At 42.6% G+C, this 143,889-nt stretch overlaps 3 protein-coding genes, 1 non-coding gene and 1 pseudogene across 8 annotated transcripts; 2 read left to right on the forward strand and 3 right to left on the reverse strand.

Annotated features, from left to right (window-relative positions):
* Positions 1-5,885: 5,885 nt before the first annotated feature.
* On the reverse strand, positions 5,886-15,323 carry TMEM230 (transmembrane protein 230). 4 transcript variants are annotated; one of them, XM_052650572.1, is made up of 5 exons: positions 15,115-15,136; positions 13,126-13,239; positions 12,702-12,780; positions 11,704-11,826; positions 5,886-8,566 (listed from the first exon to the last, which is right to left on the reverse strand). In XM_052650572.1, the coding sequence occupies exons 2-5, from the start codon at positions 13,146-13,148 to the stop codon at positions 8,426-8,428; spliced, it is 366 nt and encodes a 121-aa protein (XP_052506532.1). In that variant the 5' UTR covers positions 13,149-13,239; positions 15,115-15,136; the 3' UTR covers positions 5,886-8,425. The 4 variants fall into 4 exon arrangements, with proteins under 4 accessions (XP_052506532.1, XP_052506535.1, XP_052506533.1 ...); XM_052650575.1 differs by lacking the exon at positions 12,702-12,780 and having other exon boundaries at positions 15,071-15,323; XM_052650573.1 differs by lacking the exon at positions 12,702-12,780 and having other exon boundaries at positions 15,115-15,241.
* A 1,475-nt stretch (positions 15,324-16,798) lies between these two features.
* On the reverse strand, positions 16,799-21,580 carry PCNA (proliferating cell nuclear antigen). Its single transcript, XM_052651003.1, has 6 exons — positions 21,180-21,580; positions 19,999-20,096; positions 19,793-19,860; positions 18,871-19,065; positions 17,180-17,303; positions 16,799-17,089 (listed from the first exon to the last, which is right to left on the reverse strand). The coding sequence occupies exons 1-6, from the start codon at positions 21,398-21,400 to the stop codon at positions 17,010-17,012; spliced, it is 786 nt and encodes a 261-aa protein (XP_052506963.1). The 5' UTR covers positions 21,401-21,580; the 3' UTR covers positions 16,799-17,009.
* A 5,857-nt stretch (positions 21,581-27,437) lies between these two features.
* On the forward strand, positions 27,438-72,507 carry CDS2 (CDP-diacylglycerol synthase 2). 2 transcript variants are annotated; one of them, XM_052651094.1, is made up of 13 exons: positions 27,438-27,648; positions 55,854-55,990; positions 57,271-57,367; positions 58,121-58,218; positions 60,249-60,388; positions 62,190-62,248; positions 62,887-62,969; positions 65,980-66,067; positions 66,562-66,630; positions 67,424-67,576; positions 69,080-69,199; positions 69,634-69,737; positions 69,981-72,507. In XM_052651094.1, exons 1-13 carry the CDS (start codon positions 27,592-27,594, stop codon positions 70,111-70,113), a joined length of 1,338 nt encoding a protein of 445 aa, XP_052507054.1. In that variant the 5' UTR covers positions 27,438-27,591; the 3' UTR covers positions 70,114-72,507. The 2 variants fall into 2 exon arrangements, with proteins under 2 accessions (XP_052507054.1, XP_052507055.1); XM_052651095.1 differs by having other exon boundaries at positions 55,857-55,990.
* Positions 61,770-61,874, forward strand: LOC128058922 (small nucleolar RNA U6-53/MBII-28). Its single transcript, XR_008200524.1, has one exon. It is a non-coding gene; the product is annotated as a small nucleolar RNA U6-53/MBII-28 (small nucleolar RNA).
* A 31,694-nt stretch (positions 72,508-104,201) lies between the features above and the next one.
* On the reverse strand, positions 104,202-104,949 carry LOC128058052 (homeobox protein OTX2-like; annotated as a pseudogene).
* Positions 104,950-143,889: the final 38,940 nt, after the last annotated feature.

The following is a 143,889-nucleotide window of genomic DNA, read 5'->3' on the forward strand; positions in this document are numbered from 1 at the left end:
GGCATAGTCAAGAAAGCAGAAATCGATGTTTTTCTGGAACTCTCTTGCTTTTTCCATGATCCAGCAGATGTTGGCAATTTGATCTCTGGTTCCTCTGCCTTTTCTAAAACCAGCTTGAACATCAGGGAGTTCACGGTTCATGTATTGCTGAAGCCTGGCTTTGAGAATTTTGAGCATTACTTTACTAGGACGTGAGATGAGTGCAATTGTGTGGTAGTTTGAGCATTCTTTTGCATTGCCTTTTCTTTGGAATTGGAAAGAAAATGACCTTTTCCTGTCCTGTGGCCACTGCTGAGTCTTCCAAATTTGCTGGCATATTGAGTGCAGCACTTTCACAGCATCATCTTTCAGGATTTGAAACAGCTCAACTGGAATGCCATCACCTCCACTAGCTTTGTTCGTAGTGATGCTTTCTAAGGCCCACTGACTTCACATTCCAAGATGTCTGGCTCTAGATTAGTGATCACATCATCCTGATTATCTGGGTCGTGAAGATCTTTTTTGTCCAGTTCTTCCGTGTATTCTTGCCACCTCTTCTCAATATCTTCTGCTTCTGTTACTTCCAGACCATTTCTGTCCTTTATCGAGCCCATCTTTGCATGAAATGTTCCCTTGGTATCTCTAATTTTCTTAAAGAGATATCTAGTCTTTCCCATTCTGTTGTTTTCCTCTATTTCTTTGCATTGATCGCTGAAGAAGGCTTTCTTATCTCTTCTTGCTATTCTTTGGAACTCTGCATTCAGATGCTCATATCTTTCCTTTTCTCCTTTGCTTTTTGCCTCTCTTCTTTTCACAGCTATTTGTAAGGCCTCCCCAGACACATTTTTCTTTTTTGCATTTCTTTTCCATGGGGATGGTCTTGATCCCTGTCTCCTGTACAATGTCACGAACCTCAGTCCATAGTTCATCAGGCACTCTATCTATCAGATCTAGGCCCTTCAATCTATTTCTCACTTCCACTGTATAATCATAAGGGATTTTATTTAGGTCATACCTGAATGGTCTAGCGGTTTTCCCTATTTCCTTCAATTTGAGTCTGAATTTGGTAATAAGGAGTTCATGATCTGAGCCACAGTCAGCTCCTGGTCTTATTTTTGTTGACTCTATAGAGCTTCTCCATCTTTGGCTGCAAAGAATATAATCAATCTGATTTCGGTGTTGACCATCTGGTGATATCCATGTGTAGAGTCTTCTCTTGTGTTGTTGGAAGAGGGTGTTTGCTATGACCAGTGCATTTTCTTTTTTTTTTTTTTTCTTTTTTTTGACCAGTGCATTTTCTTGGCAAAACTCTTATTAGTCTTTGCGCTGCTTCATTCCGCATTCCAAGGCCAAATTTGCCTGTTACTCCAGATGTTTCTTGACTTCCTACTTTTGCATTCCAGTCCCCTATAATGAAAAGGACATCTTTTTTGGCTGTTAGTTCTAAAAGGTCTTGTAGGTCTTCATAAAACCGTTCAACTTCAGCTTCTTCAGCATTACTGGTTGGGGCATAGACTTGGATAACTGTGATATTGAATGATTTGCCTTGGAGACGAACAGAGATCATTCTGTCGTTTTTGAGATTGCATCCAAGTACTGCATTTCGGACTCTTTTGTTGACCATGATGGCTACTCCATTTCTTCTGAGGGATTCTTGCCTGCAGTAGTAGATATAATGGTCATCTGAGTTAAATTCACCCATTCCAGTCCATTTTAGTTCACTGATTCCTAGAATGTCAACGTTCACTCTTGCCATCTCTTGTTTGACCACTTCCAATTTGCCTTGATTCATGGACCTGACATTCCAGGTTCCTGTGCAATATTGCTCTTTACAGCATCGGATCTTGCTTCTATCACCAGTCACATCCACGACTGGGTATTGTTTTTGCTTTGGCTCCATCCCTTCATTCTGTCTGGAGTTATTTCTCCACTGATCTCTAGTAGCATATTGGGCACCTAATGACCTGGGGAGTTCCTCTTTTGGTATCCTATCATTTTGCCTTTTCATACTGTTCATGGGGTTCTCAAGGCAAGAATACTGAAGTGGCTTGCCATTCCCTTCTCCAGTGGACCACATTCTGTCAGATCTCTCCACCATGACCCACCCGTCTTGAGTTGCCCCGCAGGTATGGCTTGGTTTCATTGAGTTAGACAAGGCTGTGTTCCTAGTGTGATTAGATTGACTAGTTTTCTGTGAGTATGGTTTCAGTGTGTCTGTCATCTGATGCCCTCTTGCAACACCTACCATCTTACTTGGGTAAGACCAATAAGACTCATGGAAGACCTAATTGTATCAAGATGGACTTGGGTATTCCCTGTAGGTCCAGTGGTTAAGACTCAGTGCTTTCACTTCCATGGCCCAGGTTCAGTCTCTGGTTGGGAAACTAAGATCCTGTAAGTTGCATGGTACAGCCAAGAAAAAAAAAAGGATAGATTTGTTTTCAAAGCTTGTGGTCTACTTTTCTGGCTAATGTTCAAGTTGTTTTAGTAATGACACATTTTGCCTCCAAAGTACTCTTAGTTTTCAAGTTTTGGTGACCTGAGCCTTACTTAGTAAATGTGGTTTCACTCTGCCAACATTGTATGTGACTTTCATAGACCTTGTGCCTGCCTTGTTTTTCTAGATTGCAAAATCTGTATCTCTGTATTTTGAGGAGTTAACTTCCTTATTACCAATTAATGAGATGAGACTGGAGGAGAGAGGAGACTCCCTGGCTCCTTGTTGGAGGCAGGATGCAAACACCTGGGAGAGCAACACAATGGAATACCACTTTGAGTCAGTATTCAGAATGAGCTTGACCTAGGGCCAGCATCATTCCACGGCTCTTTTGGTCTCACTGTGGTTTCACTCTCCATTAGGTAGGGAAAATACTTGTCATTTTCTGACATCCCTAACAAGCAGAAACTTAGAGCTCTCAGCTAAAATGTTCAGATCATGGTCCAGGGGCAGGAGCAGGGAACTATGTCCAGAGAGATCTAACTAACCACCAGTTCCACAAGGTCATCCCTCCCAGCCAGGATGAGTTATTGTCTCAACTCGGCCAGGCCATAAACCCTCCTAGGCTGATGGTGAGTTTGCTGCTGCCATCTTTTCAGTTGTTTGGGGATAGTGGTCCTGGGTGGTGATCTTAGAGCAAACTCAGTGGACATCAATCTGAGAGACAACCCTTCTGAAGGATTAGCATCTTGGCCAAGAACTTTTATCTCCCAGACTGGAGCATTTTCTAGTTGGCTCTTTCCATGTTAGTGAGAGCAATGAAAGACTGGAGGCATCAGAGACCCATTGAGACAGGGAGGAAAGTCAGCAACTCAGTGCTCAGAGAAAATTTCTTAACCACCAGCTTGGCTTCCCCCAGAGATCAACACAAAACATCCTGTCTCTAATTAGATCATAAAGTATATGTTGTCCCTTCTCCTGGCCTTCAGAGCACCAAAGTGTGCTTCCACTCCTGCCATGGACCCTCCCCATCTGTGGGAATTTTCCCGTTTTGGTTTCTCACTGCTCACAAAAACGAATCTTCACAAAGCTTTCCTGCACTGTTTCTGTGCCACTTGTGTGAAGCTTTCCCAAGACCCAGGGGGTTACTATTTAGCTAGAGAATAACGGTGGATGGAGGAGGGGCTACCCTTTGGGTACCCTCTATCCCTAACTATTGGCACTACCAGAGGAGGTCCAGTCCTAAAGGCAGGGGATGGACTGAGGCATGGGACACCCCAGATCAGTGCTCTTCAGGCACTGACAAGGCAATGACTCCCAGGAGGTCTTGTTGGAATGCAGGTTCTGATTTAGAAGTCTGAGGCAGGCCCAAGATTCTTCATACCCAACAAGCTCTAGGACACTGCTGATGCTGGTGGTCCACAGAGCACACTTTGAATAACAAGGGGGCAAGACTGAGAAGTGAAAGTGCAGGAAGAAAAGAGGTCCAACAGGGACCATGGGAGGAAGAGGTCACAGGCTCTAGGGAGAGGTGGTTCAATGGTGCTCTCCAGCTGCATCACCTCATCTGCACAGCCTTCCTTGCAGGGTCTCTGGCGGTCCGTGTGTTGGTTACAGTGGGATGCCTTTCCTTCCCCTTGTGTTCAACCAGAGCAGGACCAGAGCAACTATATGCTGGAGAAGAGTGGGGGCTGGAGGCCTCCTCACCCCCTCCCACAGGCAGCTGTCAGGGAAGGGGGCAGGACTGCCACGCTGGCTCTGCACCCTGGCTCTGGGTTCAGTCCACCATGAAACAGTTTTCCCAGGTTCGCCTCAGGGATAAGATAGGCTCTCTCCTCTCCGTTTCATTCCCAGCACTACTCCCTGTAGCCAAAGGAGTGAACGTCTTCACTCTCAAACAGCAGCTTCCACTTACTGGGTGCCAGGCTCTATGTGAAACACCCTCCCACATTGTTTTCTTTAATCCTCACAATTACCCTGGGCTTCTCTGGTGGTTCAGTGACAAAGAATGCACGTGCCAATGCAGGAGACACGGGTTTAATCCCTGGGTTGGGAAGATCCCATGGAGTAGGAAATGGAAACCCACTCCAGTATTGTCTGGGAAATCCCATGGACAGAAGAGCCTGGCAGGCTACTGTACACGGGGTCACAAAAGAGGTGGCCAGGACTGAGCAACTCAACAGCAACACAATTCCCCTATGGGGTAGGAACCCTATAGAGCTGGTTTATCCCCACGTTATAAGGAACTGGTTTATCCCTATGTTATAAGGAAACTGAGGGTCCAGAAGAAATTTGGGCAATACCTTGTGGCAAATGAGACACAGTCTATACCCATCCCATGCTGGCATTAAACCATAATTGAACTACACACTGTGAGGCTAGGAGCCTGTGGGACTGAATCCAGGAAAGAAGCCTTAGGATAGAATTTAGACAACAGAGCAAAGCAAATAAGGTGAACTGACTTGGTTAATGGCCCTGTGAAGGTCAGCAGAGTCAAAGCTATTCTTGTCCCTTTAACTGCCTCCCTCACTGTACACAGTAATGGAGGCTCCTCTGGGCACAACCTGGAAGAGGGGACTTGGAGGTGGTTGTGAACTGGGCTCACTGGCCTGAGCAGAGGTTGCCAAGCAGACTTGACTCACCAGGTAGTATCAAATCTGTCTACAGAATAGCCGGCCTCCCTGGCAGCTGGAGAGTCATTTAGCAAACTGAATGAAACAATACCAGCCCATCTGTTTTACCTCAAAACACTGCATCCTGGCGCAGAAATGTGCTGGTTCGTCATTCAATAAACCTAAATGCCCACAAGCACTGTATTAGACTTTGTCGAACTGTAGGATACACTCTTTGCCCTTAATGAAGAAAACTAACAGGTTTGATACAAAAGAAACCAAGCAATGGTGGGGACTGCAGTGAATTGGACAATTCTGCTCAAAGCTGCTTCACTTACTATTTTGCTCCCATTGGTTGCCTCTGGGCAAGAAAAATCTGTTGACTTTTTTTCCCCAAGAAAAGCCCCAAATCAAGTTCAGCTGAACTTTTCCATTTTTAAAACAATTCTGGCCAACCTCTGCTCCTCACTGACCAAGCCTTATCTTTTCCTGTAATACTCAGCACCTACAAATTCCTGGCAGAAAGAAGAACCAACATGCTTCTGGCACACTGACCGGGTAAAGCTTATCCAGAGAGAACGGGCCCAAAACTGCCATCATATGTATTAACAGAACAGCTGATACAACTGGGGAGGATTTTTAGCCTTGGAAATGACTAATGAGAGGCATAACTGCTGTTGCAAATAAGAAAATCTTTATAAATCTAGGGCACACTTTGCTTAAATGTGAGTCCCAAATATCAACTTTTTATCTAAGAATCTTTCTCAATTCAGGGTTTTCCTAAATATTGAAGTAAAGCAGAAACATGTAATGAAATTGCCTGGCACAACATTTGGCAAAGCGGTCAAGAAATGCTGACCATTATTATGGAGGTTTATACATTTTCTATAAAGCACAAGAATATACCATTACTGTCATTGCATAGTTACATAAAGTCTGAGTTTGGTTTAATAAAAAGTACTTCTGTAACAATTCCAATTACAGCATGAGATTATGAACCTGAATGTTCACATACAATAGCAAAGACCACTCCTCAGGGCATTGAAGATATGACTACCACTCCGGGAATCTGACTTTTATGGTCTCTGTTCTTAGCACCCTACGACTACATGCACAACTTGGAAAACTATACATATGATGTGCATTAGAAAGAAATGTGGCTCATCTCTGGGATATAGAAAGAACACAAAACTGAGTATGTAGGGAAAAAATTTATAGAACTATAGAATGGGAGTCAGTTTTTTTTGAAAAACAGATACAGATAGTGCTTAGAACATTTCTAGAAAGGCATACAAGAAACTTACCTAGACAACCTTGGGAACTGGCTGTTTACTCCCCCCTTCATTCCATTTTAATTTTTTCCCCCTTATTAGCACTATCATTACCCTTAAAAAATGGCCAAATAATTTAGTTTGGCCAAAACCTTCTGGTTCTTAGCTTTGCAAACATTACCAAGGATACTAAGCTTTATATATCTCCTCATATTTTCACTGTCACAGCCCCAGAATTTTAGACTACTGTGCTCCCCAGCCTACTCTCCCATTACCAAATGCACCTAACCTTGGTGGCTGCTTCAGGTCACCCTCTCACTGTCCCTCATTTCCTGAGTCTTAAACTAGATTTCTTCCCCCCATTTGTGCCCACTGTGAGGGTGTAACAGCTCTTAGATACCACCCGAACACTGACTCCCAAATTTTAACTATAGTTTTGACTCCCTTCCCAAACTCCAAACTGCATATTACAATTACCTACTCAGTATTTCCACCTGGATGTCAAGTAGACATCTAAATTTAATACATCTGAAGCTGAACTCATCTTCCCCAATAACACTTTACCTACAGCCCTTCAAATCTCAGCCAATGGCACTTCTAGCCTTATAATCATCCAAATCCATTCATTCAGTTTAGTCGTGTCCAACTCTCTGCGACCCCATGGACTGTAGCTTGCCAGGCCACCTTGTTCATCACCAACTCCTGGCGCCTACTCAAACTCCATTGCATCAGTTATGCCATCCAACCAACTCATCCTCTGTCATCCCCTTCTCCTCCCACCTTCAATCTTTCCCAGCATCAGGGTCTTTTCCAATGAGTTGGTTCTTTGCATCAGGTGGCCAAAGTATTGGAGTTTCAGCTTCAGCATCAGTCCCTCCAATGAATATTCAGGACTGATTTCCTTTAAGATTGACTGGTTGGATCTCCTTGCAGTCCAAGGGATTCTCAAGAGTCTTCTTCAACACCACAGCTCAAAAGCATCAATTCTTTGGCACTCAGCTTTCTTCATAGTTCAACTCTCATATGCATACATGACTACTGGAAAAACTACAGCTCTGACTTCAGAATAAAACAATGACTAGAAAGCAGTCTAAGCACAATGCTAGTTAACTAAAACTGAAGGTTGTCCTGGGGATTGAGATCAAAGCCATATAATCATTAAACTGTTTTCTAAAATAGGTTAAAATTAATTTTTAAGTCTAGGATTTAGATTTTGACATTTTAATTTCTTTTGAATACAAGTTACTTTTTGCAGGCTAGGAGGCAGATCAAGCCAATCCAGTCCTCTAGAGATCCAGGCCAGTTCTTAAAATCTTCAGCAGAATGACATTAATACAGGGTGCTAACAACAGGATTATAAACTCTAAATAATAACCATTAGTCTACATTTTTTCCTTAGGAAGCAGCCAAAAGTCTAGTCCATAAAGGTATAGTGTAAGAACATTTTGATCTACACAGGACAGAATGATCCAAATTATATGCTGGCCAACCTATCAGTGAGCCAGATCAGAGCTGGCCAAGGATTGGTGTACAGAGAAAAGTGTTTACATTTTGAAAATTTGCTAATTCCTAGTTGTTAGTAAGAAAGCAAGTAAAAAATATTATAGATGCACCACACTGATATTTGATTGTGCCAAGGTCTTCCCCTGGAACACAGAGTTAAAGAGTATGGGGAGAAGACACTTATTTTCAAAATAAATTACTTAGTAATAAGAAATCTGACATATCGCATTCTTCCATTTTCCATAAGAACATTCTGACCATGAGGACTAGTTAAAAGAATGCTCAGCTCTAAAAAGGGTGTGGCAGAACACTTTCCACTATAGAATAACCTCCCACTTTCCCATACAATTAATTGCTATTCTCCCATGATGCATATTCATTCGGAACTTTGTCAGGAGCTTTTTGCCAGGGCCAGAAAATGAAAAATAAGAGAATGCCCGAATGACAGTTACTTGTGAGCTTAGTTAACATCTTTCAGGATGGACCTATAAAATCTGGCCACTGTTTTGTTAAACATCTGCAAACTGCAGAACTCCTTAGCCCTTAGTCATAGTTTCTGCTCAATGTCTTAAAGCTGGGCTCAGTTCCATCTGTGACTCTTTTCTTCAGGGCTGGGGTGGGTGCTAGTCATCAAAGTCTGGAATGTCATCATAGGAGTATCCCCGGTAGCCTTTGGATGCATAGTAGGCGATGCGCAGGTGGTAAAATCCTGGCAGGAACACCAGGATGCCAATGATCAGGACAGGAACAGCCCGGTCTGCCCCCTGGTGGCAGAAGGAAGCAAACATTACTACCACGCAAGTTATTAAATAGTAAAATAAAGTCACGGGTCCAATTCATAAATCAGTTATCATATACTTTTCAGAGCTTTGGGAAGTACACTACCAAGAGAAAAGGTTTACATCTCTTTGTCTCTTTAACAATTGCAGAAAAACTGCAAAGTACTAAAATTATAAAGAAATTATTCATGTTCATCCACAGATATTTTGGCTTTTACTCCTTTAAAATTTTTAGTTGTGAATATACCAAACTCTGAGCCTTGTTTTTCGTCCCTTATTATAACACAATCTGGATTTTCCTCGTAGCACAGTTGATAAAGAATCTGCCTGCAATGCAGGAGACCTGGGTTTGATTCCTGGGTTGGGAAGATCCCCTGGAGAAGGAAATGGCAACCCACTCCAGTATTCTTGCCTGGAGAATCCCATGGATTCTGGCAGGCTACTGCCATGGGGTCACAATAGTTGGACACGACTGAGTGACTAAACCACCACAACACAATCTGTAAAGATCTGCTTTTAACAGATACTGACAGGCTGTTTCATTCAAAACTGAAATAGGATTATTTACCTCATATAGTTATGGTGGAAATTAAATGAGGGGATTGATACATGTGAAGGAAGTAGCCCCAGCTGGCACACAATGACGATAAATGCAAGCTTAAAATCAAAGGGAGAGAACTTCTGAAGGGGATTATTTGAACATTAAAATTGATGGTCTACAACTTTCACAATTGACATAGTTGGTGCTATTTCTATTATCTTATTTTACATTTTCTACTTTTCTGTTTATTTTTTTCAGGATTTCGACTGTACATCCCTAAGGAGATATATCCTAAGGATTAAAAGAGTTGCTAAGAAAACTTACAGTGCGTTCAGCCTTCTTTTACTTAGCATTAATACTACTGTTACTTTTAAACTGTTGCTGCTGCTGCTGCTAAGTCGCATCAGTCGTGTCCGACTCTGTGCGACCCCATAGACGGCAGCCCACCAGGCTCCTCTGTCCCTGGGATTCTCCAGGCAAGAATACTGGAGTGGGTTGCCATTTCCTTCTCCAATTACTTTTAGAAATTAAGTTCAAACTGTAATCTTAAACTTGCCTGGGAAATATCTAATACTACAGCTATTATGACGTATTAGATTGGCCAAAAAGTTCATTTAGGTTTTTTGGTAAGATGTTTTGGAAAAACCCAGAAGAACTTTTTGGTCAGATCAATGTCTATACAATATTTCCCTGTTTTCTAAAGGATACTTATTTCCTAATTCTGTCTCTGAGAAAGCCTAGAAAAAATGAAAACCAACAGTAATGGCATCATTAATGCCCAGTTTGTGAGCTCTAAATCTACTTCCCATAAAGAAACCAGAGCTCCTTAGTGAAATGGCTGTTTAAAAGTTGGGGGACAGGGAATATACAGATGGGCCTGGGATAACATGCTGAGCCAGAAAGCAAGAAAAACTATTAAAGGCTTTGAGAACCCACGTGTAATAGCAAACACACAGCATCCCTATGAAATATTCTTTTTAAAAGAAAACTAAAGGTGATCTAAATCTAAGCAAGTTCCTAAATCTATCAGTACACAAGAAAAAGAGGAATAGAAAAACAAGGTAAATTGTACTAAGACAATACTCCTAGATCTATGTAAAAACTGTTAGAGAGGCATACTGAAGATGCACACTTAATAATAATTTACCAGCAACTGTAAATCTGGTATTTGCTTTAGTATATATAGGAAAAAAAAGTTGGGGGTATAGATGAAACAAAAGGTCACTAACTGTTGATGTTCAGCTGTGGATATATACTGGGGGTTCATTATGTTATTTCATCTACTTCTGTTTTGTTTGAAATGTCTGCAATAAGAAGTGAAAAAACCCCAAACCAAACCAAAAACCAAAACAATCTAATAAGTGATTTTCTTAGTTAACACCTTTATCCTTACTTATAAAATAGTCTTTTATAAATTACACAAGGTGAAGTGTTATTTGTGATCTCACCTCCACTCTCAATTTTTACATCATTAATAAAGTTAACTGAGGGCACAGTCCTGAGGTTCAATGTTCAGATTTAGACAGCACTAAGCCAGCCTCTGGTAGCCACATGATACTTTTAAAATAGCTAAAGACAAATTGCTACACAGCTAAAGCAAATTTATATATATCTCAAAAGCCATGTGCAGCCATTTTATTGGGACAGTCTACTACTCCTAATTCCCAAGGATAATGCCCAGTTTTAGCTCTTTGCTGTGTTCCCTATACAAAGCAATGTGACCATCAGCCCCTGGTCTGGTGTGTGCTGAAGATCAGATGTGAACTATGGTTAATATTAGCTTAGATGCTGTGTATAAGCATCTGTATTGGGCTTCCCTGGTGGTTCAGATGGTAGAGAATCTGCCTACAATGAAGGAGACCCCAGTTCAATCTCTGGGTTGGGAAAATCACCTGGAGAAGAATATCCTCCAGTATTCTTGCCTGGAGAAATCCACAGACAGAACAGCCTGGTGGGCTACGGTCCATGGGTTCACAAAGAGTTGGACATGACTGAGAGGCTAACAGAGAGACTGAGAGACTAACTGCCACTACTTTACAATCCAAGAGAAAGAACCACCAAAAACCACTTTCGGTTTCTAAGGTATACTGAAGCTCAATAGGAACTTCAACCAAATCCAATTGAAGAACCAAATCTGGTCCATGAGCCAGAAGTCTTGGCTTGGTCAGTGGTCCCAGACCTATACAAGCCTCACTGCTTTTGCCCAAACACTAACTACAGTTGTATGTCTGTGGCATTGCAAAGTTACAATAATAGCATCCCACTCCAGTTATAAACTTTATCACTCAGGAACCTCAGTGCTAGACTCAGCTGTGCTGTTCCAAACTATGATGGTAGAAAAATTGCCCACATCTCAGAGGGAAAATTTGCCCACCTGCCATACCCACCTCATAGGAACTGTGAGAGAAGTTTGTTGAGGCTCAAAGGAAGAAACATCTTGTTGTCTGAGAACAAAATCTTTAAAAAAACCCAAAAACCACCTTTTCTTCTTTCTTCTGAAATATGCTGTACTAGATATAAGACAACAGAGTGGCTGACATTTTAAACATCTTCTGGAAATCCCACAAGCCCCTCAGCTTACCCCTTTGCTGATATAGCCTGCCAGCAGGAGGGAGCCTATGATAATGAGAAAGGCGCCAATCAAAAACAGCACTGTAGCAAGCGCAATGGCCTTATATGGGATCTTAGGAGGGCTTTTCTTAAACTGGAAGAGAAACAAACAAAAAAAGACAAAGAAGAGCATTATGAATATACAGGACTCAGATACTTTAAAGCAGGGAGGATAAGAAAAATCAATCTCAGTGTGTCTTGAAGTAAGTCCTACCACCCACTGCATCTCTGGGAGAGAAAGGGAAAGGACTGCAGGAGAGGAAGCTCCAGTTATTGCTCTAACAATAACTCGAGTAAGGAAATCTCAGCAGAATGTTATTTTTTCTAGTTCTAGTCTCATTTCACAGACCACTCATTATACTGTTAAAAAAATCATTTTCTTACAAAAACAAGACACTTCATGTTACACGTTTTTAATAAACATGCCTTTGCACATGGAAGAATGTACTAATCTATAGGGATTAAGAATGAACATCAAGCTCTGGAAAAGTAAGAAAGAGAAAAATGATTTCTGGCATTCAAAGTTAAGTTGGCATCTGGTCAAGGGTTTTAAAAACAACTTTTTCTGAAGCATTAGTTGCCTGATCCACCGAGCAAGTAACCTGCCTTATTAACAAGTTCAATTCAAGGTTAAAACACTCAAAGACAAACTTCTAACGTTTGGCTCATGTTTGTGTGTGACCAAACTGACCGGAAGCTTTTCCAACCTGCTTTAAAAAAAAAACTCTCTCCTTCAAGTGTGGGTCCCAAAAGTACAAAGAATAATTGATTTCTTTATACTGATACTTATTTAAAAGGATGGGGTTCCTGCTACTTCTTTGATCCTAGTTCCACCTAAAATAGTCTAGTCTAAAGGGAAATGGGCAAAAGGAGATGCTACACCCTTAAGCACTTTATAAACAATGATCAGGAAGGACAAACATTTAAAAAATATTCTCTGTTTTACTTACTGTTTGCCACAAAGAATACCTTTAATAAATTGGATCTCATGACATCAGGAAAGAAGGAAGATTCCCACAATCTGCTGGCTTTAGCAGTGAGTTTCTCCCTTAAAAAATGAACTGGTTTTGACTGAAGTGTAAACAAACTGGTAACACAGTCTTTAAAAAATTCTGCTTAACAAGATAATCTGATTATTTCCAGATAAACTAAATAAAATTTGCAACTATTAGACTCTGGCATCACAACTAAAATTTCACAGAAATGGACAATATTTATATTGGTTTGAAACTGCCAAGGTCCCTCTTTCTGCAGGCTATGGCTGAAAGAGACTCAGCAGTTTCTTTTCTGCTCCCTCTAATCCCTAGGAACAATCAGCAAAACCTGGAAGGTCTCCCTGCTAACTCAGCATCAACAGAGCCAGCTAATCTCATCAGGTCCTTTCTGCATTTACCTGAAGGTCAATGTAGCCATCATCTGTACTAGAGAGTCTTGAGTATTTCACTTTGCTACTGGGAATTCCAGTAGCCAGGTTGGTACGAGACGGCATCATAACACGCTGACACAGCTACAGTATGAAAACAAAGAAAAGTATTATTGTCTGCAGGCTACTACAATGTGTTTGTTATACATACTGGAGTTCTGGGCTGCCGTGTTATACTAGCATTTGGCGATTTAAGCTCCATTGCTCTTAGAGCCTGATATTCCTTTGACATGAAAACATTCTCATTATGCCTCTACTCTAGTTTCTCCTAGTAGAGTAAGAATCAAGACATTTGCCAAGAACCAGACTTCATATTTATTTTGCCATTAATGTTTCTCTGCCTCCTCATTTTTTCAAAGTCACAAGAGAGTAGGTGAAACAGTGGTCACTTAAATCCATCTGACATTTCAACCATTCTGCTACAGTACTGCTTGTCCCCCATCCCTGCTTTCAGAAAAAGGGGAGCATATACACAAGTGATTCTCTAATTTGACTAGGACAGAGGAGAGAGGGTGAGAAATGAAATACATTCACATCAGCATTTTGCCTATTTCCCTCTGATGGATATCATCCGTTTAACGCAAAAGATCTGTAAAAGTTTTTGTAAATTTGGATAAGCTATTGGCTACCAGTATTATACCAGTGTCCTCTGATTTGCCTGTCTCTCTGCTCCACCCCAGAGGGCTTCCTCCTTGGCTCAGGGGTAGAGTCCAAAGGAGGAGACCCAAGCTCAGTCCCCTGGTTGGTAAGGTTCCCCTGGAAGAGGGCATGGCAACCCACTCCAGTATTCTTGCCTAGAGAATCTCAAGGACAGAGGAGCCTGGCGGGCTACAGTCCCTGGGGTCGCAGAGAGTCCAACACAACTGGAGTGACTGAGCATGCACGCACTGCTTCAGCCCAAGCACTGAAAGCAGCAATTTCACTTTCCAGGTCCTTCTTCAGCTACATAAAAAACAAAACAAAAAAACTCTGAATTAATGCTTGGTTTTTGTTCAAGCTAGTCAAAGTTGACTCCTATAATGAAATCGTGGCTATTATGTCACCAGCTTAAAAGACAGTAGATAAAACTGAAAAACATTTGTAATTCGTGTACTTTTCCTCCATAAAATCACAAAGTTATGTGAATGAAACAAGTAAACCTATTTTGATCAAGTTACTTGATTTCTAAAAGTGAAACATATCTATGCGCTTTGCTGCTGCTAAGTCGCTTCAGTCGTGTCCGACTCTGTGCGACCCCATAGACGGCAGCCAACCAGGCTCCCCCGTCCCTGGGATTCTCCAGGCAAGAACACTGGAGTGGGTTGTATATACTTAATTCTGAATATTAATGAGCTGTTTTAAGTGGCCTGCAGACAACCTAATTAGCATTATAAAGGAACTGGTGCTAACCGCTCCTGTTCCTTTTTAGTAATTTTGTAATGATACAGAAATCAAGTACTGAAAAAATAAAAGTTTGCTTTCTTATATGCTTTTCAAAAATGGTTAGATCAAATTATGTCAAAAATTGTTTTTAAGTGTTGTGATCCTGATTACACGATAATCTAAATTTAATTCTATAAAACTTTAAGTTCAAACTACCAATAAATGGGGGGTTTTGAGAGCATTTAATCACCTGTGATTCGTATCAGTCTTTAAAAGTTTACATACTATTAACTATTCATACACTGCATCAAAACATAAAAATAGGCATGGCGTGAGGAACACCAGACGACTGCTTATTGGTAGCAGAGTAACAATTCTAAAAGAGGGAAAAGGAAAAATGTAAAGCAATGTTTACTGAGTACCTGCCCAACAGGCTTTTTTACCAGCCTCACCGGAATCCCCAAATTTCTTCAGCACTTGAATGCTGCAAGAATTTTTTAAGCATAGCACTTAGCACACAGCTTCGCACTACGCGCCTCTCCACAATACTTCCCTGTCCGCTTCCAGACCCAGCCAGCAAGAGAAATAAGAACTGACGTGAATTTAGATGGAAAAATCTGCTTTCAGGAAAGCGGCCAGCCGTCCCCCGGGAAGGTGAATGCTCCACACCGAGGACTCCAGCCTTCACCGGCGGAGAACGCAGTCTGGGCCGCGCCGAAAGCCTGAGGCGAGCGCTTCCGCTTCCGCTCCCGCCCAGGGAGCACACACGCCTTATCCGGGGCCCGAGCACGGACAGCTTGCTCACGGTTGGCAGCTGGAGCGCCCGAGGCCTCCCCCAACTGCCACCCCGCCTCGGACCGGCTACACGCCGGAAATGGCGTGTGTTTTGGAGGCTGCGGGCCGGAAGTGGCGTCAACGGGGGCGACGCCTTCTCATTCTAGTTTCTTCGGTTTCAAGCCCGCTTTCTTTCCAGCGGCCCGCACAAGTCGTCAGGTCTTACTGCTGCGCAAGCGGAGCGGCCCCGTGGGGTTTTCTAAGGCTCTGCAGTCCGGGCTGGCTGTCCACCATTTCCGCCGGGACCTGTGGGTTCCTAGGCAGCGGCGCCGCCTGGATCACAGTCAGGCCCAGGCCTACCCGGCCACGTGTTTCTTTCCGGTCCCCCGGGCAGTGTAGGGAGCTCAGTGGCGCTGCGAAACGCACAAGCTGAGCTGACAAAGCTCCAGAAAGCTGGAGGTCTCCGTGTGACCAAGGAATGCTGCCTTTCCTGGGGTCTGCGCAGCGGTCTCTGCCACCGTCTACCTCACTCACTACTCTGGAGTAGCACCCTACATTCCCGTGCTTCAGTTTCCTGCACATCTTCAGGCCAGGCCCTATTAAGAGGGCTGCACACAAGGTACATTTTGCAATACATAAAGCTCTTTAAAATGTCAAGCTTTATTAAAGTATAATTTACATATACTGAAGTACAATTGGGTTAGTTTTTTTGACAAATGCAGTGGAGACATCACCACAGTGTAGATAAAACATTTTTTTCACTCCAAAATCTTCCAGCAGGCCCCTCTGCTGTCAAGTCTCCTTCCCCAACACACCCGGAAGGTAATTTACCTACTGGATACAGTGAGTTCTACCATCGGATAACTAGAATTTAATATGTGACTTTGCAGCACAATTATTGCTGGGCCTTTTTCACTTTCTTGGTTGACTCCTGACACCCATGGAAACCATTTTCATCCTTTAAGGGAATAAGTCCCCCCTGCCCCTCCCAAAAGTACTTACACTAGAAAAACTATTTTTGCACATACTTCTTGGGACCTATCACAGACCTACTATCATTTTCAAGACTCCTGTACAAGGCTCCCTAGGCTAAAAAAAACACTGCCCTACAACAATCCTGTAAGTGACCTTATAAAGGCCATTGAACTTTGCAAACATTAAGCTTCTGTAAAGTGTTAGTTTCTGCTAATACAAAATATTATATGTGTTCTACTCTCTTTTCATTTCTTGAGCTCAAGTCAGAATACCAAAGTTTGGCAAATGAATCACCCCAAAATACTCACTGTATTTGGAATACTTTAGACTGAAAAAATAGAGCAGTTACATGAAAGAGCTGGTTGAATTATAACTTGTTTAGGATACTTGCAATCATTGTAGTCCAAATGAAGGCACTGTCCTATGATGCTTAAATTCAAATGACTTTTATTTAAATTGAAAACGATACTTAAAACACATTTAGAGTCAAAACTCTTTTGTTTATAAAAACTATAAGGATTATTCCTAGGTAAGGCAGAAGTATTACTCAGTTAACAAGACCAGATTTGAATTTGCACTTTTCTTTAAACAAGTTGTAAAGAATGGAGAAAAAATAGTTATTTACAGAAAACAGTATCTACATATGTACTCAGAGGTACAAAGACAAAGACTTAAGTGTGTGCTGGCATCTCAGAAGCAGTTCTCAAAGAGCTTAGTTTTATTTCTTTGAATTTTAAGAATGTCTAAGATCCTTCTTCATCCTCGATCTTGGGAGCCAAATAGTACTTTAAATGTCCCATATCGGCAATTTTATACTCTACAACTGAAAGAAAACAGGAGAACATAGTTAATTATTGAGAAGTACCACATACACTACCTACAAAACCAACATTCAACAAGTTTATTATCTTACCAAGGGGTACATCTGCAGACATACTGAGTGTTACTGTAGGAGACAGTGGAGTGGCTTTTGTAAAGAAGTTCAGGTACCTCAGTGCAAAAGTTAGCTGAACTGGTTCATTCATCTCTATGGTAACCTTAGGGAGAAAACAAGAGTCATTATACTGAACAACATTAAGAAAACTGCAATCCATTCATTGATAGTATACATTAAAAAAGTCAGCTACTAAATAAAGGAATAAAATATATTAATATATTATAATTCTGCAAACCCTAAGGACTTAATGATTATAGACAAACTTTATTATGGCTTATAAAAATCACAAAGATACCCAAATACCTCATGTCTCCTACAGAGGGACACACCATTATCTATAAAATATTCTCCTCCCATCTCCAAACAAAACACCTTGAAAATCATCATGCCCCTAGAGCTGTATCTATCAGAAAATGGATTTGAAGAACATATTAACTGACATAAGGAACTCAGTGGGCAAAATCCAGACTTTGGGAAATTTGATAACAAATGACTTAGTTTCTTCAACCAATGAAATTGTAATGGAGAGAAGGAAACTGAAACCGGAGAAACAATGGACTAAAAGAAACCTAAGAAGCACATCCCAATGAACTGTAATATATGGACCTTATTAAAAATCTTGATTCAAATAAACTGAAATAACAAGGGAAGCAGAACACTGAAAAATTCCTTAACATAAATTTTCTTAGATGTCATAAAATGTTTACGCTATAATAACAGTAAGATATTCATGTGTGAACTTTTAAAACTTCTGGCTGTGCCTCACAGCTTCCAAGATCTTAGTTCCCAGACCAGGGATTGAACACACCCTCATCAGTGAAAGCATGGAGTCCTAACTACTGAACTACTGAGAGAAAAACAAAACTCAAGATTGACAAGGAAATGAGACGTAATTTAGAATAAAAGAAATTAGCTCCTGGAGTTTTGTTACTAATATATATTTATTACATATATATATTTAGACTCTTTATTTAAAAGTTAATATATAAGGATTACATAAGAGCTAGATTTCCCCCCCAACCAGATCCTTTTATTGAGTTGCTTAATTATTCGGTAAAAACATAGTAAATACCTCCAGAAAGCCAAGGGTAGCCTCCCAATCATATTCTTAAAAGAGTATGTGTGGGACTGATACACAAACTCATTGTTCTGTAGTTCTATAAAGGTTGCACTGAATTTGTGTTCCCTTCTCACAAATTTAAGTTATATGGCATTTATAAATCAGTTGCAGATTTCAAAAGTGTCTTTCAATTCTCACAAATCAGTTACTTGAAAATACAAATTGCTTTTCTTTACAGCTTTCTTTAATCTTAGTAATTACCTTGCTATGGACTGAATGTGTCCACCCCCCCCCCGCCCCCCGCCTTCAAATTCACATTAAAACCAAATTTCCAAAAAGATGGTATTGGAGGGGACTTTGGGAGGTGCTTACGTTAGGAAGGCAGACTCCTCATGAATGGGATTAGTGCCTTTTAGAGACCCCAGAGAACTCTCCTACCCCTTTCACCAGGTTAAAGAGGCTGCTGTCTTCCTACATGAAGAAGCAGGCCCTCGTCAGATACCAAATCTGACCCAGTCTATGGTACTTTGAAACAGTAGCCTTACCCAACTAGGACATAACATAGTGTAATTCTTCAAAGTATTTTGTTTACTTGAAAACTACTTACAGCTTCCTCCTCTTTATCAACATTACTCGTCTGTGACAATTTAATATTTCCATTTCCAAGTTCTCCACTTGCAGAAAATTTCACTCCATCTTTAGCACAGGAAATTACAACAGCATCTCCAATATGACTGAGATCTCGGCATATACGTGCAAATTCACCAGAAGGCATCTTTACTACACAGCTATACTCTTGTTCCTATAAAACAAAGAAATGTAAAGGTCATGGAAATGAAAGATTTGGCACCCTCACTTCCTGAAGATTCAACATCTAAACAAGAACTCACAATTCAAGATTTTCTGATTACTCTGAAATATCACTCATTGTGCAATTTCTTAACATTCTACTAAAAAAAAATGCAGATATAAAAAAGAATAATCATCATCATACTAAGAAACCAACTAGAACTTAAACTTTTAAAAGTAAATGCACTATCCAGGGAACAAGAGCCTCCAGCTAATCACTCTATAGGAGGTCTAAATCAAGAAGACATTAGTATATGGCATACAAATGGTAACAGCACAAATAGGTTTGCTTTCCAAAACAAGAGCGTGTTCGGCATTGTAAACATCTGAACACATCTTCTTTTGATGTTGATAAAACCTAACCATAATGAATTTCTGCTAAAATAGCTTTAAAATCTCAATAAAAATCAAGCACTCTAGGAATAATTTTTTTAAAAGATGCAGAGGTTAATGCAAATATGTCCTTGGCAGCAATGAATTCAAACCAATGAGCCACTGTAGAACACCATAATTTAATAAAATGACAAATATGTCAGTCTAAATACCCTACTCTGGAATATACATGAGCAGATATAGAGAAAAGTTCTACTAGGAAGTAGGCTTTAAATTATTATATAAATATATGTTATGTAACTATCATGACCGTGTACAGCATGCTCAATCAGAAACTTGATACTCACTGGAATTCCAAGCTGTTCAACATCTAAATCCATTAACTTCATTTCATAGTCTGAAACCTTTTCCTGATCTACCAAAAGAAAGCAAATTTGAAGAAAAACATGTAAGTTTACAACTAAGAGGTATATTTTACAGTCATCAGACTTGGGAAATACTGACACTGCATTTTAGTTTCCTCTGCCATAACTCAGTAGAAGGGTGGACTTACTTGGAGCTTCAAATACTAGTGCCAAGGTGTCCGCATTATCTTCAGCCCTTAAGGTAATGATGTCTTCATTGCCAGCACATTTTAATATTTTGGACATGCTAGAACAGATAAGACAAAGGGTTTTAAAACACCATCTTCTCAAGATCGTTAGTTTTCTAATGGAATTAAAATCAGGAGTTACCACTTTTAACCATTAGCTGCAGTTGTTTAGAGCCTAAGTGGTGTCTCCTGGACTGCAGCCTATCAGGGTCCTCTGTCCATGAGATTTTCCAGGCAAGAATACTGGAGTGGGTTGCCATTTCTTTCTCCAGGGGATCTTTTCCACCCAGGGATCGAACCCTCATCTCCTGCATTGGCAAAGTGATGCTTTACCAGTGAGCCACCAGGGAAACCCTTAACCAGTTCGCCATCTGTCAGATTGGTGAGTTAGGAAAACGTACTGCACGGGGGATATGCAAGCCGGTCCAGACACTCTGGAATGCAATCTGGCAGTATAAACCCAAAAGGCCCGCAACATACCAAAAGCAATTTCACTTCTGGATATAAATAAAAGAACAACATTTTATGAATTTCGAGTGGGTGAAGTAAATTATCGGGCCAACTATCTTTAAAAATGATCTAATAAACCTATTAAAGTACACGGCATGTACTATGGGTATTTATCATAAGCTTTAAGATTTAAACATGTGTAGTTCAAAAGTTGAACGCCATTGCCCTGGAGAAAATTTTCAAGTCCAGGATCTTAGGGTGCTCACCGCAACTTTGAAGTAATAAAAGAAATACTCTGGTCCCTAGATAGTGTGACAGAACTAGGATACACTATAAGGCACTTTAAGTCAACCAGGACCAAGGTTTCTCATCCAAGTTGCTTGCACTTAACGACCAAAGCGTTCTGCAACAGTCTTTTCCTGAAACCGCAAAGTCCATCATTTTCCCGCCACCACACGCTTTGTGACTTTGGCGCGGAAAACAGCCGGTTCGCTGTTGGCGCTGCAGCCAGCGCGGGCTTTGCAAACCGCGCGCTCTGCTGGGTCCCGCCACCCGCCCAACTCCGCAGCAGGCCAATGAGAAGACGCAGATGGCCCACGCCAGCCAATGAGGGCCCGGCTCGTAGGAGCTCGCGCCAAGAGCCAGAGGTAGGAGCGGACCATGGCCCGGATGTCCGAGGCTTTGGAGCTCACCTGGTGAGGTTCACGCCCATGGCCAAGTTACGGTCGCAGCGGTAAGTGTCGAAGCCCTCGGAGCGAAGGGTTAGCTGCACCAAGGAGACATGAGACGAGTCCATGCTCTGTAGGTTCACGCCACTTGAGCTGATGTCCCAGCAGGCCTCATTGATGAGATCCTTAAGTGCCTCCAGCACTTTCTTCAAGATGGAGCCCTGGACCAGGCGCGCCTCGAACATGGTGGCGGAGTCGCAATGACACGGCTACAGGTAGGAGTGAGGAATGTGTAACCGGCTTAGGCTTCAGAGGATGAGAGCGAGAGGCGAAACACGATTACGAACGCCTGAGACGAAAGAAGCCTCTAACAGCTAGCCGCGCCTGCAGCCGTTTAATACTGCCGCGTCTGCTAGCGCGCTACGTCTCCGTGCCCCTTGTTGATACGTCATCACGCTGCCCTCCCGCTGCCTGGGCCGAGAGACTGTAAAGCCAATCCTGTCCCTGCACTGCACGAAAGCCGCCCCACCCCGAGCATCCATTGGAGGATGCAGGTATGGGGGCGGGGTAGGAGCGTAGCGCTTCAGGGGCCCAGCAGATAGGCGTGCGCTGGAGTCTTGGCCGTTTTGTCCTGTTCCGGCACCCGTAAGAGGAGTCCTTGTGAGTGTGAAAATCAGTCCTAGGCTGGGCGGGAATGGTCGATGAGCTGCGACGCTGTGCTGCCTCATCAGCCTCCCGCTTGAGGGGTAGAAAATTTACAGCCCTGAGTGAAACGTAAATCCAGGCTCTGTGCTCAGTCGCATCGGTTTGTCTGACTCTTTAGGAAGAAAAGCCACCTTTTCTTTAGCTGTTTGAAGGGAGGTACAGTTATGATTTAAAAAAACAAGAAAAGTTATCTCCCTACTACCAGCTCTTAAAGCTCCTCCGCCACCTACACACAAATTGATATCATTTATTCTACGTAACTTTCTAAGTTTTTTTTCCTCTACAAGTATGTATCTTTTAAAAAACAAAAATGAGTTCATGCCATAAAGAATTCAGCAAAGTGCTTACTAAAGTATGCTTAATTTTATGCCAGGTTCATGTTTTGTTTATTAGCACCTCTTAAAAAGATGGCATCATATCCTACAAATGTAACCTAACCTAATTGCCAATCTCTTGTAATTCGGGCAACTCCTTGAAGTAGTATTGTTGGATAGAGGAGCATACGCATTAAATTTTTGATAAATGTTAACTAAGTTGACTTCTAAAAGATTGTAATTTACATTCCAGCCAAGACTATGAGCATGCCCCTTGCCTCTAATTTTTCTAACTGTTACTGGCAATCTAATTTTTAAATCTGTGCTCGTTTGTGTGGAAATTTCAATTTGCATATTAAAAGACTGGTGCAAATTGGGTATCTTTCATACAGTTCTTGACCATTGCATGTTTGTATTTTTTCTATTAAACTTTTTTCTGATTGATTAAAAGCATTTCATATATTAACCATCTCCCTATTATGAATATTCTCCCTTTGTTTCTTTTTTCCTTTGTTTACAGCATTTCTTTTTAGTTACTTCTAATGTTTTACCTTGGTCTGTAGAATTCTTTAGTCTTTCTATCATGTATAGTGTGGATGTGGTTTTATTTATACTGTTCATGGAATTTTTGTATTCCTCGGCCGAAAGATTGATGCATTTCATCAAATCTAGAATATTGTCAACCATTATGGTTTCAAAAATTCCCTTTCCCTACTCAATGCTCTCCCTCTAGTATTTCTATTAGATGTGTCTTTAATTTACTTTAAAATACCTTCAATTGTAAGATACTCCATTATTTTATTAGCACAAGAAAATAAAATATGCACCTATCCTGTAATAAATATGTAAAAGCACACACATATATAAAAGCACTCGTAATATGTCTTAACATTCAGTTTCTCAGTCAGTTGCTGATAACTGCTGTTTTTTCCATATATCACCGTTGTCAAGGCTGTGAATGGTGCAGCATTCTTAAGAGTGATACTGGGCTTCCCTGGTGGCTCAGTGATGCAGAGTCACCTACTGGTGTAGGACCTCGGGGTTCGATCCTAATCCTGGAAGATCCCACATGCCTTGGAACAGGGTCTATGCACTACAACTATTGAGCCTGTGCTCTAGAGCCAGGGAACCGCAACTACTGAAGCCTGACTGCCCTATAGCCCATGGCCCAAAACAAGAGAAGCTATCACAATGAGAAGCCAGTGCACTTAAATTGAAACCAAGAGTAGCCCCTACTAGCTGCACCTAGATAAAGTTTGCACAAAGTAACAAAGGTCTGGCACAGCCAAAAATAAATAAAATTATTTTAAAAAGAGTGCTACTCTGTTGTTTCTGGAATTTATTCCAAGACTCAGCCATGCATTTGTAAATTTTGATGCTAGCACTAACTTCAATTATGTATGATCAACTACCCTTTTGCATGTATTTTTATATCAAAACACAACAGTTTCATCTTTTGTGGGTATTTTCCTTCTAGGTTATTTTGGTGTCTGAGTTCCTTTGCAAAATGTGGAATGCATTTATTCTTCCAGTGAGAAATATTTGCTCCACTAATAACATGTATACTCTGTTACTCTGTTTCTGTGCTTTCTGCTTACATAATAGCATTTTGGCATTTTAATGCCAAATCAAAGTGTTATTAATTTGAAGGTATTTTAAATGGCAATTAAACTCCACTCATGATTTAAGAATGGCTATGAACTGTGGTCAGATATGGCCTTTCTGAGTAGTTAGCATTTTACCAGAGAAACTAGCTGTTTGGAGAGTGGGAGAAAGAGTATTCTTGGCTGAAAAAATAACATTTAAAAGGACAGCATGCTTAGAAGGTGTTCAGATAGTAGTTTGTTTTAAAATTCAAAGCTTTTTGGACTTCCCTAGTGGCACAGTGGATAAGAATTCGCCTGCCAATGCAGGGGACTAGGGTTTGATCTGTGGTTCAGGAAGGAAGATCATGTGCCATGAGCAACTAAGCCCATATGCCACAACTACTGGGCCCACACTCTAGAGGCCCATGAGCTGCAACCACTGCGCCTAGAGCCTGTGCTGGGCAATAAGGGAAGCCACCGCATTGAGAAGCCTGTACATTGCAAGAGAAGCCACCACAATGCAAGCCTATGCCCTGCAATGGACAGTGGCCCCTGCTCGCTGCAACTAGAGAAAGCCCAAGAAAAGCAACGAAGACCCAGTGCAGCCAAAAATAAGTAAATCTGAAAAATTCAAAGCTTTTTAATAAATATTTTCCTCCAGTTTTATTGAGATGTAATTGACATATAGGCTTCCCTAGTGGCTCAGTGGTAAAGAATCAGCCTGCCAGTGCAGGAGATAGGAGTTTGATCCCTGGTCTGGGAAGATCCCCTGGAGAAGGAAATGGCACCCACTCCAGTATTCTCACCAGGAAAAATCTCATAGAAAAATATCTGTGTAAAAGCCCACAGAGGATCCTGCTGGACTGTGGTTCATGGGGTCGCAAAGGTTTGGACACAATTTAGGGACTGAACAACAACAATTGACATAATAGAACTCAAAGATTGATATGTCTGGAACACACTGAACAAAGGGGAGAGAAGTTGCAAAGAGAGGCAGGGCTGAGATCTTACAGCACTTTGGAAGCCTTCTATAAGTGAAAAAGAAAGTTATCAAAGGAAGCTTTGACATGAGACTTCTATTTTAAGAGGATTACTTAAACATCTAGTAAAGGTGCTATTCCAAACAGAAAAATGAATTAAATTATGATAAAAAATTCATTAAACTTCTAGGATGCTGGGAGGGATTGGGGGCTTGAGAAGGGGACGACAGAGGATGAGATGGCTGGATGGCATCACTGACTTGATGGACATGAGTTTGAGTGGACTCTGGGAGTTGGTGATGGACAGGGAGGCCTAGTGTGCTGCGATTCATGGGGTTGCAAAGGGCCAGACACAACTGAGCGACTGAACTGAACTGAGGGAAGAATAAAGCTATAGACTCTTCCTAATTGTTTACTGAAATAAATTCGGCAGATTAATTAAAATTCAAATACGTGTAAACTCAAGAGATGGAAAAATATATTGGTAAATATTTAAGAGATCTTGCTGTGGACTTCTAAACATAAAAGGAAAAAACACCCCATAAAACATAAGGAATGACTATGTAAGTTTTAAAACTTCCATATGCCTAAAAACTTGTGTCTGTTAATATATTCGAAGTTTCCACAATAGAGAAATCCAATTCAGTGTATCTAAACAAAAACCAAAGGTCTCTGGCTTTCAGTGTCTAAGGTCCAGTCTTAGTAAATGTATGAAAAAATGGTTTGCATTCTGAAGCTGTGTGCATTGGTTCTCCAGTTAGGCTGGGTTTCAAAGCAAACAGCCGAGCTTCCAGGAGGACTGATGTAATGCTTACTTGAATGTGACCTTTCACATGTTCCCCAAAGGTGAGAATCTAGTTACTAACACTTCCACTTGTCTTAAGGATGAACTTGTGGCTCTCTCTGTTGACATCCTTTTACATCCTATAGCTAATAAACCTTGTATAATTTATCCAAGAAGTGTCTTAGTCTTCAGTTCAAGAGGTGATCACTAACAGCCAAAATAGTGGTCACACAGTCCCCAACAGATTAAAAGGGTTTAAAAATTACAATCAGCATGTTATTTACTTTTATAAATAAGATTAAGACAAAACACAAAAGCAAGGCTTTCTCTAAATAAATAATGGCCTGAATGGAGTGGTCTGTTTCTCTCAAAAAACAAAATCAAGTGTTTGTGCAATGTTGTTAATAGAGAACAAAGTATACCCTGAAATCATTGATCCTCCACACCGATTTTGGGCTTTCCTGGTGGCTCATCGGTAAAGAATCTGCCTGCAATGCAGGAGGGAGACATGGGTTCTATCCCTGGGTCAGGAAGATCCCCTGGTGGAGGGCATGGCAACCCACTCCAGTGTTCTTGTTTGAAGAATCCCGTGGACAGAGGAGCCTGGTGGGCTACAGTCCATTGGGTCACAAAGAGTTGCATACGACTAAAGCGACTTAACACGGATCTCACGTTTACTTTACTGTAGACTGTAAGCAGTGTTACAGGCATTTTGGGATCTAGTTTCACAGAAATCAAGAAAATAAAACATCCGGTTCAGAATTCTATTTTCCCCAAACCTCACAGTTCAGGTCAAAATTGCTAACACAAAATTGCATCTCCTATGCGTGCAAATTTCTCTCCTTGTTAAATTACAAGATGCTAAGGGAAGGGGCCCCACTTTATACTTGTTTTACATCACTTACAAGGCAGTGAACAGGAACTGCTGAAAGCAATGCTGAGTAACACAGATATTAATAAATTTAAGAAGGCCGGGAGTACGTTAGAGCGGGCGTTGGTGGCAAACAGATTTATGTTCTAATTCTTAGTGGGCACTTTTTAGCCGTGAGACCTTGGCTAAATAATTTTCTTTTAGGAGAAACCTCATTCATTAGGGACTTGGGATGTGTCAGGTACAGAAGGGATCCGGCTGTGAACAAAGTAGGCAACATTCCTCCCCACCTAAAAGGTCTTTCAGTAGTTCAGAAGGCAGAAAAGAAATCTGAATAACCGTGGAAAACCCTAACTGTAAAATGAAAATCATATCCACTTCCAAGTGTTGTGCAGTTTAAATGAGATAGATTACATAGTTCAGTGCCCAGCACATAAAGCAGACGATACAGACTGAAGTTTGAATTTCACTTCCTTATCAGTAATCTTTTACACAGGTGGGCTCCCCAGGCCTTTCTGCTCAGGGCCTAATAAGCGGATACCTATCTGTGTGAGGGAAAGTACTGACTAGGCAGGCTGGAGACTGGGGAAAGTGAAAGAAAGTGAAGTCGTTCAGTCGTGTCCGACTCTTAGCGACCCCATGGACTGTAGCCTACCAGGCTCCTAAGTCCATGGGATTTTGCAGGCAAGAATACTGGAGTGGGTTGCCATTATCCCCAGCAAGTTGTTAACCTCTAAGACCCTGGGCGCCAGGGCTCGAGTTCCCATTGGCTAGTCTCCTTCTGAAACACGCCTTTTCCCGCCCCCTCATGCTACTATCTAATAACGCACGCCTCTCCACTACGTTTCACTTGCCCCGCCTTCGCCCCGCCTCCCTAACGGGTTCGCGCCATTGGTGGATCTCCCGGGCCGTGATGGCGGTGGTGCGCCTGCGCCCTCCCTCCGGGCCTTTACCAGAAAAGGAGCAAGCAGGCAGAGGTTGGAGAAGGCTGGTCAAGCTCCGCCCGGGTGAAAGGGCGGCGGCTGAGCCGGGAGGGGCCGAGTTCCAGGGCTGGCGGCTGGGCTGCGGTGGGGCTAGCGAGGCGCTGCGTAGCTGCGCGCTGCTTTGGCGACTCGGGGCTGGCCGAGCAGAGTCCGCGCGCCGGCCCCGGCGTCTGCGCTACGCGGCAGCGGCGACTAAGCGCTGGTGTTTCCAGCATGACGGAGCTGAGGCAGAGGGTGGCCCGCGAGCCGGAAGCTCCGCCCGAGGACAAGGTAGCGGCGGCACCGGGTGGGCGCGGCTGCGGAAGCGGCGTCCCCCATAAGTCCGTGGGGGGCGCGCAGAGAGGGGTCGTCTCGCCTTTTGACTCTGGCTCGGCCGCCGGAAGCATCGGGCCTCAGTAGGGCGGAGGGTCCTTGGGTGCGGGGTCCCGCGGAGCTCGCGGCAGGGTTCAGCAGGTCGAGGTCCCGAGGACACAGCTCTGGGGTCCGGTTGGGGTTGGTATCTCCGCGGCGCAGGAAGGAAAGCGCGGGAGGTTGCGCACGTCTGCCTGTCTCGCGGGGCTGATTGGGGCCGGGGGGAGGGGGGGACGGGTTCCATTCTAGTCCACTCCCCAGGCGTTCCCTGGTGTGAAGACGTCGAGACCCCGCAAAGATTCCTCAGAGCGTGATTTAGCCTCTCCGATCTCCCGTTATTTGTTGAGGGGTGAAGGTGTATCAAGACAAGGCCATGAGATTTGCCTGTTAGGAGATTTAAACCCCTTCTCGAAAGTTAAATCTGTTGGCTTTAAGCAGAGAAGTCATGCAGTCATTAGGTGTTGAAAGGTATATTCCCCAAAGATGGGCTTGTTTCCTGCTTCAGATGTGGGCTTTGTTGGGGTAGAGGAGGGTAGAACAGAGGCCATCTTGCGGGGGTGAGGGATGAGGTGAGAAGACTTCTTGGGTTGAAGTGAAAGGTCTATGTAGGGAAGGTGAGGAGTGGCCTTGTTACTGTGGACGCTAAATGACAGCACAAACTTGGTGGTAATATTTCAAGCCTGGAGTTTGTCGTGGTCAGGAGCAGTGTTATTTGGTGGATTGATGACAGTGATGTGTAAACTGGACTGAGGGAGCCTGGACCAGAATGAAAGAGTGTCTGACTCGCGGGTTGCCAGCTGGTGACCTGCAGTTGCTTTCTTTGGTCCCTGTGTTGCTTTAAAAAACCAGAATATTTCTCCCAGCCACTTGAATTTATTGCCTATTTTGGATCATTGGAAGATCTGCCATCATATTCCCAGCTGATTAATGTTTGGCTGGAACTGAGGAACAGCTGCTCCCACCAATCCCTATTCCCTCTACAGCAGGCCCTCAATACCCACTTATGTAGCTTTCCATTTTAGAAAACCGGAGGAAAGGAACCTTAGGGAGATATCAGGAAGGAAGAAAGCCAAGATTTGGTGTCAAGGTGTCAACAGCAGTTATACTAGAAGGGTGAAAGATAATGGAATTTGATTTCTAGAATATGTTTTGGAGAAAAATTTGGTTGCAAGTTGAGGAGTCGCTTACAGAGACAAGGTACTTTGAAGTTTCTAATCTTCCCATTAAATACCTTAGTTTGGCCTGGAAGAGCTCTGTTGCCACCATGCATTTGCCTGTTGGGAAGTTACCAGATGTTTTGAGGCTGTATAGCCCTGTATAGGATGAGAGATCAGTCTTGATGTTAATGGGACTTTGTGGTTTTAGGTGTGAAAAGAGCAGTCAAAAAAGAAAGCGTGATACCTAGTGGGCTGTATGTTAAAAAGCTACATGTAAGAATTAGAGTTAATGGTAAAAACAGGCAAACCCACATACCCCCAAAACCATGAGGTTATGAGGTAAAATAAAATTTCTCCCCTCCCCATCCAACTACTTGGATCCATTTGAGGTTCACTGAATGCTTGTTGCTCCACAAACACTTAGTCCATTAGCTCAGAACAAGGCAGTTGCACCATTGCCAATATTTCTGGATTACCATGCATGGGATTTTTAATAATAAAGATTCCTTTTAAAAACTGTGAAATACTTTATTTGTCTTTGATGAATGTATGCTGTGCTTAGTCACTCAGTCGTGTCTGACTTGGCAACCCCATGGACTGTAGCCTGCCGGACTCTACTATCCATGGGGATTCTGCAGGCAAGAATACTGGAGTGGGTTGCCATGCCCTCCTCCGGGGGATCTTCAAACCCAGGGATCAAACCGGGGTCTCCTGCCTTGCAGGTGGATTCACCGCCATCTGAGCCATCACATGAATGTATATAAAGTATTAAAATTAGGTTTATTTTATTTCATAGTTCGTAAAACTTACTTCCATGTTTCTGACTTTGCTGATATTCTTGGGTTAAAATTTAAGAAAATAAAAAATAGTAAAACAAGGGCATCTTTTAAGGGAAACAAATGGCAAAATTCCAGCTTTCTTATTTCATTGTAGAATTCAGAAAACAGTGTCAGGTCAATTCATTAAAAGAACTGAAACAAATTTGAAAGATTTAGGAAAAAATGCTACAGTTGCCTAACTGGTATGACAAAATTTAAATAAACAGTCATTTCAAAATAATCTGGGGAATGTGTTTATTATTATAAAAGTCAGAATGTATTATATTTAGCATCCTAGAATCGAATTGTCAAGCCAGTTGCTAATAAAGGAAATTTTTCCTCTGGGAACCGTGCTTATAATTTTAAAGTCCCAAAGCACAGTATTGTTGCCAAACCAAGAAACTTGGAGTTTAAGGTTTGGAAATGATCTTCCTCCCATCATTCCATGTTTTTCCATTGGAGCTTAGGAAAGGAGAGAATGGAACTTGGGCCAAAACATTGGCATCTTAAAATTTATGATTGGGTTGGCATTTCAGGAGACTTTGTTTTGGAGGTTAGAAGGAAGGATGTGGAGTCCTTGTCTATCGTCCTTAAGTGCTAGAGTGCTGTTTAAAGTAGAGCTTTACTCACTCAAGGCTTTCTTTCTAGATCAATGAAACCAGTATAAAGATCAAATAAAGGCATCATTTAGAAAGGGGAGTTTAGATTTTGACTGAAGATGGTGGTTTTAAGAGCAGGGGCATAACAGCTAGAGCTATCATTAGCCTGGACAGTGCCGCTTACCAGCTGTGTGTATGTGTGTGTGTGTGTGTGTGTGATGTCAGTCAGTCCATGTCGCTTGGACGTGTCCAACTCTTTGCCACCCCGTGGACTGTAGCCTGTGAGGCTCCTCTGTCCATGGAATTTTCCAGGCAAGAATACTGAAGTGGGTTGCCATTTTCCTACTCCATACATGCTGTGTAACTTTGAGGAAATCACTTAACTTGCATAAAAACCTCAGCTTGTCCATCGAGGGGTGATAAAAAAGTAGCATGTGCTTCAGAGGATAGTCATATGGATTAAGTGAGTATGTATGTTACGTATGTAGAGCAGAAATTGTCACATTGTACTGTGTTAAGCTGCTGTTTCTGGTTGAAATATAGTTTTACAGGAAAAAGCTAATATTCACCTTCTACTCTTGGAAGATGATTAAATCTTCAAGTTATAAGTGTTCAGAGTAGTCTTTTCCTATTTATCACCTTTTAAAGAAAATTTTATAGACAGAGCTTGGCCTTCTATGACCCACCTTTTCAGTTCATTTTCTTACTGAATTTTTCAGCGCTCAGAATCACAGTCAAACTTCAGCTGTAGAAGGAATATTGCTACATGCAATTGTCTTTCCCTAATAGCTTTTTCAGACCTCCCTCATGGCTCAGCTGGTAAAGAATCTGCCTGCAATTTGGGAGACCTGGGTTCGATCCCTGGGTTGGGAATATCTCTTGGAGAAGGGAAAGGCTACCCATTCCAGTATTCTGGCCTGGAGAATTTCATGGACTGTATAGTCCATGGGGTTGCAAAGAGTCAGACATGACTGAAAGCATATTTTCATAGCATATTTTAGAATAGTGGTAAATAATTAAACATAGTTTTCTGTTAGACTTTAAAAGTGCTACTGAAATAATAAAATCTTATTTTCAGAGCTCTGACTACTTCAGATGCAGGAGAAATGCTTTATTCTTTCAATCTTTTTTTTTTTACATTGAGAAGTAATTCAGGTTTTGAATAATCAGTAAACCTTAACTATGGCTCCCAGACTTAAATAGAAAGAGAAGATGAAAGATTAGTTTGTCATATGACCCAGTATTTTTAGTTGCTGATCAAACAGTATAATTTTATTTTAAAAACTCAGTTATTTTCCAACTTATGGCTACTTAAAATTAGTTTTTTTCAAAAAAACATTTTGTTTAAACTGTTTTGTGTAAATTTATGTGATATTTCATTAGCCTTTAACATTTTAAAAAATACTAAATTGCTCTTATCAGATGTTAGAACTAGAAGGGATTTTAGGGCTAGTTATTTTATAGCAGAGTAGCCCAGAGAGCTTGTTACTTGCTCAATGTCACACAGCTGGTTAGATGCAGAGTTGTTAATAGTATGAAGGTTTTCTGATTCCTTTTTACTCATTATGTTGCGTAATGTTGCCTTTTAGGATACAGACTTAATTTACAGACTTTAAAAGTTTCTGAGTTGGTTGACTTTGATTTAAAAAAAGCCCCAATATCTCCTATTTTTTCACAAAAGTAGCAAAATCTATATACATACATATATATGTATATAAACGTGTGTGTGTGTTCCTGAGTGAACATTGCAACTCTGAGAAAACTTTTTTTTTTTTTTGTAGAAAAAGTTGATTAGGTCCTATTTTCCTGGTTATTGGAAAAGTGGTGATTTATATATTTTAAGTTCACCCCTAGGAGCAGCCACTCGGGTATCCTTGAAGAGAACTCCTAGCAAGTTGTCAGCTCCTCACTCTGAGCTTCATGGGAAGCTACTCAGATTAAATGCTTTCTGGTTGATGGCTCTTAGTATTAGAACTATTTGTCCTGAAACAATGTCATTCAGTATTTATACATTTTCTTTTAGAATGTTCACTGAACCCAAGGTCTGCCGTATACAGTCTCACTAGCTCTGAGAGAGGGCTGGTGTCTGTGCTCATGGGGAAAACGTCCAGGATTTTATATCACTTTTGGCTCCAGATAATCCATTCTTTCTCTACTGATTTCAAGAAATCATAATTTTGAATGTATCTGGGAAGCTTTTGAAATGACTCTCCTAATTTCACAGTGCTCATAATCACCCTTTAAACTGTTTGAAAAAAGTAGTGCATCATTATTTGTGATTTGTGCACTCTGCTATCTTTTCTAAGATCCACATAGATGGAGTGTATTGAACTTGTTAGTGTTGCAGAGGGCTTGCCAAGTAACTCTCCTGCACACCAAGTTTTTTAACGTGCTCCCTGTGCAGTGCCAGTCTCCCCAGCCTTCCTGCCTGGTGCTGGAGGCTGGGGGGTTAATAAAACACAGCTTTTCACTCAGCAGACTGTGTCTGGTTTGGAAAAGAGACTCTTGACTGTTAATTTTGCCAGGCTCTCCTTTGAGGAATACTGATTTGTTCCTGGGGTTGGGTTGAGTTCCTGCCTTCCAAGCCGTGCTGTGCAGTAGCTGCCTGGTTGGGGTGGTGGTGCGGCGCCAGCCAGGGCAGACATGGCCCGCATTAGGCAGTTCACCCTGCCACTGCCTGATCTTTGTTCTTCTGCTCAAGTTTGCTTCAGCAGTGGGGATGGCATAGGGCCCACTCAGTTGAGTGACCTTTTATTATTTATTTAGAGTGACCATTTAAGGAAGGTTAAACTTTATGTTATTTTGACTAGACAGTGTGTGCATGTATCAGAACTGAAAGGTGATGGTGTAGCACTGTGAACATCTCCCTCCTGCCTCCCTGATTCTCCTCCCCGGCAGCAGCCTACGCCTGCCAGGAAGTAGTGCTCATGAGCACTTGCTGCTGGCATGGAAAGACCTGAACTGTCCTTTGAATTTTTTGCTCTTTGGCAGCAGCTCTTTTGTATTACAGTCACCCCAGGACCAGCCTGGGACTTCTCTGTGAAGACTTGGCTGCATTTTGGAAAGAGCCCTTGTGATTTGAGATTTACTGGCTGCATTTTCTGCTCGTGGGTCTCTGACATTGAGAGGATGTGTGTCGCTGACCTGAATCCCTCAGTGGGCGGCTCTCAAAGCCTTTACCCACAGTCTCTGTCCTGCCAGTCCTGTGAGTTTAGTGACCTGCAGGAAATCCCTAGGTATATGTATACCTCAGGCAGCACAAACTTGCTTTGTCTGAAATCTAATTTTCTCCTTTTAGACCTTCCTGCTCCTGTCTGCTCTGCTTCAGTTGGGAATCCATTAGTCCCTGTGTCTCTGCTCCCTCATCTAGTCCAGGCCAGATGTTCACATCAGATGACACCTGGATTCCTTATCTATTGCTTTTGCATATTTAAGATAGTTCAGGATGCCTGAACTAGTTGTAAATCCTTCTAATTGAGTTACCTTCCTTCAGGATTTACTCTCAGCCTCTTCTAGTCCTCCTGACCTTTGAACAGCTCGGAAACTACTCTGTGAGTTACAGAAGGGAAGAAAAAAATTCTGACCCTCTTTTCAGATCTCTTAAATTTGGTCCTTTATGACCCTGTCTCTTAACCAACCCCCTTCCTGCTTGGGGCCTCTGTGACATGCATCTTGCCTCTTGATATTTCCAACCATAGGAAATATGCTTGTTTTCTGTCACCCCTCTTTCCATCTCTGCCTATTGAAGTCCTGTTTTCTCAAAACCCATTTAAGATCTTCCCTTATCTCGATATGCTCCTTGCTAGTCTCTGGAACTGCATTCATAACAGTTTGTCTTTCCTTTTCTCCTTTGCCTTTCACTTTTGTTTCTCAAACTAGGCTTCAACAGTATGTGAACCAAGAACTTCTGGATGTACTAGCTGGATTTAGAAGATGCAGAGGAAACAGATTAAATTGCCAGCATGGGTTGAATCATAGCAAAAGCTAGAGAATTCCAGAAAAACCTCTACTTCTGCTTCATTGACTATGCTAAAGCCTTTGACTATGTAGATCACAACAAACTGAAGAATTCTTAAAGAGATGGGAATACCAGACCACCTTACCTGCGTCCTGTGAAACCTGTATGCAGGTCAAGAAGCAACAGTTAGAACTGAACATGGAACAACTGACTGGTTCAAAATTGGGAAAGGAGTACGTCAAGGCTCTATATTATCACCCTGCTTATTTAACTTCTATGCAGAGTACATCATACGAAATGTCAGGCTGGATGAACCACAGGTTGGAATCAAGATGGCTGGGAGAAATATCAGTAACCGCATATGTATAGATGACACCACCCTTATGGCAGAAAGCGAAGAGAAATTAAAGAGCCTCTTGGAGGGGGTTTGAAAAAAAAAAAAGAGCCTCTTGATGAAAGTGAAAGAGGAGAGTAAGAAAGCTGGCTTAAAACTCAACTTCCAAAAAACTAAGATCATGGCATCTGGTCCCATCACTTCATGACCAGTAGATGGGGAAACAGTGGAAACAGTGACAGACTTTATTTCCTTGGGCTCCAAAATCACTATGGATGGTGACTGCAGCCATGAAATTAAAAGACGTTCCGTGGAAGAAAATCAGTGACAAAGCTAGACAGCATATTAAAAAGCAGGGACATTACTTTGCTGACATGGAGAAGGAAATACCAACCCACTCCACTATTCTTTCCTGGAGAATCCCGTGGACAGAGGAGCCTGGAGGGCTACAGTCCATGGGGTTGCAAAGAGTTAGACACGACTGAAGCGACTTAGCATGCATGCATGCATACTTTGCCCACAAACGTTCGAATAGTCAAAGCTATGATTTTTCCAGTAATGTATGGATGTGAGAGCTGGACAGTAAAAAAGGCTGAGTGCTGAAGAATTGATGCTGTCAAACTGTGATGTTGGAGAAGACTCTTGAGAGTCCCTTGGACAGCAAACCAAACCAGTCAGTCCTAAAGGATATCAAACGAGTCAGTCCTAAAGGAAATCAACATTGAATGTTTATTGGAAGGACTGATGCTGAAGGTGAAGCTCTAACACTTTGGCCACCTGTTGCAAAGTGCTAACTCATTGGAAAAGACTCTGCTGCTGGGAAAGATCGAAAGCAGGAGGCGAAGGGGATGACAGAGAATGAGATGGTTGGATGGCATCACTGACTCAATGGGCATGAGTTTGAGCAAACTCCAGGAGATGGTGAAGGACAGGGAAGCCAGGCATGCTGCAGTCCATGGGGTCACAAAGAGTTGAACATGACTAAGTGACTGAACAACAACATCTCAATACTTCATCAGGCATGTACGTATTATAGAAATCACAGGAATGTATGCAAATGAGGATGAAATCCACCTATAATCTCGTTGTTCAGGAAAGCAACCATTGTTCAAATGCCTTTTCCTCCTGTGCATATTGCTACACGTGGCTGTAATGCTACCACGCATGGTCTGGTAGCTTGCCTTTTTATTTTTTAATTCAAATGTAGTTGAGTTGGGAAGATCCCCTGAAGGAGGGTGTGGCAACCTACTCCAGTGTTCTTGCCTGGAGAATTCTATGGACAGGAACTTGGCAGTCTCTTGCAGTCCATAGGGTCGCACAGAGTCAGACACAACTGAAGCGACTTATCATGCACGTAGTTCATTTATAATGTTGTGTCCATTTTAGGTGTACAGGAGTGATTCAGTTTTTTATATATATATATATGTATATAATTTACTTTATATATAATCTACTTTTACTCTTTTCCATTATAGGTTATTACAAGATATGTCATATAGTGCCTGTGCTGAATCAGTCCAGTTTAGTCGCTCAGTTATGTCTGACTCTTTGCGACCCTGTGAACCGCAGCATGCCAGGCCTCCCTGTCCAACACCAACTCCCGGAGCCTACCCAAACTCATGTCCGTTGAGTCAGTAATGCCATCCGACCATCTCATCCTCTGTCATCCCCTTCTCTTCCTGCTCTCAATCTTTCCCAGCATCAGGGTCTTTTCCAATGAGTCATTTCTTCACATCAGGTGGCCAAAGTATTGGAGTTTCAGCTTCAGCATCAGTCCTTCCAATGAATATTCAGGACTGATTTCCTTTAGGATGGACTGGTTGGATCTCCTTGCAGTCCAAGGGACTCTCAAGAGTCTTCTCCAACACCACAGTTCAAAAGCATCAATTCTTCAGTGCTCAGCTTTCTTTATAGTCCAACTCTCACATCCATACATGACTACTGGAAAAACCATAGCCTTGACTAGATGGACCTTTGTTGGCAAAGTAATGTCTCTGCTTTTTAATATGATTTCTAGGGTGGTCAAAACTTTTCTTCCAAGGAGTAAGCATCTTTTAATTTCATGGCTGCAGGCACCATCTGCAGTGATTTTGGAGTCCCCAAAATAAAGTCTGACACTATTTCCATTGTTTCCCCATTTATTTGCCATGAAGTGATGGGACCAGATGCTGTGATCCTAGTTTTCTGAGTGTTGAGCTTTAAGCCAACATTTTCACTCTCCTCTTTCACTTTCATCAAGAGGCTCTTTAGTTCTTCGCTTTCTGCCATAAGGGTGGTGTCATCTACATATCTGAGGTTATTGATATTTCTCCCAGCAATCTTGATTCCAGCTTGTGCTTCATCCAGCCTAGCGTTTCTCATGATGTACTCTGAGTATAAGTTAAATAAACAGGGTGACAATATACAGCCTTGATGTACTCCTTTTCCTATTTGGAACCAGTCTGTTGTTCCATATCAAGTTCTAACTGTTGCTTCCTGACCTTCATACAGATTTCTCAAGAGGCAGGTCAGATGGTCTGGTATTCCTATCTCTAAGAATTTTCCACAGTTTGTGGTGATCCACACAGTTAAAGGCTTTGGCATAGTCAAGAAAGCAGAAATAGATGTTTTTCTGGAACTCTCCTGCTTTTTCTATGATCCAGCGGATGTTGGCAATTTGATCTCTGGTTCCCCTGCCTTTTCTAAAAGCAGCTTGAACATCTGGAAGTTCATGGTTCACGAACTGTTGAAGACTGGCTTGGAGAATTTTGAGCATTAATTTGCTAGTGTGTGAGATGAGTGCAATTATGTTGTAGTTTGAGCATTCTTTGGCATTGCCTTTTGGGATTGGAATGAAAACTGACCTTTTCCAGTCCTGAGGAAGGCTTTCTTATCACTTCTTGCTATTCTTTGGAACTCTGCATTCAAATGGGTATATCTTTCCTTTTCTCCTTTGCTTTTTGCTTCTCTTCTTTTCTCAGCTATTTGTAAGGCCTCCTCAGACAGCCATTTTGCTTTTTTGCATTTCTTTTTCTTGGGGATGGCCTTAATCCCTGTCTCCTCTACAGTGTCACGAACGTCTGTCCGTAGTTCATCAGGCAGTCTGTCTATCAGATCGAGTCCCTTGAATCTATTTCTTACTTCCACTGTATAATCGTAAGGGATTTGATTTAGGTCATAGCTGAGTGGTCTAGTGGTTTTGCCTGTTTTCTTCAATTTGAGTCTGAATTTGGTAGTAAGGAGTTCATGATCTGAGCCACGGTCCGCTCCTGGTCTTGTTTTTGCTGACTGTATAGAGCTTCTCCATCTTTGGTTGCAAAGGATATAATCAATCTGATTTCAGTGTTGACCATCTGGTGATGTCCATGTGTAGAGTCTTCTCTTGTGTTGTTGGAAGAGGGTGTTTGCTATGACCAGTGCGTTCTCTTTTGCCTTTGCCCTCCTTCATTCCGTATTCCAAGGCCAAATTTGCCTGTTACTCCAGATGTTTCTTGACTTCCTACTTGTGCATTCCAGTCCCGTATAATGAAAGGATATCATTTTTGGATGTTAGTTCTAAACGATCTTGTAGGTCTTCATAGAACTGTTCATCTTCAGCTTTTCCAGTGTTACTGATCAGGGCATAGACTTGGGTTACTGTGATATTGAATGGTTTGCCTTGAAGACTGTGTCGTTTTTGAGATTGCATCCAAATATTGCATCCTTGCTACTCCGTTTCTTCTAAGGGATTCTTGCCCACAGTAGTAGATATGATGGTCATCTGAGTTAAATTCACCCATTCCAATCCATTATAGTTTGCTGTTTCCTAAAATGTCGACATTCACTCTTGCCATCTCCTGTTTGACCACTTTCAATTTGCCTCAATTCATGGACCTGACATTCCAGGTTCCTATGCAATATTGCTCCTTACAGCATTGGACTTTACTTCTATCACCAGTCACATCCACAACTGGGTATTGTTTTTGCTTTGGCTCCCTCTTTCATTCTATCTGGAGTTATTTCTTCACTGTTCTCCAGTAGCATATTGGGCACCTACCGACCTGGGGAGTTCATCTTTCAGTGTCCTATATTTTTGCCTGTTCATGCTGTTCATGGGGTTCTCAGGGCAAGAATACTGAAGTGGTTTGCCATTTCCTTCTCCAGTGGACCACATTAACCTGAGCATAAAAGCACAGGGTCTGTATTTTGGGGAAGATAGCCTCTCTTCATTCATTAGCTCCTGAGATCTGCACAGGTGGAAGAGCAGTGGAGATTCAAGGTGTTAAAAACAAGACAACAGATCCCAAATGGAGTCACTTATTCTAAGCTCCACATCACCAAACCAAGACTTACTCTTCCATTCCAGAAACTGAATCTTAGAGCACTCACTCAGGAGTTACTTAATCAGCACTATTTAGGGTAATCTGCCTGATTGACTCCTGCCATTCCCTGAAGGAAAGTAATATTTCAATAACCAATCTACTTTTTTTTTTTTTTTGGCGTGTAGCATGCAGGGTCTTAGTTCTGGAACAGGGATTGAACCTGTGCCTCCTACAGTAGAAGTGTGGAGTCCTAACTGCTGGACTGCCAGGGCAATCTCCCAGTCTACTCTTTTGCTAGTATAATTTCCTTGTTCCCACTCCTTTCTGCGTATCAAAGTCTTCCATTTTGTGCAACTCCTGGAAACTCTATTTCTGCTAGGTTAGATGTTGCCTGATCAAGATTGAAACCCCAAAAGATCTTTGAAGTATAATTTAGTTTTTTTTTTTTTTAATAAGGGAAATGTAGAATAATTATCAGGTTAAGCATCTGTGTTGTGAGGTGCGTAATCATTTGTGGGTAGATTTGCTTTTAAATGGCTTTAAAAGAAAGCTATTTTTTTAAATTGATGAAACGGGTATATTTTGTTATCTAGAAATTTCACTGTGGACTAGCAGATTTTTCCTTAATACCAGGTAACAGAAATGTTAGTTTATTCTGTTCATCAACCTCAATCCTCAGCTGAGATGGAGTTGGGTAGAGGTGACAGCCAGACTGTTAAGTGTGAAGACTGAGTGGCCCACACTATTGCCTGTGTTGTTAAGGTGGTGAGTAATTTCTTTTTTGGTTGATGCACCTGTCTGTCTGTGCTTAGAGCAGAAACTAGCTTGGAGAGTTCAACTTCTGGAAGTCTAAGCTGCAGGAGGCAGGTTATTTCTTTTTGCCAGAATACATGGAGGGAAAAGCAGTAAGCAGCTGCTTAAAATTGTCTTCTCGGTTCTACTACAGACCTCCGTTCTCTTGTTTGATAGCTCATCCTTATGTCAGTCTCAAGAATTTCACATTCCTTCCACATAGAGTCTGCAAGTCTATGTAAAACGATGAGATGGGGATATTTCGTGCAAAGTGGTGGGCTATTGCAGTGTGATATTTATGCCTGTTGTTTTAACCTATAGAAGTGGATAATTTCTTAGTCATTCCTTAAACTTTTTTCTTCCCTTCGTACCTTTGAACAGACACATTTATAGAGGACCTTCTACCAGGCAGTATTGTAGACCAAGGGGATGTAGCAGTAAATAAACAAAAGTCCCTTCCACATGGAGTTCATGTTTTAGTGGAAGAGACAGACAAATGTGTAATAATTTCAGGTGGTAGTGATTTTACAAAGAAGAATAAAACAGGTGTTTCTTAATATAAAGTAGCATTTCAGAGTTTGAGCATTCAAAGTGACCTTCCTGTATGCAGTCTGGTTGGCTTAAAGGATAGATGTGTTCTGATTCTGCCTGGAATATTTCCTGTTATTCAAGGGAAATGAGTGGAAATGTACACAGACTTATACATTCTTTGGGGCAGCATTGAACCATTTTGAGTTTAAAAGGTTTCACTTTGCCAACTTATTCTTTATTCCTTGGCAACACATTAGTTGCTGTCCAGAATACGGCTCATTATCACTTGAGGTTTATCGGTGTCCCTCACCAAATAATTTTAATCTTTGGGAAGGGCTGAAAATGTAGTCCTTTTTTGTCATTAGTTACAATTGTGTAACTATAGTTCTAGAGTTATGTTTCCTACCCCAATGATGGTAGCCATTATTCTCGGTTTTGTAGATAAAGGTTGATGAATTTGATTAAAATTGAGTGATTTTAAAAACACTTACTGAGCTTTTACCAGATTCTAGGCAAGGAGCACTCAAGGTAAAGATGAATAGGGCAGTCCTTACTTTTGATGAGCTTGAAATCTAAATTAGATTATGGAAAGTGCCTCTTAACATAACTACAAAGTGCAGTGAAGAGTAGGAGGAGGGATGCATAATGTGCTGTGGGAACTTTATTGGAAGAGAAAACCGGTGAGAAGTGTGGGGTGTTAGTTTCCTGGAACTCTTCTAAAAAATTGCCATAAACCCAGAGGCTTAAAACGATAGGAAGTTATTCTCGCACAGTTTTTGGAGACTGGAAGGCTGAAATCAAGGTATTGGCAGGACCATACCATTCAGAGGACCATTCCTTTCAGAGGCTCCAGGGGAGAATCCATTCTAGGCCCCTTCCCAGTGTCCAGGGGACTCCTGGCACCCCTTGGCCTGTGGCCACATTTCTCCAGGGGGGGTCCATTCTAGGCCCCTTCCCAGCGTCTGGGGGACTCCTGGCACCTCTTGGCCTGTGGCCACATTTCTCCAGGGGGGGTCCATTCTAGGCCCCTTCCCAGCGTCTGGGGGACTCCTGGCACCTCTTGGGCCTGTGGCCACATTTCTCCAGGGGAGGATCCATTCTAGGCCCCTTCCCAGCGGCCGGGGGACTCCTGGCACCTCTTGGCCTGTGGCCACATTTCTCCTGGGGAGAATCCATTCTAGGCCCCTTCCCAGCATCCGGGGGACTCCTGGCACCTCTTAGCCTGTGGCCACATTTCTCCAGGGGAGAATCCATTCTAGGCCCCTTCCCAGCGGCCGGGGGACTCCTGGCACCTCTTGGCCTGTGGCCACATTTCTCCTGGGGAGAATCCATTCTAGGCCCCTTCCCAGCTTGTGGCCACATTTCTCTCTCTAGCCTGTCTTTACGTTGTCTTCTCTTTGTTTCTGCATCATATCTCCCTCTATTTCTCTCTTATTTAAAAAAAAAATGTTTATTTTATTTGTTTGGCTGTGCTGGGTCTTATTTGCGGCATGTGGAATCTAAGGAGCTGAACCCAGGCCCCCTGCATTGGGAACTTGAGTCTTAGCCACTGGACCACCGGGGAAGTCCCTGCCTTTCTCCTATAGGTACGTGTGATTCCACTTAGGGCCTAACTGGATAATCAGGATAAACACCTCCTTTCAAGATCCTTAACACATCTTTTGCCATATAAGGTAATATTTACTCTTTTGCCATGTAATATTCACAGATTTCTAGGAAGTCAGTTTATTTTGAGGAGGCGTGGTTTTTTTTTTTTTTCCTGTTTACTGTAGATGGAAATCAGAGACGACATTCCTTAAGGAGTCTTAGTGCTCCTAAGTTGGGACTTGATGAATGAGCAGGAAGGAAAAATGGCTGGGAGCAAAGTAGGAGAAGAGAGCAAGGGGTGAGGTCATCAGGGTCAGTGAGTAGCTATGCTTGGTTGGAGCATGAGGTTTGTGCAGGGTGTAGAGGACAAATGTTGGAGGATGTGAAGTGGGAGGCTATTTGTCATTAATAGACTAGGTGAAAATGAGTGAAAGAGGGGTATAATCAGAGCTGTGCTTTATGAAGATTAATCTTTCCCAGAAGATTAATCTGGGGAATGTGTTTGAAAAGGGAGAAATTAGTAGAGAAATCAATTTGGAGGCCAGTATAGTAGAGAAGTGTTGACATGCAGACATTAGCAAGTATACCAGGGGTGAGAATGGAATAAGGAGAGACCCTGGAATGTTAGTATCGTACAGTTTGAGTACTGATGAGGGGTTTTGGAGATGGTAATGACATCAGTGTTCCCTATGGAGCACATCTCTGGTAGATTAGGATCTTGTTGGAAAACAGAAGAGCTGGTGTGGGTGGTAAAGGAGTTGATTCATTTTGGACATACTGAATTTTGAAATGCTGGTTGGACATGGAGGTATCTTGTTGGCAGGTTGAAATGTAGAGCTGTAGCTAGGGGGAGAGGGTATAACTAGTGTTATGGAAGGTAGGTCCACAGAAGAGAGACTAGTGGTTAAACTCTTGTGTTAACTGCTAATTTTGCATTTGTATCTTTAGCTCATCTTTCTAGCACGTTGACTTTTTAATTTTTAATAGTTAATTTACTTTTGTTTGCACTGAGTCTTCACTGCAGTCCCCGGGCACTTCGGTGCCATGTGCAGTTTTCTGTAGTTGCGGCAGGCAGGAGCTACTCTCTGGTTGTGGTGCCGGGGCTTCTCGTTGCAGCAGTGTCTCTTGTTGCGAAGCACGGGCTCTAGAGCACTCGGGCTCAGGAGTTGTGGGGCGTGGGCTTTAGTTGCCTCATGGCACATGGGATCTTTCCGGACCAGGGATCAGTTGATACTTGCGTCCCTTGCATTGGCAAGTGGATTCTTAACCACTGGACTACCAGGGAAGTCCCACATTGATATTTTTAAGTGTTTATCTGTCTTTCTGAGCTTTGTGTCACTTGCCTGTTTTATCAGTCTACCATCAGTGGTTTTACTTAAGTCATTAATGACAGAGGTGACTAGGAAGCAAAACAAATTGGGTGTTCAGTGTGATTACAGCTATTATCCCCCCATAATACATGTATTTATAGAAAAAGACTAGTGTGAAATATATCACAGCATTTTGATAATCTGGGCATTCTAAAGATGTGTATCCCAGTTATCTTTAAGGAATATATATTACTTCAGGAAAAATGTTTTATTAAGGGTTGAAGTGGTATATATCCCTAGTGCCTGCAAAGTTGATGTTGATAATAAATTTCAGGCGTTAGTAAGTGCTATAAAGAAAAGAAAGCGTTCTGGGTCTTCTTGGCAGTCCAGTGGTTAAAACTCTGTGCTTCCACTGCAGGGGCTACAGGTTTGATCCCTGGTCCAGAAACTAGGATCCTGCATGCCATGTGACCAGAATAAAAATAAAAAAATATATATTTTTTACAAGAAAGCATCCTAAGGAGATAGAGAATGATGGAGATGGAGGTGGGCCATTTTTTAAGTAGGGTGGTCAGGGAAGCCCTCTTTGGGGAGATTAAATGAAGATTGAGTAAGGTGGGCTGATTGAGCAATGAGAACATTCCAGAGTTAATGTGAAGCCTCTGAGTCAGGAATTAGTTCAGTGTATGGAGGGACAGCAGAAAGGCTGTGAGTTTGTCCTCCCTGGAAATCACTGGTATAGGAAAGAGATATGAGAGGTAGGCTGGGAAGTTAAACTAAGGTAGTGAGAGGTCATTAAAGGGTTTTAATGGGGAGTTGAATGCACTGATACATATTAGGAATACCACTGGTTATTTGTGAGGAGAATGGATGGTGAAAGGAGCAATTAGGAGACCACTGCAGGTGAGAGATGACGGGGGCTGGGACGCACCTGCAAGCGTGCATGCGTGTGTGCTCAGCTGTGTCCAGCTCTTTGCAGCCCTATGGACTGTAGCTCGCCAGGCTCCTCTGTCCGTGGGACTTCCCAGGCAAGAATATTGGAGCTGGTTACCGTTTCATCCTCCAGGGGATCCTCCCAAGCCCAGAATCGAACCCACATCTCCTGCTTTGGCAGGCAGCTTCTTTACCACTGCGCCATCTGGGAAGCCGCTATGAGCCTAGTGACTGTGAGGATAAAAGGATAGATTTAAGATATATTTTTGGGCATAGAACCGACAAAACTTGAGTTGTTTTTTGACTATGAATCATTTGCAGTTTGATTTACTGCAAATCAAAGTAAATTTACTGCAAATTCATTTTGTATGGATGAATGAATCCATGCAGTTCATTGGCTTTAAAACCATATTCTGTCCTCACACTGCTGCGCCTTTCAGGTGTTGGCATCATCTGAAGACTCCCATGAAGATGGAGGCCAGTGCCTTAGCATCTGGGGCTCTCTGCCTCTCTACCTATTCCCTTTCTCCTCAGGCTTGTGGGGGGAAATAGAGCTCAAGTGTCTTGTCCCACAGTCATATAATTTGATTCGAGAATTTCTAGTTTGATTGTACCATCTTAGGCCAAGTGCTTACTCCAGAACAGTTATGCCCTGCCCTCGCCACACACACACATTGAGTTATACTGGGGTTAAAATGCCTGCTCATGAACTTGTTATTGTGGCAAAGGGTATGGGATTAAAATAATTACTTTGCACAGGCTACTACACAACATGCAAGGGGAGGGGAGTGGATTTTAGAAGGGAGTCAGCTGCATGTCCAGTAACTGGGGAAAGATGAGAGAGGCCTTAAGCAAATTAAGCGTGACTCCTGGGTTTCCTGGGTGGTGCTAGTGGTAAAGAACCTGCCTGCCAATGCAGGAGATAGAAGAGATGCAAGTTCGATGCCTGGGTCAGGAAGATCCCCTGGAGGAGGGATGACAACCCACTCCAGTATTCTTGCTTGGCAAATCTCCTGGGCAGAGGAGCCTGGTAGGCTATGGTCCATAGGGTTGCAGAGAGCTGGACATGACTGAAGCGCCTGAGCACACAAAGCACCCAGGTTTCTGGCTTATGCTGGATACAGACTGTGGTGCCATCAACTGGCTGGCTCGGCACTTGAGGATCGAGAGTTTTGTGGGCAGTGTCAGTAGTTCTGTTTAGATATGTTTGAGATGTCTGCAAGAACTTTCTGGTGGAATGTCAGTAAGTAGTTCGAAATATAGCAGTTGGGTCTGGAGCTGGAGGAGAGGTTGGGGTTGGTGATATAATCATCAGAGTCATTGGCATGGAATTGGTAATTAAAGCCAAGGTGCTGGATGGTAATACTTAAGGGAGTGAGTGTCGTGGGTCCAGCATTGAGCCTAAAGCCAATCCAACATTTAGAGGACAGGTAGAGGGAAGATAACACAGGAACTAAGAGCAGTCAATCAGGTAGAATGAGAACCTGGAAAGTATATATTAGGCAAGCCAAGAGAAGAGTGTTTCAGGAAGGATGTGTTCAACTAGACCTAATATTGCCAAGAGGTACCATAAGATGAAGACTGGAATGTTCATTTGGTTTTGTGTCTTCGAGGCTGTTTTGTTTACTTCATGTTAAGAAATTTTAAATTCATTTTTGTGCTCAGAGCCTGGGGCATCACACTGAGGCCACAATGGTTTTTCTCTGCTGGGGTTTGGGGTATCTGAAAGTCACTTGCAGTTCAGCTGACCAGGCACTCTTTTTTTTTTTTTTTTAAACCTTTGTATTAACGGAACTCTTCCAACACAAAAAAGAATAGTTTAGTCAGTTTCTTTGTACCCATTGTACAGAAAGTGAAAGTCGCTCAGTTGTGTTCGACTCTTTGCGACCCCATGGACAATAGAGTCCATGGAATTCTCCAGGCCAGAATACTGGAGTGGATAGCCTTTCCCTTCTCCAGGGGATCGTCCCAACCCAGGGATTGAACCCAGGTCTCCCACATTATAGGCACATTCTTTACTAGCTGAGCCACAAGGGGTATGAAAAACACACTTTTCCTTTTTAAAAAAAAATATTTATCTGTTTGTCTGTTGGGTCTTAATTGTGTCATGTAGAATCTTTCATTGTGGTGCACAGACTCCCTGGTTGTGGCGCACGGGCTTAGTTGCCCCAAGACATGTGGGAACTTAGTTCCCTGACCAGGGATGGAATCCGTGATCCCTGCATTACAAAAGCAGATTCTTAACCACTTACTTTGTCTAGTAATCTTTGTAGTAGGAACTGCTGGAGATGTGTGACACTGAGGCAAGTACTATGATTTATGATTTAGTGGTTCATCAGATGAGGAATCCAGTAGCTCATCCTGGTTCCATTTTCTTCCTAAGGTCTGACTCTTTGTGACCCCGTGGACTATAGAGTCCATGGAATTCTCCAGGCCAGAATACTGGAGTGGGTGGCCTTTCCCTTCTCCAGGGGATCTTCCCAACCCAGGGATTGAACCCTGCATTGTGGGCGGATTTTTTACCAGCAAGCCACAAGGGAAGCCCTCCTAAGGTCTAGGGAGTACATTTGAGCCCAGTTTTGAGATTGCAAATATATTTCTCCTCTTTTTAACTCTTTTTATTTCTTACTTAACTCTTATTATTTTTTATTAACTTACTTCCCATCTTATTAACTCTTGGTAATATTTGATAAACTTTCTTCTTTGCATGAGTCTTGTTCTAATAATGAAGAAACTTAAAATTACTTTCTCCCCCAGTAAGGATGGACTCTTTTTTTTTTTTTTTAAATACTAATAGAGATGCTTGACTAGGTAACTGATGATAAGAGGACCTGTTGGATTCCAGCAGGGCTTCTGATTTTTGGTGTCTGACTCTGGAGGACTGGGGAAAACAAGTAGTATCATTAGAACAGAACTGTGGGCAGAGCCTCCCAAGAAACAGGTGATTTTTCGAGCTCTGGGAGTCTCTGTCCTGAGTTAAATAATGTCTTCTGATGATGGCTGGCACTAGATTAGAGTTGTATGCTTGTTCTTTGAGTAGACAGATGTGTTTACTCCAGAGGGAGGCTTTAATGGGGAAGATGAAGAAAGGATAATACCTGTTTGTTCTGTGGCGTCCAAACTCTTGGTTGAATGTATGGGAAAAACAGTTTTGAGGAGGTTGGGACCTAAACCAACAGTGTCCATCTGGATTAGAAAGCCTTGTATTCAGGCAGGCTGCTTCTTACTTTTCTGACCTCTTTCTCAGACATACCTGTGTTTTTTTGGTAAACAGTAGTTAACCAAGATAGAATTGCCCTTACTTCTCATGTAATAAGCAGTCCAGGATCTGTACAACTTTGTTCTTGCTACATAGTTGTTCTCTGTAGGTAGTTTTTCCTGATGGTCTCCACCTTTTATCTTGTTGCTTAGACATTGGTAATAGATGGTTTTCACCTCATAGGCCAAGATGGTTGCTGGAGCTCCAACTAGCCTTTGCACAATTGAATCGGCATGGAGGAAAAAAGGTATAATTGCTCACAACACTTCTGCTAATATCTCATTGACCAGAACTGGAAAATGTACTCTGGGTTCTAAGCCCAGATAAAAATCAGGGCTTCTGTTCTAAGAAAGAAAAGGAGCTCAACAGGGGACCATGGACTGTAACCCTATAATGCCTCATATGGTGCTTTTAAGAGTGTGAAAGAGGTTGAATTGCTACCTGTTGCCCAGCTCTGCAAATCCAGTAAACCCAGGATCCTCTCTGAATGATTGACTGTGGCTACTTAGGAACATGTGATGAGACTTAGTGTCTTCTCTGTACCCACCATGCCTAAGGTAAGAAAGTACAGCCTGTTCTAGGAACGGACTGTAGGTCAGAAAGGCTGAGAGACAGTAGGCTGGAAGGGTAGACGAGACTCTGATCCCAAAGGGGCTTGTAGATCATTTAAAATGTTGAGATCTATCCTTTAGATGGCAAGAGGAAGAAGAATCACCTCTGTTTAGCCTAGGGAGCTCCAGGAGGAGTACTGGACAAGGAGTGATGCGATCAGGTTTTCTTTCCAGAAAGACCTTTCTGGTGCAATGTGAAGTCTAGAGTGGAGGTAGGAATAGACTCAGGGCTGGAGATAAGGTGGCCAGTTGGGCTGTTGCAGTTACCTGGAGGGGACAGTGTTGGCCTAGGAGTTCCAGAGGCAGTGGAAACGGCTTCGGTTCAGTTCAGTTGTTCAGTCGTGTCTGACTCTTTGCAACCCCATGGACTGCAGCACGCCAGGCCTCCCTGTCCATTACCAACTCCCAGAGGTTACTCAAATTCATGTCCATTGAGTCAGTGATGCCCTCCAACCATCTCATCCTCTGTCGTCCCCTTCTCCTCCTGCCTTCAATCTTGCCCAGCATTAAGGTATTTTCAAGTGAATCAGTTCTTTGCATCACGTGGCCAGAGTATTGGAGCTTTAGCTTCAGCATCAGTCCTTCCAGTGAATCTTCAGGACTGATTTCCTTTAGGATGGACTGGTTGGATCTTCTTGCAGTCCAAGGGACTCTTAAGAGTCTGTTTCAGAGGTAGTGGTCACAGACTTGGTGATAGGAGCTGAGGGAGTGTAAGGCTCGGAGAACCGCACTCTGAAAAGGACACTCAGGGACAGCCTCTAGTGGACTGACAAAGTTTATCATCCAATTGTGTAGTTGTATAATTTTCAGGGAATAGAGCATAAGGCTGACTTGCATTTAGCCATTCCAGATAAACATTAAAGCATTCAAGCATAAAATACAGCTCCCGCCACCCAAGCCATAACAGAGCTTTGGCGAAACTCTAAAGGGAGTCTTATCATGAAACAACAGTCCTTGCTCTCAGAAACAGGTGGTCAGAAGGAAGCCTTCGAACGCCTCAAGGCCGGGCGTATAACCCTTCATTATCCATTCCCAGCCTTGGGCACTCGGTGAATGCTCATAACCCTTTGTTATGCTCGTCCCAGCTTCCAACCTGCATCATGAGTGGAGCAAATACATTCTCAGTATTTGCTCAAAGCCTTCCAGCTCCTCCACAGGGAGGAAGCACGAAGAGTGACTGGCCACCTTTTCACTATTCAGGGGAAAGGGAATGAATTTGGTTTTGAGCGCCTAGAGGATTTTTGGTATCTGTGGGACATCCAAGGGGGGACATCAAGTATGATTGGATATGTGGGTCTGAAGCTCAAGAAGAGGCTGTTAGAGGCATCAGAGTGAATGGGAGACTGAGTGAATGAGACTCAGGGAGAGTGCGTAGTAGAACAGAAGGAGCCCCCCGCACGGAACCTCTCGGAGCCCCTCAATTAAAGGGCAAGCTGCAGAAGAGGAAGCTGCTGAGGAGAAACTGGCTAAAGAAGGCCTGGCTAGATAGGCAGGTGGGAAACCAGGAGGATGTGCTACTTGGAAGCCAAGGGAAGACTATTTCTTGATAATAACATCAAAGGTTGCACATCAAAAATTGCTGCAAGGCTGTGCTGGCAGCAGAGGACTGGGAATGCCCAGGAATGAAGGTGGCTTGGTGGGGCTTGAGGTCAGTCAAGGGAAAGGGATGGAGCGTTCAAAACTCTTCCCAAAGGTTCACCTGTGAAGTGGAGAAAAAAGTGCTTTCTTTGGATGAGCCTGCTTAAGCAGTGTAATACGAGGGCCTGGGGTGAGGGGAGGCTGGAGGACAGGGGAGGGAGGGGAGATCAATGGAGCAAGGTGCTGAGGAGGGGCAGGATGAGGGACAGCAGCATGTGGGCTGCTCCCGGTGTGGCTCTCCTGGGAACAGTTGTCTTCCCACGGGAACCCTCTCTGGGCCCAAGACTGGCAGTGGTAGGTTCTCTACAAAGAGCCCTGTGGCTCCTTGGAAATAGTATTGTCTGGAGGTAAAATGGCTCAGAGGCAGAGTTAGGTTTTAAAAGCCGCACCTTCTGCACGTGCATCTTTCCACGTCCTCTCTCTGGAGCTCTTTGGTGTGGATAACAGCTACCCATGAAGGTACTTTAAGGGGGCAGTCCATCTGGAGTAATTGAATGCATTTTCTGTGGATCACATTATTGATATGAGGCTTTTGAAGGCAGGGTGTGGACATTTTGGGGATGATTCTAAACTTTCAGAGCCAGGCTCCTCCCCTTTGTTCCTTTGTTCAGACAACTGAATTTGTCAGATGAGGTGAGCATTAGAAAAAGCTAGAAATATTTTCTTTGCTGTTCCAAACACCATGCACACACACACACACACACACACACACACACACACACACACACACATTTTTTCCCCCTGCAATAGGAACTCAGATGAAAGCTTACTTGGCTTTTTTCAGTGACAAGGACACAGAGGTCTCCTACACTCATTAGGGATAAACCTGTCTCTGGAAATTTCTTTCCTGGAGGTGTGTGTGTAAGTGGGGGAGTTGATTGCCCTGATATCTGGCCACACGGCTTGGTTAGGAAGATGGCAGGTGGGACGTCCCTGGAGGTCCAGTAGTTCAGTGCAACGGATGCAGGTTCAGCCGCTGGCTGGGGAGCTGAGATCCCACAGGCTGTGGAGCAACTCAGCTGGTGTGCTGCAACCTGAGAAGCCCCTGTGCACTACAGTGGAGACCCAGCATATCCAAAAAAACAAAAAAGATGGCTGGCATGATACTTAATAGAAAGATTAGGCTCAGCCTGATGATTTTCCTCCAACACAAGATTTATTATTTCCATCTAAAGCAGTGGGAAAAATAGTTTATGTAAGGTGTGAAGACACTCAGTAAATGAAACTTACAAATTTTAATACAGCTTAGTATGCTCTAAACTGCTAGGGTTCTCTCTTGGGTTTCCTATCTAGATTATAGCAGTGAAAATGAGTCCTACAGATGCTATACTGGGCCAAGCCAGGTCCCTTCTCAGGCCAGGAAGCTTGACCTTGGGCACAGGGACCTCCCTCCTCCCCTTATTACTGCTCCCTGGCCCTCCCTCATGCCATCTCCTGCTTCTTTTGAAGAAAGACTTCTGTTCTATCTGAGCCCTGGTTCATTGGTGTCTGGGCAGTTGTGGGAGGTAGAGGGGACCTGGAAGGCTGGTAGGGGAAGCTTTTTATTCATGAGTTCCTCTAAAAATGTTGACAGGTCTTATCTGAACCCTTGGTACCCAAGGCTCTCCATGTGTCTATCATATCACCTAAGTGTTTCTATCTTAGAGTCTAAGTGAACCAGAAGGAAGGAGGCCTCAGAGGTAACTTTTTTCTCTTCTCCTTTTAAAGCAATGCTCTTGTTTCCTGTTTACACCAGTGCCACAGCCCACTTGGGAAATGGCTGCAGGACTGGGAGGATGGGCGGTGATTGAGATAGAAGCTGAGAGTTAGGGTCTGCTCTATTCAACCTCTGATCTGGGTCCTTGGTTGGAAAGAAAGGGAGGAGGAGGGGATGCCTGGGAGCTGAGCTGATCTTGCAGCAGCAAGGCAGCCTTTCCCCCTACTGTGTGCTGGGTCCCAGAGCTCCTGAGCTGGATCCTTAGACCCTCAGCTAGCAGAGAGAGGGGATGAGAGTGGGCATTAGTCTGGCTCTGTTACAAGGGTTGCTGCTGAGGCAGGTGCCTGTCAGACCTGGCACACGAGCTGGAAATCTGAGCTGATTTTGTCATATGCTCAATGCAGTCCAGACACCGTGGTCCATGGTAGGTCAAGAAGAATTAATTAGCTTATTAGTCCAATAAATCTTTGGGTTCGTACTGTGTTCCAGGCAGTGCTTAGTGTGGTGGGAATCAAGAATCCCAGGGTCACTGACCCAGCACTGTGTCTGACATGTATGTGATGTTTTTACCATGTTCCCCAGCTGGCACAGCCTCAGTTATATTCATGTTTTGATAGGTTCATCATAAAGCAGGCACAGGAAAGAAAAGATGAACGAGGTAAATAGAAGTAAGTTCTAATGTTTCCTTCCACACCTCAGTGAACTGTGCTGTATACATCCCATGTCAGGAAGTGTTGGTAGGTACTGCTGCCTGTGTTTCAGACTTCACCTTTATGGGAGCTTTGAGAAGTGGATCATTTTTGAGTTGGGGCCACCTGTTGGAATGGAAGACAGGAAAGAGGAAGCAAGGCAGGCAGATGCTGAGTTCACAGAACTGATTAGCACACGGGCCCAGCAAGACCTGATAAGCACTGTTCTTTCTCCACTCCACCCTCCCTGGGAAGGATGCCCAGGTTGCCTGGGATGGGTGTTTAAGGTTCTTGGGCCCCTGTCCTGTGTGCCATGGTTAGCCTACTGGAGAATGGGGGTAGGATGAAATTCAGCAGGTCCCGATTGCTCTTCAGTCCCTTTATAGTTTTAATAGACTTTCACTGGTGTTTTAATAGACTTTCACTGGTGTTGCATTTGTTCAATGTAGGGGGCGCTTTCCCCAGGGGGAAGACCAGGGACGGGAGGCCTGTGTTGAGGGTAATGAATACCAGAGCTGGGAATTAACTGGCTGCCTCTGCCTCCTGTAGAACGTCTTTCCATCCCCTGGAGGAGCAAACCAGTGAAACGCTTGACATCTCCGATTCTTGGTCCTCACGTGTGCCACTTTCTCTTGGGCAAAAGCTTGGGCTCCAGGTTTTTGACTCCTCCTGGGTCCACGACAGAAGCTGCTGCCAGCATTCACCTCCTCACTGAGGCCTAAGAAGCCCAAGTGGAAGGCCCTGCCCCACATAGGGAGTAGCCAGAACAGCGCAGGGTTTCCAGGTTCTCCAAGGTTTCTCTTCCTTTGTCTGCTCTCTTGGCAGCCACACCTGGAGCCCCGAGAGTTGGCTGACTTACCTCACCCTGATCCATATCTTCCCAGGTTGTGCCCTTTCCTCTGGCACAGGAATTTGCCCTTCTGCCTTTTTTGACTCTGTTTCAGCTTATGGGAGAGGGTATCTGTGTAGGTGTTTGTCTCCTTCTCCAAGGACACCTCCAGTTAAGGGCTCTGAGGATGCTTATTCAGTGGCCTGGGCTGAGGCCCAGGACCCTGGCATTACTTACTAGCTTTTAAAAATGAAGTCGCTCAGTCGTGTCCGACTCTTTGCGACCCCATGGACTGTAGCCTACCAGACTCCTCTGTCCATGGGATTTTCCAGGCAAGGGTACTGGAGTGGGTTGCCATTTCCTTCTCCAGGGGATCTTCCCAACTCAGGGATTGAACCTGGGTCTCCTGCATTGTAGATAGACACTTTACCATCTGAGCCACCAGGGAAGCCCTTACTTGTTTAAAGGCAGGTGACAACTGGAAAGTTAATCTCCTTCAGGCTTATTTCTTTAGTTTACTTCATTTCTTAGTTGTTCATCCCAGGCCTCCTGATGTCTTGACAATAACAACAGTCACTGTGTCTTTGTGACACTTCTCTATGTCCTTTTACTGCTTTCTGCTTCAGGATACCTCTCTTCACTGTGACTCTTCCTAGTAAGGAAGGAGAGGAGTCAGATACAGAGTTATTTGGGCTGACGTTTCTAAAAGGGTCTGCAAGGTCCAGAGACTTTGTTCCAAGCCAGAGCTCCTTGCCCCTCCCCCGCAGGGGCTCTGCCCGGGTTTCTTCCTGCCCTTCCTAGCTTGGGGAACGAGCAGCCTTTGTGAGTTTCCTTGACAACAAGATGGACAAGTTAAAAATAGCTGGTGCTAGAGCTTCTGTGTGTGTGTGCGTGCGCACACACTCATGGGCATGTGCTCGCAGGCATATGCGCCTACATACATACCCTCCCGCCTGCTGTTGTCATCTCAGTCCCTGTGGCTTCTGCATACTCCTGGAGAACATCTGTGGGAGGCCTTGGTGGGGCTCTGGTACTTGCATTTTGCAATCCCTTGGTTTAGGGGTCACATCTAGATAATCCCACAGCATCGTTACCTCATATCCGTGATGGTTGCTGATGGGAAAAGGATGATAATGTTAGCCTACAAAATGGAAATCTGTTCTGAATGCCTCCGTCTTCACTAAGTGTGACTGGAGAGAGAGAATCCCAGTTACACTTAACGGGCATTGCTGCATTTCAGGACCTTGTGGGGCAGTGGAATAGGACACAGCTCTTGGTGTGTGTCTGGTTATGTCTTTCTGGAGAACCCTTATACAGATAAGGAGGGTCCTTTCTGCTGTCCTTTTGTTAGGTGAGGAAGTGGAGCACAGCACTTGGGTGACTTGTCCACTGGCTCAGCCTGGTGGAGGAAGGAGCATTGACCGCATCAGCGGCAGCTGTGGCTCTTTCCCTCAGGAGCTACTGATGAGGACACCTCCATGAGGTTGTTTTTTTGTTTTGTTTTGTTTTTAATTGAAGTATAGTTGATTTACAGTGTTACGTTAATTTCTGCTGTACAGCAGAGTGACTCCCTAAGTTCTTTACTAATTTCTGAATCAGCAATCCTGTAGCAGTTAAGCCTTCTGTTTTGTGGTGTTATCTCAGTTGTAAGTTAGTTTAGAGAGAGTGGGGCTGCTTTACCATAGCTGGAAAAAATTCCTCTCTCCACCATCTTCCGTGTATTTGTCAGCATCTGTGTGTCAGGCATGAGACTGTCTTGTCTTTAGGGGCCTTATGGTCAGTTGGGGCAGCAGACAATTACAAAATCTCCCACCAACTCCCCATTGTGGCCAGTGCTGGGCGAGAGGGAAAAGGTCTGATTGTAGGTGAGAGAATGTAGGTGAGAGAAGGACTGAGGTGGGTTGTTAGGGTTTAGAGGAGACTGGGGGAACATGTTAGTGATACAAAGTACTTAAATTTGGAACATATTAAAATAACTCCTACACATAAAAAAAGCAAGGAAGCCCAGTAGAAAACTGACCAGTGACTTGACAAGGCACTTCACAAAAGAAGACATCAAAATGGCCAAGAAATGTGTGAAATGGTGCTCAGTTTCATACATTTATTAGTCATTGCTGCTGCTACTAAGTCGCTAAGGAAATTCAAATTGTTCAATTTGAAAAAGAGATACAGCTTTTTGTCTGTTTGTGTATGTAATGAAATCTTTGATTTGGTGAAACATCCTATTGCCATTACCAGCTTACTTTGTTCTGAATCACTTAACTGAAGAATTAAATGGATTCTGAGATGCTTAAATAAAAGGAAATGTAGTGGAATGAACACATTAAAGTCAGAGACCTGTTATAGGAGATTTGGGGCCAACTATTGAATTTTTCAGAGCCCCTGTTTCTTCATTTATAAATAGTGATCTTCCTGTTTGCCTTTCTTTCCTTCCATGACTGCTCAAATGTTCACAGGTATGGGAAATACTCTCAAAATTCTGAAGGGCTACTCAAATGCAGTGTAGTATCATGATTTTGATTCCAAGTGATTTGGTTTCTCCTACACCTCTTCTCACAGGATCTATTCTAAATTCCTCTAAGAAATAAAAGCTTGGTACTTTGGATGGAGGACCTGTTGCTGGCATGCTCTGGTCCCTTCATGCAGGCTGGGGAGCAGGCTGAGTTCCTGCAGGCATTTCCTTACGTGACTGTGACCTGGTGGCAACTCAGGGAGAGGGCAGTGGCACACACCAGTCCTGGTGAAGTGTTGACTAGAGTTAGTGGTCCCTTAGGGCTTCTGCACCTGACTGGGGCTGGCCTCCTCACATGGTGGTCTTGTGAAGCCTGGAAGTAACACCATGGGTTTTCAGGAGCTCTGTTGCAAGGGGCAGTAGCCTGCACACCCAGCTTCCCCTGAGAGCCTGTCCAGAGCCACTAGTTGTCCGTGGCTCCAAGAGTCCACAGCTTATTGTGGTATTGTGGCAGAGCAGGGGCTATTCCCTGTGTGACTTAGTGTTGGTGGAGAGGTCTTTTCAAAGGTAGATGGGTCCTTTTGGATGTCGACACCCAGTATCCTACTCAGTGCTTTTGATCTTTCCCTCTTCTGTTTTTCTTCTGTGCAGGAGTCAGAGTCAGAAGCAAAGGCAGATGGAGAGACTGCATCAGACAGTGAAAGCCGGGTGGAAGCTGCCACCCTACCACCCTCTGCAGATGATACCCCAGAGGTTCTCAACAGGGCCCTTTCCAACTTGTCTTCAAGGTAGCTTGGCTTAATCATGCAAGTGCTTGCTGAGGGCTCTGGGTCTCCAAGTGTCATGGAAGACCTGAAGCCCTTAGAGGGCCCACAGTCTTGTAGGAGGAGCCCACATCTGTTAAAGTGTGAGGCCCAGACCTGCCCACTTTCATTGGTTATAGTCTCCCCTGCCTCTGCTTAAGGCTCCATTGAGTGTCACTGAGTGCTTACCAGTGACTGCAAGCACAGCCTGAGTGGATCTGGCCCTTGAAGGGTACCCTAGGCTGGCTGGGAGGTACTGTCCAAAGAGCAGGAGTACCTGGACATAGGAGTGGTCACTGATAGCACATGGAGATAAATGGTCCTTGGGGTTTGTGACTAATGGGCAGGCTGCTTTCCACTGAGGAGCCTAAATTTCTAGTTCAGAGTTCAGTTTTCCTTCTCCCCACACATCTGTTTTGGACAGTCCTTCAATTCTCCTGTAGGAATTAAGAAACATCTCAACTTTGGTGAATTCAGGGTTAAAATTTTGGTCCCTTGAGATTCTGGGCCTTCTGATACTAGCTGTGTGGGCAGACAAACTATAAGACCCCAAAATATTATATAAAAGTGTGCCTGGGCATGCCTCCCACACATTTGTCCTTTTGAAAGGCTGTTTTGTGCAGTGATTAAGATCACGGGTTCTGGAGCCACATTGGTTCCCAGGATTCAGTTCCCAGCTTAAGCACGTCACAGGGTATCATCTGTACATCCACTTCCTCATCTGTAAAAGCTAGTAGTGTGGAGGGTTGAAACAGTTAATACACATGAGTCCTTGTAGAAGTGCCAGGTGCATATGTGCCAGGTGTGATAGCTGTTATTACCACTGTGTTTGACACTGTTACTACCGTAGTGATGCAGGAGCAGAGAAATGTAGGATTCTCCTGCAGGAAAGATGTTAATAGTTTTTTCTCAGAGACGCCCATAGAAGCCTTCTAAATAGATCCATAAGGGAGGGAGGCGGGCGGACATTACCTTTCCCTTGGGATTTTTGCCTGATTCCTTCATTAAAAAACAAGTTGGGTGTATTTTTATGCAAGCCTTGAGCACTTGCTGAGTTTAGTGTAGATGAGGTGATGGCTCTGATGAGATGAGGTGAGCTGCTTCTTCCAGCATATAGCTACTGCCTCTGTCAAGGTGAAAGACATACTCCTGGAAAGCACTGACCTCAGAGCGCTCTTATCCCAGAAAGAACCATCCCCCTTGAGTTTGTGCTTTGTTCTTTTGGGCTCCTAACATGTTTTCTCCTTCCCTTCCTCTCTAACTAGATGGAAGAACTGGTGGGTGAGAGGCATCCTGACTTTGGCGATGATTGCATTTTTCTTCATTATCATTTACTTGGGACCAATGGTTTTGATGATGATTGTAAGTGCCATTTGCTTGCTATTTTAGTTTTACCTTCAGTTTTCCCTGCATGGCTAGTCATTTTAAGCGCCAGGTGTTGGGTTGGTTTTGGGAATCACTTGAGGTCCTGGCTGCTCAGACCACATCCGCCTTAGAATAACTATGATTTCTCACCTTCCAGCAGCCAACTGGAGGGCCATTGGCACGGGCCAGTTGTAGGTGATTAAAGATCACTTTAAAATTTGATTTTAGTACTTCAGCTCTTTGGTCAAACTGGGAACCTGGCTATGATTCTGTATGACTCCTGATTTTGTTTCTTGTTTTCCTGGGGCCTCCCTCATAACCTCAGGACTTTTGATATAAAATTCCAGTCCACAGTACTTTGCTCTGAGTCTTCCCATTGTCATAGACAGCATCAAATGACTATACAACTGACGACTGAGCAGAGCAGTTTGGGACTTTTCAAGTATGTATTTTTATTCAGAGTCAAAAGTGGAAGAGATTGAGGCGGGGGATTCTACAATAAAAAGTTAATAAGAGTTTCAGAAGCATATATTTATCGTGAGAAGTTGGATCTGCTCTGTGTGACATAAAGGGCCTCCCAACCCTGGTGAGTGATGTGAGAGAAAGGAGGGGAGCAGAATCACTGGAGGGCTGACATTGTTCTTAAATATAGTGGTTTTTCTTGAAGATCTATGACCTGCTGGTTTCTATTCCCACAGATCGTAAGAACTGAGGAGACAGCAAGTGTTTTAATCCTTTTGTGTCCTGCAGGTGATGTGTGTTCAGATCAAGTGTTTCCATGAGATTATTACTATTGGCTACAACGTGTACCACTCCTATGACCTGCCGTGGTTCAGAACCCTCAGCTGGTAAGCTCTCTAGCCCCACAGAGACCTTTAACAGGTTTGGACAAACGTTTTGTGGTAGGTAGTTACAGTCGTGGTTGGAGGGAGGGGTTGATGGCCATGGACCTTCACAGCACCTTTGAGACCAAAGTATTGCCTAGGTCAGACTGAATGGCTGGCTTGGAAGGAGTGGTTCTTTCTTAGAAGAATCCAGACCAGCTGCATCTGTGACCATATTTGCATCAATATTTGGATTCCTTAGACTGCACAATGGCCCCCATTTTCTAGATCAGTACATTTTTCATGCTCTGGTATCCCAGCATCCAACAACAGTCATCTGGGAGTTGTCCACGCTGGTGTTATATTGTTTCTGGAACTTGGCTTCCTCATCCTTAAAATAGATAGTAGAGACCTAGTCAGTGCTTTTCAACCTGCGGTTTTGGAGTCCTCATTCCTTTGAGGTTCCTTGGGTGCCAGTGGACAGGAGTGAGACTGAATGCAGGGGATCTGGGCTCCTCCGAGGACCTCTGCTTTCTCCTCCTAAGAAACGGCTTGGATGTCCTTAGGTTTTTTTTTTTTTTTTTTGGCTTTGTTATGTGGCATGTAGGATCTTAGTTCCCTGCCTAGGAATTGAACCTGGGCCTGGCCAGTGAGAGCAAGTCCTAACCATTGGACTGCCAAAGAATTCTGGGCTTGTCTGTCTTGAAGCCAGAACAAAACCTGTAGGGCAGATGATGTCCAAGACACCTTCCTGATCTGAAACCCTTTTGCTGTATTGACCACACTCTTCCGAGGTGGTGCTGTGTGAACAGAGCATTGTGTAGTACTAAGAAGACTTAGGGCAGATACAGACTCCTCTCACTATGCTGTGCTGGGTCTTGGGCATTGATTTCATAACTTACCAGGCCAGAGAGTAGTGTTTTGGGCCCCAGCAACTTGGTTATGGCCAAGGGAGCTGACATGCTCATATTTGGGCTGGACACATCCTTCTCAGAGATGCTTCCTTGTCACCCAGCAGCATAAGCTGCCTTGCAGTCGCCACAGGGCCAGTGCCTGCCCCCGGCCTGCCCCCTAGGTTTCTCTTGTGGGTCTCCTATAGCTGGCAAGCAATGTTATGAATTTTATTAACATATTCAGGATGTTTGACCCCTGACTGTGGTCACTGTTCAAAGGAAGTGTTTTTCAAGTAACAGAAAACAAAGCTTGTTTGGGAGTTCTTGAACTTCCACAGTTTTTTTTTAAAAAATGGAAGAGATAAGAGAAGCTCTCCCCTTTCTTTGATGTCTGGACATTTATTGAGTGTTTAGAGTTGGGCTGCTCATTCTCATACTCGGAAACACTAGTGAAGCCGCACAAGTATATGGACCATGGCTTCTCCCTCCTTGTTGAGGATAGAGGTTATAAACAAATGAAGAATTAATGCTAGTAAAAGATTTGTGTGTCAGAGCCGGGCATCAGAGAGGAAGACAGTCTGAGATGAAGCATAATTAATTGCTTAGTGAAAACAACAAGTATTTCACACTATAGAAATAAAGGCAGGGGAGGCAGATACCACATTCGATCATGCAGGGTTTTATGAAGACAATGGTATTTGAGCAATGAGTGATAAAGTGGGTAAGTGAGGAGGATGTTCCAGGCAGGGAGAAGAGAGGAACCAAACAGACAGACAGAAAGCCAGAGAAATTTCGTTTTAATAGGCATGCAGAGTTCCTATCAGGAAGAGTGGAAGTAAGGCCAAGGAGGCAGGATGAGGTACCTTTCTGGGGGTTGTCTTACAGATTGAGTGTTGTTAGACCTGGCAATGCTATAGAAGGGGCAGAAACTGGGTCCCAAGTTTGTGATAAATGGAGAGGGAATGAAAGCCACAAATTTCTAGATAAATATCTCACCTACAGGGTCACCAGAGGACAGGGATCTGTGGTCTGCTCGTCCTGCTGTGAGCTGCCTGGGGGGTTCTTAGGGGTTGAGTGGACTGCTGCTCTGTTCCTAACATCCTTGCTGTAAGGGAGCGGCCATATGTGCTCCCTTTGGCAGTGATCTATCTTCTTTAACAGGTACTTTCTGCTGTGTGTAAATTATTTCTTCTATGGCGAAACAGTGACGGATTATTTCTTCACTCTGGTCCAGAGAGAGGAGCCTCTGCGGATTCTCAGTAAATACCACCGATTCATTTCCTTTACTCTCTATCTAACAGGTATGTGTTAAGCGGCTTGCCAGTTGTTGCATATGTCTTGTTTTTGCATATCTGCTGAGTTGGAGTTGGGGCATTTCTTGGTTCATGTAAAGTTCTGATGACTTAACTTTGACCACACAGGGAAGCAGAACTAAAGATTCTGCCTTACATGAGCTGTAGTAGCTCTTTACTAAGAGAAATGAGGCTGAGGGGCTTGTGTGGTTGTGGGGGCTGTGGTTTGTGCCACCTGTCTGTGTGTTTCAGCCTCTGTTGAAGGACCCCATAGTATTGTTGTGTCCTGACTCTCTTATTGGCAGAGATTCTGCAGTGTGACAGAACAAAATCATCCAGAAACTTGTATTTAAAAGAGGACTTTTCATTGACATATACACACTATTGTATATAAAATAGATAACTAATAAGGACTTACTGTATAGCACAGGGAACTCTGTAATGACCTATATGGGAAAAGGATCTAAAAGGTGGACATATGTATATATATATATAACTGATTCACTTTGCTGGACACCTGAAACTAACACAATGTTGTAAATCAACTATATTCCAATAAAAATTAATTTTAGAAAAGGGACACTATAGTGCATTAGAAATCTTATTGATTTGGGTTTTAAAAGACCTGTGACTTCAGAAGAGCCAGGAGCTTACTCTTTGAGCTCTCCTGTAACCTAGAGTTAAAATGGCAGAGTTACTATGAGGATTTGATAAGCTATATAGAAATTTGACAAACGGTATATTGCTCCATCAATCTAAACTCAGTTGAGACGATACATGCGTTCAGATAATGCTAATGTTCTTCATGGTTACCCTGAAAACCAGTTTGAGGCATATGGGAAATTTGTTCTAACTCTGACCTAAATTTCAATCTGACCTATTTTTTCATCAACTTGATAGTGATACTTGGCTCTCTGAATGACACCTGGCTACTGAATATGAAGTCTACTGCTGAGAGGTCTAATGTGTTGAAGATAGTCAGAAAGCATGCCTCAGAGCCTGGAAGCAGCCCCACAAAGGGAGGCCAGAGGTCTAGAACAGTGATAGGCTCTCTTCTGGGCAGGGCTGCTTTTGAGGGATCCAGCACACTTGTGGGTAAAATCCATTTTCTTCCTAGAGGTTTTAGTCATGTGGGTCAGTAGGAGAGAGATGCAAGGATGACCTTGGCCTTATACCATGTGGATCCTCATTCTGCCAGACCTATTCTTTAGGACAGAGACTGGTTTCTTAAGGTCCAGATAATAATATTACAGGTTTTGGGGGCTGTGGAGTCTCTACTGCAGCTGCTTAGTTCTGCTATTGTAGCACAAAAAGAAACCCTGGATAACATGTAAACAAATAGCTATGGCTGTGTTCTCATAAAAGTTTGTTTATAAAAACAGGCAGCTAACCTCTATGATGAGTTGCCATGCTACTAACTGAGCTACCAGCTAGGGCAGTGTTGCCCTGCTTTGGTGCCAGGGAGTTTAACAACAACAACAAAATACTGGCAGCCGGCCTGACCATTATCAGCCCCTGTTCTAGAATCAAAACATTTCTATCTGGTGAACAGTATCCTAAGTTGAGTGTAATCTGTAAAATTTTAAAATATTGTCTTCCTTTGATTGTCTTGAAGTAGTCATTTTTCCCTTCTGACTGCTCATCTGAATAACTGATTTTATTCCCTTGGGCAGTGGATTTGTGCCCTGCTTAGCTGTTGCCAGGAAATTAGCAAAGGACCATATGACACAGCTAAAGGAAATGACTAGGACAAAGATAAATGCAGAATGTGATTCATTTTGCCGTTTCTCTTCCTTCCTTCTCAAACTAGGATTCTGCATGTTTGTGCTGAGTCTGGTCAAGAAGCATTATCGATTGCAGTTCTACATGGTAAGGGTAGTGTCAGAATGGGTCAGTGTCAAAACTCTTGCTATAAGTGAAATTCTGCAGAAACTCCACAGGCCTCTCATCCTTTCTGTGATAACTCAGAACTTTGGAATGTAGTCTCTTCTTGTGCATCTGAAACCTGGAGGGTGAAAGAGGCATCCTTTGTGAAGTTTGGTGGCTTCTTATCCACCTAGACCTAATCACTGTTATATACCCTAAGCAGTCTCTCCCGTCTGGATCTGAGTATGGCCTCTAGGTAAGGCTCTAGGTAAAGCTTTAGACATTGACCATAGATATCCTACCTGCTATATTGCTCCCTCAACTTAAAAACACCCCCTCTCTGAGTGTCCTAATCTCTCAGTAAATACTTACTAAGAAAACAAGAGGTACCCAGGCTTTTGGAGCATGAAAGGACTAACTGGTGGGCCACATGCACCCTCCTTTTGTTGGGAACTGTAGCTGGGAAACATAGTTCTTCTCAAGGCCTGTTCTGTAGCTTTTCATTTCCAATAAGACAGATACAGAAGCAGATATCTTTCCTACCTGTTTCTCAACAATTTTCTGTTTGGTATTAGCTATTATTTGAAGTTCCTTTCAAGGTACACTGACAGGTAAAGTTTATCCTTTATCTTCTTTTGCAGTTTGGCTGGACCCATGTAACATTACTGATTGTTGTAACACAGTCACATCTTGTTATCCACAACCTATTTGAAGGAATGATCTGGTGAGTGATGTTAGTGAGGGGCATTTTTCCTATTATTTTGTGGGTGTTCTTATGTATAGGAGGACTGAGAAACCCCAATTGCTAAGTTGGCAGTTCTCACCTGAGCATATCAGCAGCCCCTGCAGGCCTAGTTACAACACAGATTGCTGGGCCCTACTTTTGATTTTCTGCCTCAGTAGCCATGGGGTGAAGCCTGAGAACTCCATTTCTAGTACATTCCCAGGTGATGCTGATGCTGCTGGTCAGGACCTACACTTTGAGAACCACTGTTCTAAACCAACAGGTATAGGGATATTTAAAGAGTCCAAGGACAGTGCAACTGTACGGCAACAAATATGAAAATCTAGAAGAAAAAAATCATTTCCTGGCAAGAGGACACCGAGTAAAAGTCACAAAGAAGAAAACTTGAACAGATCAATGATTATAAAAGAGCTTTGAAAATTCCATAAGAATCCACACCTGGAAAAAGTGACCAGTGATAGCAGCTGAGTATTTATTTATTTACTTAATGACTGCACACAGGCTTTCTCTAGTTTTGGCGAGTCTTATCTAACCCTTAGTATTAAAGCTGATAAAAACACAGGGAGAAATAAGAATGATAAACTGATTTTTTTTCATGATTATAGCTATACCATTCTAAATAAACTATAGCAAATAGAATCTGGCAATGTGTCAAAAGAATAATATACTTAGTAGATTTTATTCTGCAAATGCAATGATTTCAGCCAGAAATCTATCACCATTGATAGAAATCCATAGGTCGACTGAAGAAACTATGCTTTTAGTGAAAATGTGAAGACATATCCTAGTGTGTAGAGACTCTTGATGAGGGTAAAAGAGGATGGTGAAAAAGCTGGCTTAAAACTCAGTATTCAAAAAACTAAGATCATGGCATCCAGTCTCATCACTTCATGGCAAATAGATGGAGAAAAAAAATGGAAACAATGACAGACTTTATTATTGGGGCTCCAAAATCACTGTGGACTGTGACTGCAGCCATGAAATTAAAAGACACTTGTTTCTTGGAAGAAAAGCTATGACAAACCTAGACAGCATATTAAAAAGGAGAGATATCACTTTGCCAACAAAGGTCTGTCTAGTCAAAGCTATAGTTTTTCCAGTAGTCATGTATGGATGTGAGAGTTGGACCACATTCAGTAACTTTTGAACTGTGGTTCTAGAGAAGACTCTTGAGAGTCCCTTGGACAGCAAGGAGATCAAACCAGATTTCTTAAAGGAAATTAACTCTGAGTGTTCATTGGAAGGATGATGCTGAAGCTGAAGCTTGATGCTGAAGCCACTTGATGCAAAGAGCCAACTCATTAGAAAAGACCCTGATGCTGGGATAGATTGAGGACAGGAGGAGAAGGGGGTGACAGAGAATGAAATGGTTGGATGGCATCACCGACTCAATGGACATGAGTTTGAGCAAACTCCAGGAGATAGTAAAGGACAGGGAAGCTTAGCATGTTGCAGTCGCAAAGAGTTGGTCATGACTTAGCCACTGAACAACAGCAACAGAGATACTAAAGTACTGTGGTTAAGATTCCAGACCATGCCTTTGTTTCCCGTTCTCAGAATGAAGATGCTGTAATACCTACTGCCTGAGGAATAAATTAGTAAAAATATATAAAGAGCTTAGAACATGTAAAGACTAGCTCATCTAAATGTTAGTATTGAGTTTTAAGCTGGTTTTTCACTCTCCTCCTTCACCCTCATCAAGAGGTTCTTTAGAGCCTTAGGGCATTATCGTGCTTAAAACAATGATAATGGCATACTGTGAGGGCATTATTACGTTTTAAACAATGGGAAGGCATACTCTTCCTCTCTTTCAGAGTGCTGTTAAGTAATTCCAAAGAGAGGCTCATGCTAAGTTCTCATCTTTAGGGCTAGACATACCACTTTGTTCTAGAGTGAATCATATTAAAATCTCTAATTATTGGTTTTTAGATGGAACCTTCAAGACTTGATTACAGTTGTAGAGCAGAGAATATGTGCTGGAAGCCTCAACAAAGTAAATAATATGGGTGGTTGGGTGGATATAGGTGCTTTAAATCTCTCCCTTAACAAACAGTGAGTCAGAAAAATAAAGCCTGTAGTTGAGGGGCTGCTGCTAAGTCACTTCAGTTGTGTCCGACTCTGTGCGACCCCATAGATGACAGCCCACCAGGCTCCCCTGTCCCTGGGATTCTCCAGGCAAGAACACTGGAGTGAGTTGCCATTTCCTTCTCCAATGCGTGAAAGTCAAGTCGCTCAGTCATGTCTGACCCTCACTGACCCAATGGACTGCAGCCTTCCAGGCTCCTCGGTCCATGGGATTTTCCAGGCAAGAGTACTGGAGTGGGGTCCCATTGCCTTCTCCGAGATGAGGGGCTAGGATTTATGTATATTACGTTCAACTATAGAGGAAATTAAAAAAATTCTTTAAAGTGACTGTCAGAGAATAGAGAGTGAGAAGAGAGAGACGGTACAAGTGTGGAAACTGTCCCCCCCTTTTTTTGTGGCAGGGATGATCAGACCACTAGCAGAAGGAGGCAGAGGATAAATCTGGCTAAATCTTGGTCTTGCTATCTGTGTAGTCCTGGGGGAAAGTTTGGCTTATTAGAGCTAGTAATAAACAGTAAAAAAAAAAAAAAAGAAAAGTCAATTATGAAATAGATAATAAATGTAACAGAATAATGGAAGTAACTACTAGAAGAAGAAGAGTCAGAAATGATTAAAAGTAGTTATTTTGGAGAATGGAGATAGGAATAGGAGAAAGAAGGATAACTTTTAATTTTTTCTTTTCTGTATACTTAATTTTATATTACTTTGTAATGAAACAAGAACATGACATTTTATATAGATACTTGGTGGCGTTTTTTTTTTTTTTTCTTTTAAACTTATTCCTTAATGGGTAATAAGTACTATGTGGTTATTTTGGTACTGAAATTTACGAGTAGCATTGTTTTGTGGACTTTGGAGGTATCATCTTGGTAGAGTTGATTCTTACTTTGGTTTAATTTCCCAGGTTCATTGTCCCCATTTCTTGTGTGATCTGTAATGACATCATGGCCTATATGTTTGGCTTCTTCTTTGGTCGGACCCCACTCATCAAGGTAAACGGATCACCCTAACATGGACCATTACCGTGAGGTGAGGGTAGTGCTTTCAAGTAGATCAGCTTGGGAGACAGAAGAGATCTGCATGGCGTGTACATCTTCATGTCATCCTGGAGAAAGGCTAGTAATAAATTAGATTCAAGAGAAAAGCCAAAGGAAGACTTAACAATAACTTTTGTGGAAAAAAATAAAGAGCTGATAGAGAAAATATTTTAGACTGTGTAGGTACACTTTTGGGGCTTTGATCTGAATTAGAATGTTGTCATTTAATTAGTTTACTGTTTCATAATTAAATTATTTGACCAATTGAAACAGAAAGGACACTGAGGGCTCTCAGGCTATATAAGGAAACCAAGTATGGGGTACTTTAGAAAGTGAAGTGGTTAATTGAATGAGGTTTTTTAATTGTATAAAGACTTTTAAACAGTCATTGTTCCCAAAGCCAGGGTTATCGAAATGCATTTTGTTAAGAACTTGCTCTCTGTCCACAGCTGTCCCCGAAGAAGACCTGGGAAGGCTTCATTGGGGGCTTCTTTGCTACTGTGGTCTTTGGCCTTCTGGTAGGTAGTGGCTCCCAGCTGGGTGAGGGTTGGGTAGAGGCCTCCCGCTCACCTTCAGAGCCCATCTCCCAAGGCCAAGGACTCTGTCCTGCTGAATGGCAGCCTTGCCCTGTAGCAGGGCGTGAACATGGCAGGGCAGCAGCATCTGCCCTTTGTCTGCCAGGCTTCAGGCAGCGTCTTGGCAGTAGAGGAGCGGAGGCCATGCACAGCTTGTACTCCTCTCACGCTGGCGAGGCCTGGTGACACTCAGGAGATGGTGTTCACGGTCAGGCTTTTGTCACTTTCCCTGAGAGTAAGAGGTGAGGTGGGACATGCCATTCTAACCCAGATTTTCTCCGGCGTGTGCCTTGCCTGGAGGGGAGTGACTTACCACCCCTTTCTAGAGGGTGTCTACTTCTTTCCTCCTGGTTGTCGCCCTCTCACTATACTGCTCCCCTTACCACTTGTCATTTCGAATTAAGAGATCCTGAGAAAAATGAACCATAGGTTCTTCAAATAGGACAAAACTTCTTATAGTTCTTGCCCAGATTCCTTTAGGTCTTTCCTGGATTTATTCAGGACCTGGTTGTTTGAGCAAGTACATGTGAGGCCTCAGTAGGCTGTAAGTCTCTTCTTCATTTTTTTCCAGAATTCAGGTAAAATAACACCAGTGGTGAAACATGAACCTCTGATTTAGTGCATAGCTTGCAATTAGGGTGCTAGGTACTGTGAGGAGCATGGCCTAACCAGGTGGCTACTGCCCAGGCAAGATGGCTGGAACTTGTCTCCTTTGTCTGTCTGTTCTCATCCTCAGCTGTCCTATGTGATGTCTGGGTACAGATGTTTTGTCTGCCCTGTGGAGTACAACAATGATACCAACAGCTTCACTGTGGACTGTGAGCCCTCGGGCCTGTTTCGGCTGCAGGAGTACAACATTCCTGGGGTGATCCAATCGATCATTGGCTGGGTATGTGCCACTCACATGGGACGAATGATCCTTGGCTGGTTAGTGACTACAAAGAGAGAGCCCCCTCTCCACCACTGCCTTCCCTCAAAAAACCTAGCTTCTTCCCTCTCCAAAGCTGTAAACCCCAGGATGGAAGAGAATTGCTTAAGTCAATTCAGGGAGAGGACAGGAGATGTTTCCTCCTACCTCAAACTATTAAGACCAGAGTTCTGAAAGTGTGCTTTTGGGTCCTGGGGCACCCTGAGATGCTTTGAGGGTATCTGTGAGATCACAGTTGTTTTCTTCATAACATAATGACATCATTTGCTTTTTCGTTTTGTCATCATTTGCCATGGTGGTGCAAAAGCAGTGGTGGGTAAGCCTGCTGACACCTTAGCATGAGTGGAGGCAGTGGCACCAAACTGGACTGTCATCAGATTCATTGTGCCACACACTCACAAGAAGACCTATCCAGCTTATCTTAACAGTGTCTTTGATGAAATAGTAAAATTATTAATTTTATTAAATCTTGATCCTTGACTATACATCTCCTAATACTCTGGTGCCAAAATGGAAAGTATACATAAAATGCTTCTGCTGACTGCTGCAGGACAGTGCTTACCTAAAGGAAGAGTTTGTGTGCCCCTGTTTGAATTCTGAGCTGTACTGGCGGCTTTTTTATGGGGACATAAATTTTAATTGAAAAGAAATGAGAAACTATAGGTTTTCATATAGGTTTTTGGCAGGCATTTTTCTTAAAAAAGAAATGAAGTGAGATTTGTCACTTCCAGAAAACAACTGACAATAATTGTTACCAATGATAAAATTTGGTTTTCAAGTAAAAATTAGAATTTTGGAAAGTATATACCTGCCATGGAAGTTTGATAACTTCTTAAATACTTAAAGACTTTTCTAATGGGATCTGTGGTGATTTTAACATGACCTTATGACATTTTGACATTGTACGGCAAAATGTGTTTACATGTGGCAGATTTATGTAACTCATTAAACCAGTATTTTTGAAATGGCCAGTGCATGGTGTTACAGTCATACATGGATAAAATGATCTATTCAAAGTGCAGTATAGACCAGTGGATTTTAATGTGAGAGTACAAAAAAATTATTGATAGGATTTCAGATTCCACATTGCACCAACTTTTTAGAAACCTATCACTTGTCAAGTTTTGGTGTAGTATCAGAAAAGAATCCCTGTAATTATCTGAAAAGACAGTGCTAAAATAATCTTCTTTTTTCAATGATGTATCCTTGTAGGACTGGATTTTCTTCATATACTTCAAACAAAACATATTGCTGTAGACTGAACGCATAATATGTTAATGTCCTCTGTTAAGCAGTATATTAGAGATTTAGCAGAAACAGAACTCCTAAACCAGTCTTTTTTCTAATTTTGGGGGGAGATATAGTTTCATAAAGATGTGGTTTTTGTCTTTTTTTTTTTTTATGGTAACAAGTAATAAGCCTGGGCTTGCAGGCATCTGAACTGATTTCATTTGTTCTTTTTAGAAAACAGTGCGGATGTACCCCTTCCAGATTCACAGCATTGCCCTCTCTACTTTTGCCTCGCTCATCGGCCCCTTCGGAGGGTTCTTCGCTAGTGGATTCAAACGAGCCTTTAAGATCAAAGTAGGAAAACCCTTTTTGTTCCTCTCATTGTCTCCCAGCCAGGCCCCTTTTCACTGTCTCTGCCTTCCTCCTTCTGTCTCACCTCATCAACTACCACCCCCTTCAGAATACCAGACTGTGAACCCTGACTGTTAATACATACTCTTCACCCATGCATGGAATTTAAGTAGGATAAAGGAAGATACCTTGTTTCTAAGAAAATTCTGTGGTTGGATTTCAGTTTTATGATAATTTTTTATGTTAATCTTTCTTCCAAAGAGATGTTTTATAATTTAATAAGATTGTATACTATAGCTTCAGCACCTGAATCAATACTTTTCACTTTCTGTTGCCCTCAGCTATAGAGTATAGTAGGTGGACACTGAGGTGTGACCATAGACAAGGCTTTGACTTGGATGAAGCCAGGCTCACCAATCCTTTCCTTCCTCTAACAGGACTTCGCCAATACCATTCCTGGCCATGGAGGCATCATGGATCGCTTTGACTGCCAGTATCTGATGGCCACCTTTGTCAATGTGTATATTGCTAGTTTTATCAGGTATAGTACCTTTCTATCTGAACCAAGTTGGCGGATTTTAGAATTTCATCTACTTCTCAGTTTGAGTGAAAAAATCCCAAATATGAATGAAGTTTTCAGTTGCTATTAGTTATGGATTCTCTGAGGTCCCCTCCTACCCTCCATTAGTAGAGAATCCAGGAAGGGAGCAGCCACTAAAATAATCAGGCCCTTGAAGTGCTTGGCTCCTGCTTTGCTCAGTGTTGTTTGTTCATCCTCTTGCAGGGGCCCAAACCCAAGTAAGCTGGTTCAGCAGTTCCTGACCTTGAGGCCAGATCAGCAACTCCATATCTTCAACACGCTCAAGTCTCACCTGACCGACAAGGGGATGCTGACAGCTGCCACAGAGGACAAGTAGGGGCCACCCAGGGCCAGGAGAGCCGAAACAGGGCTGAGTGAGGGGCAGGGCTCCCAGGCAAGCCTAGCTGGACAAAGACAAGCTTCAACTCACTTTTTTTTTTTTTTAAACCAGTGTTTCTATTTGTGGATTGAAAACAAAAATCTGTGCATACAGTCCATATGCTTATGATTTGGGTTGTGAGTAACCTATAGCTTTGAGTTGGAAAGAAGTCAATTTTTGTTTTTAAAACCAAAGCTTTTAACATCCTGGAAGACAGTGTTGCCCAGCTCTGGAGTGCCTGCTTGGTGCTTCTAGCTCCTAAGCTGGAGCTTCCATTTCTGGGCCTGATCAGAGTGGACACTCATTCATCTGTGTTTGTCTAGTTTAGGCCCCCCTCCTCCCCCCCACCCCCGACTGTCTTTGTAGCTGACCCCCAGCAGGGAAGAGTTACACAGCTTGGATGTCTTTACTACTGGAGTGCTTTTCCTGGGCTTCTCAATAATCCCTGCCTTGGAGCTACAGGAGAATTGCCTTCTGAGGGAAGAAGGATGAAGGCTTATTAATCAGATAAGCATTCTGTTCACGAAATCCTGTGGACTGTGAGCTTTGCTTTTTGATATGGATTCACCTCACTTCATCACAGACTGAAGAAGGTTTCAGTTTTAATTTTTTTCAAAAGGCATGAAAAATTATAATAGTCTGGAAAAAAGCCACACTGTTCTATTTCAAGTGTATGCAGTAGGATGCTGTAACTAGGTCTTTTCCCACAGGGTTTAGGCTCAAGTGGCTCCTATAGGGCAGTTGGCTAACTCGGTCTTTTCAGGGATGATGCTGTTCACATTTGTGCTATAGACTTGTTGCTGCTGAATCCTTTCTGGGGGCTTCCTCATTAGGCAGGGAGCAGAGGGCTTCTTGTTCACATACCCATGCCCTTGACCTGGCTGACCACCCATGTAGCTGCTGTGTTGTATATATTAATATATATATATATATATATATATATATAACTCTTAAGGCAAGTGTATATCTGTGTGTGTGCTTTAAAAATCACATTTCTTACAGTGATTTCAATTACCATGACTTCTTCACTGAAACCACAAAGTCCTGCTTACAACTCTGCATAACCCAACCCAGAGGTTTGAAGCTTCTGAAGATTCAATGCGCACTTGTATAATGTGACCAGTTTAAATGTAGTTTGTATTTTACAGCGGGACCCTTTTCTTTTTAAATTGTGATTTATTTATTTTTTTCTTTTAATTAGAAGAGTGAGGTTGACTTTTGGAATATACATTCTTTGTCGGGATAAGAAGCAAGGGGGTAGAGGGGAGAGAGATTGGTGCCCAAATGTGTTTCATTATTCTGTGCCATGGTGGTTCTCATTGCCAAACGGGGGTGTAACAGCTTGTTTCAGCACCTTGGGCTGGTGCTGCTTTTCTTTCTTTGTGTTTATCTCAACCTTACTGTATCTGTGGACGCTCGCAGCCAGCCCAAATCACTGAGGTGTCCAGCACAGGCCAGACCCCTCTTGATGTCTGTGTTCACAGTCACTGTGTGACCTACGTGCAGCAGCTTCTTTCTTCTGAACTTTTATTTCTGTTTCAGTAAATGGCTTTTCTAAGTCTAAGGCCCCCTTAAAAACAGAATGTGTGTTCAGTGCTGGCCATGTGGCACTGGGCAGGACACATCACTGTGGGTTCTCATTTTCTGAGCTGTCTTCTAGTTCCCATATTCCATGATTCTGGCTGAGCAAGTATACGTACTTGCAGAGGCTGCTTGCAGGTGTTGAGTCATGTCCTGGGCACGCAAAAATTAAGTGCTTACAGGTCTTTTCTAAATACTTTTCCTTAAAATGCTTGTCCTCAGCAATAAATCTTAGAGTGGAGCAATGAATCTAGTTTTCTGAATGAAGAATGAACTTGGTTCCCCAAACCAAAGATAGAATGGCGCTTCATTTGTCTCATGGTGTCCCACTGTGGGCAGATAGGTGGGTCCTTGGGGACAGGAAATCTTAGCTGGGACCTGGCAGCAGAGAGCCACCTCTGGGATCAGGGAGCCTGGCACATACCTGTGGACATGGCTGCTGATGAGGGTTCCAGGAAATGGCAGCTGGAAGCTCAACAGAGCTGCCATCCAGAGAGCCTGAGGGTCAGCTAGGGTTTGGTTTCCTTCTGGTTTCCCACATGCTTTCTGGTGAAATGGGGGAATTTCGTAGGAAGTAGCCAGGAGACAGACACCACCTTGTGTCTATATAGCACACTGATTTTCTTTCTCCCGTTTATTGAAAATCCTTCACTGAACAGACAAGCTTCCAGAGACTGTTGTAACACACAGCTGTGCACATCTTAATGAGTGGCATAACTTGCTCTAGATCCATTTTTTTTTGTGTGTGAGAAATAAAATGTGACAAATTGTATGCCCTCTCTTGTCATGAATTCAGTTTTTTCCCTGTATGGTTTTATGTTTCCCACTTGATTTTGTGCAGCCCTTATTTAGAGATTTTTGTTTTGTTTTCCAATTTGAATTCAATGCATTCTCACAATAGCTTTCTGTGTTATCTCAGGTGAAAGGCATGAGACCTTTGCCGATGAGGAAGCTGAAGGCTTGGGGGGAACTTGAAATCAGTAGGTTTGAAATCTAATGTCTTTTTCAGAAGGGGCAAAATGTAATTTTTAACCTTACACAGGTAGACGTTGAAACAATTTATGGTCTTTTATTTTTCCCCCACTGGGCTTTTTATCCTGTAACTTATATTGTATCAGGAGATTCTAGAAATACACTTGAATAGAGACTGAACAGACCCTTTGATTTGAGTGAACTAGTTGCTGAGTTAGCTGGAGACCGATTCGAATAGATCCGTAAGTTCAGATCGTCAGACTGTCAGAGAGACCCTACCAGGCTCAGGAGCATCCCTGACATTGCCGGGGGTCAGGGCTGTGTGACTGTCTCAGGGCAAAGAACGTCATTGTTAGAAAACTGGAAAGCAGTGGCCTTGCTGCCTAAGAAGCCTGCCCAAGGTTGGTTTCCAAGGAAGTCGATTTGCATCATTCTAATAGATGTGGCACAGCTGAAACTTCTTCTTGGGTCACTGATGCCTTAGGCACCATTGCCTTTTGTTTTGGGAGTTACTCAAGTTGTGCCCACCTTTCTTGTGCATTGTGATTGTGTGCTGAGGAAAGGGGAGAGTGCGGAGGGGATAGTTTCCTTTAGGCCCAGGGTTCCTATTCTTCCACAGTCAAGGTGGGAAGAAAAGGCTACGAGGAGGATGTCTAGGTGACTTGTACACACATCACAAGACAACAAACCATGGGCCAACCTACTCTGCTTCTCTGCAGCGGGGCCTCTGAAAGAGTGTCTGGAAAAAACCATCAGCTCTGAAGCGAGAGTTTGACTCTTGGACACTATTCTGCCCTTGTCTTTGTCAAAACAAACTTCCTTTTCCCTTGATCACTCTCCATGCAGTTACCCAGCTTTTGCTTATTAAAGAGATTACCCACTCCCACCTCCTGACTTGTTTCCCCTTGTTGGATGGGGACCTTGTGGCACAGCCTACACAGGGTGCTGAACTTGGACCAAGTGGGGATAATGAGCCTAATTTAAGGGCTCATCCAGGCCTACCTCCTCTGGACCCTGCTTACCCACATTCCCTGCAGAAGATGGGCCCATTCTCAGCAAGGAGTATAGTCCCAGCTGCTTTCTGCCTATTTCTATCTGAAGGTGGTTCCATCCTTCTGTTCCTCCCAGCACTGTCCCTTAACCGTTTCAGGCTGACCAGCAGTGGCCTTACTCACCTGGCCGCTCAGCTGGGCTACAGGCTGCTCTTCTTGCCCGTGACTGCCTCTGGGCAGAGTGAGGCTTTCACCTGTCCACATGTGTCAGCACATTTTCAAGGTAAAGAGATGTTGGCTGGGAGGGCGGCTTGGAAGGTCTACTTTGGGTGCTGAAGTGTTGGTGTTTTAGGACATATAGATAATTTATGAGAATAGAATGCCAGAATAGGTGGAGTCTAGAATTCCATGGCCAGTGGCTTTCACATCCATTGGCTCTTGAAAACCCTGCCTCTGCTTCCCCTCTTACCAAATGCCTATCTGTTGAAGCTCCTTTTTACTTGAGTCATTAAGTTACTGGCAGTGTGTTTATTAATTGCAGTAATAGTGCTTAAAAGTCCCAGGCACAGTGCTAATGATACATTCTCTTTTAATCCAGAAAACACCTTTGATCAGGTATTATCTCCATTTTATACAAGAGGAAAATGAGGCATCATGACAGGCTAAGTGCAGTGGTTATAAAGATAGACTTTGGGCTCAAATAGCCCTGGGTTTGGGCAGGTTACTAGGTAGAATTCCAACTCACTTGGCTCTGATCATAGCACCTCCCTTTCGGGATTGATGTGAGGATTTTGAGATAATGCATGTAAGCGTTTAGCACAGTACCTGGCACATAGGTTTTATTGAATCCTGCTGGTAACTTGAACCCAGAGTTGTGTAACTCTGGAGACTGGTTCTCAGGCATTTCACTACCCCTACCCTGTACATAGCCTGACTGTTCAAAGTCTAGACAGTGACCACATTCTCCTTCAGAGAGAAGCAGTCCAACCTTAACACCTGCCTGCAGCAGCTGAGTGCTTCCTACTTCATTTAGAAAGCCAGCCTGATGAAACGAGGATGTAGACATGTTCCTGAATTCTCCCTTCCTAGTAGGAATGGTTTGCCTGGGCTCTTGCTCACCTCCTGCTGCCCCTGGTCTGATTTCTGTGGGGAAGGAGGCCCTTTCCTCTTGGCCAGTGGTGCCGCCCTCCCTGTGACTTGACTCAGTGTTCCCCTTGGCTCTGCACACAGCTCAGGAACCTGCAGCACTCCTCTGGGCAAGTGGACGTGCTTGGGGCCAAGAAGAGTGGGAGAGAGACCTCTGTAGCAGGTGACAGTACAGAGGGAAGGCCTAAAAGTTTTCACTTAAGTCCTTACATGTAACAAGTCAGGGGCTTTGTGTTTCTTGTTTTCTTTAGAGTGATAACAGTAGATGGCAGGTGGCCACTTGGGGATAAATGATGGAGATTGTTTCTCTTGGATTCTAGGTTAGCAAAGGATCACAGGGGTGATTCATGAATGGAGACTGCACTATATTGAACGAAAACTATTTCTTTTTAGTTTTCTGCACGCAGACAGGAGTGGGGGAGGATATGTGTGAAGTAGGCCTGGCGTGCTGCGATTCATGGGGTCGCAAAGAGTTGGACACGACTGAGCAACTGAACTGAACTGAAGACCATTCTTCATTGAAGAAATGGCATTGACAGGAGGGATCCATGAAGTTCTTGAGCCGATAGAATAATAATGACCTAGACCCACTGGCTTGACTGGACTGTTTCCTGAGTGTTAGTGTGGAATGAAGACCAGTCCCAAGGGTCCATTGTGTTTAAGTGATAGTCTCTCCCTTTCAGTTAATTGATGAAGTAATGATTATGACAGGAAGCAGGAACATGGTTGTGGAGGGATGGTAAGCAGCTGCTGTGATGGACTTATTCTGGGCCTGCCCTCCCACTCTTCTGGATGCGTGCTTGCAAGACCTGGCACTGGCACTTCCTCACTCATTGTTAAACCTAATAGACCCAGGCAGCTTTTTATCTGTAGAGAAAAAAATGGCTCCAAACTGGGGACAGGGACCCTCTGAGCCTTGGGCTAAAGTTGCTTCTGCTGTGGTCTCCCAGGTATCAGGCAGGGCCGAGCTCTTTGAAACTTTCTGAGCACTTCCCTTATGTAGTGCTCAGAGGCTGTAGTTGGTTTAGCAGTTGGTGAAATTCTTTGCTGACATCACCCATAGTGCAATCCCTGTCCTCAGCTGCTGGAGTACCCATTTCTCACCTCCATTAAGTTCATGTGCTGGTTTTGCTGGCTTTGTGCCAGGGAATGCCAGAATAGGAAGGGGGTTGAGAGTGTACATACATCTTATAAGGATGTCCTTTGTGTGCTATTAAATTTAAATCCACAGACACAGTTCTGTGTGGCTGCCTTATGTCACAATGGCTGGGTATCTGGGAGCTGATTACAAAGGGAAAGAGCTGAGCAGGCATCAGGGCCAGTATAATCAAAGGACTTGGAGCCAAGAGAAAAAAAGGCAGGGGCAGGGTACAGTGGTTTGTAGTCCAGCCAGAGCACTGTTGAGAAGCCCCAGGGGTGGTAGCAAGAAAAGCGTGGGTAGCAGAGAGGCCAGCCCTATGTGTCTTGGGGGTGTGGGGACCAGCAACTGAGCTCAGAAGGCCATCCATGGAGACTCAGTGCTCATGGATTGTGGATTCTCTTCTGGAGTTGATGATGATACCAAGTTTTAATTTTTATTGATGTTTAATACTTTCTAAAAACAGGAGGGGAAGACAAAAGTGTTAGAGAGAAGAGGCCCCTCTATTGAAGATTGTTGGGAAGCCTAGTGGTGTTGGGTGAGTCAGGCACTTTCTCAGTTCTGTTCACCCTGAAGGTCTGTTTAATGAGGTTTCCCCAAACATAGAAATGATCTCCCTGGCCCCACTGGGAAGTGCCTTGTAGTCAAATGAAGCCCACTGCAGTGTCTCAGACAGTAAAGAGTCCACCTGCAGTCTATGAGACCTGGGTTCAATCCCCGGGTCAAGAAGATCCCCTGGAGAAGGGAATAGTTACCCACTCCAGTATTCTTGCCTGGAGAATTCCATGGACAGAGGAACCTGTGGGCTACAGTCCATGGGGTCGCGTAGAGTTGGATCTGACTGAGTGACGAACACTTTCACTTTTTTTTGTCCTGGCCCTGCCTCTGGCATTTCACTAAATCTGTGTTTTTTTGTCACAGCTGACCTTTCTCTGTGCACTGTCTGATCAGTATTGAACTGATTCTCTTTCAGTGCAGTGTCAGATCATGATAAACTGTACCTTGGAAAGTATTTGTATTTATACATCTGGATCTTCCTATTACACAAATAAACACCTGTTAAATTCTAGATCATTTGTGGTATCTGATGGGGGGAGTGCTGACTTGCTGTGAGATATGGGGGTTTGTATGGAACCAGTGTCACTTTCTAGAATGCTGCCAACCAATCCCTGCTTCTAGAGACATCCTCTGCCCTTGACCTTCACCACTTGCACTCCAGCTTTCCGCCTTTCCTCCTCCTGCCTTGGCTGCTCCTCCTCAGTTGCTTTTCTGGGCATCTCTCCTCCCACCAGTCCTGCCCTGAGATGGTAGATTCTGCCAGAGACTCTCTCCCCGCCCCCACTGAATGCTCTCCTGAGTGTTCTTGCCCACTCTCAGGGCTCTAGTCATCACAGTCCTGTGGTTCCCAAGTCTACACCGCTAACCTCATGGGCCTGTGAGGTCTCTTCATGTGGAGTTTGCATGCCCAAACCTAGGACCTGCCCCAGTCCAGTATTGCTTGACCACCATCAGTTCTGTTCTGGGAGTGATCTTGTCAGTGACCAAGGCCTGCCCATTCTGCCTTCTAAGTATTCTTCAGATTCATCCTGACTGCCAGCTGGCTCCCTACTGCCTAGTCGCCTTTGCTCCTTTAAACCTTGAGTGTTGGGAAGAAATTCATTGCAGAAATCCCACCATTTAGGGACCCTATAGGTGAGAAAGACATTGCTCCATCCTTACACAACAGTGGGGTGATTTATCTGTTTGGTGCCTTCCTGTGACCTTAGCGGAGGCTTGCTGCTGAGTCCGCCCCCACCCCATCTGAACCCATGCTCAGGTCTCACCTCTCACAGCCATGCTCCTGCTGTCCCCTCTTTGTCCCAGTTGCTCTGTCTCCTAGCCTTTGCGCACGATGATTCCCCTGCCTGATTCCTCGTCTCCCCCTCCCTGGCTCCTCTTGGCTGCCTGACTCCTGCTCATCTTACTGTCCCGTCAGCAGCAGCACCTGACCTGGGAGGTCTATGTGCTCCCCACCCCAGGACAGCTTTCCTGGTGACGCTGGCCCTGGTGGGAGGGTAAGGGCTGCCCTGGGTCTTTAGTCCTGGGACTAATGCCTTGGGCCAGTAGGACAGGGTTGCTTGCCTTTTGGACAGGGACCTCTGTCTTTCTCACCTATAGGGACCCTAAATGGTGGGATTTCTTCAATGAATTGCTTCCCATCACTCAAGGTTTAAAAGATACTGCGTTTACTTTCCTAAATCCAACTAAAGCTGACTCCAAGCCGCCAGTTTCCGTGATGAGATCCCCGGCGTTAGCAGTCTTCCTTTACTACCTTGCTCTCATGGGCTCCTGTGGTGCTGGAGCCAAGGAGGTCCCTGGTCTTCAGTCCATTGACTGAAGGTTCGGCTCGCCCAGGCCTGTGAGGTCCGCCTACTCAGTCCTGAGTCAGTGCTGTCAGCCTCCACCTCCCAGGGCACCTTTGTAACTGCATCTGGTACCCTGCCTCCCGAGGGCCCCCACAGCCAGATCTTGATGCCCTCCACGCAAACATTTGTGGGGTGCCTTCCCTGTGCTAGACCCTGGCTGGATCTTGGGGAAGCAGCAAAAAATAAAGCTGACACATCACTGTTCTCATGGGGCTCATTTTGGAGAAGGTGGCAAGCATGTGAAAAAGGCGTGTAGATGGAGAAACTAGCTGGGAGAGAGGACCAGGAAATGCTGCTGAGAAGAGGCTGCAGTTGTAAACAGGGCCCTCAGGAAGGGCCTTGCTGTACCATGGTGATGTTTGGGCAAATGGACACATGCCTGGCGGGGGGTGGGTGGAGGGGAGGGTGTCTCAGGCAGGTGCAGAACAAATGCAGACACGTTTGTCCTCAGGAGCAGCAGTGGTGGATGAAACAGGGTGAGTGGGGAGAGAGTGGTGGCAAGGAATGAGTGTGCGTAATTACGCGGGGCCAAGGCCACTGGCTTGTACTCTGAGCAACATGAAAAGCTGTTGGAGAGTTAGAGCCAAGGAAGGACTTGATCTGATGTTTGTTTTCGAAGGGTCACTTGGCTACTGTGCTCAGACTGGATTTCAGAGGGGCAAGGGCGGGAGGAGGGAGCAGCAGCAGTCCGGGCAAGAGAGGATGGTGCCGAGCTCTGGTGATGCTGTGCGAAATTGTCAGATCCTCACAATGTGCTGAAGGATTCTGCGTGGCTGGGGAGAGTAGAGGGGGAGTCAAGGATGGCTGTGACATTGTTGACCTTGGCAACTTATGGAATAGAATTACTGTTTTTCTGAGCTGAAGAAGGGTGTGGTGGGAAGACAGAATTGGGGTGTGAGGTGGACCAGAGGGAAGATCAGTATTTTGGTTTTGGATGCAGTAGTGAAATACCCACTTGAGGATGTCCAGGCCAGGGGCGTGGTCACTGTGGATATTATTCTGTAAGAGCCGGGATACTGGATGAAATCATTGAAGAGTTGAGGTCCACAGCTGAGCCCCCAACCCCCTGCCACCTTTTCTTAACTTGAGGATCCAATTCTTTGCAGCTAGGGCCACTCCCTCCATCTCTTTACAGAGATTTTCTTTCCTCAGAAACTCCAATCCAGCTCTCAGGCCAGGATATGGACCTGGGTGGAGCTTGTCTTCAGGTGGCTCCAATCCCATCTGACAGCAGACCTGCAGCCTCCTGGGGAAGGAGGCTGAGGTTGTAGAGGAGGAAGTATATCATTATCTTTTTGATTTCTTGCAGGGGAGGTTGAGGGTGGGAAAGCAAGAGTGACTTCTGTATTTGGTTATTCAGGGGATAGGCAGCTGGGTGGAAAGCCCCAGAGAATGATTGTGGGCTGATGTGTGGGCTTCTGTCTCTAGTTTCCCCTACCTACCAAGGTCATGATTGTCATCCTGCAGAGGAACCAGGGAGGGAGCCCTGTGGATAATAAATTTGCAATCTCCTGTGGACTATAGGGTTTCCCTTGTGGCGCAGCTGGTAAAGAATCCACCTGCAGTGCGGGAGACCTAGGTTCGATCCCTGGGTTGGGAAGATCCCCTGGAGAAGGGAAAGGCTACCCACTCCAGTATTCTGGCCTGGAGAATTTCATGGACTGTATAGTCCATGGGATCACAAGACACGACTGAGCGACCTTCACTTTCATGGACTATATCAGTTATAAGAGAAAGTTCTAGGAACCTAGGGCGCTATGGTGGGTGGCTTCCTGAAGGTACAATTATTTCTTTTTATTTGAAGTAATTTCATACACAGAAATGTTATAAGACAGTATAAAGAAATCCATATATATTTCCCCCAAATTTGCCAAATATTAACATTTTACTATGTCTGCTTAATTAGTCTCTTTTCTCTCTCCATGCACACACATGCAGGCACTTTTAAAAATCAAAAGTTGCAGACATCATGTGCCTTTACTATTATGTAACCTTATAGCAATCCACTCCAGTACTGTTGCCTGGAAAATCCCATGGACAGTGGAGCCTGGTAGGCTACAGTCCATGGGGTCGCAAAGAGTCAGACACGACTGAGCGACTTCACTTCACTTCAACCTTATTCAAGGGCTTTCTGGTGGCTCAAACAGTAAAAAAATTCTCCTGCAATGCAGGAGACTGGGTTTGATTCCTGGGTGGGGAAGATCCCTCGGAGAAGGGAATGGCTACTCATTTCAGTATTCTTGCCTAGAGAATCCCATGAACAAAAGAGTCTGGCAGATTACAGTCCATGGGGTCACAAAGAGTCAGACATGACTGAATGAATAAGAACACATACCTTATTCAAATTTTACCGGTTATCCTAATAGTGTTCTTCATATCAAAATACTACATACAGTTTTGGCTGATGCAATTTGAGGGGCTCTGTAGTGGCTGCTTCCCACCTCCCCACCGCCAATGTGCCCTTCATTAGATGGAACCTGCTCAGCATGCTGTGTGCTGTAGTTAAAACTTGGTACCCAGCCCAGCAGGGCAGTGCTGTCCCAGGCCAAGCAGAGGGCAGCAGTGGGTCACAAGAGGCACAAGGCTTTGGAGTAAGACACATTTGGGTGGAATCCTGGCTCAGGTGTCACTGACTGTGACCTTGAACAAAGCACTCAACCACTCAGCCTGCTCCTCTCTATCAGTTCAGTTCAGTCGCTCAGTCATGTCTGACTCTTTGCAACCTCATGGACTGTAGCATGCCAGACTTTCCTGTCCATCACCAACTGCCGGAGCTTGCTCAAACTCATGTCCATTGAGTTGGTGATGCCATCCAACAATCTCATTCTCTGTCATCCTCTTCACCTCCTGCCTTCGATCTTTCACCTCCTGCCTTTGATCTTTCCCGTCTTCCAATGAGCCAGTTCTTTGCATCAGGTGGCCAGAGTATTGGAGTTTCAGCTTCAGCATCAGTCCTTCCAATGAGTATTCAGGACTGATTTCCTTTAGGATTCACTGGTTTGACCTTCTTGCAGTACAACAGGAGAGACTCTCCAACATCACAGTTCAAAAGGATCAATTCTTTGGTGCTCAGCTTTCTTTATGGTCCAACTCTCACATCCATACATGACCACTGGAAAAACCATAGCCTTGACTAGATGGACCTTTGTTGGCAAAGTAATGTCTCTGCTTTTCTTTTTTTTTTTTTTAATTTTTACTTTATTTTACTTTACAATACTATATCCAGAGGGATGATGTGGGGTGGGAGGTGGGAGAGGGGTTCATGTTTGGGAGCTCATGTATACCCGTGGCAGATTCATGTCTCTGCTTTTTAATATGCTATCTAGGTTGGTCATAACTTTTCTTCCAAGGAGTAAGCATCTTTTAATTTCATGGCTGCAATCACCATCTGCAGTGATTTTGGACCCCCCCAAAATAAAGTCTGACACTGTTTCCACTGTTTCCCCATCTATTTGCCATGAAGTGATGGGACCAGATGCCATGATCTTCGTTTTCTGAATGTTGAGCTTTATGCCAACTTTTTCACTTTCCTCTTTCACTTGCATCAAGAGGCTTTTTAGTTCCTCTTCACTTTCTGCCATAAGGGTGGTGTCATCTGCATATCTGGGGTTATTGATATTTCTCCTGGCAGTCTTGATTCCAGCTTGTGCTTCTTCTAGTCCAGGGTTTCTCATGATGTACTCTGCATAGAAGTTAAATAAGCAGGGTGACAATAGACAGCCTTGATGTACCCCTTTTCCTATTTGGAACCAGTCTGTTGTTCCATGTCCACTTCTAACTGTTGCTTCCTGACCTGCATATAGGAATACATAAGAACTATACAAAGAAGATCTTCATGACCTAGATAACCACGATGGTGTGATCACTCACCTAGAGCCACACATCCTGGGGTGTGAAGTCAAGTGGGCCTTAGGAAGCATCACTATGAACAAAGTTAGTGGAGGTGATGGAATTCCAGTTGAGCTATTTCAAATCCTAAAAGATGATGCTGTAAAAGTGCTGCACTCAATATGCCAGCAAATTTGGAAAACAGCAGTGGCCACAGGACTGGAAGAGGTCAGTGTTCATTCTAGTCCCAAAGAAAGGCAATGCCAAAGAATGTTCAAGCTACTGGACAACTGCACTTATCTTACACGCTAGCAAAGTAGTGCTGCAAATTCTCCAAGCTAGGCTTCAACAGTATATGAACCGAGAACTTCCAGATGTTCAAGCTGTATTTAGAAAAGGCAGAGGAACCAGGGATCAAATTGCGGACATCCATTGGATCATAGAAAAAGCAAGAGAATTCCAGAAAAACATCTGCTTTATTGACTATGATAAAGCCTTTGACTATGTGGATCACCACAAATTGTGGAAAGTTCTGAGAGAGATGGAAATACCAGACCACCTTACCTGCCTCCTGAGAAATCTGTATACAGGTCTAGAAGCAACAGTTAGAACTGGACATGGAACAATAGACTGGTTCCAAATTGTGAAAGGAGTAGTACATCAAGGCTGTATATTGTCACCTTGCTCATTTCTGTGCAGAGTACATCATGAGAAATGCCAGGTTGGATGAAGCACAAGCTGGAATCAAGATTGCAGGGAGAAATATCTATAACCTCAAATATGCAGATAACACCACCCTAATGGCAGAAAGTGAAGAGGAACTAATGAGCCTATTGATAAAAGTGAAAAAGAAGCATGAAAAAGCTGGCTTAAAACTCAGCATTCAAAGAGAAGATCATGGCCTTTGTCCCATCATTTCATGGCAAATAGATGGGAAAACAGTGGAAACAGTGAGAGACTTCATTTTCTTGGGCTCTAAAATCACTACTGATGGTAACTGCAGCCATGAAATGACAAGTTGCTTGCTCCTTCGAAGAAAATCTATGAGAAACCTAGATAGCATGTTAAAAAGCAGAGACATTTCTTTGCCAACAAAGGTCCATATAGTCAAAGTTATGGTTTTTCCAATGGTCAAGTATGGATGTGAGGGTTGGACCATAAAGAAAGCTGAATGCCAAAGAATTGATGCTTTTGAACTGTGATGTTGGAGAAGATTCTTGAGAGTTCCTTGGACACCAAGGAGATCCAACCAGTCCACCCTAAAGGAAATCAGTCCTGAATATTCACTGGAAGGACTGATGTTGAAACTGAAGCTTCAATACTTTGGCCACTTTATGTGAAGAACTGACTCATTGGAAAAGACCCTGATACTGGGAAAGATTGAAAGCGGGAGGAGAAGGGGATGACAGAGGATGAGATGGCTGGATGGCATCCACTGACTCGATGGACATGAGTTTGAGCAAGCCTAGAGAGTTGGTGATGGACAGGGAAGCCTGGCATGCTGCAGTCCATGGGGTCTCAGAGTGAGATACGACTGAGTGACTGAACTGACTGACTGACCAAGTCCAAGCCCACTCTCCTCATGCATGACAGGCCAGTGAATCCAAGAGATGAGATGTTGAAGCAAGGGATACAACTTTATTTGGAAAGCTGGCTACCCAAAAGATGGCAGACTAGTGTTTCAGACTAACCATCTTGTCAGGATCTGGATGCCAGGTTCTTTGTGTAGTCAGAGAAAAAGAAGCAATGAGAAACTAAAGTCAAAAGGCAGAACAGAGTGGTAGAGGCAATGGGGAAGTAAAGTGAAAGTGTCTTCAGTCTCGCAAAACATCTCCAAGGGAATGGCCAGCCTTTGGAAGGGATGTGTTAATCTCATCTATTAAAGGTAGGCAGGGTCAGATCGTCTTTCTATGAGCCGAACAAAGTCACTTTAGTTTACAGTCAGGCAGAGGGGCAGGGTCCTTTGAGGCAAGCCGTTATGTATGATGCTCATGAGACCCACAAGGTCCTGCTCAGTTTTGCAACTTCAATATAGTGGAAATTTAGGAAGTTCACAAATATGTGGAAGTTAAACAACCACTCCTAAATAACCAATGCATTAGAAAAGCAGTTTCTAATATGGAGTCAGAATTGACTTCTTCCCTGCAGCAGGGTAAGAACTGGCTTCTCTGCAACAGATAAAACTAGACAGAAGATCAAGAAAGAAATTGGAGACTTGAGCAACACTGTAAACCAACTAGACTGAACAGACATCTGTCATCCACCCAGCAATAGCAGAATACACACTCCTTTCAAGCACATATGGAACATGCTCCAGGACAGACTATATACTGGGGATAAAACAAGCCTCAATAGATGTGAGCCAACTGAAATCATACAAAGTGTGTTATCCAACTGTAGTTGAAATTCATCCTCTTACACACCAGTGCTGAACTGATTCTTAGAGACAGTGTGGGTGAAGTGGAAAAGAAAAGATGTATTGCTTTGCCAGGCAAAGGGGGCCACAATAAATTAATTCCCTCAAACTGTCTGTCCCAACCTGAAGAGGGTAGTGAGAAGTTTTATCAAAGAGGAGGGCATGATCAACTTGTGGACATTCTTCTGACTGGTTGGTGATAATTGGGAGACAGCACCATCAATGGAGAAGGAAATGGCAACCCACTCCAGTATTCTTGCCTGGAGAATCCCAGGGACAGAGGAGCCTGGTGGGCTGCCGTCTGTGGGGTCGCACAGAGTCGGACACGACTGAAGCGACTTGGCAGCAGCAGCAGCAGCAGCAGCACCATCAACCTTCTGGTTCCAACCAGTCTGGGGTCCATGTGCTTGTGGGCATCATAGAGTTAAACTTCTTCCTCCTAGTAGGGATTTTAGTATCTGGAAAACAGCTCAAAGATATTGTTATGTATATCCCTTGAGCAGGACCCAGGACCCTACCCCAAGGCTGCACTGCTGTTTTTTGACTGCTCCTTTCTTCACATCCTCTCATTTCCCTAATTAGGAAATGTTTGAATCAGCCTTTTGAAACTCAGGGAAGGTCATGGAGGCTGATGCCTATTTCCTGCAAACAATAAATGGAGGACACAGAAAGGCTTTTGTGCTCATGAGACCCACAAGGTCCTGCTCAGTTTCACTACTACAATATAGTGGAAATTTCGGAAGTTCACAAATATGTGGAAATTAAACAACCACTCCTAAATAACCAGTGCATTATTTAGAAATGAAATCACAAAGGAAACTAAGAAATAGTTTGAGATGAATGAAAATGAAAACATAGCATATCAAAATGTACTGAGGGAAGCTAGGCAATGGCACCCCACTCCAGTACTCTTGCCTGGAAAATCCCATGGACAGAGGAGCCTGGTATGCTGCAGTCCATGGGTTCGCTAAGAGTTGGACACGACTGAGCGACTTCACTTTCACTCTTCACTTTCATGCATTGGAGAAGGAAATGGCAACCCACTTCCAGTGTTCTTGCCTGGAGAATCCCAGGGACGAGGGACCCTGGTGGGCTGCCGTCTATGGGGTCGCACAGAGTAGGACACGACTGAAGCGACTTAGCAGCAGCAGCAGCAAAGCAGTACTTAGAGCTAAAGAGCCTCTAGATGAGGATGAAAGAGGAGAGAGAAGAAGCCAGCTTAAAACTCAATATTAAAAAAACTTAAGACCATGGTATCTGGTCCCATCACTTCTTGGCAAATAGAAGGGAAAAAGGTAGAAGCAGTGTGACAGATTTCCTCTTCTTGGGCTCTAAAATCACTGTGGATGGTGACGGTAGCCATGAAATTAGAAGACACTTGCTCCTTGGAAGAAAAGCTATGACAAGCCTAGACAGTGTGTTAAAAAGCAAAGGCATCACTTTGCCAACAAAGGTCCATATAATCAGGCTATGGTCTTTTCGGCAGTCACATATGGTTGTGAGAGCTGGACCATGAAGAAGGCAGAGTGCCAGAGCTGATGCTTTTGAACTGTGGTGCTGGAAAAGACTTGAGAGTCCCCTGGACAGCAAGGAGATCAAACCAGTCAATCCTAAAGGAAATCAACTCTGAATTCTCATGGAAGGACTGATGCTGAAGCTCCAATACTTTGGCCACCTGATGCAAACAATTGACTCTTTGGAAATGACCCTGATGCTGGGAAAGATTGAAGGCAGAAGAAGAAGGGGATGACAGAGGATGAGATGGTTGGATTGTAACTGGAAAGGGTTAAATTTAAATTTACACTGGGTCTGCTTCTGTGACCTTAACACTTTTTGTTGTTATAGACACACACATTGGCCTGCTTCAGGGAGGTAACTTAACCCTGACCACCTGTGAAGGATTGTAATTCTTTGTGTGGCAAATGCCACAGCGCCCAGCACCGTAGTTCTTCTACCAGGTGGCCCAGAAATTCACATTTGGGGAGGCTGGAATCACAGATAGATGTGACATCTTTGTTTGTTGATATGACAGGAGAGATTGCATTTCATGGGCTTCCCTGGTGGCCCAGTGGTAGAGAAGCCACCTGCAATGCAGGAGACCCAGGTTCAATCCCTGAGTCAGGAATACCCCTTGGAGGAGGGCATGGCAACCCACTCCAGTACTCTTGCCTGGAGAAACCCATGAACAGAGGAGCCTGGCACGCTACAGTCCATATGGTTGAACATGACTGAAGCAACTAAGCAGCAGCAGCATTCCATTTCTCACCACCCATGAAATGACTGTAAAGCTGTGAAACTAACACTTTCCCCTACCTGAGACTTGCCATTCTAGGAGATATTTGCAGGAATTAAATGGTCTTTTTTACTTTGTTTCCTCACCTCCCCCCATCTCTGATCTGTGAAAGAATCTGACATCCAGGCCCCAAAAAGATGGTTATTTTGAGGCACTAGCCTGCCATCTTCTTGGTCAGCTGGCTCCCGAATAAAGTCCCTTCCTGATCCCAATGCCTCATCTTGAATTCATTGACTTATCTTGTGGTAAGCAGAGTGAGCTAGGACAGGATGGCATCACCAATTCAATGGACATGAACTTAGGCAGACTTCGGGAAATGGTGAGGGACAGGGAAACCTGGCATGCTGCAGTCCATGGGGTTGCAAAGAATTGGATATGACTTGCCAACTAGAACAACAACAACAAAGAGGAAAATTTATAATTGTAAATGCCTACATTTAAAAAGGATTCCACCTTAAGATACTAGAAAAAGAAGAGCAAACTAAAGCTAAAATGGATAAAAGGAAGGAAATAATAAAGATTAGAGAGGAAATGAGTGAAACAGAGAATAAAAGAACAATGGAGAAAATAAACTCAAATTAACAAAATTGACAAATTTTTATCTTGGCTGACCAAGAAAAAGAAAACCCAGATTACTAAAATCAGGAATGAAGAGCAAATATAACTATCAATAGAAATAAAAAGGACTATAAGAGGAAATTATAAATAACTTTATGCTAGCAAATTAATAAAATGGAAAAATTCCTAGAAAGACAAAAAATACCAAAACTGACTCCTGAGGCAGACATGGCCAGGTAAGAGGCTAATGCAGTAATCCAAGTGGGAGTGCAGATGGCAACCTGGACTTGGGTGGTAGGGCTGGATAGTGAGAGGCATGGGACCCTTGCTATAGATTTTCGAGGTAGGACTAGTGGGGTTTGCTGACAAGTTGGTTGCAAGATGGTGAGGGAAAGAGGAATAAGGAATGAGTGTTAGCTGTGAGACCCAATAATAGGTGGTCAGGGTGTCATCATTTCTCTGTAAGAATCTCACTATTTAGTTTAGGACAGAGGTTGTTATGGAGATGGAGAGAAATTTGAGGGAGTGAGACCATAACTGGGTGAAGGTGGTGGAGGATGTTTCAGAGTGCAGACATCTGAAACGGCTCTCGCTTTCCCTCTCCCCACTTTTGGAAATCAGAACTCCTCTTCCTCTTCTGGAAGTTGCTTACACTAGCCAGGACTGATTGCTTTGCAGCATTTGTTTCTGTTACCTTTGTTTTGACGGCATCTCTTTTTCTGGCATTAAGGTGGGTGTCAACATAATTAGTTTTGCCGAAATAACTACTACTTATTCCGCCCGCTGAGTGGGATTGATATGAATGTCATTTGTGGATGTTAAGTTCTTCTGTGAAAATTACTTCCTGTCTGCCTTGGAGTCTGAAGAACTAGACTTGAAGACTTAAAGGAAGAATCAATTAAACCAATCCATTAAGCTGCTGCTTTAGGTTGGGTTTTCTCCAGAAGCAGACCCTGAGATGAGTTTTTTGGAAGTGAGCTCAGGACAAACCTCTAGTGGCATAGTGAAGTGAGACAGAAAAGTGTGTATTAATGAGCAGATTGCTGCTGGGGGCTACTAGTGTTTAATCCCACTGCAGAAATTTAGGAGATTATGGAAAGCATATTCATCAGAGTTGTTACTACTAAGAGGTGAGGGAGTTCCTCCAGCCTGCTTTGTCACTGGCTGAGGAGAGCTTCTGAGAGCACAAATCTTCCATCACATCCTACCAGCTGTGCTAGTGGGCTGTGAACATTCCTGAAGCCAGAGGTAGCTCTCAGGCAAGGAGTCACAATTGCTTACTCGGGAAAGCCATTGTATGCATAGGAATGGTGAGGGCCAGGGAGAGATGGGTGGTGAAAAGACATCACCTGCTACAATAGCTTTTAGGAAAGATAATGGGTTGCTGGACCCAAGGCATGGGAGGGCATGCAGGTGAGATTTCCGAGCATGACATGAAGGATGTCACTGTCACCTGTGGTGGTTTCATGGTTTGAGATCCTCACAACAACTTATAAACAGTAGCAAAATAATTTCCATGATAATTCCATCTCCAAAATATTCCATTAATTCCTGATATTTCATCCAACTCTTCTGTCCTTTTAAATGGTCAGTTTGTACCTAGCCCATGCAAGATCTGCAGAAGATATGGGCTGGGGGTGGCAGGTCTTTTCCAGGAGTTCATCGTATAAGTTATCAGGATAATTGACTGGCTTTAATTTATTGTTACTGTTGCTGAACCAGGTTGTTTTTCATGATGCGCAGCAAGGCAAACACTTAGATCCTGAGATCTGCAGCAGAGTAAGGCAGCCAAGCCTGGAGAAGTCTCAGCTTCACCTCTTTGATAGTGAGAGAGTTGGAGCATTCATGGGATAAGCAGGGTGGTCTTAGGGTGGGAAAAGGTGGTTGAAGGTAGAGAAGAGGTGAGATAATCTGTGCTCTACACAGGCTTATCTGGACTACATGCTTCTTCATGGGATGCATATTCAATAATTGAGGCACTTAACATGATCTAAGGTTGGGGTTTTTGGCCCTCTGATATCGAAAGGTCATTCATTGGATACCTGGGCAGGCCCAGTTTTAGGGTCAATGGGCCCAACCAGTCTTAGCTGGCTTGAGCTGATTAGGAACTGATTCTAAGTTCTGGGAAACAACTTACGCCCTTTGTTACTAAAGTAACCCATACATCAAAGGTATTATCTTTATGGGTGGTTGAGGAGTTTTGTGATATATCACCTAAACTATGTGAAGCTTGGAGTGTATGCAGTTATTTAGTTAAAGGGAAAAAAAACAAAAACAAAACACCCCCAAACCCATATCCCCCTAGAAAACCTAAAGTGAGCTTAATCAGTAAAGACAGGTTACAAGCAGAGGCTTTTGTTTTTTTTTTTTGTTTGTTTTAAAACAAGCTGTTCCCTTATCTGCTTTTCTGTGAGATAAACTCAAAGGTTTCTGTTAGTCACCAGCTTCTGTTAATCCTGTGGGACACAGTTCCAATACCTGCTCATTTGGGCTCGGTTTGCTGGGTATGGAGCAGATTGCAAACTACTGTGAAATGAAAAATGTTGCCTGCCCTATCAGCGAACAAAGGATATTGTAACTCTCAAGTCACTACAGCCATCCCAGACAGTGAGCTCTGGAGGAAACTCAGGATGGAGACAGGGTCTGCCCACTGCCAAGCTCTCAGCCACTGCAGTCACCCCCAACTGTGCACCCCAAGGGAATTCAGGATGGAGAGAAGTAGTATCCTGGCCCCATATAGTCAAGATGCATATCAAAGGGATGATTTCAATGAGCCCAGACTTGCATATTCCCATGCATAGAAAAGTGCTAAGTTCCTTAACTTGAGATATCTGATTTTCTTTAACAGTAATCTTTTCAAATTCCGACTGCCTGGCTTTTGTTGCAAAAACTCCTGTATATCTATTATAGGATATATAAAGGCTCCTCCTTTACCTCTTTGAAGCAGTCTTTCAGAGCTAAGAGGCTGTGACCCAGGCTTAAATCCTCAGTTTTGTCTGCCAAATAAAACATAATTCTCAACTTTTAGGTTGTGTGTGTTTCTTTCTCCAGTCAACATCACAGGGACTGCAGGGTGATGGGGCCCAACACGCAGAACAGCTTGAAGCACCTTGTCCTACATTCAGCAAGGAGATGTAGCCATCTGGGTACATCTGGTTGCAAGGGGTCTATAGCCAGTCTGAAGGATGTATCTTTTCCTAATTTGCATCAAGTTGCCATATCAGTTAATGGAAGTGTTATAGCCACGTGTTCAAAAGTGTTATAGCCACGCGTCCCAGGAAACAAACTCACTCAGAAGGACAATGCAGATAGTGGAGTGCAGTTTATTACACTGGCGGGCCCAAGGCAAGAGTCTCCTGGCGGGCCCAAGGCAGAGTCTCCTCTTAGCCAAGGACCCTGACCAGTATTTGTGAAAATCTTTTATACCCCATGTGTACGTGTCCAAACCCGCCACCCCAATTTCCTTGAGACTTACATTAAACAAAGGAAGGGTAAATACAATCACAATAACCCCATCATTCATGTGTTATGTGTTCAAGCAGTTAATAATCAATAAGCCTGTGGTTACATGCCGATAGATACAGAAAGAATTTATGACCTGTCTGGAGGCAGGGGTGATTAGAGTATGTTTTCTCTTAGGCGATGAAGAACCTGGATGTGATCTTCAAGATTCCCAGGGGAGTGATCTTCAAGATTCCCAGGGGAGGAATCTTATCCTTCTATTGTAATTTCCGTAGGCACTAAGCACAGAGTTCAGAGTCCATTGGAGAGGTGGCCGAGCATGATCAGCATGAACAGGCCTAAGATGGAGTCCAGCTCAGTCTGTTTCCTCCTTCAGAAGCACCAAATAGGAAAAGTGAGTTTAGAAAGCAATCACTTATAACCATGGTATGTCTTTAGGGCAACTGTTGCGTATATTGAATAATAAAGACATAGCATTAGTGTTCAGTGTGGACATGAAGCTGAGTCATAATTAGTTCTAGGAGCTGCCATATTTCTTCCCGTATCAGTCCAAATACATCCTGACCTTTTTGAGAATATTTAGCTGTTAACTTGGGAGGGAGTAAGTGGAAAGTCATGTCAGTTGCCTTAAAGAATACCTTCTACTTCAACACATAATATCAGGTACTAAATAACCAGTCACCCCATTCTACAAATAAAAGCAGAAGGAAACACAGGAGCCTTCTAGAAAATCTGTCCAGCTTCAGAAGGTGTGTGAAAGCATTAAGATCATGCTAACACCAAGCCCCTTGCAATTCAATATCGTGTGACATGAATGAATTGGTCGCCTGAAATAGTGCAATAGGAAAGTTGCAATCTGAACTCCAAATTTGGGCACCTTAAGGAATGGACCCTTCATGGAGAAAATAGTGAAAATCCATTAGGGTCTTTACAGTGAGAAAAGGAACTAGTAGGAAAGAACTGACACTACTCCTCGTCTCCAAGCCCACACTTCACATGTTGTAGCCACGCGTTCCGGGAAACAAACTCACTCAGAAGGACAATGCAGATAGTGGAGTGCAGTTTATTATACCAGCGAGCCCAAGGCAGAGTTTCCTCTCAGCCAAGGACCCCAACCGACTTTTGTGGAAACCTTAGAAAACATCACTACGAACAAAGCTAGTGGAGGTGATGGAATACCAGTTGAGCTGTTTCAAATCCTGAAAGATGATGCTGTCAAAGTGCTGCACTCAATATGCCAGCAAATTTGGAAAACTCAGCAGTGGCCACAGGATTGGAAAAAGTCAGTTTTCATTTCAAACCCAAAGAAAGGCAATGCCAAAGAATGCTCAAACTACTGCACAATTGCACTCATCTCACACACTAGTAGAGTAATGCTCAAAATTCTCCAAGCCAGGCTTCAGCAATACCTGAACCGTGAACTTCCAGATGTTCAAGCTGGTTTTAGAAAAGGCAGAGGAACCAGAGATCAAATTGCCAACATCTGCTGGATCATGGAAAAAGCAAGAGAGTTCCAGAAAAACATCTACTTCTGCTTTATTGACTATGCCAAAGCCTTTGGGTGGATCACAATCAACTGTGGAAAATTCTGAAAGAGATGGGAATACCAGACCACCTGACCTGCCTCTTGAGAAACCTATATGCAGGTCAGGAAGCAACGGTTAGAACTGGACATGGAACAACAGACTGGTTCCAAATAGGAAAAGGAGTACGTCAAGGCTGTCTATTGTCACCCTGCTTATTTAACTTCTATGCAGAATACATCATGAGAAATGCTGGACTGGAAGAAGCACAAGCTGGAATCAAGGTTGCCGGGAGAAATATCAATAACCTCAGATATGCAGATGACATCACCCTTATGGCAGAAAGTGAAGAGGAACTAAAAAGCCTCTTGATGCAAGTGAAAGAGGAGAGTGAAAATGTTGGCTTAAAGCTCAACATTCAGAAAACGAAGATCATGGCATCTGGTCTCATCACTTCATGGGAAATAGATGGGGAAACAGTGGAAATAGTGTCAGACTATTGGTGCGGGGGGCTCCAAAATCACTGCCATGAAACTAAAAGACACTTACTCCTTGGAAGAAAAGTTATGACCAAACCTAGACAGCATATTGAAAAGCAGAGACATTACTTTGCCAACAAAAGTCCATCTAGTCAAGGCTATGGTTTTTCCTGTGGTCAGGTATGGATGTGAGAGTTGGACTGTGAAGAAAGCTGAGTGTCGAAGAACTGATGCTTTTGAACTGTGGTGTTGGAGAAGACTCTTGAGAGTCCTTTTGACTGCAAGCAGATCCAACCAGTCCATTCTAAAGGAGATTGGTCCTGGGTGTTCTTTGGAAGGACTGATGCTAAAGCTGAAACTCCAGTACTTTGGCCACCTCATGTGAAGAGTTGACTCATTGGAAAAGACTCTGATGCTGGGAGGGATTGGGGGCAGGAGGAGAAGGGGACGACAGAGGATGAGATGGCTGGATGGCATCACCGACTCGATGGACGTGAGTTTGAGTGAACTCCGGGAGTTGGTGATGGACAGAGAGGCCTGGTGTGCTGCAGTTCATGGGGTCGAAAAGAGTCGGACACGACTGAGCGACTGAACTGAACTAACTGTATACCTTAAGTGTATTGCTCAAGCCCACATCCCCAAATTCCTTAAACCTAGCCTGGAGACTGTTAAAGGGAGATACAATCAGTTTACAGCCATGAATCATAATCAGAAGGGTCAGCTGGTTATACATTTTAGCCTACACCAGTGGGTGCCATAAAGATTACAAAGGTGACTGACTACATAGGGGATTATTACATTCTTTTTGGCGATGGGAAATCTTGGTATGGAATCTGGTATTTATCAGTCCAGCAGGCCAATTTGGCTGTAGGTATGTTATGCCCGTTGCTACCAGGCACATAGTCAAAGGTCACTGAAAGTGCAAGATCGAGTTTCCTTTTTCAAGATGGAGTCAGCTCAGCCTGTTCCTTTCCTCCCTCACACACAGGCAGTGTCCATGGCTGGCTCTCTTTTTGCCAATTACGTTATTATGGTATGAATATCTAGAATACCCAGCTTCCCTGGTGGCTCAGACAGTAAAGAATCCGCCTGCAATGTGAGAGACATGGGTTCCATCCCTGGGTTGGGAAGATCCCCTGGAGAAGGGAACGGCTACCCACTCCAGTATTCTGTCCTGGAGAATTCTGTGGACAGAGGACCCTGGCGGGCTACAGTCCATGGGGTCGCAAAGAGTCAGGCATGACTGAGAGACTTTCACACGTCTAAAATATCACTTCTGGCACAAATGCACACTTTACTTACACTTTCTCTTAAAAATGATGCATTTTTCATCTGATGTCTTCTTGTCTCTTGGTATTACTTTGGAACATGCTCCTCTTGTCTCATATCCAGATTAGCCACTCTCCTAACTGGTGTCCCTTCTCTGTCCCTGTCTTCACTCTCTTATTGACATAGCTGCCAGTGACCCAGTTCCTTCAGATCCTGTCTCTCTTCTTCTCAGAGCTCTACAGGGACTCTCTTTTCACTCAGTAAGTGCCAGAGTCCTTATAACGCTTGTGTGACCTGGCTGCATTTCCTTTTCACATTCCCTTCATTCACCATGTGCCCCCTACGCTGGCCCCTGGAATAGCATGCTACGCTGGGCACATCCCACCTCAAGGCCTGCGTTTGCTGTTCCCTCTGCTTGGATTGCCCTTACCCCTGTATCCACATGACTCACTGTCACCTCCTTTCGGTCTTTATTCAGATGTCTGCTTACAGTGTTTCATCAGGCTGCCCATCCAACAGTATGCGCACCTGATTAAATTCTTCCTTAGTTCTTGTCACTATCTAACACACTACAAATTTTACTTAAGTCTTTGTTTATTGTCCATCTCTCCCTGTGGAAGCTAAGATTACTGAGAGCAAGGGTTTTGCCTGCTTTGCTCACTGTTGTGTCCTCATCACCTAGAGCAGTGCCTGGGCCATAAAAAGAGCCCTGAAACTACAGATTAAATATGAAGAATGGGAACCCAGTGGGGCTCATTCTATGAATTTATCAGCAATCATCCCAAATGGTCACTGAAATTACTTCCCTTATGGATTTCCTGGTGCATGGAAGGTTAACTATTTTGATTTTCCCTTCCAGTCTCTTATTGTACACATAATAATCTGGCTATATGGACAAAAGATGTCATGAAAGCCTCTGGGTTGTGGTTTCCTATAAAATAGTGGTTTTTGAACTGGATGATCTGGGGCTTTTAAATCCTAATCTCCTAAATCTTAATGTTTTTTTCTTCTCTTTCCATTTTTGTTTTCATGTGACCAGTCTTCAGCGAGACTATATTATCAGGGTAATTATTAACTGAATTCCTTTGGTGAGTCCCAGGCTCAGCTGCTTGTAGCAGACACCATCAGTGACCAGCCCTACTTGGCACTCACCATCCCAAGACATGCTGACTGCATTCTACTGCAAGTTCTTGTGCCTTTATGCCCAAAGATTTTCTTTTATAAAAAAAATTGAATTGTAATTGGCATATTAGTTTTAGGAGTACAACATAGAATAACTATTTGTATATATTACAGAATTATCACAGTGGTAAATCTAGTTTATTTGCTTGCACTCAGATTCTTGTTTCAGTATCAGATTCTGAAGGACCCACCTAAGATGCTGCTCCCTGTCTTCTGGTCAGTCACTCATTATGCCTGTGACCTCCGGGGAACTGAGTACCTTATGAATTTCCTCCACAGGTCCCTCTTTCTCTGGGATTGGTTGCAGTACTGACCCCACCCTCTCACAATCTCCATTCATTTTTTCCCTCAGACCCCAGTAGGCAACTCTTAAAATTATTATGTAGAGTGATTTAGCTGTTCTTTATCCTCACCTCTCTCACTTAAGTTGTGCCCTCAGGGATCTTTACCCTCTCTACCAACTTCACCTATCAAGACACCTAGTTAAACAAAATAGATCTCACCCGGCACAGTTTGCTTAGTTTTCTGAATTTGAGTTGTTGCCCAAACTGCAAGCAGTTTAAAAATGTATTTTCCTCTGACACAATGAGCAAAAGTGAGCTCCAGGTGTACTAAGAAGTCTTAAAGTCATAGCTAGAAAATGCTATTCATTCTTCAGAGCATCTGGGGTAAGACACACAAAATATTGGCCATATGAATGATGCCAAGCAGAGATACAGGCAAATTGTACAAAAAACCTGATGTTCCTTCTTCCTGGAATTTTTCTAAAAGAGAAAGAATGAGGACTCTCACTCTTATTGTTTAAAAAATTGTCATATAGCCTCTAATTGCCAAGCAGCCTCGAGCATAAACTTGCATTTATAATTTTCCTTGAATAGCATACAAATATTAGTCTCCATGTTCTAATTAATCCCACAGCACAGACAGACTGTGGAAATGCTGAATTGTGTGCCTAGAGACAAGGTACAATCCCATGCAACCTCATGTTCCATGGAGCCTTGAGAGATATAATCTTCCACAATCACAAGAGCATGGGCCCCTGTGAGTGCTCGAGGGAGAAGAAGGTTTGAGGAGGAAGGCACAAGCCACAGAGATTTTTGCCTTCCTCTGGGTTCTCATCTTCATTCAGCCACCCCAGACCAACTCTTTGCCTCAAAGATAAGGGAGGGAAATCCCCAAACTCAACTAACTGCCAGTATATGCACCTAAACATCCAGCCCTGGGATCAAGCTACATGATCAAGGTGTGACAATATGATTGATTAAGAGTATTGACTTACAGGGGAAATATTCACAATAGATTGCAGACTGCAAAGCAGAATGTTCAGGTGTCCTGATTTTGTTCGATTTTATAGGCAGATATAAATTATAAATGTACTTATAAATTACTCCACACACATGACACATGCTTGCAATATACAATTTATACTGTGTAATGTATTTATAAATCATACATTTGTTTATTTAAATATATACATATATATATTTAAAACTCTATTTATTTTATTTTTTTGCCATACCATGTGGGATGTAGAATCTTAGTTCCCTCACCACAGATGGAACCCATGCCCTGTGCAGTGGAAGAGGGGAGTCTTGACCACTGAATGACCGAAAAAAAAAAAATCCCTATTTTGGGGGAAATATGCTATTTGTGTGTTCTTACAGTATTTTACATATACTTTTTGTAAGTAGAAAAATATATCAAGAAAAATAATATTGTCTTTCCTCCTATTCCCATGAATATTGACACTAATGTTGTTCAGTTGCCAATTGTGTTTGACTCTTCGGGACTCCATAAACTGCAGCATGCTAGGCCTCCCTGTTCCTCACCGTCTCCTGGAGTTTGCCCAAGTTCATGTCCATTGCATCAGTGATGCCATCCAACCATCTTCATTCTCTGTCACCCTCTTCTCCTTTTGCCTTCAATCTTTCCCAGCATCAGGGTCTTTTCAAATGAGTCAGCTGTTCACATCAGGTGGCCAAAGTATTGGAGTTTCAGCTTCAGCATCAGTCCTTCTAATGAGTATTCAAGGTTGATTTCCTTTAACATTGACTGGTTTGGTCTTGCTGTCCAAGGGACTCTCAAGAGTCTTCTCTAACACCACAGTTTGAAAGCATCAATTCTAGAGTGCTCTGCCTTCTTTACAGTCCAGCTCTCACAATCATATGTGACTACTGAAAAGACCACAGCCAGTGATTTTGGACCCCAAGAAAATAAAGTCTCTCACTGTTTCCATTGTTTCCCCATCTATTATTTGCCATAAAGTGGTGGGACTCTGACTAAGATGCCATGATCATAACTATGACTAAGTTATGACTAACTATGACATCATGACTATGATCCAAGATCCAAGACAATGACTAAGATGCCATGATCTTAGTGTTCTGAATGTTGAGTTTTTAGCCAGCTTTTTCACTCTCCTCTTTCATCAAGAGGCTCTTTAGTTTCTCTTCACCTTCTGCCATTAGGGTGATGTCATGTGCATACTTGAGGTTACTGATATTTCTCCCAGCAATCTTGATTCCATCTTGTGTTTCATCGAGCCCAGCATTTTGCATGATGTACTCTGCATAGAAATTAAATAAGCAGGGTGACAATATACAGCCTTAACGTACTCTTTTCCTGGTTCTTTTGGAACCAGTTTATTGTTCCATGTCTACTTTGTTAGACCTGCATACAGGTTTCTCAGGATGGAGTTAAGGTGGTCTGGCATTCCCATCTCTTTAAGAATTTTCCACAGTTTGTTGTGATCCCCACAATCAAAGGCTTTAGCATAGTCAATGAAACAGAAGTAGTTTTTTTTTTTTTCTGGAATGCTCTTGCTTTTTCTATGATCCAATGGATGTTGGAGTTTGATCTCTGTTTCCTCTGCCTTTTCTAAATCCAGCTTATACATCTGGAACTCTCAGTTCACATACTGTTGAAGCCTATCTTGGTGCATTGAGCATTACCTTGTTAAGCTAATAGACAGCCTAATACCCTGAAATTTAGATTGGAGTCTAATTTGAATTAAATTAGACTAAAATGGAGTCTAATTGAATATTGCCCAGCAAGATGGCAGAATAAAAGAATGTGACCTTACCCCTTCTTACAAAAATGTCAAAATGACAACTAACTGTTGAACAACCATTGGCAAAAAAAATGCTGGACCTACCAAAAAAGTACCCTACATCCAAAGACAAAGAAGCCACAATGTAGGAGGGGTGCAATCATAATAAAATCCATACCTACTAGGTAGGTGACCCACAAACTGGAAAATAATTATACCACAGAAGTTGTCCCACAGGAGTCAAAGTCCTGAGCCCAACATCAGGTTCCCAGCTTGGGGGTCTGGCAATGGGAGAAGCCCCCAGAGAATCTGGCTTTGAAGCCCAGCAGGGTTTGATAGCAGGAATTCCACAGGCTAGGGGAAGTAGGAGGCACACAAGAGTGGGAGGCACACACAAGGTCCTGTGCATACCAGGACCTGGTGAAAAAAGTAGTGACCTTATAAGAGACTGAGCCAGATCTACATGCCCGTATTGGAAGGTCTCCTGTGGAGGCAGGGGTGACGGTCGCATGGTGGTGACAGATTCACTAGCAGTGAAAGCTCTCGTGAGTACTCTTTCTTGTGGGCTCCACCCTGAGAGGCTGCCATTCCTCCCCAAGACCTAGCCCCGCTCAACAGCCTGTAGACTTCAATGCTGTCTGTGATGCCTCAGGTCAAACAACACCAACAGAGTGGGAGAACAGGCCCACCCATCAGCAGACAGGGTGCCTGAATTCTTCCTGAGCAAGGCCGTGTTCACCAAAGGGCCAAAGCCCAGCTCCACCCACAAGGAAACAGAATTCAGACTTTCCCACCAGGAAGCCTGCAAATCTCTTAGATAGCCTCACCCACCAGAGGGCAGACAGAAGAAGCAAGAAAAGCTACAATGCTGTAGCCTGTGAAATGGAAACCGCAATTGCAAAAAGTCAGACAGAATGAGGTGGCAGATGAAGGAACAAGATAAAACCCCAGAACAAGTAAATATGGTAGAAATAGGCAATCTACCAGAAAAAGAATTCAGAGAAATGATAGTGAAGATGATCCAATATCTCAGAAAAAGAAAAGAATGGAGGCAGAGATTGAGAACATGCAAGAAATGTTTAACAAAGATCTAGAAGAACCAAAAAAAGAAGAGATTAATTTACGCAATAATTGAAATGAAAAATACACTAGAAGAAATCAATAGCAGAGTGACTGAGAGAGAGGAATCCATAAGTGAGCTGGAAGACAAAATGATGTAAATCGTTGCCATGGAAAAGAATAAAGGAAAAAACATGAAAAGAAGACAGTCTAAGAGACCTCTGGGACAACATTAAATACATGAAACTTTTGCATTATAGGGGTCCCAGAAACAGAAGAGAAAGAGAATGGACCTGAGAAAATATTTGAAGACATAATAAATGAAAACTTTTCTAACATGGGAAAGGAAACAGTCACCCAAACCCAGGTAGTGCAAAGTGCCAGGCAGGATAAACCCAAGGAAGAACATTCTGAGATCCACAGTAAACAAAACGATAAAAATTAAAGGCAAAGAAAAAATATTAAAGGCAACAAGGGAAAAGGCAACAAATAACATACAAAGAAACTCCCCTAAGATTATCACCTGATTTTTCAGCAAAAACTCTGCAGGCCAGAAGGGAATGGCATAATGTATCTACAGTGATGGAAGCAAAGAACCTACAGCCAAGAATCTTCTACCCAGAAAAGCTCTCATTCAGATTCAACAGAGAAATCAACAGCTTTGCAAACAAGCAAGTTAAGAAAACTCAGTGACACAAGACCTGCCTTGCAACAAATGCTAACGGCTTCTTTAAGTGGAAAAGAAATGACCACTACTATAAACAAGAAAACTGCAAATGGAAAAGCTCACTGGTAAAGGCAAGCACAGCTTTCTCCAGTGGCACAGAGGTAAAGAATCCACCAGCCAATTCAGAAGACACAGAAAACATAGTTTGATCCCTGGTTGGGAAGATCTTTTGGAAGAGGAAATGGCGACCCACTCAGTATTTTTGCCCGGGAAATTCCATGGACAGAAGAGTCTGGTGGGCTATAGCCCATGGAGTTGCAAAGAGTCGAACACAACTGAGCCCACAGCAAGCACAAAAAGCAAACACAAAAGGTAGGAAATTACTGGCACACAAATAAGATATCAAAGTCAATAAGTGTGAGAAGAGGAGAGCACAAATGCATATTATAAATGGATTTGAAATGAAAAGACCAGCAACTTAAAACAATTTTTTTTTGCTATATCAAAACTTCATGGTAATCACAAACTGAAAATCTACAATGGATACACACAAGAAAGGAAAAAAGAATCCAAACACAACACTAAATTTCGTCATCAAATCACAAAAGAACAGAAACAAATAGGAAGGGAAGAAAAAAGACTTACAAAAACAAATCTAAAACAAATAAGAAAATGGCAACAGGAACATGCATATTGATAATTACCATAAATGTTAATCGATTAAATGCTCCAGTCAAAAGACACAGACTGGTTGAATGGATACAAAAACAAAAAACATATATATGCTGTCTACAAGAGACCCATTTCAGATTAGGGACACATACAGACTGAAAGTGAGGGGATGGGAAAAGGTGTTCCATGAAAATAGAAATCAAAAGAAAGCTGGAGTAGCAAAACTCATATTAGACAAAATCAGTTCAATTGCTCAGTCATGTCCAACTCTTTGTGACCCCATAGACTGCAGCACGCCAGGCTTCCCTGTCTGTTGCCAACTCCTGGAGCTTGCTCAGACTCATGTCCATTGAGTCAGTGATGCCATCCAACCATCTCATCCTGTCATCCCCTTCTCCTCCTGCCCTCAGTCTTTCCCAGCATCGCGGTCTTTTCCAGTGAGTCAGTTCTTCACATCAGGTAGCCAAAGTATTGAAGCTTCAGCTTCAGCATCAGTCCTTCCAATGAATATTCAGGACTGATTTCCTTTAGGATGGACTGGTTGGATCTCCTTGCAGTCCCAGGGACTCTCAAGAGTCTTTTCCAACACCACCAGTTCAAAAGCATCAATTCTTTGGCACTCAGCTTTCTTTATGGTCCAACTCTCACATCCATACATGACTACTGGAAAAACTGTAGCTTTGATTAGATGGACCTTTGTCAGCAAATAATGCTTTTTAATATGCTGTCTAGGTTGGTCATAGCTTTTCTTCCAAGGAGCAAGCGTCTTTTAATTTCATGGCTACAGGCACCATCTACAGTGATTTGGGAGCCCAAGAAAATAAAGTCTGTCGCTATTTGCATTGTTTCCCCATCTATTTGCCATGAAGTGACGGGACCGGATGCCATGATCTTAATTTTTGAATGTTGAGCTCTAAGCAAGATTCTTCACTCTCCTCTTTCACTTTCTTCAAGAGGCTTTTTAGTTCCTCTTCACTTTCTGCCATAAGGGTGGTGTCATCTGTATACCCAAGGTTATTGATATTTCTCTTGGAAATCTTGATTCCAGCTTGTGCTTCATCCAGCCCAGCATTTCACATGATGTACTCTGCAATTAAGTTAAATAAGCAGTTAAATAAATTAGATAAAATACACTTTAAAATAAAGACTGCTATAAGAGACAAATAATGGACACTGCATAATGATCAAGTCATCATTCTAAGAAGATATAACAATTGTAAGTATACATGCATCCAATATAAGTGTACCCCAATATAAAAGGGAAACACTAACAACCACAAAAGGAGAAATCTACAGGAACCCAACAATACGGGGGTTCTTTAACACCCTACTTTCTTTTTGTGTGTGTGCTAGATCCATTTTAATATAATTATACATATCTGCCAAATCAGAAAGAATGGTTTATGCATATATAACTTTTCCAGTTAACATCTGCAAGCATCAATAACAATCATCTCAGCTTATAAATTCATCAGGGTCAGAGCAATCGACAAATGTCTCTTTACTGATAGGCTTACCAACAGTAAATTACAGATGAAATAGGGTCCTTTTGTTTCTCTTCTCTCACTTTCCTTGTCCAGAGAAATTTTATTGTAAAGTTTCAGTGCAACTCACCTCCAACTGAAGGTAATCTTTTTAGATAAGTACTCAGTTCCTCTGACTCTACTTATAACCTATTTAATCACAGAAAAACCTCTGCAGAGGTGGAGTTCAAGGTTGCATACAATAACAGAAGATCACAGTTTTGAAGTCTGCTGCTGCTGCTGCTGCTAAGTCACTTTAGTCGTGTCCGACTCTGTGTGACCCCATAGATGGCAGCCCACCAGGCTCTCCCTTCCCTGGGATTCTCCAGGAAAGAACACTGGAGTGGGTTGCCATTTCCTTCTCCAATGCATGAAAGTGAAAAGTGAAAGTGAAGTTGCTCAGTTGTGTCCTACTCTTAGCGACCCCATGGACTGCAGCCTACCAGGCTCTTCCATATTAAAAACCATAGTTCAGTTCAGTTCAGTTGCTCAGTCATGTCCAACTCTTTGCGACCCCATGAATTGCAGCATGCCAGGCCTCCCTGTCCATCACCAACTCCCAGAGTTCACTCAGATTCACGTCCATCGAGTCGGTGATGCCATCCAGCCATCTCATCCTCGGTTGTCCTCTTCTCCTCCTGCCCCTAATCCCTCCCAGCATCAAAGTCTTTTACAATGAGTCAATTCTTCGCATGAGGTGGCCAAATTATTGGAGTTTCAGCTTTAGCATCATTCCTTCCAAAGAAATCCCAGGGCTGATCTCCTTCAGAATGGACTGGTTGTATCTCCTTGCAGTCCAAGGGACTCTCAAGAGTCTTCTTCAACACCACAGTTTAAAAGCATCAATTCTTTGGCACTCAGCTTTCTTCACAGTCCAACTCTCACATCCATACATGACCACAGGAAAAACCATAGCCTTGACTAGACGGACCTTAGTTGGCAAAGTAATGTCTCTGCTTTTGAATATGCTATCTAGGTTGGTCAAAACTTTTCTTCCAAGGAGTAAGCGTCTTTTAATTTCATGGCTGCAGTCACCATCTGCAGAGATTTTGGAGCCCCCCCAAAATAAATTCTGACACTGTTTCCACTGTTTCCCCATCTATTTCCCATGAAGTGATGGGACCAGATGCCATGATCTTTGTTTTCTGAATATTGAGCTTTAAGCCAACTTTTTCACTCTCCACTTTCACTTTCATCAAGAGGCTTTTGAGTTCCTCTTCACTTTCTGCCATAAGGGTGGTGTCATCTGCATATCTGAGGTTATTGATATTTCTCCCGGCAATCTTGATTCCAGCTTGTGTTTCTTCCAGTCCAGCATTTCTCATGATGTACTCTGCATATAAGTTAAATAAGACACAATTCACATAGCCCTCAGAAGTTTTTCAGTACCAACTATGAATCGGTCATGAAATGTGAATGAGTGTGAGACACTCTCCATTCATAAGATTCAACGAAGGATTGGCTGAAACACTGGAATACCTCTGCTTAAGAAGGCTATATCCTTCTCCTCACAATTTATTTTTGTTTATTTTTGGTGGTATTTGTTTGCACATGGCTAGATTGCTTTCGATCACTTTGTGAATCAGGAAAACTGATGATCTAAAATTGTGACATGATCTTAAGTATTAAGTAGGTTGGTTTGTCCATTTCAGGTAACTGGTTGGTAGGCCACTTTAAGGCCTTTCATTTTCCTTCTATGCCTCCCAAGACATTAATCAGAAGATGAGTCTGGGTATCATAGCATATAACTCTTTTAACCAATGCCTGGCTAAGACTAGAATGTCCAGCCCAGTATATTTAAAATTCATCCATAGAGGAGGTTCTATAGGTCTTCACAAAACCTGGAATTTCCATGAAGATGTCTGATCTTTATAATCTAAGCAGTCAGCACTGAAGTTAAGCTTCTAGGAGGCAGTACTTACAATCCAAGCAATCAGTGGTTGAGTTAAAACCCAAGCTTGAAGTACCATATCCTTGGGTGGAAAGAGAAGCTGGGAACCGATTGAGATGCCTGTGGCTGCATTGTTATCCATGGGACTGAGTGTGGTTGCTGGTCCAGAAAGCTGGTGATGCATGAGAGTCAATCCACAGTCCTTGCTCTCAGAGTAGGAAGCTGAGCCAGCGTATCCTTGACTATACAACCTGAAGCCTGAGTATAGGTCATGGGATAGGACCTCTGCATGCAAGAAGAGGAGGTAGACAAGGGATCTGACAGTGGGGATATGCAGATGGACACAGGAGCACTGATGCTGGGAATGGCTGAGACCAAGGTGCCAGAGGTGGGGAGTGAATAGGCCACTTGTTACACTGTCTGAACTCACTTCCAGGGCAGATGTCTATGTCAGGTGTTACTTTGTTTAGACCTCCATTCTGTCATTGCTGCTGCTGTTGTTGGCACATAGTTCTTCAGGTCTTAATCCATATCTGTACCCTGGACTTAGGCAAGTTGGTTTTCAGCACAAACTCCTCCTGCATGAAGATATGTGGGTATTGAGTCTTAGCAAACAGTGCTTCCAGTGAATCTAGCTGCGCCTGACTGACCGTTTTCCTCTCCCACTGCTGTTTCTGAGGAGTGGCCAGTCAGACTCAGTGCAACGACTGCATAAGGTAGTTGCTTAAGTAAGATAAGACATCTTGCTAAGGTTATCTGGAGGTGCAAAGTTGGCCAAAATCCAGGGGACCTAGCTGGAAGGTCTTGTTTCGCCTGGGGTGGACAGATTCAGAATCCTTGATGGGTGTGTTTGGAGTGGTGGAACTAAGGCAAAACAAACAAACAAACAGAGGTGTTGGCTTACCACTTTGGAGGATGCAGCTCTTCCCTGTTCCACCACTAACATAAAAAGACACCCCACTTTCATCAATGTCTGATCATCCAGACAGAAGATCGATAAGGAAACACAGGCCTTAAATGAAACATTAGACCAGATGGACTTAGTTGATATTTATAGAATATTCCATCCAAAAGCAGCAGAATACACATTCTTCTCAAGTCACATCTAACATTCACTAGAATTGATCACATACTGGCCTATAAAGCAAGCTGGAGTAAATTTAAGAAAACTGAAATTATTTCAAACAACCTTCCTGACCACAAAGCTATGAATTAGAAGTCAACTAAAAGAAAAAAAAAAAAACCTGTAAAAAACACAAACACATAGAGGCTAAACAATATGCTACTAAGAAACCAATAGATTACTGAAGAAATCAAAGAGGAAATCCAAAAGTACCCAGACAAATGAAAACAAAAACACTACAATACAAAACCTATGGGATACAGCAAAAACAGTTCTAAGAGGAAGATATATAGTAATACAATCTTATCTCAGGAAAGAAGAAAAATCACAAATAAACAACCTAAGCTTACACATAAAGTAACTAGAGAAGAAGAGCAAATAAAACCCAAAGTTAGTAGAAGAAAAGAAATCATAAAGATCATAGCAGAAATAAATGAAATAAAAAAGAAAAAATAGAAAAGATCAATGAAAGGAAAAACTGCTTCTTTGAAAAGATAAACCTTCAACCAGACTCATCAAGAAATAACGGAGAGAACTCAAAATCAATAGAATTAGAAACGAAAAAGTTACAGTGGCTCCACAGATACAAAGGATCATAAGACTATAATCAACTATATGCCAATAAAATGGACAACCTGAAAGAAATGCACAAATTCTTAGAGGCAAAATTTCCCAGGAAGGAACCAAGAAGAAATAGAAAATATGAACAGACAATCACAAGTTCTGAAATCGAAACTGTGATTAAAATACATGTTGTTCAGTTGCCTAGTTGTATTCAACTCTTCGCAACCCCATGGTCACAGCTCTCGGTCCCTCACCATCTCCTGGAGTTTGCCCAAGTTCATGTCCATTGCATTGGTGATGCCATCCAGCTCTCCCATCCTCTGTACACTAAAAAACATATAACAAACAAAAGTACAGGACAAGATGGCTTCACAGGAGAATTCCATCAAAAATTTAGAGAAGAGTTAACACCTATCCTGAAACTATTCCAATAAATCACAGTGGAAGGAATACTCCTAAACTCATTCTATGATGCTACCTTCACACTGATACCAAAACCAGACAAAGATACCACAAAAAAGAAAATTACTGGCCAATATCTCTGATGAACATAGATGCAAAAATCCTCAACAAAATACTAGCAAACTGAACCCAACAATACATTAAAAGGGTCATACACCACGATCAAGTGGGATTTATCCCAGGGGTGGAAAAGGTTTTTTAGTATCCCCAGATCAATCACTGTGATACACTACACCAACAAATAAGAGAATAAAAATCATATGATCATCTCAATAGATGTAGAAAGAGCTTTTGACAAAATCAGCATCCACTTCTGATTAAAAACTCACTAGAAAGTAGGCATGGAGGGAACATATCTCAACATAATAAAGGCCATATATGACAAACTTACAGCTAACAGAGTACCCAATGGTGAAAAACTGAAAGCATTTCCTCTGAGATCAGGAACAGGACAGTGAAGTCTACACTCATCACTTTTGTTTAACATGGTTTTAGAAGTCCTACTCATGGCAATCAAGGAAGAAAAAGAAATAAAAGAAACCCAAATTTAAAAAGAAGTAAAACTGCCACTATTTGCCGATTACAGTGATATAGTTAACTTCAGGCAGGTTGATAAGGCGCCCTTAGGGAGGAGGTATACGTTCTTTGCCTTAGTCTCATAGGCTCCATGATAATTACTAAATAACAAAAATACATCTATTACTAAATGACAATAATACATCTTTCTCGCAGACATGTTTTTCCTTAGGCCTTATGTCATGTAGGAGAAGGCAATGGTACCCCACTCCAGTACTCTTGCCTGGAAAATCCCATGGGTGGAGGAGCCTGGTGGGCTGCAGTCCATGGGATCGCGAAGAGTCGGACATGACTGAGCGACTTCACTTTCACTTTTCACTTTCATGCATTGGAGAAGGAAATGGCAATCTACTCCAGTGTTCTTGCCTGGAGAATCCCAGGGACGGGGGAGCCTGGTGGGCTGCCATCTATGGGGTTGCACAGTCAGACACGACTAAAGTGACTTAGCAGTAGCAGTATGTCATGTAAGCATTGTGATCAAATAGCAACAGTATATTTTGCTCAAAAGCATGTTTTGCTGCTCTTGACTGATGATTAAATGGCAACAATATATCTTGCCCAAAGGCATGTTTTTTCCTCCCTCACAGGAACTTGTACCTTTTGGTCAATCTTGTGCTGATGTTATCTCAAGATGTATACGCTGGGAAAGAGCTTTGGAAAAACTTTTACAGCCTTGAAATGTTTCTTTAACCTATTGTTAGTAGCCCACTAGAAGTATATAAAGCTCTGCTCAAGTTAAGGAAGGGGGTATTCTCCTTTACCCTCTTCTGATGTCTATGTCAGAAGCCTTTTCTGTTTCCATTCAATAAACTCTATTTCCTCGCTGCAAGACTCAGTCGTCTCTTTTATCTACCTGGCTTGGTGAATTTTTCTCCTCACAAGACCTGTGAGCTTGGGTACAGCCTACACTGCATGGCTACACCACATCGGAACCCGTTTCATATTAATATGACACAAAGAAAATCTCAAAGATGCTACCAAAACACTATTAGACTTCATCAATGAATTTGGTAAATTTGTAGGATACAAAATTAATATTAGATTTCTATACATTAACAATAAAAGATCAGAAAGAAAAACAATCTCATTTACCATCATATCAAAAAGAACAAAATACCTGGGAAAAAGCCTACCTAAGGAGGCAAAAGACTTGTACTGCAAAAACTATAAGACGCTGCTGAGCAAAATCAATGATGACACCAACAGATGAAAAGATATACCATGTTCTTGGATTGGAAGATCAACATTGTCAAAGTACTACATTGCACAAGGCAATCTATAGATTCAATGCAATCCCTATCAAATTATCAATGGCATTTTTCACAGAAATAGAAAAAAATCTTACAATTTATATGAGAAACAAAAAGACCCTTAATAGTCAAAGCAATATTGAGGAAGAAAAATGGAGCTGAAGGAATTAGGCTTCCTGATTTCACACTATACTACAAAGCTACAGTTATCAAAACAGTATGGTACTGACACTAAAACAGATATATAGATCAAAGGAACAGGAAAAAATTTATTTCCAGAAAACTAGAAATAAGTCTATGCACCAATGGCCAATTAATCTGTAACAACAAAGTGATCTGACATCACTTTTCCAACAAAGGTCCATATAGTCAACGCTATGATTTGTCCAGTAGACATGTACGGATGTGAGAGTTGGACCATAAAGAAGGCTGAGCACAGAAAAACTGATGCTTTTGAACTGTGGTGCTAGAGAATACTCTTGAGAGTCCCTTGGACTGCAAGGCATCCTAAAGAGTTGGACATAACTTAGTGACTGAATAACAACAATCTGTAACAAAGAAGGCAAGACCATCTCTTCAATAAATAATAGTGAGAAAACTGGACAGCTACATGTAAAAAGGGCTTCTCAGGTGGTGCTAGTGGTCTCTCACCTAGAGCCAGACATGCTGGAATGTGAAGTGGGCTTTAAGGAGTATTATTATAAACAAAGCTAGTGGAAGTGATGGAATTCTACATGAGCTATTTCAAATCCTAAAAGATGATGCTCTTAAAGTGCTGCACTCAATATACCAGCAAATTTGGAAAATTCAGCAATGGCCACATGACTGGAAGAGGTCAATTTTCATTCCAATCCCAGAGAAGTGAAAGTGAAAGTCACTCAGTCGTGTCCAACTCTTTGCAACCCCATGGGCTATACAGTCCATGGAATTCTCCAGGCCAGAATACTGGAGTGGGTAGCCTTTCCCTTCTCTAGGGGATCTTCCCAACCCAGGGATTGAACTCAGGTATTCCTCATTGCAGGTGGATTCTTTGCCAGCTGAGCCATAAGGGAAGCCCAAGAATACTGGAGTGGGTATCCTATCCCTTCTCCAGGGGATCTCCCTGACCCAGGAATCGAACTGGGGTCTCCTGCATTGCAGGTGGATTCTTTGCCAACTGAGCTATCAGGGAAGCCTGATCCTAGTGAAGGGCAATGCCAAAAAAAGGTCATCAAAATTGAACTCATTTCACACTTTAGCAAGGTAATGCTCAAAATCCTTCAAGCTAGACTTCAACAGTATGTGAACCGAGAAATTCCAGATGTACAAAATGGACTTCAAAAAGGCAGAGGAACCAGAGATCAAATTGCCAACATTCACTGGATCATAGAAAAAGCAAGGGAATCCAGAAAAACATCTACTTCTGCTTCATTGACTACACTAAAGCCTTTGACTGTGTAGATCACAACAAACTGAAAAATTCTTGAAGAGATGGGTGTAACAGACTATCTTACCTCCCTTCTAGGAAACAGGTCAAGAAGTAACAGAACTGTACATGGAACAAGGGCTTGGTTCAATATTGTCACCCTGCTTATTTAACTTCTATGCAGAGTACACCATGCAAAATGCCAGACTGGATGAATCACAAGTTGGAATCAAGATTGCTGGGAAAAATATTAGTAACCTCAGATATGCAGATGACACCACCCTTACAGCAGAAAGCAAAGATCTTCTTGATGAAGGTGAAAGAGGAGAGTGAAAAAGTTGGCTTAAAATTTAGCATTCAAAAAACTAAGATCTTGGCATCTGGTCTCATCACTTCATGGCAAATAAATGGGGAAACAATGAAAATAGTGGCAGATTTTATTTTCTTGGGCTCCAAAATCACTGTGGACTGTGACTGCAGCCATGAAATTAAAAGACTCTTGCTCCTTGGAAGAAAAGCTATGGCAAACCTGCTGCTGCTGCTGCTGCTAAGTCGCTTCAGTCGTGTCCGACTCTGTGTGACCCCAGAGATGGCAGCCCACCAGGCTCCCCTGTCCCTGGTATTCTCCAGGCAAGAACATGGAGTGGGTTGCATTTGCTCTCCAATGCATGAAAGTGAAAAGTGAAAGTGAAGTCGCTCAGTCATGTCCAACTCATAGCGACCCTATGGACTGCCACCTACCAGGCTCCCCTGTCCATGGGATTTTCCAGGCAAGAGTACTGAGTGGGGTGCCATGCCTTCTCTTCTGAGTATATATATTCAAAAGAATTGAGATCAGAATCTCAAAGAGATATTTGCACACTCTTGTTCACAGCAGCACTATTCACAGTAACTTAAAGAAAGAGACAACCCAAATGTCCATCAATAGTTGAAAGGGTAAACAAAATGTGGTGTGTATAGACAACAGAATATCATTCAGCTTTAGAAAGGAAGAAAATTTCATCACATGTTACAACATGGATAAACCTTGAGGATCTTACATGCGGTATCTAAAGTAGTTAAAATCATAGAAATAGAAAATAGAACGGTGATTATGAGGGGCAAGATAGAGGGGGAAAGAGGAGTTGTTTAATGGATATAGAGTTTCAATGTATAAGACGAAAAGTTCTGAATATACACTCACAACAATGTGAATATACATAACAGTAGTGAACTGTATGTACATTTTAAAATGGTTAAGATGATAAGTTTTATTTGTGTTTTTTTTAACCACAATAAAAATGGGGTGGGGAAACGGGAACAGAACCATTGAGTCATTTAAAAGCTTCAAAGTGAAGTGTTTTGGTAGGTTGTGTACTGAATTGCTTTGCTAAATACAAAAGAATACAGCACCCTCTGGCTAGTCTGCAAGCGCATCAGGGAATATGGTGATTTAATTGCCAAGTGTCAACAAGAATTTTTACTTAATTAGTGGAAACTACACTAATGGAAAAATGAGTATCACAATTTGGGAGAGCCCATCCAATGATGTTATTACTACATTTACTATTCATGAGAAGGTTTTTCAGCTATGACAATAATCAAAAGCAAGTGTTGAAAGAAATAGACCTGTATTATCACAAAATGTTAAATCAACATTTAAAAAAGTAGATTGAATTAGTTTTAATTCAAAATACTAACAATAGGCATATTTAATTTAATTAATTTATTTTTTTAATTTTAATTTTTACTTTATTTTGCTTTACAATACTGTATTGGTTTTGCCATACATTGACATGAATCAGCCACAGGTGTACATGAATTTTATTTTAATGCCATCTTAATCAGAACTATTTGTTATAAAAAAACTATTAATGAATGAATTTATATTTATATTTATTAAATGTTTATTTCATATGCAGTTCATCCTTTTAAATTTTCCTTTGATTGCAACTCAAGTATTTTTATTGTTGGGGTGCTTTATAAGAAGTTTGGGGTCATTGCTGTAGAATTCAGGGATTTATTTTTTATTTCTTTCTTTTTAATTGGAGGATAATTGCTTAGAATGTTGTGTTGGTTTCTGCCATACAACAATGCGAATCAGTCACAACTATCTATCTATCTATATATATATCCTCTCCCTCGTGAGCCCTCCCACTCCTCCCATCTCATACCTCTAGGTCGTCACCCACAAACCTTGGAGAATCTTATCAGAATTCTCTTGTAGGAATTCTGAACCAGATATAAGAAGAGATTGTTGTAGAAAAGGAGGAGAAAGGAGAGGTGTCAGGGAGGAAAGAGAAAGACTTTCGTTCTAATATGACTTTCATGTTTTTCTAAACACGGTACAGTAGAGAAGAACATGCTCTGTAGCTGTGCTGTCTGACACAGTCGCCACTGTGTGTGCACTTGAGATGTGGCTTGTGTAATTAAGGAATTGAATTTTAAATTTTGCTTAATTTAGTTGTTTACATAGCCACATGTGACTAGTGGCTACTGTACTAGACAGTGTTAGAAAGAAATCATAGCCAAACATACCTAACATGTCTAGTGACTGAGGAAAAGATGAAATGTGTGAACTAAGCAACATGAACTGCGCATGAAGTGAAGAGAACTGCACACAAAGAAGTAGGTTGGTGCATGGATGGCATGGATGTAGAGACAGCATGATCTGAACAGTGCAGGTGGCTGAGTTACAGCAAAGTGATCTTACATTTTCTTTTCTACCTTGATGGAAGATTTATAATTTCTATTTTGTTGTAGAAGAGAAATGTAACTTATGTTTCTCAATTTATATGCCTACAGAAGGTATATGCAATACACTTTGGTAAGTTTGTTATCATATTTCATAGTTTCAAGTTATTTTTCCTTTCAGAAGTTACAGGCAGGTAGATGTGCATACCTCTTTCTTGAGTCTTCCTATGAGTATGTGCATCCCATACTCTGGGCTTATTTTTCATTAATACAAGTGGGACAACCTCAGACTTTTTCTCCTCTGGGCTGTATGTGGCCACTAGATTTCAACTTCTCTCTTCTCCTCTGTTAAGTCCTCTCCTCCAAAAAATATCCTCAAAAATGCTGACATAAAATTCCTCTAACAGCAAGTGAAGTTGTTTGTTCTCCAGGTAGAGACAAAAGGCTTATAATACAGATACTACCTGACATAATATAAGAAACTTACACATGCCAAGGAAAAGTCAATCAGTATATTGAGCAGACCCTCATCTCCTTCTTTATGAAGGATAGAATGATAGAAGCAAGGAAGACATTGGTTCCATAAAAAGCAGATGCTGGTGGCAAAAGTTCTTTGAAAGTATGTACTGAAGATGAAGAAGAACCATATGATTTCAGGCATAATCATCACTGTGTCTAGTGCTAGATAGGAGGAACAAACTGAAATCAGTGGTTGGAGTGCTTGAAGCTCTGAGCTATGGAATTTATGGGAGAAGAAGAGGGTGGGATGATTTGAGAGAATAGCACTGAAACATATACATTACCATATATGAAACAGATAGCCAGTGGGAGGTTGGTGCATGAAGCAGGGCACCAAAAGCTGGTGCTCTATGACAACCTAGAGGGATGGGGTGGAGAGGGAGGTAGGAGAGGGGTTCAGGAGAGAAGAGACACATGTGTGCCTATGGCCAATTTGTGTTGATGTATGACGAAACCCATCACGTTATTGTAAAGTAATTAATAAATAAAAAAATAAAATGACTGGGGTAATTAGTCTCTCTTAGGGATACTGCTTGGTTATTATTGGGCTTCCCTCATAGCTCAGTTGGTAAAGAATATGCCTTCAATGCAGGAGATCCTGGTTCGATTCCTGGGTCAGGAAGATCTGCTGGAGAAGGGATAGGCTACCTACTCCAGTATTCTTGGGTTTCCCTGATGGCTCAAACAGTGAAGAATCTGCCTGCAATGCCAGAGACCCCCAGGTTCAGTCCCTGGGTTGGGAAGATCCCCTGGATAAGGAAATGGCAACCCACTCCAGTATTCTTGCCTGGGAAATCCCATGGACAGAGGAGCCTGGTGGGCTACAGTCAATGGGGTTGTGAAGAGTTGGCATGACTGAGTGACTAACACACACACATGAAATATTGTTTGGTAATTAAAAGGAGTACATCAGAGTTACAGATGACCTGGAGGTATATTACATATTAAATATATAAGTTATATATTTTAATAAATTTATATATTGGTATATCATATACATCAGATATATATGTGTGTATTTTTTCCCTCTAAGTTACTTCCTTCTAGTTATTATTTTTGTCTTTATCATTGGATTCCCTCAGATGTCTGCTTGTCTGCTCACATTGAATTGCAGGTCACTAATATTGATGGGGATTTCTGTACTCATGAGTGACCCTTGTTGACCTGTGGGTCTCGTAGAGTGACCTGGCTGGGCCATTTTGTTAGAAAAATTCTGTGTCATATCTTTAGGTCTTTCCCCTTTGGACTGGGCCAGACTTTAAAGGAGAAAACTTCTCTGCCCAGTTCTAGCAGTATAAGCCTGGCTGCCAGAATTCAGGTAACTAGAAGAGACAAAGGGTTGGAGTGTCAACACTCAGTATATAGGCAGATTTTGCCCATTTTCCAGTTTCCAATATAACACTTCCTGCCCTCACCTGTGCCTCGTGTCTGTACTATTTTCTCTCCAGGAAAAACAGTCCTTCTGTCTTTGGATGGTACCAAGAAGGAGAATCTGGATGTTTATTTGCTCATGACTACTCTCTTCATTTCACTCTGTTTTCAGTATCACCCTCAATCCTGAAATTTTTTGGGCTTCTGTTGAGCAAAGCAGATGGCATTTTGGGTTTTCTCACTGCTGATTTTGGACTCCACTTTCTCACATCTACCAACTCAATTACCACACATCCTACTATGACCCAGCTTTCAAAATATGGTGACTGTCATTTCCTCTCCTGCTGTCTTCATTTTTTTTGTTTTTGGTTTATATTATACCTTTTAAAAAATCTTCTCGAGATCTATGGATGAATGAAAGATTTACACATAAAATAACACATGCTGTATAATTATATTTTTTTGACATTTAAGAAAGGTAGTAATACTCTATGGTTATAGATATTAAAATAGTACTATCCTTGGGCAAAGAAGGAGAGTCCTGGGAAGTGGCATGTGAGAGCTTTCTAGAATGCTGGAAATATTTTACAACTTATCAGGTGATAGTTACACAAAAGCATCATATGTAAAAATTGTATCACTCTTCATCCTGCTTGTGATGCCAATTGTCTCACTGTTCACACTGTTCACTGAACCCAGAGTAGGCAAGGCGCAAGCTAAGGGACTGGAAGGAGACTCAGGAGCCATAGGAACTAGAGACAGGTTTATTCCTTTCTGGCTGACGCAGCAGCTGCAGCAGCAGACACGCTTTATTCTCTCCTCCCTTGGCTGACGCAATGGACACAGCTGTGGCACAGCTCAGTGGTGCTCGCGTATCCCTACAGCATACAACCCGTGACTGAGCGAGTACCTCGTGACGTGCATGTGCAGTGCTATAAATCTTAGCTGTTACGTAGTCATTATTTACAAAACGTGGGATGAGGGAGCCTGGATAGTCCATCTTGGCTAATCTGCTCTCTCCCCACAAAAATCAATCTCAGCAAATTTAAAATTCGTGGCATTAAATTTTTTTAATTTTCTTTTTAATTGGAGGATAATTGCTTTACAATGTTGTGTTGGTTTCTGCCGTACAGCAATGTGAATCAGCAATAAGTAAATATTTGTCCCCTCCCTCCCAGCCCACCCCTCCAGGCTGTCACAGAGTACCACGCTGAGCTCCCGGTGTTATACAGCAACTTTTCATTAGCTATCTATTTTACATATAGTAATATACGTTTCAATGCTATGCTCTCACTTCTTCCCATGCTCTCCCCCCACCCACTGTGTTCAAAGTCTATTCTTTATATCTGCGCCTCCATTACTGACCTGCAAACAGGTTCATCAGTACCATTTTTCTAGATTCCATATATATGTGTTAATATACAGTATTTCTTTTTCTCTTTCTGACTTACTTCACTCTGTATAACAGGGTCTAGGTTCATCTACCTCACTAGCACTGACTCAAATGTGTTTATTTTTATGGCTGGGTAATATTCTCTTGTGTATATGTACCACAACTTCTTTACCATTTATCTGTCCATGGGTTCTCCAGGCAAGAATACTGAAGTGGGTTGCCATGCCTTCCTCTGGGGGATCTTATGTCTCTTATGCCCAGCATCTCTTATGTCTCCTGCACTGGCAACCGGGTTCTTTACCACTAGCACCACCTGGGAAGCCCAACTCACTTCTTACCAAATATTTCTTAAAATTGTCCAGTCTGGGAGTTGGCAATGGCCACAGTGTGTCTCTCCGCCCCACAGAGCACTGGTTCTCAGTCCTCGTTGGCTCTTTAGAATCACCTGTGGGGCTTACTGAACTATGTAGACACCTGAGCCACACTCCCAAGAGTTCTGATTTCAAGCCTGGAGTGGGAATTAGGAATCTTTATTTTAGCATGTTCTACTAATGCTGATTGAAGACCATTGCAGTAGAGAAACTTCCTGTCCTCGACAGATGGTCAATCAGTTCCTAGTTTATATCTTCATTGACAGGCTGTGCAAGTAATTAAATGAATCTGACTATTAGAAAGTAACTTTGACTGTGTGGATCACAACAAACTGTGGAAAATTCTTTAAGAGATGGGAATACCAGACCACCTTATCTGCCTCCTGAGAAACCTGTATGCAGGTCAAGAAGCAACAGTTAGAACTGGATATGGAACAATGGACCATATTTGAACAATATGGTTCAAACTGGGAAGGGACTACGTCAAGGCTGTATATTGTCACCCTGCTTATTTAACTTCTGTGCAGAGTACATCATGCAAAATGCCAGGCTGGATGAAGCACAAGCTGGAATCAAGATTGCCAAGAGAAATATCAACAAACTCAGATATGCAGATGACATCACCCTTATAGAAGAAATCGAAGAGCAGCTAAAAAGTCTCTTGATGAAGGTGAAAGAGGAGAGTGAAAAAACTGGCTTAAAACTCAACATTCAGAAAACTAAGATCATGGCATCCAGTCCGATCACTTCATGACAAATAAATGGGGAAACAATGGAAACAGCAACAGACTTTATTTTCTTGGGCTTCAAAATCACAGCAGATGGTGACTGCAGCCACAAAATTAAAAGGCGCTTGCTCCTTGGAAGAAAAGCTATGACCAACCTAGACAGCATATTAAAAAGCATTATTTGCTGACAAAGGTCCATCTAGTCAAAGCTACGGTTTTTCCAGTAGTCATGTATGGATGTGAGAGCTGGACCATAAAGAAAGCTGAATGCCAAAGAATTGATGCTTTTGAACTGGTGGTGTTGGAAAAGACTCTTGAGAGTCCCCTGGACTGCAAGGAGTAAATCCTAAAGGAAATCAGTCCTGAATATTCATTGGAAGGACTGGTGCCGAAGCTGAAGCTCCAATACTTTGGCCACCTGAGTGAAGAGCCAACTCATTAGAAAAGATCCTGATTCTGGGAAAGATTGAAGGCAGGAGGAGAATGGGATGACAGAGGATGAGATAGTTGAATGGCATCTCTGACTCAATGGACATGAGCTTGAGCAAACTCAGGGAGACACTGAAGGATAGGGAAGCCTGGCATGCTGCAGTTCATAGGGTCGCAAAGAGTTGGACACAACGTAGTGACTGAACAACAACAAAACCAGTATATAATCTACATAAATGCACAGGGTTGATTTCAAATGCAAAAGAGTTGGGCACCACCTAGAGACTGAACTGGACTGATTGATTAGGAAGTGATTTAATACATACAACTGAAATCTTAGTTTCGGAGAACCTTCTATTATTGTTTGTAGATCTGCTCTTTGAGGTCATACCCTTTGTGTGTAGTTACAATTAATATCACTAGCCTTCAAATATTGAAGGCAGCTGCTGCTTTTGCTTCTCTTGTTGGCCTTCTGTTTTCTTGGGTAAACTCTCCTGCTCCTTCTTCCTAGAGCATGGTTTTCAGGGCTGTGCAGTTATTTTTGACAGCCATCTCCAGTTTGTCTACATCTTTCAGGGAAATGTGGTGTTCCAAATGGATCCCATTCATCTGAGGGTATGAGTTTCAGACTGCAGGGTGGTTGGTAACTGTGTCCCTAGAGTCAGATTTTACATATATTAATGTGGCCATTGATTATATTGTTTTGTTTCATTTTTGTTTCTAAAGTCCTTTTAAAAAATATTTATTTATTTTTGGCTGTGCTGGGTCTTCATTGCTACATGTGGGCTTTCACTAGTTGCAGCAAGCAGGGGCTACTCTCTAGCTGCAGTGCATCAGCTTCTCATTGTGGTGGTTTCTCTTGTTGCAGAGCAAGGGCTCTAGGACGTGTGGGCTTCAATAGATGTGATGCATAAGCTCAGTAGTTTAGCTGCCCTGTTGCATGTGACGCCTTTCCAGACCAGGGATCAAACCAGTATCCCCTGCATTGGCAGGCAGATTCTTAACCACTGGACCACCAAGGAAGTACTTAAAGTCCTTTTTTGTACTGATGGTTCAGTTTGATCTTGGATCCAGATGCCCTCTCCCAGTGAGATCTTCCACCTAGATTCCTTAAGTCAGGTGTCTCACTGCTACGCTCAATAATGTACTCTAACAATATGCTGAATGAGTAGATAGATGGATGAGTGAATGAATAAATGATTTTAACAGGAAGTTGAAGGGACTTTTTTGGATATCATGGGATTTTAGTGAAACCATAAAGATGAGAATTATAGGTGAAAGTTGCCTTCACTTCTCAAAAAGAGGTACTAGAATAGAGGAGTGCTTTCTTGATGGCTCAGCAGTAAAGAATCCGCCTGCCAATGCAGGAGATGTGGGTTCAGTCCCTCGGTCGGGAAGATCTGCTGGAAGAGGAAATGGCAACCCACTCCAGTATACTTGCCTGGGAAACCCCATGGACAGAGGATCCTGGCTGGCTGACAGTCCATGGCGTTGCAAAGAGTTGGACATGACTGAGCATGCACGCACACACCAGCAGGATAGATGATGCAATGTGTGTTTATCTGCATCACAAAGTCAGATGCTAGACATACCTATGCCAGACTTAGTAGAAAACATTAGAACAAGTTCAGTGGCCATCAATACTTTCTTCTACCTTCAGTCTTTTTAAGACTATCTTATAAATCATTTAATGTGATTATCAGGAGTCATTGGGAAAGAAGAGTTCAGCCAAGGGCTGCTGCTCATTTCTAGGTGTTTCTTTGCTTCTCTTCGTGGATAATCCACATTTCTCCACTTGGCTTCTCACCAGAAAGCTGGTAGCTTGCTGAGATGCAGAATCCTGTGGCTTCATCTTTTTTGTTGTTTTTGTTTGTTTTGTATTCTTTTAGCTGCACTGTGCAACCTGAGGGATTTTAGTTCCCCAACCAGGAATGGAACCCCTTGCCCCCTGCATTGGAAGTACAGAGTCTTAACCAGTGGACCACCAGGGACTTCAAGTTCCTGTGGCTCTTGCTGTATCCACAGGGAAGGAGGGAGGTGAGAGTTCTTAGGGGAACTGCAACCTGGGAGACTTATGTGAAACATACTGGAATCCATATCTAACCAAGTCATGCTAAAGGTGAAAAGTTAGCTGGCATTGACTGTGATGGGAGGTCTAGGAATGAAGGTGTCAATAGGCAGATAGCACTCTATACTTGGAGAAGCAAGGATGGGTAAATAGATACTATGAACAGTCTCTAGGTTTAAGCAGTCTTGATACGAGGTTTCTCAAGAGGTGGCGGGACTATAGCATGAAAAGGATTTCAGACAGACTAGTTGGGCAAGAATTAGAAAGGAAGAAGCATGCAGGTTATGCACAGAGCACATTGCCCACATCAGAAAACTATACATTATGGAGGCTCGTGTAGGGATACTTCCAAAGGGTCTGCCAATGCACCTGACCAGGTGCAAGGTAGGGACCCTACCATGTACAGAAGACTTCTGTAGCCAAGAGACAATCACAAATAGCACTAGCTAAGTAAACTGAGGCTTCCTTATTTTTTCTAATATCTTCTACTTTGTCTCATTACAGGGAGGAAGTAGAGGAAGGGTGGAATAGCTCACATCCCCTATCCTCATTGCAAGGCCTCAAGCCACAGTTTAGGTAGAGCCTGCAAGGAGAATTGATACTTGGAATTGCATATGAGATTGCAGTTTTGACTCGGGCAAGATTGAACTTGACTTTTCAACAGCTAAACAATGACTCATTAACAAAATGAGACTGCTATTATTGAAAGTGGTTGAGATAGGGTAGGGACCAAGCAATTTTTAAAGAAAATGGAAAATTAAGCTTCACTGATAGCTCAGATGGTAAGGAATCTGCCTGCAATTCAGGAGACCCAGTTTCAATCCCTGGGTTGGGAAGATCCCCGGATAAGGGAATGGCAACCCACTCCAATCTTCTTACCTGTAGAATTCCGTGGACAAATGAGTCTGGTGGGCTACAATCTATGGAGTCCCAAAGTGTTGGGCACAACCGAGTGAATAACACTTTCACTTTCCCATTTGGACCTCAAAAAGCTCAGTATATTTAATATTGAATAAATGAATGAATTCAAGATTGGTGACAATGGATTCCTATCATTGTTTACTCCAAACCCCTGTTTCTTGGACTCCTGAGGTCCTTGTAGTCAGAAAAGTCATTCATTCATTCAACTTTTAATTGGCTTCTCATTTTGTGTCTAGCATTGAGATAGGCCCTGGGGGCCCTAAATGAGTGAGCCAGACCTCGGACATCCAGGAGCTTGCCTTTCCACTGAAGAAGGAGGGAATTCCATTGAGCTTTGAAAGATGCCTCAGGCCTGGGTTGGGAGAGAACTGGGGTGTCAGCTCAAGAAGGGAGTGCTATTGTTCAAAGGTCAGATTTCCTGACTTTTTGCTCTGGCCCTGGTTTGCTCATTCATTCACTCAAGAAATCTGTGTAAAGAACTTCCCTACTTTGGGGTAGTCTGCTTGGCATTGTCCTTAGAAGGGCATCCCTGATGGGTAGATCTTCCATTATGACAAGTCTATGTTTCACACTCTGAGAAGTTCAGGTAGCAAAGATACAGTGGTATGGGTTAAATATTTTGGGATCTATATTTTCTATGAACTCCCTAACTTTCCCAATTGCTTACTGGTGCCATGTTTACCTCAGACCAGAAATAATTATAGAAAACAAGGCAGGTTCCATTGGCTAGAGTCAGAGCATTGAGGGCCTGAACACCTGCAGGGAAATGAGGAAGTATCTGTGGCAGTTATGGTGTTTTCCTCTTCATCTGAACCTTGGGAATAGGGTTGCCAGATACAGGTGAAATACTTGGATATACCTATTCTGGAACATTAGGTATCGTTTATCTGAAATTCAAGTTTAACTGGGCATCTTGTATGTGTTTGCTGTGTGTGCTCCGTCACTTCAGTCATATCCAACTCTTTGCTATCCCTTTGGACTGTAGCTCACCAGGCTCCTCTATCCATAGGATATTCCAGACAAAATTACTGAAGTGGGTTGCATGCCCTCCTCCAAGGGACTTCCCAACCCAGGGATTGAACCTGCATCTCTTATGTCTCCTGCATTGGCAGGCAGGCTCTTTACCACTAGTACCACTTGGGAAGCCTGGGCATCCTGTATCTTAATTTGTAAATTTGTAATTCCCAGCCTTACCTGGGAAGAGTTCTCTTTGGCCCAAGAAAGACCATGAAACTCAACTCTCAGGTTTTCAAGAACCTCTTCCCCTATGAATCTTCTCTTCATCCCCATATGTAGGGCCTAGCTGGACCCTGCTGATGACCCTCTGCAACAAGCCCTCATGGAGGGGGTGAGGATAATGCAATGTGAAAAATTTACTTGGGGACGAGGAGACTGGGTTCTAGACCATAGTCTGCCATGTGAACAGTTCTGTGACTTTGTACAGGACAGTTTGCCTCTCTGGACATTTCCCTATTCAGAAATTCAAATATCAAGGTGGATTTAGCTTCAGAGTTCAATCAGGGCAGGAATACTTGGCATTTACCCATTCTGTCCCAAATTCGGGGTCTCTCTCTTTCTCTCTGTGTGTGTGCGCATGTTGAGGGATGGATGAGAGATCCCCAGCTGTCCCAGATAATGCAGAACTTAACGAGCCATGCTTTTCTGGTTTGGTAGTTTGGAAGTGACGCCTGACAGAGACAATGGGAGAATGAAGAGCAGTTAGAGGCTCTGTCCCATTTCTGTCTCAGTTTTCCTCTTTCAGAATGACCCCACTCCCATACCTCCTGGCTAAACAAAAGTTCTTTTCTATGTTCTTAAATACAGCAGGCTCACAAGAAATAACAAAGGTACAGCGGCAGACTGTTGAATTGAGATTGTAAAGGTTCAGCCGTGGCAGCCTGGTGTTCAAGCTTCCTGGGGATCTGGTCATCCTATCTGGGAGGCTGCTCCCAATAGCCTTGGTTATTCATTCATTCTGTCTTGTTCTGAAGCATAAGGCAAAGATGAACAGCAGCTCTGTACAGAATCCAAAGGGAAGACAGAGAAACAACGGCAACCAGAGGAGAGAGAAGTGTTTTCCTTCAAGCGCTGCCTTTATTCCTCACTCTGAGGTCACAGACAGTCAGAAGGACAGAGAGAGAACTGAGAGGGTCCTCACTAGCCTCATGACCTGGGGCAAATTAATCAACCTCTCTGAGCCCTAGTTACCTCATCTTTAAAATGAGACTAATAGTGGTTCACACCTCAGAGGGGAGTTGAAGGGTTAAATGAGCTAATGTGTGTGCCTGCTGGTGGTGAGTGTGTTGGTTTTGGTCCCTGATTCTCAGTGTTAAGATAAAATAGATGCCCACACTCTCTGTTTTAACCAAGATGCCATTCCAAGGTAGGATATAACTACTGCTAAATATGGCAGCCAGTCCTTAATTTTTGCAAGAGTGGTTACGGCAACCATACTTTTTAAAGTCACTAAAAGTTGACAAAGGACATGAAATTGTGATTAGGTGACAACAAAATGCGATGGGATGACATAAATAAACCTAGGAAGAAGGAAAGGAAGAAACTCAGAATATGAAATGCAGGTAGGGAAACAAGAACTCAGTCAGGGCAGGACAACTGTGTGTGACCAAGCTGGGGCTGGGAATCTGTCTCTGGTCTGAATAGGACAAAGGATGTGAACACGGAATGGGTATTGTTACACGGTCTGCATCGCTTTCTATCCTGATTGCCTGAGCCATTCTGCTACTTGTTGGGCACACCCCGGAAGAAGAGGAGGGATTATCGCCCACCAGTTGGAACAAAGCGTCCTGGCTTGAGCTTCTTATCCTGTGGCCTTCCTCTCATTTGCTTCATCCCATGTGCCTGTGTCTCCACTGGGAGCTCCCTTGGTGGAGACATTCCGTTCTTGTCCTCTCTCCATAAATTCCCAGTAACTCCTAGCATCTGAGAAGTACCAGGTATTCCCTGCCCAGGGGTGGCATATCTGAATAGTTGGAATCCTTTTGTGGGAGCCATAACACATTGGCTGTTACCAGGTAGACACCTCATGAAGGGCTTAAGAGAAACCCCCCTGTCAGGAGGCCAGGAAAGCTCAAGTCTGAAACACTCATGGTTGCAGGAGAAATGAAAGGTCTGACATGAGAAACAAAGGGTCTGCTTGTACTGGTTGCCCACCTCAGGTTCATTTGCTACCGTTCTCTGCTCTACTCTGCTCAGAGAGTGACTCTACAGATGACAGTTTTTGGGCTCACATGCCAGCTGGATTCTGGTTGGGTTTGACCAATGGAAGGTGCTTGAGATGAGGGCAGCAGGAGAGAGAGGTCAGGGTATACTACTTCTTGCTCTGACAGTGGCTCCATCCCTCCAGGAGCAACCCCTTTCCTGTGACTCCTGCTCTCACTGAGCTCCTGTGTCATCATTTCCTTCTCTTGCTCTCCAGTCCTGAGGGTGATAAAGCTACCCTCTTCTGCTGGTTTCTGGGAGCCCCATCACCCCTTGTTGATTCCCTTTTCTCCACCCACGCCTCTGTAAATACCTTCTTTATTAACGGTTTCTCATTTGAACCAGCTGAGTTGAATTCACTTCCTACTAAGATTCCAACTGGCACATAGAGAAAGACTAAAGACATCTAGGATCTTAATTTGGTTTTCTGGGTATCAGGGGTGCAGGTTAGGGGTGGGGAAGGAGGTGTAATAAAGCTGGAAGATATGGGAGAAGGACCAAGAAATCAAGCCCAATAGAAGAGCTGGGTCACATGAATCTAAATTACAGGTTACTGTTATCGGTCTGTGCTGGTGCTGAAACCTGGGAGGCATTCTCTGGGAAAGGAGAAGGCAGCGAATATTGGGAGCAAAGTTGCATCTTCACTCTGGGGAATCCTTCTGCATCCAGTAGAGCTCAGTCCGAATGGAGTGGAAACCAGAGCTGTGCATGAGACCAGAACCAGCCAGTAGTCATGAGAGAGAGCGAATTCCACCAGAGAAACTGGAGCAGGTGACATGGATGAAGGCAGGAAGGTTTGGGGTTACTCGCATGGTATTAGAGAAGCCTGAGTAGGGAGAAGATCGGGGACAGGCAGGAATAGACACAAATCAACTGGCGATAAATGCATGACGGCAGAATCACAGCTCATGAGTTATGCAGCTTTGGCTGGCTCTTTAGTGCTTATGGGGAAGGAGAGGATTATTGTGATAAAGATAGGTAAAGACGATTGGGAGATTGGGACTGACATATACACACTACCATATGTAAAACAGATAACTAATAAAAACCTGCTGTATAGCACAGTGAACGCTACTCAGTACTCTGTAATGGACTATATGGGCAAAGAATTTAAAATGAAAGAGTAGATATAAGTGCATGTATAACTGATTCACTTTATTGTATACCTGAAAATAACACAACGTCATAAATCAACTATGCTCTAACACAAATTGAAATAAAAAATGGGTAAAGACTGTTGAAAGCAGAAAAGACAATTGCTGAATGTACTTAGGAAGTGGAATGTCAGTGTGTTACTCACAGAGGAATTCTATTGATAATGTATGATATTTGACTGGATTTGTGTCAAAAGTTATCCTTGGACCAGGCTCCCAGCTTCCTAGTCTCATGTCAGTGGAGTTTCTTTTCAGTGTTTTATGAGATATTCACCTGACAGTAGCCAGGTCATCATGGCTCCCATCTCCACCTCTGCTCTCGCTGTTGCTGGTGACCCAGGAATGCCTGGACACCACTCTCCCTTCACCCCCTTGGATGTTGCTGCCTCTCTCTTTGCATTAGCACAGGCTGAAGTGGGAGCAGGGAATATTTCCCTGTTCTGTCCCATCCCCTAATCCTTTTCAGTGCCTCTACAAAAGGTAGAGGGTAGATAGGGGGTGTAGATTTTCTGCAAAGAAGTCAAGTGTTTAAAATCTCAATTTATTTCTCTGTAACTGAGATTAAATTAGCTCTTTAGCGTTGGTTTCCACATTTTGGAAAAAAAAATGGATTTTGTCAATTCCTATACATACATGCATCTGAAATCTGGGGTTTTAAGTTTTATTTGATTGCCCTAGTTGTTTATCCCTTCTGTGAATACCCCACTCTTCCAGTTTTACCATAACTTTATAATAAATATTGCTGGCTGATGGATTAAGTCCCTTCTTCAAAAATGTGCCTTCAAAAAATATGTGCTTTGGTTTGAATTTGGTATAGTTCAAAGTGTATCAAGTTGAATTTGTCAAGTTCACCATTGATTTTTGTTTCTGCATCTTGTAGTCAACTACCTTTTTGTACTCTCTTATTTGTTAAGTTTTACTAGGTTATTCTGGGTTTTATTTGCAGACAAGCATATTCTCTGCAAATAATCACAATGGTATTCTTCTTTTCTAATGCTTATAATGTTTTTTCCCTTGTCTTATTAGACTGACTTCTAGTAGTTTGAATGGAAGGGATGAGAGCAGACAGTCCTATCTCATTCTTGCTTTAAAAGGGGGCATCAATTTCTTTTTAATGGTCATTATGGGACTTCCACTCACTCTTTTAGAAATTCTGTTATCTACCTAAGGGGTCTGCCTCACCCAGAATTTGTCCCTCTCCCCTTGGCAGTACTTCCCCTGGTGCTAAGGAACTCCATCCGTGAGAATTTCCTGGGGATTCCAGAAGGGCAGTGCAAGGTAGCTGTTGACATTGCAGTTTCCGCAGCACAGCCCAGGATGAGCTTTTGCTTCCAGAGCTTCTCTCCACCTGCATTTTTTGCAGGCACACCTCTTCATCCTCTACATTTTCCAGTGAGTGTCTGTTGAGTCAGATAGAAATGCATCTCTGTCTCTCTTTACCCCACCTCCCTCTTTCCTTCTCCCTCTCCATTCTCCTTCTTTGTCAAAGACAAACGATATAGTTGAAACCCACAAGGAGGCAGCATTTTTTTTTCATGCTCCATAGTTTCCAAGACCACCTCTTCTCAGTGAATTAAACTTCACAGTTTTATGTGGATGATCCCTGGCTCCTTTTTTTGGCCCCAATCTGCTGCTTCACACTGTGTACATGGGTCCACTGAGAGTAAGGCATAGATAGCACTACCTCTTAGTAATTGTCCCCTCAGCTCTGGAAAAACCAGCTTTGAAAACCACTGAAATGGCCACAAAGAGGCTCAAAGTCTTAGCCAAGGGCTACCCTTCTTTCCACTAGGGGATGGGGACAGAGTATGGTTTTCTTCCTGTAATGCAATAGAGCAGATGAGGCGTATGTTTCAGGTTCAACTGTTTTTTTTTTTTTTAATGGGGAAAAAACCTGCTTTCCTAGACATGTGATCTCCAGTAAGTGTGGACTGTTGGTTGGTTAAATGTATGTGTTTTCATCGCAGACATGTCTTTCCAAGGGCTTTCAATTTGTGGCAGACATGTAGGAAGGAGGGGCTTTAGGGATGCTGCAAAAAATGGCAATTTGATCAACTCAAACCTTGGGCTCTGATTTTATTCAACTAACACTTCAGGTTATGTCTTGTGACAAAAATATGAACTTGAAAGGTTACAGTCAATTCTCTTTATTCACAGTAGTTATGTTCCATAAAGTTACCACAAACGATGAATATTGAACTATTGCTCTAAGGGAATTATAAGGTTACGTTCCTGCAAGCCTCTGGTCACAATACTTTTGTCAACCAGTCAATACATAACCTTGTTTTACATGTGTTTCTGTTCAAAGACATTTTGTTTAAGATATATTGTTAAACATATATATATTCACATATAATATATATATATATATTCACAAACACTCATGGCCCACAGTACTGCAATTCATGCCTCAACAAAGCTTATCTCATACATATATTTTCTCTTTCATCTTGTGCTTAGATCACTGAAAGTCCTTCAGCTGTCATTTAAAAAGCAAAACTGATACCCAAAGCATAAGAAGGCAAAAACCATGGCACTCCATAGAACATGAAAAAGATACTTGTTTACACTATGAGAGCTGAAACAAGGGAGGAGGGTGTCAGTTTCTTTGATCTCTGCTGGGAACATGAGCATTGGGTGACTCACATTTTCCCCTGCTCTGTGCATGCCTGTGAATGACCATGAACGTGCCATGAATATTGATTTTGGGGTTACAAATATATTTTAGCATGCAGCAGAATTCACAAATATACTCTCTGAGAATAATGAGCACTGACTGTATGTAGAAAAGAGTCTGTTCATCTATTTCTTAAAAGTAAGTTTGTTTCTTAAAAACAAACATTGTTTGAACAACTCTTGGATGAAGTTAGGTGCTTTGTGATTCTAATAGCTATTCACAGGGGAGCCTTGAGAACAACTCATACTTCAATTCGTCCAATGATCTCATTCCTACCTCAAGGACTTCTAGGCTGGGCAAGGGCGGGGAGGTTTAACCATCTTTAAATGATGGAGTAAAATAACACTGGTATGTGGAGGTTTAAACATGCCTCCACATATCAAATGTGTCTCATAGAACCTGGCAACAGAGAACGTGGCAATATAGGTGCTTTCTTATTTCCTATCCTATCCCCTAGTTTGATCACCTCATCTTTTTTCTTTTAAAAGAGATGAGGATAGTAGTTAATGGGGAAGGTATGAGTGAACTCTCCAGCTTAGAAATTTCTAAATTTCCAAAGAAGAGTCATCCTGGACTTATTGCATAGGAGCAGATGCTGTGAAGTTCTACAGATGCAAGTACTTGGCTTCTGACATGTTTTATGACATTTTTATAGCCTGAAAGTTCTGACAAGTGTGTCCAGTGGGAGGGAATTCAAATAGTTCTGCTTTGACTTCAGTCTCATATAGGCCTTTGATCTCTTTCTGTGGCAAACAGTTCCACCCTGTTGACCTACAAATCAAAGACAGAGATGGAGCCATCACTTGTTGAATAGCTGAGCACATCAGTGCTGTTACTTGGGGTGGAGTTTGCTGTCTGACTGCCTGGGCTCTGCTTGATCCTCCTGCTTTTATTGCTCTCTAAACTTGACCCCTAGCCTGCACTGACTGGCAGTATTACCTGCCCCTTTCTGGACCACCTGTTATGTGCCTTCCAAATTAGCCTCAACTTACAGCTGTCCTCACTAATACACAGGAGAGTAAATACCCAGCTGGAGTCAAGCAGTTTGGGAGTACCAAAGTGCTACTGATTTTTTCACCTTAAAAATGGTGATGGAGTTGGTAACTGGGTGAATTAGTTTTCTATTATTGCTAGAACAAATCAACACAAATTTAGTAGCTTGAAACAATACAAGTATATTCTCTCATAATTCTGGAGGTCAGAAGTCCAAAAGAGTTTGTGAGGCTAAAATCAAGCTGTCAATGGGATGCATTCCTTCTGGAGACTCTAGCGGCGAGTCTGTTTTGTTACCTTTTCCAGCTTTTAGAAGGTATCTGCATTCTTTGGCTTGTGACTCCTTCCTCCATCATCAAAGCACATTGTTCCAGTCTCTGCTTTTGTTGTCATACCTCCTTTTTTTCTGACTTTGTCCTTGTTTTTCTCTTATAAGTATGCTTATATTACTTTGGGCTCCCCCCAGACAATACAAACTTATCTCTTAGTCTCAAGATGTTTAATTTAATCACACAAAGTTCCTTTCCCCATAAGATCACATATTAACAGGCCTTAGGAATTAGGATGTGGACATATTTAGGGGGTCATTACTGAGCCTACCATATTGGGGAATACAAGACTCAGTCAGAAGTACTTCACTGGGTTTGTAAACCCAAAGTTAAGAGATCAGTTCAGTTCAGTCTCTCAGTCGTGTCCAACTCTTTGCGACCCCAAGAACCGCAGCATGCCAGGCCTCCCTGTCCAACACCAACTCCTGGAGCCTACCCAAACTCATGTCCATTGAGTTGGTGATGTCATCCAACCATCTCATCCTCTGTTGTCCCCTTCTCCTGCCCTCAATCTTTCCCAGCATCAGGGTATTTTCCAATGAGTCAGCTCTTTGCATCAGGTGGCCAAAGTATTAGAGTTTCGGCTTCAACATCAGTCCTTCCGATGAACACCAGGGACTGATTTCCTCTAGGATGGACTGGTTGGATCTCCTTGAAGTCCATGGGACTCTCAAGAGTCTTGTTCATCACCACAGTTCATAAGCATCAATTCTTCGGTGCTCAGCTTTCTTCACAGTCCAACTCTTACATCCATACATGACCACTGGAAAAACTATAGCCTTGACTAGATGGACTTTGTTGGCAAAGTAATGTCTCTGCTTTTGAATATGCTATCTAGGTTGGTCATAACTTTCCTTCCAAGGAGTAAGTGTCTTTTAATTTCATGGCCACAGTCACCATCTGCAGTGATTTTGGAGCCCCCCAAAATAAAGTCAGCCACTGTTTCCACTGTTTCCCCATCTATTTCCCATGAAATGATGGGACCAGATGCCATCATCTTCGTTTTCTGAATGTTGAGCTTTAAGCCAACTTTTCCACTCTCTTCCTTCACTTTCATCAAGAGGCTCTTTAGTTCTTCACTTTCTGCCATAAGGGTGATGTCATCTGCATATCTGAGGTTATTGTTATTTCTCCTGGCAATCTTGATTCCAGCTTTTGCTTCTTCCAGCCCAGTGTTTCTCATGATGTACTCTGCATAGAAGTTAAATAAGCAGGGTGACAATAGACAGCCTTGACATACTCCTTTTCCTATTTGGAACCAGTCTGTTGTTCCATGTCCAGCTCTAACTGTTGCTTCCTGACCTGCATACAGGTTTCTCAAGAGGCAGGTCAGGTGGTCTGGTATTCTCATCTCTTTCAGAATTTTCCACAGTTTACTGTGATCCACACCTTCAAAGGCTCTGGCAAAGTCAATAAAGCAGAAATAGATGTTTTTCTGGAACTCTCTTGCTTTTTCGATGATCCAGTGGATGTTGGGAATTTGATCTCTGGTTCCTCTGCCTTTTCTAAAACCAGCTTGAACATCTATAGGTTCATGATTCTCATATTGCTGAAGCCTGTCTTGGAGAATTTTGAGCATTATTTTACTTGTGTGTGAGATGAGTGCAATTGTGCAGTAGTTTGAGCATTCGTTGAAATTTCCTTTCTTTGGGTAAGAGATAGTTTAGCTAAAATCTTGCTTGGAGCAAAGGAGTCAGGCTCAGCTGGAGTAATGTGAGAACCAGAAACATCAGAACTGTGTATTTCTATAAGACGGTAGGTGTTGCAAGAGGACAGCAGAGGGCAGACACACTGAAATCATAAGCACAGAACACTAGTCAATCTAATCACACTAGGACCACAGCCTTGTCTAACTCAATGAAACCAAGCCATGCCCTGTGGGCCCACCCAAGACGGGTGGGTCATGGTGGAGATGTCTGACAGAACGTGGTCCACTGGAGAAGGGAATGGCAAGCCACTTCAGTATTCTTGCCTTGAGAATCTCATGAACAGTATGAAAAGGCAAAATGATAGGATACTGAAAGAGGAACTCCCCAGGACAGTAGGTGCCCAATATGCTACTGGAGATCAGTGGAGAAATAACTCCAGAGAGAGTGAAGTGATGGAGCCAAAGCAAAAACAATACCCAGTTGTGGATGTGACTGGTGATAGAAGCAAGGTCTGATGCTGTAAACAGCAATGTTGCATAGGAACCTGGAATGTCAGGTCCCTGAATCAAGGCAAATTGGAAGTGGTCAAACAAGAGATGGCAAGAGTGAATGTCGACATTCTAGGAATCAGCAAACTAAAATGGACCGGAATGGGTGAATTTAACTCAGATGACCATTACATCTACTACTGCGGGCAAGAATCCCTCAGAAGAAATGGAGTAGTCATCAAGGTCAACAAAAGAGTCCGAAATGCAGTACTTGGATGCAATCTCAAAAACGACAGAATGATCTCTGTTCGTCTCCAAGGCAAACCATTCAATATCACAGTTATCCAAGTCTATGCCCCAAAAAAGTAATGCTGAAGAAGTTGAAGTTGAACGAGAATGCAGAGTTCCAAAGAATAGCAAGAAGAGATAAGAAAGCCTTCCTCAGTGATCAATGCATGGAAATAGAGGAAAACAACAGAATGGGAAAGACTAGAGATCTCTTCAAGAAAATTAGAGATACCAAGGGAACATTTCATTCAAAGATGGGCTCGATAAAGGACAGAAATGGTATGGACCTAACAGAAGCGGAAGATATTAAGAAGAGGTGGCAAGAATACACAGAAGGACTGCACAAAAAAGATCTTCATGACCAAGATAATCACAATGGTATGATCACTCACCTAGAGCCAGACATCCTGGAATGTGAAGTCAAGTGGGCCTTAGAAATCATCACTATGAACAAAGCTAGTGGAGGTGATGGAATTCCAGTTGAGCTATTTCAAATCCTGAAAGTTGATGCTGTGAAAGTGCTGCACTCAATATGCCAGCAAATTTGGAAAACTCAGCAGTGGCCACAGGACTGGAAAAGGTCAGTTTTCATTCCAATCCCAAAGAAAGGCAATGTTAATGAATGCTCAAACTACCACACAATTGCACTCATCTCAGATGCTAGTAAAGTAATGCTCAAAATTCTCCAAGCCAGGCTTCAGCAATACGTGAACCGTGAACATCCAGATGTTCAAGCTGGTTTTAGAAAAGGCAGAGGAACCAGAGATCAAATTGCCAACATCTGCTGGATCATCGAAAAGCAAGAGAATTCCAGAAAAACATCTGTTTCTGCTTTATTGACTATGCCAAAGCCTTTGACTGTGTGGATCACAATAAACTGTGGAAAATTCTGAAAGAGATGGGAATACCAGACCACCTGACCTGCCTCTTGAGAAACCTGTATGCAGGTCAGGAAGCAACAGTTAGAGCTGGACATGGAACAACAGACTGGTTCCAAATAGGAAAAGGAGTACGTCAAGGCTGTCTATTGTCACCCTGCTTATTTAACTTCTATGCAGAGTACATCATGAGAAACGCTGGTCTGGGGAAGCACGAGCTGGAATCAAGATTGCTGGAAGAAATATCAATAACCTCAGATATGCAGATGACACCACCCTTATGGCAGAAAGTGAAGAGGAACTCAAAAGCCTCTTGATGAAAGTGAAAGAGGAGAGTGAAAACGTTGGCTTAAAGCTCAACATTCAGAAAACGAAGATCATAGCATCCGGTCCCATCACTTCATGCGAAATAAATGGGGAAACAGTGGAAACAGTGGCTGACTTTATTTTTGGGGGCTCCAAAATCACTGCAGATGGTGACTGTGGCCATGAAATTAAAAGACGCTTACTCTTTGGAAGGAAAGTTATGACCAACCTAGACAACATATTCAAAAGCAGAGACATTACTTTGCCAACAAAGGTCTGTCTAGTCAAGGCTATGGTTTTTCCAGTAGTTGTGTATGGATGTGAGAGTTGGACTGTGAAGAAAGCTGAGTGCCAAAGAATTGATGCTTATGAACTGTGGTGTTGGAGAAGACTCTTGAGAGTCCCTTGGACTGCAAGGAGATCCAACCAGTCCATTCTGAAGGAAATCAGCCCTGGGATTTCTTTGGAAGGAATGATACTAAAGCTGAAATTCCAGTACTTTGGCCACCTCATATGAGGAGTTTACTCATTGGAAAAGACTCTGATGCTGGGAGGGATTGAGGGCAGGAGGAGAAGGGGACGACCGAGGATGAGATGGCTGGATGGCATCATTGACTCTATGGACGTGAGTCTGAGTGAACTCCGGGAGATGGTGATGGACAGGGAGGCCTGGCGTGCTGTGATTCATGAGGTCACAGAGCGATTCATGAGGTCTCAGAGTCGGACACAACTGAGCATCTGAACTGAACTGACTGATAATAACTGTGGAGTAGAACCATGGGGTTACCCCTTCTTTAAATGAAACTCAGAGATCAGGAAAGTGATGGCCTAATTATGAAATAAAAATTCTACAGTGAAAACTGGGTAGCTGTGGGTGGTAATGCTTTTCTGGGTCAGCTATGGGTCCCTCAGTTTTCCCTTTCTTTTGATATTCCTACAACTCTCTGCAGATGGTAGAGGGTGATGATATAATGAGGTGGCAGAGCAAGCGGAGAACTAATTCCCAGAGTTCACAGCTACCTCTGTATGATACAATAACCATTTGCTGAAATAAAATAAAAATGCAGAACTTCAGGCATACTGTCTGAGTAAGAATGAGAAATGATGCTTGAAGCGTTTTGTGAAATTTTGTGTTAGCTGTTGTAGCTCAAACATCGAACACCAATGAGAAGGAATTCATCTAAGTATTTCTTGTCCATGGAATTCAGAGTCCAAATCTTTAATAATCTTGCCTTCTTTAGGTTCAGTCAAGTAATGGCTAAAATCTTTAGATTGACATAGATGTTTAACTAATCAAAATACCAAAGTATTGAAAGTTTAACTGAGATAAAGAAAATTTAGAGCCTTACCTTTGGAAATCTCTAATTATATCACTAGCATTACAGCATGTATTTTCTTCCCTAAAATACAATTTTTTTTTTTTTGCCACAGGCTGCAGCATTTATGGAAATATTATGAATCACTTCTTATTTCTCTATAAAACTTATATTTGACTTACTTGTGCCATGGATTGGAATAAGCAAACATATCACTATATTAATTTATCTGAACTTCTATTCTCTGGCTATGAGCTATCATTTTCTTAAAGGATCCTTAACTTCTCACCTACTAATATTTTCATTTTTTCTTGCTGCTGCTGCTACTGCTGCTAAGTCGCTTCAGTCGTGTCCGACTCTGTGCGACCCGATAGATGGAAGCCCACCAGGCTCCCCGTCCCTGGGATTCTCCAGGCAAGAACACTGGAGTGGGCTTCATTTTTTCTTAATTTTTAACATTAGCACCAGGTTCCATCACTGAAAAAGCTGCTGGCTTTCTTTTAGGGGCATATACATTTTTTAAACTAAGATATATAGTCATTCATTATTTCATAAGAGCAACTGGTTATACAATGTTGAATAAATAACAAGGAAGCTCCATTGAAATTGACTGCCATGTGATTGGCTAGTCACTATTGACTAGTCACAATCTGTCTAGTCATTATTGTCCAAGATTGAAGCTTTCACCTCCAAAATGGCAAATGATAACATCATGAATTTTTGATTGCTTGTGAATAATGTCACAAATATCAAAGTTGCCAATATCAAGGGCTCCCATATTTGATATCAACTATATTTTCCTGCACTGTCAATGTTGAAGTCATACTGTCTTCTCCTTATTTATTTATTTTTTTTGGAAGCATATATATTTTTTTAGTCTTTCAAAGAACAAATTTTTGGTTATATTGAATTTCTCTAACAATTTCCTATTTTTTATAGCATTGATTTATGCTTTAATTTTTTAAAAATTTATTTATTTTTTAATTAAAGGATAATTGCTTTACAGAATTTTGTTGTTTTCTGTCAAACCTCAACATAAATCAGACATAGGTATGCATATATCCCCTCACTTATGAACCTCCCTCCCGTCTCCCTCTCCATCCCACCCCCCTAGGTTGACACAGAGCCCCTGTTTGAGTTTTCTGAGACATACAGCAAATTCCCGTTGGCTATCTATTTTACATATGGTAATGTAAGTTTCTGTGTTACTCTCTCCATACATCTCACCCTCTCCTCCCCTCTCCCCATGTCCATAAGTTTATTCTCTATGTTTGTTTCTCCATGCTGCCTGGCAAGTAAATTCTTCAGTACTATTTTTCTAGATTCCATATATATGAGTTAGTATACACTATTTATCTTTCTCTGACTGACTTACTTCACTCTGTTTAATAGGCTCTAAGTTCATCCACCTTATTAGAACTGATTCAAATGCATTCCTTTTTATGGCTGAGTAATACAAGCTGGAATCAAGATTGCCAGAAGAAATATCAATAACCTCAGATATGCAGATGACACCACCCTTATGGCAGAAAGTGAAGAGGAACTAACAAGCCTCTTGATGAAAGTGAAAGAGGAGGCAAAAAAGTTGGCTTAAAGCTCAACATTCAGAAAATGAAGATTATGGCATCCAGTCCCATCACTTCATGGGAAATAGATGGGGAAACAGTTTCAGACTTTATTTTTTGGGCTCCAAAATCACTGCAGATGGTGACTGCAGCCATGAAATTAAAAGATGCTTACTCCTTGGAAGGAAAGTTATGACCAACCTAGACAGCATATTCAAAAGCAGAGACATTACATTGCCGCCTAAGATCCGTCTAGTCAAGGCTATGGTTTTTCCTCTGGTCATGTATGGATGTGAGAGTTGGTCTGTGAAGAAGGCTGAGCACTGAAGAATTGATGCTTTTGAACTGTGGTGTTGGAGAAGACTCTTGAGAGTCCCTTGGACTGCAAGGAGACCCAACCAGTCCATTCTGAAGGAGATCAGCCCTGGGATTTCTTTGGAAGGAATAATGCTGAAGCTGAAATTCCAATACTTTGGCCACCTGATGCGAAGAGTTGACTCATTGGAAAAGCCTCTGATGCTGGGAGGGATTGGGGGCAGGAGGAGAAGGGGATGACAGAGGATGAGATGGCTGGATGGCATCACTGACTCGATGGACGTGAGTCTGAATGAACCCCGGGAGTTGGTGATGGACAGGGAGGCCTGGCATGCTGCGATTCATGGGGTCGCGAAGAGTCGGACACGACTGAGCGACTAAACTGAACTGAACTGAATATTCCATTGTGTATATGTACAACAGCTTCTTTATCCATTCATCTGTCCATGGACATCTAGGTTGCTTCCATGTTCTAGCTATTGTAAATAGTGCTGCAATGAACAATGAGATACATCTGTCTTTTTCAATTTTGGTTTCCTCAGGGTATGTGCCTAGAAGTGGGATTGCGGGGTCCTATGGTGGTTTTATCCCTAGTTTTTAAAGGAATCTCTATACCATCTTCCATAGTGGCTGTATCAATTTACATTCCCACGAACAGTGCAAGAGCATTCCCTTTTCTCCACACCCTCTCCACCATTTAATGTTTGTAGACTTTTTGATGATGGCCATTCTAACCAGAGTGAGGTGATATCTCATTGTAGTTTTGATTTGCATTTCTCTAATAATGAGTGATGTTGAGCATCTTTTCGTGTTTGTTAGCCATCTGGATGTCTTCTTTGAAGAAATGTCTGTTTAGGTTTTTTCCCCATTTTTGATTGGGTTTTTTCTTTTTCTGGTATTGAGTTATATGAGCTTTTTGTCTATTTTGAAATTAATTATTTGTTAGTTGTTTCATTTGCTATTATTTTCTCTCACTCTGAGGGTTGTCTTTTCACCTTGCTTATAGTTTCCTTTGTGGTGCAAAAGCTTTTAAGTTTAATAAGGTCCCACTTGTTTACTTGATTGAAGGCAGGAGGAGAAGGAAGGAGAAGATTGAAAGCAGGAGGAGAAGGGTACAACAGAGGATGAAATGGTTGGATGGCATCACTGAGTCAATGGACATGAGTTTGGGTAAACTCCGGGAGTTGGTATTGGACAGGGAGACCTGGTGTGCTGCAGTCAATGGGGTTGCAGAGTCGGACATGACTGAGGGACCGAACTGAATTGAACTGACTTGTTTACTTTTGTTTTTATTTCCATTACTCTAGGAGGTGGGTCAAGGAGCGGTGGCTGCGCAGGCACAGGAGGGCAGCTATCCTAGAGGAGCTATCCCACAGTGAAAGTCAGGAACAGCGGCGGTAAGGAGATACCCCTCATCCAAGGTAAGGAGCAGCGGCTGTGCTTTGCTGGAGCAGCTGTGAAGATATACCCACGCCCAAGGTAAGAGAAACCCAAGTAAGGTGGTAGGTGTTGCAAGCAGGCATCAGAAGGCAGACACACTGAAACCATACTCACAGAAAACTAGTCAGTCTAATCACACTAGGACCACAGCCTTGTCTAATTCAATGAAACCAAGCCATGCTTGCGGGGCAACCCAAGATGGGTGGGTCATGCTGGAGAGGTCTGACAGAATGTGGTCCACTGGAGAAGGGAATGGCAAGCCACTTCAGTATTCTTGCCTTGAGAACCCCATGAACAGTAGGAAAAGGCAAAATGATAGGATACTGAAAGAGGAACTCCCCAGGTCATTAGGTGCCCAATATGCTCCTGGAGATCAGTGGAGAAATAACTCCAGAAAGAATGAAGGGATGGAGCCAAAGCAAAACCAATACCCAGTTGTGGACGTGACTGGTGATAGAAGCAAGATCCGATGCTGTAAACAGCAATGTTGCATAGGAACCTGGAATGTCAGGTCCATGAATCAAGGCAAATTGGAAGTGGTCAAACAAGAGATGGCAAGAGTGAACGTCGACATTCTAGGAATCAGCAAACTAAAATGGACCGGAATGGGTGAATTTAACTCAGATGACCATTATATCTACTACTGCGGGCAAGAATCCCTCAGAAGAAATGGAGTAGCCAAAATGGTCAACAAAAGAGTCCGAAATGCAGTACTTGGATGGAATCTCAAGAACAACAGAATGATCTCTGTGCGTTTCCAAGGCAAACCATTCAATATCACAGTTATCCAAGTCTATGTCCCAACCAGTAACGTTGAAGAAACTGAAGTTGAACGGTTTTATGAAGACCTACAAGACCTTTTAGAACTAACAACCAAAAAAGATGTCCTTTTCATTATAGGGGACTGGAATGCAAAAGTAGGAAATCAAGAAACACCTGGAGTAACAGGCAAATATGGCCTTGGAATGCGGAATGAAGCAGGGCAAAGACTAATAGAGTTTTGCCAAGAAAATGCACTGGTCATAGCAAATACCCACTTCCAACAACACAAGAGAAGACTCTACACATGGACATCACCAGATGGTTAACACCGAAATCAGATTGATTATATTCTTTGCAGCCAAAGATGGAGAAGCTCTATACAGTCAACAAAAACAAGACCAGGAGCTGACTGTGGCTCAGATCATGAACTCCTTATTGCCAAATTTAGACTCAAATTGAAGAAAGTAGGGAAAACCGCTAGACCATTCAGGTATGACCTAAATCAAATCCCTTATGATTATACAGTGGAAGTGAGAAATAGATTTAAGGGCCTAGATCTGATAGATAGAGTGCCTGATGAACTATGGACTGAGGTTCGTGACATTGTAAAGGAGACAGGGATCAAGACCATCCCCATGGAAAAGAAATGCAAAAAGCAAAATGGTTGTCTGGGGAGGCCTTACAAATAGCTGTGAAAAGAAGAGGCAAAAAGCAAAGGAGAAAAGGAAAGATACAAGCATCTGAATGCAGAGTTCCAAAGAATAGCAAGAAGGATTAGAAAGCCTTCTTCAGTGATCAATGCAAGGAAATAGAGGAGAACAACAGAATGGGAAAGACTAGAGATCTCTTCAAGAAAATTAGAGATACCAAGGGAACATTTCATGCAAAGATGGGCTCGATAAAGGACAGAAATGGTATGGACCTAAGAGAAGCAGAAGATATTAAGAAGAGGTGGCAAGAATACACAGAAGAACTGCACAAAAAAGATCTTCATGACCAAGATAATCATGATGATGTGATCACTAACGTAGAGCCAGACATCTTGGAACGTGAAGTCAGTGGGCCTTAGAAAGCATCACTACGAACAAAGCTAGTGGAGGTGATGGAATTCCAGTTGAGCTATTTCAAATCCTGAAAGTTGATGCTGTGAAAGTGCTGCACTCAATATGCCAGCAAATTTGGAAAACTCAGCAGTGGCCACAGGACTGGAACGGTCAGTTTTCATTCCAATTCCAAAGAAGGGCAATGCCAGAGAATGTTCAAACTACCACACAATTGCACTCATCTCACATGCTAGTAAAGTAATGCTCAAAATTCTCCAAGCCAGGCTTCAGCAATACGTGAACCGTGAACTTCCATATGTTCAAGCTGGTTTTAGAAAAGGCAGAGGAACCAGAGATCAAATTGCCAACATCCGCTGGATCATGGAAAAAGCAAGAGAGTTCCAGAAAAACATCTATTACTCCTTTATTGACTATGCCAAAGTCTTTGACTGCGTGGATCACAATAAACTGTGGAAAATTCTGAAAGAGATGAGAATCCCAGACCACCTGACCTGCCTCTTGAGAAATCTGTATGCAGGTCAAGAAGCAACAGTTAGAACTGGACATGGAACAACAGACTGGTTCCAAATAGGAAAAGGAGTACGTCAAGGCTGTCTATTGTCACCCTGCTTATTTAACTTCTATGCAGAGTACATCATTAGAAATGCTGGACTGGAAGAAACACAATCTGGAATCAAGGTTGTTGGGAGAAATATCAATAACCTCAGATATGCAGATGACACCACCCTTATGACAGAAAGTGAAGAGGAACTCAAAAGCCTCTTGATGAAAGTGAAAGAGGAGAGTGAAAATGTTGGCTTAAAGCTCAACATTCAGAAAACGAAGATCATGGCATCTGGTCCCATCACTTCATGGCAAATAGATGGGGAAACAGTGGAAACAGTGTCAGACTTTATTTTTGGGGGCTCCAAAATCACTGCAGATGGTGACTGCAGCCATGAAATTAAAAGACACTTACTCCTTGCAAGGAAAGTTATGACCAACCTAGATAGTATATTCAAAAGCAGAGACATTACTTTGCCGACTAAGGTCCGTCTAGTCAAGGCTATGGTTTTTGTGGTCATGTATGGATGTGAGAGTTGGACTGTGAAGAAGGCTGAGCACTGAAGAATTGATGCTTTTGAAGTGTGGTGTTGGAGAAGACTCTTGAGAGTCCCTTGGACTGCAAGGATATCCAACCAGCCCATTCTGAAGAGATCAGTCCTGGGTGTTCTTTGGAAGGACTGATGCTAAAGCTGAAACTCCAGTACTTTGGCCACCTGATGCGAAGAGTTGACTCATTGGAAAAGACTCTGATGCTGAGAGGGATTGGGGACAGTAGGAGAAGGGGACGACAGAGGATGAGATGGCTGGATGGCATCATGGACTCGATGGACGTGAGTCTGCGTGAGCTCCGGGAGATGGTGATGGACAGGGAGGCCTGGAGTGCTGCGATTCATGGGGTCGCAAAGATTTGGACACGACTGAGCGACTGAACTGAACTGAACTGAGGAGTTGGGTCATAGAGGATCTTGCTTTGATTTATGTCATCGAGTGCTCTGCCTAAGTTTTCCTCTAAGAGTTTTGTAATTTCTGGTCTTACATTTAGGTCTTTAATCCATTTTGATTTGATCTTTGTGTGTGGTTTTAGGAAGTGTTCTAATTTCATTCTTTTACGTGTAGCTGTCCAGTTTTCCCAGCACCATTTATTGAAGAGGCTGTGCTTGCCCCATTGTATATTCTTGTCTCCTTTGTTAAAAATAAGGTACCCACAGGTCCATAGGTTTATTTCTGGGCTTTATATCTTTTTCCATTGTTTTTGTGCCAGTACTATATTTTCTTGATGACTGTAGCTTTGTAGTATAACCTGAAGTCAGGAAGGTTGATTCCTCCAGCTGCATTCTTTCTCATGACTGCTTGGCTATTTGGGGTCTTTTGTGTTTCCATATGAATTGTGAAATTTTTGTTCTAGTTCTGTGAAAAATGCCTTTGGTAATTTGATAGGGATCACATTGAATCTGGAGATTTTGTTTATAGTATAGATTTTCACAATATTGATTATTCCTACTCAGGAACACGGGCTATCTCTCCATCTGTTTATGTTGCCTTTTATTTCTTTCATTAGAGTCTTATAATTTTCTGTGCACAGTTCTTTTGTCTCTTTAGGTGAATTTATTCCTAGATATTTTATTCTTTTTGTTGCAATGGTGAATGGGATTGATTCCTTAAATTCTTTCTCATGTTTCATTGTTAGTATATAGAAATGCAAGTGATTTCTGTATATTGATTTTGTATCCTGCAACTTTGCTAAATTCACTGATCAGCTCTAGTAATTTTCTGATACTATCTTTAGGGTTTTCTATGTACAGTAACATGTCATCTGCAAACAGTGAAAGATTTACGTCTTTTCCGATCTGGATTCCTTTTATTTCTTTTTCTTCTCTGATTGTTGCCACTAGGACTTCCAAAACTATGTTTAATAATAGTGGTGAAAGTGGACACCCTTGTCTTGTTCCTGATCGTAGGGGGAATGCTTTCAGTTTTCACCATTGAGAATAATGTTTTCTGTAGGCTTATTATATATGGCCTTTACTATGTTGAGGTAGATTCCTTCTATGTCCATTTTTTGAAGAGTTTTAATCATAAAGTGGTGCTGAATTTTGTCAAAGGCTTTTTCTGCATCTATTGAGATTATCATGTGTTTTTTTTCTTTCAATTTGTTAATATAGTGTATCACATTGATCGATTTGCATATATTGAAGAATCCTTGCACCCCTGGAATGAACCCTTATTGATCATGGTGTATGAGCTTTTTAATGTGTTGTTGAATTCTGTTTGCTAAAATTTTGTTGAGAATATTCGCATCTATGTTCATCAGTGATATTTGTCTGTAGTTTTCTTTTTTTGTGTTGTCTTTGTCTGGTTTTGGTATCAGGTGATGGTAATCTCATAGAATGAGTTTGGAAGTGTTCCTTCTTCTGCAATTTTTTGAAAGCGTTTTAGAAGGATAGGCATTAGCTCTTCTCTAAATGTTTGATTGAATTCTCCTGTGAAGCAGTCTGGCCCTGGGCTTTTGTTTTTTGGGAGATGTTTGATTACAGCTTCAATTTCAGTGCTTGTGATTGGGTTATTCATAATTTCTATTTCTTCCTGGTTCAGTCTTGGAAGATTGACCTGTTCTAAGCAACTGTCCATTCTTCCAGGTTATCCATTTTATTGCCATATAGTTGTCCATAATTGTCTCTTATAACCCTCTGTATTTCTGCATTGTCAGTTGTAACCTCAACTTCTTCATTTCTAATTTTGTTGATTTGATTCTTCTCTCTTTTCTTGATGAGTTGGGGTAAGGGTTTATCAATTTTGTTTATCTTCTCAAAGAACCAGCTTTTAGTATATTTAATCTTTTCTCTTGTTTCTTTCATTTTTTTTTTCATTTATTTCTGCTCGAATTTTATGATTTATTTCCTTCTACTAATTTTGGGGTTTCTTTCTTCTCCTTTTTCCAGTTGTTTTAGGTGTAAAGTTAGGTTGTCCATTCACTGTTTTTCTTGTTTCTTGAGGTAGGATTGTATTGCTGTAAACTTCCCTCTTAGAACTGCTTTTGCTGCATCCCATAGGTTTTGAGGTATGTTTTCATTGTCACTTGTTTCTAGAAATTTTTTGATTTCCCGTTTGATTTCTTCAGTAACCTGTTGGTTATTTAGAAATGTATTGTTTAAGCTCCATGTGTTTATGTCAAATCTGTTGTTTACAGCTTTTGTTCTTGTAATTGATATCTAGTCTTACTGTGTTGTGGTCTGAGAAAATGCTTGATATGATTTCAATTTTCTTAAATTTACTGAAGCTTGATTTGTGACCCAAGACGTGGTATATCCTGGATAATGTTCCATGTGCCCTTGAGAAGTAAGTGTTTTCTTCTGTATTTGGATGGGATGTCGTGGAGATATCAACGAGATCCATCTCATCTAATGTATCATTTAAGACTTATGTTTCCTTATTGATTTTCTATTTTGATGATCTGTCCATTGGTGTGATTGGGGTGTTAAAGTCTCCTACCATTATTGTGTTCCTGTCAATTTCTCTTTTTATGTCTGTTAGTGTTTGTCTTATGTATGGCAGTGCTCCTGTGTTGGGTGCATAGATATTTACAATTGTTATGTCTTTCTCTTGGATTGGTCTCTTGATCATTAGGTGGTGTCCTTCCTTATCACTTGTAATCTTCTTTACTTTAAGGTCTATTTTGTCTGATATGAGGATTGCTACTCCAGCTTTCTTTTGGTTTCCATTTGCATGGAATATATTTTTCCATCCTCTCACTTTCAGTCTATGTGTGTCTTGAGGTCTGAAGTGGGTTTCTTGTAGACAGCATACATATGGGTCTTTTTTTGTATCCATTCAGCCAGTCTGTGTCTTTTGGTTGGAGCATTTAATCTATTTATGTTTAAAGTAATAATCAATATATATGTTCTTATTGCCATTTTCTTTATTGTTTGGGGTTTTATTGTATAGATCTTTTTCTTCTCTTATATTTCCTGACTATATAAGGCCCTTTAACATTTGTTGTAAAGCTGGTTTGGTGGTATTGAATTCTCTTAACTTTTGCTTGTCTGAAAAGGTTTTTATTTCTCCATCAATTTTGAATGAGATCCTTGCCAGGTAGAGTAATCTTGGTTGTAGACTTTTCCCTTTCAGTACTTTAAATATATTCTGCCGTTCCCTTCTGGCCTTCAGAGTTTCTGCTGAAATTGGCTGTTAAATGTATAAGGTTTCTCTTGTATGTTATTTGTTGCTTTTCCCTTGCAGCTTTTAATATTCTTTCTTTGTGTTTAATCTTTGTTAGTTTGATTAGTATGTGTCTTGTCATGTTTTTTTGGGTTTATCCTGTATGGAACTCTTTGCACCTCTTGGACTGATTGACTATTTCCTTTTCCATGTTGGGGAAATTTTCAACTATAACCTCTTCAAAAACTTTTTCATACACTTTCTTTTTCTCTTCTTCATCTGGGACCCCTATAAATTGAATGTGCATTTGATATTGTCCCAGAGGTCCCTGAGACTATCCTCAGTTCTTTTCTGTCTTTTTACTTTATTCTGCACTTCAGAAGTTATTTCCACCATTTTGTCTTCCAGCTCACTGATTTATTCTTCTGCTTCAGATATTCTGCTATTGATTCCTCCTAGAGTATTTTTAATTTCAGTAATTGTGTTGTTTGTCTCTGTATGTTTATTCTTTAATTCTTCTAGATCTTTGTTAATTGATTCTTACACTTTCTCCATTCTGCTTTCCAGGTTTTTGATCATCTTTACTATCATTATTCTGAATTCTTTTTCAGGTAGTTTGCCCATTTCCTCTT

This window comes from Budorcas taxicolor, chromosome 13 (assembly GCF_023091745.1).
Source record: "Budorcas taxicolor isolate Tak-1 chromosome 13, Takin1.1, whole genome shotgun sequence".
NCBI classification, from domain to species: Eukaryota; Metazoa; Chordata; class Mammalia; order Artiodactyla; family Bovidae; genus Budorcas; species Budorcas taxicolor.

Bases quoted from the DNA above. Each gene is read 5' to 3' on its own strand.
- TMEM230 (XM_052650572.1), bottom strand. From the start codon at position 13,148: ATGATGGCTACATTGACCTTCAG. The intron at 11,827-12,701 runs GTATTCTTTGTG...TTTCTCTTCCAG, and splicing joins TGAGATCCAATTTATTAAAG to TTTAAGAAAAGCCCTCCTAA. The intron at 8,567-11,703 runs GTAAGCTGAGGG...TTCTGCCACCAG, and splicing joins CAGGCTATATCAGCAAAGGG to GGGGCAGACCGGGCTGTTCC.
- PCNA (XM_052651003.1), bottom strand. From the start codon at position 21,400: ATGTTCGAGGCGCGCCTGGTCCAGGGCTCCATCTTGAAGAAAGTGCTG. The intron at 19,861-19,998 runs GTAAGTCCACCC...TTCTTTTGGTAG, and splicing joins ACTAGTATTTGAAGCTCCAA to ATCAGGAAAAGGTTTCAGAC. The intron at 17,304-18,870 runs GTAAGTAGTTTT...TTTCTCCCTAAG, and splicing joins TTGATAAAGAGGAGGAAGCT to GTTACCATAGAGATGAATGA.
- CDS2 (XM_052651094.1), top strand. From the start codon at position 27,592: ATGACGGAGCTGAGGCAGAGGGTGGCCCGCGAGCCGGAAGCTCCGCCC. The intron at 27,649-55,853 runs GTAGCGGCGGCA...TCTTCTGTGCAG, and splicing joins AAGCTCCGCCCGAGGACAAG to GAGTCAGAGTCAGAAGCAAA. The intron at 58,219-60,248 runs GTAAGCTCTCTA...CTTCTTTAACAG, and splicing joins TGGTTCAGAACCCTCAGCTG to GTACTTTCTGCTGTGTGTAA.